Source organism: Onychostruthus taczanowskii, unplaced genomic scaffold (genome assembly GCF_017590055.1).
Source record: "Onychostruthus taczanowskii isolate IOZ18803 unplaced genomic scaffold, ASM1759005v1 scaffold25, whole genome shotgun sequence".
Lineage (NCBI taxonomy): Eukaryota > Metazoa > Chordata > Aves > Passeriformes > Passeridae > Onychostruthus > Onychostruthus taczanowskii.
The window spans coordinates 10802065-10945761 of record NW_024499796.1 but is presented as its reverse complement, the minus strand read 5'-3'; the positions used below and the strand labels follow the sequence as shown (position 1 = coordinate 10945761).

The window sequence follows — 143697 nt, the reverse complement described above, 5'->3', positions numbered from 1 at the left end:
TAACTCAGGAGCAGTGCAGGACAGAAGGACCTTGCTGCTTTTTGGAATGGAGTTTTGATCTATGCCTTGCATTTTATAGCTTGTTCTTTTACATCCTTTCCATTTCTGTAACTCATAGACAGGAATTATATTTTTTCTGCAGTAGATAGCTACAAAGGACAAAGACATTGTTCAAATCCTGTGCTCTTGTGCATCTACTTATAGTTGTGCTCACATCATATACTAACAGTACAGTCACAAAGTAAAATGTTGATTTCAAACCTGCCCAGCACTCTCCTTCCAAAACACACAGTCCGAGTCAGATTTCTTCATAAGAGAATAAATAACGTACTGTTCCACCAGCTCCTTCCTTCCTGGCCCTTTGTTCCCTGGACTGAGAACAATTAGGAAGATTAGATTTCTTACTTTACTTCTTGCTCATTCTTTGTCTTGTTCCCTAAGCAGACATGACTGTATTTCCAATTGTTTTGCACACATCTCAACTACCAAGTCAAATAACAAGCAGAGGCACTGGATGAATTCTTGTCTTGAATAATTTTATTTTCTTGTCCATCAGTCAGCAACTGGGGAAGTGGATTAAAGTGCAATGCTCCAGATTTATTATGATGCTAAAGAACAGCAGGAATAATTAATATGGGGAAAACATCCCTATTTTCTCATGTGGAAAAAACTGAATCTCTCTTCTATTGAAACTTCAAAAATAAGAGTAGACCTCTGGCACAGAGAGCTGAAGGCATCAGCTTCAGTTTTCCACAGGAATGGTGCTCACAGTCGGATGTGGAAAACTTTGGGTCCCGTGAAGAGGATCCGTGATTTGAACTATTCTGTGAATGAGGACACAGAACCAGAGGGCAGAGTGCTGCTGCTCACAGCAAAAACTGTGGAAGGAAACCTGTGCCAGGAGTTAGAGCCTTGGCCTGCCACAGAGCCAAGGGTTTGGCATCAGGACAGGTGAGCCCAGCTCTAACTACTGAGCTTGAGTCAAACTGTGCCCTGTCTTCTCTCAGGTGTGGGAAATGGGCTGAAAGGAGGCAAAATGTGACAGACTTTACGTCTGGCTCTTCTGTACACCCTCATGCAAACACTGTCTTTTCTTTCCTTGTACTCCTGCATGAAACCACACACTTGTGGTTTGCTTTGTAATTAGTTTTGGCGCTGAGAGAAGACAAGAGAACTTCTTGTTCGGTGGATTAAAGGGATCTGTGCTCTACAGCGCCTGAGTGACAAGAACCGTGTCGGAGCAGTCTGCTCTCAGGGGATGGAAGTGACAGCTCAGCCTGGGCCAGACGAGTTCTCCTGCCCAGCGAGGGGCAGGGCAGGCACCAACTCGCCCTGCCAGGGAGCAGCCACAGGTGACTGGGTCAGAGCAGCTGGGACGGAGACGAAAACACAGCCACAGCCATTCCTCCTTGACTTAGCCCAAGCTCTCCTGCTCAGACTTGTGCCTTCCTAGCAGGGCAACCAGAAAACGCCTTGAGTCGAGGAGTGGGAAGGGAGGAGCCTGGGTCCAGCCCTGCACAAGCCTTTCCTAGGGTGCAGCCGGCGCTTTTTAGCAGTGTTTGCCTGCCATGTGCAGTGGCAGTGACTCCTGTTGGGTCAAAGAGCATGGAAAGTGAAGCAGAGCTCTCTGTGCCTGTGTCAGTGTGGCTGAAATCCAGCCTTCGAGGGCAGGAGGCAGATGGTGAGCCAGGGCGGTGAGGAGAGGTTCCCTTTTGGTTCCAGTGCCCAAGAGCTCTGCTGGCACCAGACCTCAGGGAGCTGTGGAGAGCCTTGTGCCTCCCATGGCTGGACAGCTCAGTGCTGCTCTGCCTGCTCACTGCGTTAGCATTATTGGCTGAACGAGCTCATTCTCAGCTCCACAGGCCCTAACATCATGCCAGAAATATCACAAATATTCAAGATTCAAATGCTTCAGGTGCTGGAGAAGTAAGGTAGTATGGAATGAATGCTCCAAATTTGAATTCATAGAATAAGTCCATGCTGGGGAAAAAAAAAAAAAAAAAACAACCTTCCTCTCCTCTGAACTTCTACCTTAGTTCTGAATACTGAAAATCTGAAACCCATAAAAAAATCAAGTCTGCCTTTTCTGCCTCTAACCTGTATAAACACATAGTTTAATGCAAATTTTACCAAGCATGACTATCAGTACCTTGAAATTTGTTGACAGAAAACAGCCCATGAGACCATGAGATTTGTTTAACTGCTTCCAAGGGATTGGAAAAGGGACAGTGCAGCTCCCACCCAGCCACCTGAACTTGCTCATGCCCACAGCAGAGCATCCTTTCCCTCCAGGGCGCTGTGTCTGGTCTTCACTGTGGCTCAGGAAGAGCTCAGCTCTGCAGGCTGGTCCCTTGCACCTCCTCATGCATGCTGTCACTGCAGGCAGTCCCTTGCACCTCCTCGTGCCTCCTGTCACTGCAGGCACTCCCTTGCACCTCCTCATGCATGCTGTCACTGCAGGCAGTCCCTTGCACCTCCTCATGCCTCCTGTCACTGCAGGCTGGTCCCTTGCACCTCCTCGTGCCTCCTGCCACTGCAGGCTGGTCCCTTGCACCTCCTCATGCATGCTGTCACTGCAGGCAGTCCCTTGCACCTCCTCGTGCCTCCTGTCACTGCAGGCACAGGCTGTGATGGCAAATATGCACCTGTAGCTGTCAGAGCATCAGCAGTGCTTCAGCTGCAGAGGTGTGGGGATGGTTCTGACCATGTGGACCAGCATCAGCGGGTTGACACCTGATGTTCTGCAGACCTTTGTGGTCTTTACCTACTGTGAATTTTCTCATATCAAGACTGCCAGCATATCAGGGCAGGTAATAATAGTGCCAGCATCAGTATAACTGCAGCTGAGAGGGCTCCATGAGTGGTGAAAGGTGTGTGCCCAGCCGTGCTGGGACTGCCGTGGAACGTGTGAAGGGTAACGGGGCAGGAAGGACAAAGTGATCCAAGTGCTTTGAAACTCTGCAGTACTGATGCAGGAGATGAGGAAGGCAATAATTTTGTGATGATCAGAAAAATAATGGCATGAAAATAACTAGTGAGGTGACAACAAAACCAGCGGTGTGCAGGGTGCAAGGCTCAGCATTGGATCGATGGCAAGTGTTGAAGCTGAGAATTGAAAATTGCAAAGCTGTCAGGGCACATATAAGCCATAAAATCTACTGATTTTAATCCAAGTCTCCGATTACAAAATGACAACTGTTTTGGTTTGGGTGGTTTTTTTGGTTCGGTTTTTTTTTTTTTTTTTTTTTGTTTTTTGTTTTTTTGGGGTTTTTTTACATCTAAGTCTATGACTCTGAAATGTGGACAAGTTAGGACAAGAACATCAGAGGAAACAGAAATCATTAATCAACAATACCTTCAAGCTATTATGCTTATAATTGTCAAGACAAAGATTATGAGTAATGATTTTCTGCAGTACATTTTCACAATTTTTTTTTAAGTACTTGGAAAAGTATCATCTCTTCTGGACAGCACCTTTTTTCCTGGCTAAAAGGAATTAATATCAAATTATATTTTAATGGAGAGATAAAAATACATAAAAGGGGCAAAAGATCTAGGAAGAGCTTTTCTATCATCACTGGGAGCTCAACAGAAGCAAGAAGTCCTTATGGCACATTGACAATTACTGTGACATGTTGGTTACCAAGCAGAAAAGAGCTTCTGCAGAGACTTGCTGTCTTTTGAAGTAGCCTAAAAATCAAAACCAGACTTTTTTATCTGCCCTGCCTCTCACAGAAGCCTTGGAAAAACTGAAATTCATGATGGACAACAGTGACTAGAACTAGTTCTTGTCCTCAAATTCCTGGTGCAATGGGTTGTCTCCAATTTAAGAACATCTCTCAGCTTTTCAGGCCAAGAACTGACTGCATGCAGGCATCTGATAATTCCCTGTAGCCTACGGTATCTGCAATATCATGGCTGAACATTCAATGCATTGCATACGTCCTGCTCTGTTACCTCCTTTTTATCATCTGAAAATACAACTTCTTATTAAAAGTTTTCACACCAGGAATTTTTTCATTGCATTTGAGATGAACAAACACCTCGGGAGAAATAGTATCAGCAGGAAAGGTCAGAGTGGCTGCTCCGTAAAACATTTTAAAAAGGTCTTAAAAACAATATTGGGATAGGTCTGACAAAGTTTTCAAAAGTCAAATAACTGGGAAATTGTCAGTCCACTTCAATTAAACGGTCTTACATTTGTACTGTCAGCTGCAATAACACTCAGCTGTTGGTGAATGTTAAAGCCTGCGTTTTATGCTGCTGAAGCGGAGCACTGGGAAGGGGAAACGGCAGCGAGGAGCTGTTGTGGCTGCAACCCTGGCCCCCGGCCCAGCAGCTGTGCCCCGGGCAGGGCTGGGGTGTGCGGGCAGCCCCAGAGCTGGCAGCCCCGGGCTGGTGGCAGCCCCGGAGCTGGGGTGCCCGGGCAGGGCTGGGGTGCCTGGGCAGCCCTGCCTGGCAGCCCCGGAGCTGGGGTGTGCGGGCAGCCCTGCCTGGCAGCCCCGGGCTGATGGCAGCCCCAGAGCTGGGGTGCCCGGGCAGCCCTGCCTGGCAGCCCCGGAGCTGGGGTGTGCCAGCTGCAATAACACTCAGCTGTTGGTGAATGTTAAAGCCTGCGTTTTATGCTGCTGAAGCGGAGCACTGGGAAGGGGAAACGGCAGCGAGGAGCTGTTGTGGCTGCAACCCTGGCCCCGGCCCAGCAGCTGTGCCCCGGGCAGGGCTGGGGTGTGCGGGCAGCCCCAGAGCTGGCAGCCCCGGGCTGGTGGCAGCCCCGGAGCTGGGGTGCCCGGGCAGGGCTGGGGTGCCCGAGCAGCCCTGCCTGGCAGCCCCAGGGCTGGGGTGTGTGGGCAGCCCCGGGCTGATGGCAGCCCCGGAGCTGGCAGCCCCAGGGCTGGGGTGCCCGGGCAGGGCTGGGGTGCCTGGGCAGCCCTGCCTGGCAGCCCCAGAGCTGGCAGCCCCAGAGCTGGCACGGCTGGGGCAGCCAGGCGATCCTGCTGCTCCCCGCAGCCTCCCCGGAGCGCTGTGCCCAGCTCCGGGCTCCCCAGCACCGGGGAAGCTGGAGCTCCCAGAGCACACCGGCTCTGAGTGAGGGACAGAAGCCCCTCTCCTCCTGAGGATGGCTGAGGGACTTGGCCGCTTCAGCCTCGAGAAGAAATGACCGAGAGGGAACTCTCAGTGTTTCAGACTGAAACATCAGGGAGGATGCCAAGGAGATAGATCCAGGCTCTTCTTGGCGGTGCTGAGCTGTGGCAGAGGCAGTGCACACAAACTGATGCACAGGAAGTTCCACCTGAACACGAGAAAGGATTTCTCCCCTTAGAGGGGTGGCTGAACACTGGAACAGAGCCCAGAGAGGTTTTGGGGTCTCCTTCTCTGGAGACATCCCAGAATGACCTGGACACAAAGCTGCACCATGCGCTCCAGGAGGATGTGGCTGAGCCGGGAGTTGGAGCCACTGTGGTCCCTTCCAGGCTGATCCCTTCCGTGGTTCTGTGACTCCCAGCCAGTGCAGCACCCAGGGGCCGTGCCAGGGGGGAGCAGCTGCCTTCCCCCCCAGGAAAGCCCCTTGCCACTCACACCCAAAGTCTCTTTTTCACATCTCCTCTCTGGGAGATGCCACTTCCTCATTCTGCACTGCACTCACAGATCCCATGTTCTTATCTTGACATTAAAGAAATAGATTTAATTGTCAGTCCTCTTAAACAAGCGTTTAATTCCATTCTGTGGGGACTAAAGACAGTCTTAAATAATTGAGCGGCCAGGAGATTGGTTATTTCTGTTTTCATTGCCCATATTGATTTAAGTGCAGTTAATCCTTTCAAATACCCATGTCACACTGGGCCTGATGGCTCTCTTTAGGGCAATATTGTTCCTCTGGCTAGATTATTTGACATCAAGCATTGTAATGTCACAATAAATCCTTCATGTAGGCTCCTCTTTTCAGAGAAGTAGCAGATGGGGACTTCAGCTCTTACATTAAGCTCTTGGTTTTACTAGTCAGAAGTTGGTCTTGTGAATAATTTTCATTAAATTTTCTTTTGTGCTTCATAAAAACTACCTCTTCAGCAGTGACATTAAATAATCAGAAGAACAATTAAACAGGCATGTTGACATAAACCAAACCAAGGTGTTCCCCTCACCACAAATTAAATATAGTTGTGTGTAAAATAATCTCATTTGGGGTATTCCCCAATACAGAACTTGTGGAATGGATTTTATAAAAAAAAGTGGAGATGGCTGAAGCCAAGATCCAACAGACATGTTTTCCAAGTCATTGCAGCATTTCTTACTTCTGGTTAAGTCCTAAATTTGTCTGTCTATCCTGAGTTCCATCCTATTAGCTGAATGATTCTCCACTTGCTATTCATCAATGCATCCAAGTGAACACAATAAATATCTGTACTCTGAAACTTCCTTTGTTTGATGCACTCATTCTTTCTTCCTCCTTTACTGTGCTTTTCATCACTGCATAGCCTTTAGAATAACTCTGGAATTAGCTGACAGTGGAAAGTGGATGAATTTCCCTTGAAGCAGAAGATCTTGTGCTTTTGCCTGTGCAATTCATGTGGACAGCTGCTCCATGGAAGCCTTTTTAACTTTCTTCTTCTCTGGCCTTCCTTCTGTTTGGTAATAATTGCATTGTCTGCTTTTATGGGTTCTTTGGGTTGTTTTTTGTTTAGATTTATTATTAAAATGCTTAATGGCCAACTGATAAAGAACCTGCATGGTGAATCTTTGCCTCTGTCTCCAAAAAAAGTAATTACACACACAACTTTATGCTGCTTTATGCAGTTAGACAGGGCTGTCAGGGAGAGATGCACAGGACCATGGGGGGACCAGGCTCATGGCATATTAGCTGGGCATGGTCCCCATCTCCCTGGCTGGTGAGTACTAGGGGATCCATTTTATCAAATTCAAGATAAAGTTCTTATTGGAGTTCTTGTTACTCAGCCAAGAAGTCCAAAATCCTGGTCAGTTCAGCAAACATGGCACTCTCCTTTGCTAATTTAAGCCATATCTCAGCACTGCTTTGGAAGCAGCAATGGCAGGACTTGGGCTCATGGTCTTCAAGTTGTACTGTGGGGACTGGGTCCCTTTAGCACCAAAGATCTTCTGCACCAGCAACTTCTACATTAACCAAGGAAGATAGATTTTTCAGTCATTGATAAGAAATTCTTCTTTTATTACTTCTTTCTTATTAATCAGATGCGTAATTGAAATTCCTGAATTTTAAACTTCATCTGGATGAAGCATCTGGATCCACCTCACTGGGTAGCCTTTAGTGGCAGAAAACATTTTGGATTGGCAGCTGAAAGGACACAGAGATTTTCAGCTGTTTGAGCTCTGCTTACATCAGCAGCTCCCCTTTCACAGCATCTCTCCTTGCCTAGCTCTCCCTTTCCTGCTGTCACACAGGTTGCTGGTGCACTCTGAAAGGTGTTCGTGCACTATCAACCTTCAGAATAAAAGTATTACCTACTTCTGCAGCAGGAGCAATCTTCATGGCATGTGAATTAAATGATGTTAAAATCTGTTCCCTGTGGACTCCCTGTCAGGGCTGCCCTTCTTCCTAGGCAGAAAGATGATGTCCAAGAACAAGAGTGTGCTAGAAAACCAGGCAGATAAGTGAGTTCTGCAAACCCAAAGAGATGTGTGTTTTAGGCTCTGGTTTTCTGGACAAGGATACAGATACTCATTGCACTTGTGGGCTGCTCCAAAGCAGTTTCACTTCCATTCACTGAGCAGATTCCATAAAGATCTTATGGCTGTTACCTGTCTGCTTCAGGTATTTACAGCATAGCAGCATGCTTTTTTTTACTATTGGTTGCTCTTCTTCTGTTCTCTTGCCACAGACCTGCCCTAAACTCATTCTGGGTGGCCTCAGCAGCAAGGCACAGATAAATGTACGGGTCACTTCTGCTGTCCATTTGGTCACTTTTCCCAGTTAATTTTAAGTACATGTTACTGTCAAATCCTATCCTGATTGAGCAAAAGTTTACATATTTGATGCATTTTTACATGACATTTTAAAGAAGTTTTCTTAAGATGATAATGGAGAGAGTGTGTCAAGAATGCAGCTCCCAGCACTGAGAGCATTCCAGCGGCATTACCGGCTCGGCAGCCGCACACCCGGCGTGGCTCTGCCTCGTTATGCCCAGAGGTGCAAGGATAGCTGTGAACAGCTAATAAGAATCAATGCTATTGGAGACATCTGGTTCAGTTTTCATTTTTCAGTGTTATTAGTGCTTATTGGTACAAGGCTCAGGAATGCAGCCAATCCCTTTGAAGTGGAGTGCATTGTAAGGCTGGAGGCATTGTGAGCCTTGCTGATGACCCTGTGTGTAACCTTTCATTTAAACATCCGTAATGCACGGAATGAGAAAGGCCTCCTTAAAAGAGAAGGCTGGCATACTGGAAATCTTGTTGCTGACGTTTTAGTGTTCATTTTAGATTTTATAATCTCCAACAAAAAACAATTTTCAATCTTCCAAGATTCTTTAATTTTTAAAAAAATCTTTTACTCGGGTCATGTGAAGACATCACTGTTCTTTTAGTTATTAATAGGTAATAAAGGTCCTTAATCTGTGCACAGCACAAGCAACCAGACAAGATACAGCTCTTTGACCTCCACCTAGAAAATGAAACAGAGACCAAGCGGAGCTGAAGTCAGCTGTCACCTGTGCCTTGTTCCCCTCAAAATCTCACCATGTGCATCTACAGCAGCCTGGAACAGGAGCACAATTTGACTTGTGAATAAATTGATCTGCATAAACCCTGAAGTTTGGAGGGAGGTTTCCAGAGGCTTTTTGTGGAGCACAGGCAGGTCAGCACAGCCTTAGGAAGCTCCTGTCGAGGCTCAGAGCAGCAGCATGGTGAGGTTGGAGGGCTCTGTGTGTGCCACGCTCTCTGGAGCTGATCTGAGTAAAGACTGTCACAAATGCAGCAGTGACCTGGAGAAAGCTGGGAGATGATTTGTGTGACAACCATCACTACTCTGAAGGCAGTGCTAGTGTACTTTGATCTATACATGAGAAAACTTTTTTGAGCTTCCTCCGAGAGTCTGATTAAATCAGCTCCTGCCACCTGTGAAAGGCACTTTTATCAAGACCAAGAGAAGCTCCCCCAGCTGCTGAGTACTTGAATGCTGGATGCTAGCTGGCTGCTGCTCATTCATGGAGGACAGCATAAAATTTTGCAAATCCTCTGCACAGATGTGGCAAATCTCTCACGGAGTTTATCTTGCCATGAATGATGCAAGTCCTCCCTCCCAGCTGCCCTGAGGGGAGCAAGCTACAGCGTCTGCCCTCTTTTTCCGACTGGCGTGTTGGGATGGAGCTGTGCTCAAGCAGCAAGGTGTAACTCCAGCACCTAGCTAACTACTAACTACTAACCTAATGTGTTAGTAAAAGACACCTGGTGCTCTCTGACTTCAGCATGGACAAGTAAATCAGATGACCAGACGTGGAGCCAAGCAGTACGGTGGGTGGACGGCGGCAGTGGAGCCCCTCAGTGGTCTCTGCTTCTCATTAGCAGTGGGGAGTGTCAGCTTGGATTTTTCAACCATTAGTGTGAAGACTGAGCTCATTAACTTGTGGGGTTTTTATAGAGTGATTAATGCAATTACTTACTTGTACTTAAATGGAAATAGTCACAAATATTAGCAAGAATCAAGATATTTTAAAAATAGGCCTATAGTGAGATGAAAAAAGTGGCAGAAGTTGGTTGGCTTAAAAGGTAAGATGTTATTGCAGACTTATAAGTGGGAGAGGAGTTACTCAGGATGATAAAATGAATTATTCTATCATTCTATCAGGAATGATAGAAGGAATGAATAATGGCAAAGCTTGGTGTTGAGATCTGCAGGGCTGTGAGAAATTTTCATAAGTGAAGTGTCAATGTATGACTAAGGACATTTAAATCTACTAGAGCAAGAAAATGTCTTCTGAGTGAAATACCTTAGTCCTTTGGGCTGAGACACAGGATGTGACAGAGCCAGCAGCTCTCTCTCTATTTGGGGTGGCCACCAACATTGCTGCTGGGACATAGCTTGGCATCATGTGAAGAGGAAAAAAGTGTGGTAGTGATCATTCTGAATGGTGTGGACAAAATAGGATGTAGATTTAGTTACAGATGTACACCAGCACAGAAAGTATATCTTTTCTGCAGCAGAAATATACATTTGGTTAAAAGTTGTCCCTTTCAATTCCTGTTTGCAAGAACCCTGAGTAGCAACAAAAGCAAGAAATCAAGTAAAGCTACCAAGAGAATTTTTATTTCCCATGGAAAGAGTGGTCAATGATTTTTTTTTAAAAGTCTAGATACTTCAGAATTGTTGTTTCCCAGTACAGGTAGCAAGGATATGTTTTAAACCAGGAACATTCTTTAGCTGTTAATCCATATAAGAATGAACTAGTATGTTCTTCACCTCTTGAGAAAGAAACAAGGTGGCACAGTGGGGCAGTGTGCAGAAATGCAGAACAAAGAGAACTAGCCCACCATGACAGTGGAAATAAGAAAACTGCACATTCCTCTGCCTGGGGCTTCTTCGCACCTCAGTATCCTTAATTATGTTCCAGGGTATTTTGGCATTCCTCCTATTTGCATTTAGATCTTTCATCAGGAAGTTAATGTTCTCAGAGCAAGTAAAATCTCAAACCCCATAAATCCTAATGTTTAATACGTTAACGATATAGAGATAAGTATTTAATTTTGCTTTATGCATGACAGAGAAGCCAATGACAAATAGCACTGAGTAATATTTATGAGTTCCATGCCTGAAGGAATAATAAGCACCTTAAATTATTGTAAATTCCAACAAGGCACATACACTGAAGGCTTTATAAAACTTTATACTTTATGCATGTTAACTACCACATTGTTCTGCCTACCATAGTTCAGCTTTTGGTGTTTCCAGCTGCTGTGATTACAAAGCAGCACCTTCCACGCTGAAACGATCTGTGGTAATGTATCTAACTGTCCTTCTTGATATTGTTCTGGTCTCCAGGTTCCAGCTATGTCCTGAAAAGTGCCATGAAAAGGGCAATAACAAAATTTAATGCAGTGCTAAGCAAGTAGCATATGGTTATTAAATGTCTATCATGGCTAGAAACAAAATAAGGTTAATCTTTCCTTTCTCTCTTTCATTATTTGAATATTAACTTTATATGCCAGTTTTGCTGACCAGCATTTCCTGGGCTTGCTGAAGGGCAGCTGGAGAAAGGAGCCTCACACACCCAGGTGCACAGCAGCAGTTTCTACATGAGTCTTGCACCAGCTCAGCAATGAAGAATGAAGAGCTATGGGAACAGAAGGTGGACTTTAGCCAAGGAAATCTATAGGAAGTCACTTCATTTCTTGGATTTTCAAGTGCACCTTATAACTGGACTCAGAAGAAGTCACAAGTGTACATGGAGGAATAAATCCCTGCGGCTGATTTTGGGTCTGATAATGGTGGCAAAATGAAGATGCCTTGGCAGGTAAGGAAATATTTACAGATATTTGTGGGAGAAGATGACAGCCTGGTGTAAAATGATACAGTTGCCAGCTGTCATCACCAACACTGAGTATATACTGGAGGATTTAAGGGATGGTAGGCCTGCAGGCAGATCCCCACAGCCAGAGCTGAGAGTGAGCCGCAGAAGTGGGTCAGCCTGACAACCTGCTCTGCCTCCAGACCTCGCCAGCTCTGGGTCACAGGGCTTGGCAGGGGCTGAAGTGCTCAGATTCCCTGCCCTTGGGGGAGCTGCTGAAACGTGTCCTGCTCCCTTGGGCAGCCCTGGCTGGGAGCTGGTGGGCTGTCCAGGTCCAGCTCCTCAGAGGATGCTGAGCCTCCTGCTGTTTCCTGGGGCTGAGCATGGGGACCCCCTGGCAGGGGTGGGAACCTAGGGGTTGGTATCAGGGCAATAAAAGGGCAATAAATCCACATTTAGGGCCCTTGTCTACCACGGTGGAAGATCAGCTTCATGGCTCAGACAGTTTTTGCTAGCGTTCATTTAGGAAAAATGAATAACAAAACATAAACCATTTGGTTTGCTGGAAGTGTTGCAACGAGGTTTTTGAAAACGTATTTCAGAACTTTGCTTCATAAGGACATGGGGCACTCCTCTTGACTCCCTGCACTGTTTTACCAGGATGCTGTGAGGACCCTACCCCCCTCCAGCCTCTGCTGGAATGACTGAGTTGCCTGAATGTGGAGGAGGGTTTTTAAGTGCTTGGAGGAGGGGCAGGCTGGTGACCAAGCAAGGCTTAAATCCTCCAAGTACTTCTTTACTCTTCAAATTAGTCAAGGTATTTCTCTGCAAGGAGAATTTTCCTGCACTCCCAAAGAAGTATTGCAAGAGATTATTTAAAACATAGCTGTCAGTGCCTTCTAGAACTAAGCCTGATAAAGTTTTTCTCGTGTCTTGGAGGACTGCTTGCTTTCAGAACATACTTGCTTTCAGGAGGATGGCAAAGCACCAGCACTGCCAGGAGATCCATGTCAATGTGTGAGGTACCTCTGCAGTAAAAATGACAGCCAGAAATTGGTAGCTGGTGCTTATAATTTAGACCCCAGAAGCTAAGATTGACATTTTCTGGCAGCAGGTTTGTTGTGGTTAAATATCTTTTTTCTTTAGCCCATGAAAAATACTCACACAAGAATTACTTGATCCACAGCAGAAGAATAGGATTAGCATCAGGAAGAGGTGTCTGGTGGCAGCCTCAACAGCCCAAGCTTCCCTCCCTGAATGGGATTCATTCTTCCCCAGCCGAGCCGGTGGGAAGTTCTTGCTCCTACAGGAAAGTGCATGGAGGGCTGCCGCAGTGTTGTTTTTTGCTCTCATGTTATGCCCTTTTCCAGGGGTCAAGAGTTCTTCCATAACACTCACTCCAAGCTAGAGGTCTCAGCATAAGGAGCCTACTTGGCATGTCCTCTCAGAAAGGATTTTATACATGGGGTGATGGAGCCCTCATGAAATGCTTGTCAGCCCAGCACTGTTTGTTTATTCCAGGTTCACTGGAAGGAGACCTCTCTTCACTCTTCAGCCTGGCAATGTTTTTAGTGCATTTTCTCCACCACAGCCATATCTCAGCGAGATCTCTGCCACAGCCAAGTGGCTGCTCCAGGCTGACAGTCTGGCACAGGCACACAAAGCTGACTGAGGCATTGACAAAACCAAGGTGCCGCCCATTATTTGAGCATGGCAGAGTGGACAACTGCTGGGAGATCTCAGTGCCAGACAATGGGCGAATCCTCTGCGGGTAATTGTCGTCCCTGCCAATGAGAGGAGCTCCGTCGCTCTTGCAATCAAGGACAAAAGTCTTTTCTTTGGCCCTTTATTGCCTGTCACAAAGCTGGTTGGTGCAGCTGGGATCAGGCCCACAGCTGATCCTGCTCTCCCCCGCCCTGGGCCATTCCTGCCAGCTCAGCTGGGGTCACCCGGACAATGGGGAGCTGCGTCTGCTGTGTCACACCAGCGCGGCTCTGTAACCCGGACAGCCTGGGAATACGTGTGCATGCTCCCCCTCGGTGCTCAGGGGCTTGGTACCGCTTTGTTTGCTTTGCTTTATTGTAAGGTAACATGGAAGAAGGGAAAATACAGATGCGTCGTGACACAAAAGGGACGAGAAAGGCGCGTTTCAGCTGTGAGCCCACATCCCACCCCAGCACAGGGCTGGGGTAGCAGAGCCTGTCACAGTAGCTGTGCTGCCTCGCTGCAAGGGCTCTGCAGGGGGATCCTCCCCACAAAGCAAAGCCTGTTTCGTGTTCAGGTAACGCCTGCCTACCTTAAGGTGTCAGGATAACTTGGCAGTTCCTCTGGCAGATTGCTCTCCATGCAGGAGGAACAGGCAGGTCTGACTAACCTGCAAGCAGACGAGCCATCAGAAAACACTGATCAGAAAGTAGTGCTGCTCTCTGTTTGCCTGTGTTGGAGCTTTGCTTCTCCGATGTGTTTGATGTAGGTGCCCTAAAAGCATGGAATAATTTTTTCCACTCTCTGTGTTTTTGTGGTTACCTTTCTCCCAGCTTGGGAGCCAGCAAGCAGATCCCAGCATGTCCATTTGCTACTACCCACTTGTGCCTCAGCAAGACGTAGCACAACCTGTGCAATCTGTGCTTGTCTCATTAGGACCTAACCTGGTTACCTGCTTCCCAGAATTCACCTAGTGGGCCTTACAGAAAATCACTGCCTTGTGTCCTCATTTCCATAAAGCTACTGCTACCAGGAGTGTCACAGCAGCTGGCTGCTTTTCCCACATTTATCATATGCGATGGCTAAACTGCATTTATTCTGTATATTCATCTAAGCAACTGCCTGTGTTCACACCTGCTCTAAACAAGGAACAATGCCCAGTGGTGTGGGTTAAATAAAAGTATGCCCTTGCCAGATCACCACCAAGGAGCTGGAGAAAGGGCAGAACTGCAGTGATGTCCATGCCCTTGTCCCTGTGCTATGACTGTTATTATACCTTCAGTGCAAAGAGCAGCAGAGGCTGATAAGCATCCTGAAAGAGATTATTTAACTTGTATTTACCTATGGATATGAACCAGGCTTGAGACAACACAGGCATCTAATGTTAAAGAAATGAATGGCTCTTAGTTCATCTACTATTGTGGAATAATGTATTCCCTGATTTTTCAGGTGTCATTGGATTATTGATAGTTATTGTGTTCTATCTGCATATCAGTGCTTGTACTCTCTCTGCAAAAGATGCTCACCTGGAAGCCTGTGGAAATCGAATACATATTCAGGACTCAAAACAATTCCTGCCTGATGTATTCAAACACAGCAGCAGAATTTCATCACCTACCTCACCTCCAAATTCTTTTCAGATCTTATCTTTTCCAGTCATAAGCTAAAAAAGATGCATGATACAATATCCTAGCAGTGCTGCAGGGGATGTGACTCCACCAGTAATTTGTGAGATAGATGTTGGGAGTGCCCCTAACTAAAATTGTTTGAGGATAAAATTACTGAGCACAGTGCTGAAATGGTGCATCACCCACTGGCCTGGTCCAGGATTTCCAGAGGGCTTCTAGGACTTATCTGCCAAAATGCTACTGAATATCAATGGGAATTTTCTTTCTAATTCAGCTGTCTGAAACCAAACTAATCCTTCCCATAATGTTTCTTTCAGGTTTTGGATGGTGATTACATTAGAAATCCTATGGACTTTGATCAGCATTCGCTTTGATGTGGTAGAGCTTTGATAGCCACATCAACATGAAATCAAAATAAAAGAAAAATTTAGAGATGTTTATCAGTTTACGATGGCAGCTATTCATAAAAATCTCTGATAGAACTGGTGCAAACGTGATATTTATTTGCAGTCTGAGAAACGCAAGCCAGAGGACCAAGTTCTGATGCAAAATCAAGGTGGTGTTAATGACAAAAACTTAAACACCCCCACAGTAGAAATTATGACACCTGTGAACCCCTGTTCCAGACCAGACTGGAGGTCTAGGAGCTGCCATGTCCTTTACTTGCCACCCCAGGTGACAGTATGAGTATTTTTAACAGAGACAAGAAACATCAGTTGGTTTCTGACACAGCATCACCAGCGTGGGCTGTGAACTGGGACTTGTTGAGTTCTGGTTTCTTAGAGAAGGACAAGATCTGTGGTACAGGTTTTCTTCCAGGGACAAGGTGCTGGAGAGACCCTGTGCCCTGAGGAACACAGCCCTGCTCTCCACCAGCACCCTGGAACTGCCACAGCAGCACTGAAGGCATTTGGCAGAACTTTGCCTTTGCTGGCCACAGTGTTTGTACAGGAACGACCTGCATGACTGATTGGAAGAAAAGAATATTTGTACCTTATATGTTGGAGAAATTGTTCAGGAACAGTTAATCCCTGTGAAAGTCCTGCTGTGAAAAGCTGCCCAGAGCAGAGGCTTGTTGGTATTTGCCATGTCAAAGCCAGTCTGTGAGGAGCACCTTCTCACCGTGTGGCTCTGGCAAAGAGGGTGGGACGTTTTTCTGCCAGCAGGACACAGCAGATTCTGCCCTTAATGCTGCCTGGGCTCCAGGAGTGCCAGCTTTTCCTCCCCCGGGGGCTTTTCCCCCATGGGCTGAGTGGCAGTGGCCAGGCCAGCAGCACTGTGCTCACAGGTGGAGCACACCTGGGCCAGGCATGCCTCACCTGGAGAGCCCCTTCACACCTCATGGACACATGTGTACACCGAGCATCTGCTTTATCTCACTGGTTTTTGCTGATTGTGTCCTCAGCTCACAGTGCTCTGCACTCTGTGCCATTCAAAATCAGGTTCTCCTGATTTTGAATGGCACAGATATATCCTGTGTGGCTGCTGCCACACAGGATATATCTGTAAACTCACACCTCAGGGATGATGCTCATCATTTAACATAATCTTGTGCTTTCCTTCATGCTTCATTTTTCGTGCTCTTAGCAGCTATAACAAGTCTGAAAGGTAAATTATGAGGAGCCTGAAGTATGCAAGGAATGACTGTTTGATTCTCCTGCAACACTGGGAAAGAAAAGCCACAAACACCTTTGAATTTTCACGTACATAAGATCTTATTCATGCCACACCCATTCTGAGCTCAGAAACATAAAACCTGCCAACCTATATTTATAGGAAAATCAGAACAGGTACCTGGAACATGATGAGGTTTTGCAAGAGCACTTTGGAGAAAAAATAGGTCTTATTCAGATATTCTTAATTCTAATTCAGAAATATAAAACAAAATAATGTTTGCATAGAAACGCCACATCAAGTAAACTTTGTAGTTACTTTTCAGTTGCATTGAAATAGTAATGTTACCATTGTATTCTCATCAATAAAAGTTTTATTGATGAAATGTGCATTTGATTCAAAACCAATAATTTCAGACTTTTTTTCCCAGTGGTCAGAAAGTTAGCTTTCCACTCCAGTCTGTTAGATTTTTCACTACAATAAAAAAGTCTTTTTTTCTCCAGTGTTATCAAGTTTGACAAAGCAAAATGGTGATTAATAAAATACTACCTTTACTTTGACTAAACTGTTTGTGTTTATTGCCTTATTCTGTAGAGGCTTGTTTTTCTTCTTGTGGTGTAATTGTTACTTTTGGTACAGAAACACAAATGTTCCAGGCTTGCAGATACCAGCTCCAGTTCTCCAAGACTGACTTTCCTCTGAGAGCTAATTGAGGCACTGCTTCATCAGCAGAGCAGGAGCTGCACTGCCTTCCTTGCCCCCGTGCTCCCTTGGGAGTGGGTGAGCAGAATAATGCAGGGAAAGGCAGCACTGGGACACAGCAGGGCCTAGCAAGGCTGGGTGGGTTTGCCATGGGGCAGGACAGCCCCGAGCTGTGCAGTCCTGGGCACCTGGAGGGAGGCTGTGGTGGCCTGGCTCCTCCTAGCAGCTGAGTGTGCTTCATGTTTTCAGAAGATTAGGAAGGAAAGGGAGAGTGTTCTTCATTAGAAGGTGAAAATTACTAAATGCAGTAATAGATCTGGTGTGGAAGTTTGAATAACAGTTTGAACATGTGAATTAAGGTTCAGAAATTTACTGTGATGCCCTCAGGGGCATGTCTTTGCAGTAGCTCTCTGTAGAGATAAGCAAGGTACCATGAGAATCAATTCCTGCTTTTTGTAGCTACGGTAATTTGGGCTAATTAGGGCAGGCTGAGCACCACCCTGGTGCTGAACAGAGAGCTGTATATAAATTCAAAATAACTAAGCTGTCAACTTCAGTGAGTTCCTCATCCAAAAGACCTCACTTGCAATCACCTGTGGAAAAAAGCTACTTGCACAGACAGGCCGTCCTGAGAGCATCCCAAGCCACGAAAAAACGTTTCAGTTCTGAAGAAGATGCAACGCTTAGAGCTTCCTGCCAAGCTTCCCTGGTCTGTGTGCAGGGTGCCAGGCTGCCAAGCCTTGGGGAGGCTCGGTGCCCGGGCACAGCCGCGTGCTTTGCCAGCCCTGGGTGCCTGACCTGGCCCAAAAGGGCAGAGAGAAACTCAGAGCACTTCCCATCTGCCCTGCCCAGCAGCAAGTGCAGCAGAGCCTGGCCACGCTTCCAGCAGTACCACGAGATGAAAGGCTGAGGTCTGCCCCTTCCCTGCCCAGCGGTGCCCCGAATCGTCGCGGCAGCACCAGCACCCACAGCTGGCTCTGCGAGGCACCAGCTCCTCAATGCCTGTCTCTGCCCCCACTTGGCTGAAATGATGAAACCTGCACAACATCAGCCTGACACAGCCGCTCACTCCTGGGGAGGATTCCTTTGCTGCATTGACAAAGCTGCCAGGTATGTGGAAGGGGAAGGGCTAGGCTGCGTTCACATGTTCCAAAGGCAGTTAAGGAACCTGAAAACACAGCACAATCTGATGTAAACAAACAAGTTCTGCATATTCTCCCTTCCCAAATGTTCAGAAGTCTTAAAAGAATTGGGTGTGTAATTGAAAGTAGCCGAAGGCAGCTCTATCCTGTGCTACCAGCGCTTACGCAGCCGATCACCCGAGGTTTCACTTGGCAGCCTGACAGGGTTACGCGTTTTCACATGGGTGAACGCTTCTCTGACAGCACTGCAGCTCCAACAACACTGAAAACCACACTGTCTTGTTACATGGACTCTGATTTCAGCAGGCTGGGAGAGAAATTTTCCTTTCTTTGCTCCAGCCTTGCCACTGAAAAAGCAGCCTTCCAGCACCGGGAATCTATTTCCTTCCACCTCTTTAATCTCACTTGCATTTTCACTGAGAGATAGCATCCCTTGTGTTCTGCTCCATATCCTCAGCAAGCTCCTCTGGAGACATAGTTCCTGATGTCAAGGGATCCTGCTGTCAGGAAAAGATCTGAACCTGCTGCATTTTGGATTTTGGAAGACCACTGCTCAGAAAATGCGACGCTTGCAAGGGATGCCATTGTTCTGAGAAGGGAGAAGCGTTTATCTGCCAACCCAAGCAGTCCAGGGGAAGGAGCTACAGGGAACAGCGCTGGCTCCAGAATACCAGGTTGTCTTCCTTGCATGCCATAACCTGCACTTTCTTCTCTTATGGACCAGAGAGGAAAATCACTCCAGGGAAAGAAAATTCAGTATATAAACAAGTTGATGAACAAACCATGAAGTAGGGGGCAAGATGAGCCTCTTACAGTTCTGCACTAAGAAAACAGAGAAGCTTGTCCTCATGGCAGCTCAATAGCTCTCTTAAAAATATTGGATTTCCCATCTTTTGAGAAGAAGTCCCACTTTTGATGACTTTGTTCCATGCTAAAAAGAACTTTTTTTTTTTTTTTTTTTTTTTTTTTTTACTACTGAAATATGACAAGGTAAACAAAAAACTCCTCAACATGGACAGACACTACATGATAATAAAATCTGACATGTTTTTCTAGTGTCACTGTTTTCATTCTTGTATATGCTATTTCCTTCCTACATGCATAACTTAAAAATAAGTGAAAGCCCTAGAGTGCTCCTGAGAGCTCCATCCCAGAGAAAGACTCTGAGATGCTGAGCTGAGCCAGCAAGAGCAATTCTCTTGACTAAATCAATAAGGAGCCATAGTAAAAAAGAAAAGAGTAGCAGTCTCTTCACATAGTTGATTTCTGTTGTTTTGGGGGATAAAAGATGCTTTTTTCACTCACCACTCTTGTGAGGGACATAAAAGGCCATCTACAGTACAAATCATGCTGTTTGTCAGAACCACAACCAAGAGCATTTCTGGTTCCTTCTGCAGCAAGCTTTGATGCCAAAAACCTTTTGACATCATCTCCAGGCATTCCCAGCATGGAGACAAATTTATTTATTCATTAATTTAATATATTCAATAAGCCAACCAGCACACAGACTTATTCTTTACAAGTAATTAGAATGTATTACAAGCATACAAATGTGCCTAAGATTGAGAACTTGGGTTATAATCTAATGAAAATATTGTCACTGAATTAATTTCCTATGTGGTGCCAGACTCACAGAATAAAACGTGTATTGAAAGTCTTCAGAGACCTACTGTCAACAGCCCAGCACTACCTCTATTTTAAGCAGGAGAAGATTAGATTTCAAAAGCCTGTTCTTTTTCATGCATGTTCTAGTTGTCTTAGAGGAATCTTCTGTACTTGAAAGGCCTCGTGGAAGTTTCAGAAATTAAGAAAGTGAAGAAACTGGCATCTTCTGCTACAAATAAAATTAAAATTAGTACTTAATTATTCATAACTTATCTATTAACTGAGAGCTAATTATTTATTAGGTTTTTTAATGGCGGGATTGATTGATTATTAGCCATTAGCCATGCACTGGTCCCGCAGCAGTGGAGCTGAGCTGCCAGCTTACCGGGCTCGAGGGGGTTGTTGTCCCGGTGGCGCCGGGAGCCGCGGTGGCATCGCGGTGGCATCACGGTGGCACTGCGATGGCATCGCGGCGACATCACGGTGGCACTGCAGTGGCACTGCGGTGGCATCACGGTGGCATCACAGTGGCACTGCAGTGGCATCACGGTGGCATCGCGGTGGCATCGCGGTGGCATCACGGTGGCACTGCGGTGGCACTGCGGTGGCATCGCGGCGGCACTGCGGTGGCATCACGGTGGCACTGCGGTGGCATCGCGGCTGCAGCCGCAGCCCGGGCGCTCCTCGGCAGCGCACAGACCCCGCGGCCCGCGGCCCCGCTCAGGGCCCTCCGTTCCACACCGCCCCGGGGTTCCTACGCGGCGGCGTTTTGCTGGGAATCTGCAGGAGCGGGCGAGGTGGCCCCGGTGGCCCCGGGACAGACGCGGGCCGGGCTCTCGGAGCAGCTGCCCGGGGCCCCCCTTGCGAGGCAGGCAGAGGAGCCGCAGCCGGGATATCGGCTCCCACTTTCTGTTCTGGTCGGCTGGCACAGAAAGCGGGCAGAAACAGCCGCGGCTGGGCGCAGCCCTGGTGAGCCGCATCCCGGGAGCATCCCAGGAGCTGCCAGCCTGGTAGCAACCTGCCTTCCAACACGCTTGTTTCTTTCTGCCTAGTGTACAGCCTGGGGGCTTCTCCCTCTTTATAGAAGTGAAAAAAATAATCTAAGTTATCCAGGGCTAAGTATTAATTGGTTTTAGTCAGATGTATTTTGCCTGCTTCAGTGTGCAGCAGGCTTACGTTGCTGTGTCCTGCGCGAAGGAGGGCTGCCACTGGGAGTATAATTACCTGTTTTCTCTTCTCAGTCCTAAAACAAAAGGTTTCCGCACAGTGCTGAAGTGTAAAGAAAGATCAAGGAATGCCCAAGGTTCCCAGAAAGCCCCTCAGTGCAAGGCTTATCAGCGGCTCCTTATCGCCGCTAATCTGACAACACAGGTGTGGTGGGATGCCCCAGCTGGGACGGATCTCTGGTAATCTGATCGGGAGTAACTCATTGTGTGCTGCTGGACACCGCTTTACTCGTTACCCGTTGAACAAAGGAACGAACCAAGCCTACCTGAGAGGTGCAGCACCCGCCGGGTGGTGGGGAGAGCTTGGCTGTGCGAGGATGTGCGGCTCCCAGCCATTGCACAGCACCCAGGACATGTTCCTCGGGGACAGGGGGAAGAAAAAGGCATTTCATATCCCGTGTTCCTCATTTTATAATACAGGCGGCTCACTGTGAAACATCTTCCAAAAAAGCCTCTGTGACCCTCGTCCTCGCTGCAGTGACAGAGCCGGAGCAGCAGCCTGTGCCTTCCCACTGCTCCGGGGAAAGGTCCCTGTCCCACCCCATGCACAGGACTTGTCCCCACGGCTGGGTCAGAGAAGGTCACGGCTGAAAGGGTCAGTGTCTGCTTACAGCCAGGGTCACAAAGCAGAGAGGTGCCCTCCCCCAGCTCAGCCCAAAGTGCCATGAACAGAGGTGGGCACCAATGCATGATCCATTCTGCTCCTCTGTGGGCAGGTCACCCTCGCCTGCTTCATTTCCCACTCCCTGCTGGGGCTCCCTGGGCCCCACCACCTGGGGGAAGAAGGCAGCATGCCAAAACATCCTCTTGAACACCGAACTGAAGCAGCAAAAGAGCTACAAATAATTTGGGGAAGAACTGTGTTGTGCTCCAAATGAGGTGGATTGTTTCTTCAGGAAATAGTATTTCAGGTAGAAAGTTGTAAGGAGCCCTTCAGTGCTCTACTCTTTTCCACAGTAATTTGAATGGAAAAATGGCTCAACTCTGACAAAACCAGGTGAATTCTACCTAAGCCTGTTTAAAAGTAAAATATCACAGCATACAGAAAGATTTGTTTGAAAGGGGAGGGGCACAGAAGCTCATGACCATGAAAAAATTTCTGTCACTGATGGATGACATGGGAGGTTTGAGCCAGGCTCCTGTGCTTTATGTACAGCTCCAGCCTGTCCCTCCTGTCAGCTGCTAAAGGTTTGCCATAAAACATTGCTTTTATCTGCCTGTCTTACAGAATCTTCTTGATTTGGACATCATCTGACTCTGCCAGGATCTGATCAAACCCTCATTACCTGCTGCTTCTAGGAACTGGATCTGCCCTCTCTGCCAGCCAGTCAGCACAAGGGATGGCACGAAGATTTTGGGCTGAGCAGATGTTGTGTCCCTGCACAGCTCCCTGTGGATGCACCATCCCAAAGGCATACAAAAATATCACTTCTCTTCCACATTTTGGCTAAAGATGAGAGAATGTGATGCCCTCTTGCTAACTAAAGGTCAAGATACTGTTAGTGTAAATCCAGACAGCAGAGCAGAGGCTCTACCATCACTCAGTGCAGGGAAACGTGCATTGCTCAAGTTCATGTTGTGCTTTACGTGATTTTCCACTTTTATTTTCTTTGTGGTTTGGGGTGCAGCTTTGGCCACGTCCAGTGCTGGGCTTTGCTCACCAGGGGATGCTGCAAAAGCCACGCTGAGCTTTCCATGATAAAAGCATCCAGCCCTGGCCATGGCTGGTGAGAACCATCAGACCTGTGCAAGGAGCTGCAGGCCAAGGAGATGTGCAGGTCATTTCTGAATTTAAGGTCTTCACACATACAGCTGACACCCTGCTGTCACTTTATGCAAATGACTCATATTTAGTTCTTCAAGAATGAGAAAAGCCAGCTGAAGACTGCAAGTGGTGGCTGTGGCTTTGACAAATACTGCAGGCCAAATTCATTAGTAAGCTTTCAGAGAGAATTGTTTCATTTTCCCAACAAAAGTAAACAAAGAAATAGCATTTCTATCACCTCATTTCAGAATGTACCTGCTGGTTCTGGGGCTAATTATCATGTTCTTTCTGTGATGGAAAATAGCCCTACAGCATCTTAACTGCAAAATTTGGTTTTCAGGAAAGAACGGTTTTCTGAGGACATAAAAATGTGTTTCATTCTTACTGAGTAATTGGTTTATATTTATATTTGAATATAAATAAATGAGAAGCAAGTATGCCATCTATTTCACAGCATTTGAGGCACAACCATTTATACAGTGGGGCCATATTCATAATAGTTCTTTTATGTTATTAAAATTACTGATAAAACACTAGACATTCATTTGTTACACCACTTCCAAGTGCACGGGAGGATGAACAAATGTGTTTTCATTATAAGAGGTAATAATAATTAAGAGTGACAGAACCTTATCCTCAGGATCTGCCTCCCAGCAGCAGTTTGGCTGATAAAAAACCAGAAGTTAAGATAAGGCAGCAATTATTAAGACAAATCTTTTGAAGGGCTGTTTGAACTCCTGTGTCCAGCAGATAATCTGATTTTACAAGGTGCTCCAAGGCGGGGGAGCTGCCTGGGAAGCAGTACCCAGGTGCAGGCCTTCAGCCCCTTGCACCGGCATTTTTACCTCTAGCCATTTCCCTGGTCTCTTCTTCTTTTGTTTGCTACAGCTGTGGCACATAAATCAGTCTCCATTCTGTCTCACTGACACCAAAGAGAAACAGAACACAAACAATGCACAACACCAAGCCCCAAATGTATTCATCTTTTCTTTTTTTTTTTTTTTTTTTTTTTTCTTTTTTTTTTTTTTTTTGGGGGGTTTATTCAAAAAATGGCTACGGGCAACTCTAATTCTTCCTTCATCCCAACCCCCCAAAATTTTTTTTTTTTTTTTTTTTTTTTTTTTTTTTTTTTGCTTCTTTTTTTTTTTTGTGATCCCTTTCACCTATTTTTGGGGGGAGATTCAAAAATGGCTACAGGCAACTCTAATTCTTCCTTCATGAATATTAGATATCCATAGAGCATGAATATTTGAGTAGCTAATTCTGACTTAGGTGAATCCAATTGCTAATGGCAATTCATTTTTCCTCAGTGACATTCCACCAATAACCAGTGTGAGTGGGACAGGATGATGCAGTTTGGAGCTGGAAAGCAAAAGGGACTGAAAATCGGAGCAGAAATGCTTTATTGATCCATCCTGGGGTGGGACCTGGGGCTTGCCTCCTCCCTTGCCTTGGGGAGAGTTTGAGCAGGGGGATCTGTGCTCAGCAGTCACATTGTGGAGCTTTAAGGACAAAATAGGGGGAATACTTTTAAACTGGTGTTTATTATGTCACTGAGATGTGGTGTGCCCTTTGTGGTGTCACCTCGGGATGTGCAGCAGGAGGGACTCGTGCCAGCAGCCCCGGGGACACTGGGACACCGTGTCCTCGTGTCCTGGGGCTGGCAACGCCTGTTACCCAGGCAGGGCAGCACACCGTGCTGCACCAGGGCTACAGGATGGGCTGAAGGGCATGGCAGGGTGGAAATGGGGCTGTCACACTTTAGTGACACTAGGTTATCTGTAAAACTGCATGCTTGGATTTTTTTTTAAAAAATAGAAATTGTGGTTTGATCTCTGAGGCATAGAAAAGAAATGGGGTGCTTCTGGACCTAGGGAATAGCAGTGAGCAATCAGATATGACCAGATCAGCCTCAGCTGAGGTTCCATGTTTATGTTTACATGGCCCAAGAGACACCAGCAAGTATCTATCATTGTATATTAGTCTCAAATTTGCCATTACTAGATGGATACTTTATAATCCATTGCTAATACTTACACATGCTGTCTGCTTTAGCATGAGGCTGCCCTCACGTGTGCTTTGCACAGCAAAGGTCACACTGGCTCTGTGAAATCACCAGGACAGCTCCTGTGCCAGGCTGGGGTTGGGCTGGCTCCCTGTCAGCCGCCAGCCGCAGGAGCCAGGCTGTGTCACAGTCTGTCCCCATCCCTGCAGAACAGCTCTCAGCCTTCAGAGGCCACAAACCAGGGCACAAGGAGCCTCTGCCGTGGCCTTGCTGTCCCTCCAGCAGGCAGCCTGGGCTCCAGCTGCACAGCAGCACAGCCCCCGAGCAGTGCCCACTGTCCTGCCCTGCTCCTCCAGGACCCTGCTGCCAGCCCCGGACACAGAGAGCACTCTCAGTCTGCAAAGGAAAGAAAGAACTGCACGCTGAGAGAAAGTCCTGCTTAGTTTACAGGTTGCTTTTATTTACAAATATACTGAAGTGTAATCTCTCTCTTATTTTTCTTTTTCTGTTTTTGTTTATACTCTGTGTGTGTGTGTGTGTGTACGTGCACATGCACGTGGGAAGGAACGTGATGCATGAGAAACATGGATCTTAGCTGCCAGCAATGGTGGCAGGAAAAAAACTGAAGTGAAATGAAAATTAAAAACACTAATAAATAATTTAATAATGACAAATAATTAAATTAAAGAAAAATTCCAATCTACATACATTATGGTGGTTTGTTTCCGACACGGAGGGAAGGGAGCAGAGAATCTACAGTGAAAGGAGCTGGTTAAGTATGAGAGAGCACAGTCATATTTTGTACAAGTTAAACAAATTGTAACAGACAGCTACAAAATACTACATTTCGATAACATAAATACAGAATATATAAATATACAAGTAATACAGCCATACACAGCTAAAAAATAGGGTGTTCACCTAAAAACAGAGTTCCCAATGCAAAGTATCTGGCAGCCCCTTCACAGCTGCTGCTGAGCAGAAGCAGAGTGCCCGGAGCCAAGGAGATCCAGGCTGCAGCCAGCAGGAGGGAACAGCCATCAGCGCCGTCAGATCGGCCTCAGAGCAGCAAGACCGTGCTGAAAGCCCACCAAAGCCAAGAGGCTTCAGGCCAGCAAATGCCCAAGCATGTCCCTAAGCAAGGAGCACCGGTGCCCGGGGTCCTGGCCTTGTGGCTGCCCTGTGCCCCAGGGCACAGGAGGGCTCTGCAGCGTGCCAGGAGCAGCCACTGGTCACAGATTCGTGGGGAGGGCTGGGCAGGGCTGTGTGAAGCATGGCCCGAGGCACTGAGACCCTGGGGACCGTGGCTGCAGCTCCCACAGCCGTGCTGTGCCTCTGTCCTTTCACTGCTGCGACCCAGCTCCAGCTGGCGAGCATCCTTCCCCTCCTCCCGATTCTGCTGCTCATTTCTAGTGGCATTCAGAGAGAACCAGAGTTCTTACGACACGGTTCACAGAGGTGCTCTTGTAAAGCCCAGCTTGCAGCATCCCAGCAGCATCCCAGAGCTGGTTCAGAGTACCTAGGGCAGTGGCTTGGGATGTACCTCTGACCCTTAAGGAAACTGGAAGGGAGTCCTGAGCACAGGAGGAAGAGGGAAGTGGGTTCACATCATCTCTGGAAGGTTTGCTGGCATGAAGGACCTTCCCCATGACAGGATGCTCAGCATGGTGGCTGAGCAATGACCCTTCAAAGGACCTGGTAATGATCATCTGACTTCTACAGGGTGGGTCTGAAAAATCCACTCAGCAGCTAGTGTGTGACTAACACGAGCCACAACTCAGGCATGGTTAGCTGTGCCTGGGCCAAGTGATCTGGGTGTTTTTGAGACAGAGCTTAAAGGAGAAAAGGAGATCAAAATACCCAGGATGATGTTTCAATATAAGTGAGTGTAACCACCACCATTTATTTACAGCAACATAATTGTCTTCAATATTGTGACTGGAAATGTCTGCCACCAGCCGCAGGGCTGCCCCTCAGGGCGGTGACAAGGAGGGTCTGGAGCCCCCTCGCAGCCAGCCAGGCCAGGGGAAGGGGCTGCTGCCCACCCCAGAGCCCAGCTGGGACCAGCTCCTGCAGCTCAGCTCCGGGGTGCTGGAGCCCTGCCGCCGTCACAGACCTGCAGCTGCACAGGAAGGACCTCTGAGCTCATACCCAGCGCATTCATCCTGATCTCACAGTCATCTTTTTTGTACATTATTAAGCACACTGAAACCTAATCAATCATCTTTTGCTTAATTGCATCTTGTCACCACTTTAGCTGCACACTTATTCCTTGATTAGCCAAAACAATATGATGGAAACACGGTGAAGAGCTCACTTGACGCATTTCTGTTAGAGAGGGGTTAATTTCCTAGGGAAAATGATCACTGTAAGGTGCATGTAATAAACTGCTGTCATGACCTCTGGCCTTTGAGCTCCCATATGTGCAATCTTTGTTTGTGGTTTCCGTGGAAGTGCCAGATGCTAAGAATTTTTGGCAAGAGTTTATCAATTTGACTCAATGTAAGATATTACTGTGATATGGCCCATTAAACATTTTACTTTCACCTGATCAGGGACATTCCCTTGACAACAGAAGAGTAAAGCAGAAATCAAAGAGGTCAGAGGTTGCTGTATAATCTTTTACTGCAAGGTCCCAGGTTAAAACCACAATGATCACACTCCAGTAGGATAATTTATTCCACAAAAAGAAGTGACATTTATTTTGCTTTAATGAACTTTGGCCTTTGCCAGCTATTGCAGGCCCACTGGATGTCTTTGCCTACGCATTCCTTCCCTGGACCAGCAGCGGCCCACCATGGCATGGAGAACGTGCCAAGGGCCTGAATGTGTGCGTGTGTGTGGCTCCAAAGGTGGCAGAACATGGGGCAACAAACAGCTAAGGCATCATCATACGACACACCAAGGGAGAGGAGATACTATGTACAAGCACGAAAAAAAAGGTGGCAAACAGTCATCCAAAAAATCAGCAAATTATACTTCAGCTATAAAATGGGATGTCTGATTTTTTCCTTGGAGATGGATTACTTTTCAACATCCATCCCAGATGCAGAGGTAGAGTTGGGACAAGGCAGTTCTCCAAACTGTAGGTCATGTTATAGTTCTCATGTAAGTCCCTGTAAACACCAAAAATGCCATTTTGATCCTGCCAGTAATGAGATGTGAAGCAAGGCTGTGCTTGTGTGAGGAGTCTACAAACTGGTGCGTCTGAGAGGCTTTTCTGTGACTGTAAAGCAGCACAGCAGAGGGGAGAAGAGGGGAACGATGAATCCATCGAGATCGGTGTGACAAATGACATGTTTACATGTGCCATATGAAACCTGCTTGCTTCTGCCCTGCAAGCAGTGAGGATCACCTGAGTTCTTTATAGATGTTTGCTATCATGCAGAGAGAAAGGAAATTGTTATTTTGATACACAAGGAAAGGGAAAAATACTTGAACAGGATGGGTGAGAAAAGAAAATCCTTTCCATTTCAAAATATATCCAGGGGCTCCCAAGGCTCAGTTGAAACCACATCCTTGCCAGAAAGCAGGGAATGGTCACTAGGCAAAGGCTACGGACACCACAGACCCACCTTCCTGGGGATGGCAGCAGCCAGGGACAGGGACAGGGACAGGAGTGTCCCCTGGAACCCTGGCAGAGCCACCAGTCCCTCCCCTGAGCGAGGCTGTGTGGGGGACACGGGGACTCTGCGCCCCAAGCACTGGGATGGGGGTGCTGGGACTGAGCTCTGCCCCTGCACGACGGGCACGCACTCAGGGACGGACACACGGACAGGGACACATGGACACAGACACACACACAGACGCAGGGACACATGGACACAGACACACACGGACATGGACACAGACAAATGGACACACGGACACAGAGACACATGGACGCAGGACACACACACAGACGCAGGGACACATGGACACAGACACACAGACACATGGACACAGACACACACACACGGACACAGACACACAAACAGACATGGACACATGGACACAGACACAGAGACACACGGACATGGACACAGACAAATGGACACACGGACACGGACACACACACGGACATGGACACAGACAAATGGACACACGGACACAGAGACACATGGACACAGAGGGACACATGGACACACAGACACACGGACACAGGACACATGGACACGGACACATGGACACACGGACACACACACACATACACACACAGAGGTACAGACACACAGACACACGGACACAGAGACACATGGACACAGAGGGACACATGGACACACAGACACACGGACACAGGACACATGGACACGGACACATGGACACACGGGACATGGACACAGACAAATGGACACACGGACACGGACACACACACGGACATGGACACAGACAAATGGACACACGGACACAGAGACACATGGACACAGAGGGACACATGGACACACAGACACACGGACACAGGACACATGGACACGGACACATGGACACACGGACACACACACACACACACAGACACGCACACACACAGAGGCCCAGAGGCACAGACACATACACACAGACACAGACACATGGACACACAGACACACACACACACACACAGACACGCACACACACAGAGGCCCAGAGGCACAGACACATACACACAGACACAGACACATGGACACACAGACACACACACACACACACAGACACACAGAGGCACAGAGGCACAGACACATACACACAGAGACACACGGACACACGGGCACACACACACACAGACACACGGGCACACACACACATGGACACACGGACACACAGGCACACAGACACACGGACACACAGGCACACGCAGAGCCTCACACACAGACACACGGACACACGGGCACACACACACACAGACACACGGGCACACACACACATGGACACACGGACACACAGGCACACAGACACACGGACACACAGGCACACGCAGAGCCTCATCCACGTGCTCTCGTCCTCTGCAGAGTGAGGACCTGCGCACTTAGGCTGCAGATAGAGCTCGGCTTTCCCAAGAAGCCTCCAGCACGCTCAGCCCACCCTTCCACGCTGGGGGAAAAAGGAAATTTCTGCCCCGGCCCCATCATCCTGCGCTTCCCACGCGAGCCCCCGCAGGGCAGGAGGGCCTGTCCCCCCCAGCTGATGGGGGCTGAGGCTGCGGGGGTCCTGCTCTGGCCTCCCCTCCACGGGAGCCCCACGCTCCCACAGGAGATGCCAAGCCCCACGGGGACGCTGCACGCTGGCCTGGTACCAGTCCTCAGCCTGGAGGAGCTAGATTAACGAAAGCTTTGGACTTGTTTTTCAGCTATTATGGTCAATATATTAAAGGTATTTATTTAAGAAAGTGCCTATCCTGCCAATCTTTCCCCATGAGCTCTATTTTGAACACACCCTATAATTACTGATATTACCCTGGCAAATATTCCCCAAGAAGTTTTCTCTACTGAGAGCCATGACTGTACTTGTCTGCTTCTCCACATTATAATTATCACCAGGCAATATTTATAGCTATACTATTATTATTTATGATATTTTATGCCCTACAAAAATCTATATGACATGTGCTCACACCTCAGCATCAGAGGCAGAGGCCAGCTGGGCCCCCTTCCCTGGGTGCAGCCGTCCCTGCACCCTGGCACCAGGGGCATCTGCAGCCCTGCTAAAATTCAGCTCAACATACCTGAACTTCCCATCGTGATTTCTCTCATAGTTTCCTGTTCCTGGCTGGTGCACATTTCAGGACTTCTGGTGTTTCAGACTAGAACTGTGTATCCTTGATTCTTGCTGAGGCAACGTAACTAAAACAGTGCTTAATTATTCCGGATGGACAATAGAGAACAGCACATTTATGCCTCATGCAAAACAAATGAACAGAACAGAATGAAAAGCACTTCTTTGCCAATCATGGTCTAGACTTGAAATTTGGCACCGCAATACTTACAAACAAATGTAAATATTTTCACCTCACACTTCAGAAAAAATTAAATAGATCTGTCTTGTAAGCACCTTTAGTTTTAATTATTTAAGATCAATACTAACCTAAATGCCTCTGCCCCTAACATGCATCTCCTCTCCAGGGTCATAGACCTTTCTTACTCTGAAATCACTGGCTTTCTCCACAAATACTGGTAACCAGTTTCCTCAGTACCATACGCATAAGGGCTATAAACTAATGAGCAGATCTAGGTTATGTAGAAAAAGTGTAGAAAGGAAACAAATGTTGAACGTCACATTTACATTAACTTCTCACAGTTCAAATGGCAATTTATCCACAACATAGTATGAATCATGCAGTAAGAAAAGGAGGAATCTCCAGTTTCTTTGATTTATTTGTCATATGGTTGACTGATGTCAGTATCAGTGGCTAAAAAAAAAGTTTAGACATCCAAAAGAAAGGAGAAGAGAGAGGAGGAAAAGGTCTAGCTTTCCACAAAATCCATTTCTTTTAAGATGATGAGCTCAAACCAAACCAGATCAAAGGCTGAGGACGAGCAGGTTCTTCTGTTCCTTCCGTGCTTGTCTCGTGGTCTGGCGCCAGCTGGGAATCAAGGGGATGGGACGGGTGGATGTGTTTTGTCTCTCTATATATGTAGGTATGTAGGTATTAAAATATATATACATACATACACATATATGCAAACAGAGACAGTCTTCCTAAAAAAATGCTCTTTGCAGTCCAGAGGCAGCAGAGTCACTGTGAAGGAAGAGCTGGGCAACATATGGCTGTAGAGTCTGCACTGGAAAAGTCACTGGCTAAACACACGCCGGCTGTTAGTTTTCTTTACTTTCATGAGGCGAAATAGGAGCTCTGCATAGAGTACAGCCTGTCAATGGGATTTCCTACTCTAGCCTGCATGGAGTTAACTTCGGAAGAGGCAAGAAAACAGTCGCTCAAGCTAGTTAAAGAGGTATCACTGTCGATATCATGAAAAATGGAGTCGTTCCCTGCAAATGAAACGCACACGTTAGGCTGGGTGCTGCGCAGCCAGGGGAGGACACAGAACACACGGGTGAACGGGAGTGCTGCTGCTCCTGTGCTCACGTCAGTGCCAGGGCTGGGCTCTGACCTGCGAGGAGCAGGGCTTGCAATCAACCCAAACCTGCCAGGATTTCATTCCAATCTCAGCCAGCGGCACAAAGCAGTCTCGGCTGACACCAGCAGCAAACGGTGCTGGGGAGGAGCAGGTCCCCAGCTTCTCCACGGGCTCCAGCACTCACGGGAGCACCAGGACTGCCAAGAGAGGTGGAATCAGCGTGCCCACGACAGGGAAGCACGGTCTGAGAGCCATAATCATACTGGTCTGCATAGACACGCAAGGCAAAAGCTCTACCAGTGTGACAGGACCCAGAAGAGACCTAGTTTCCCTGGCCTCAAGTGAGCTACAGTTGTAAACAGGCTCTCCTTTCAGAAAATTCCACTCTTTCAGGGCTGGTCTGGAACAGCACCTTTTATTTCCCTTAGCAACTAAGACTTCAGCTTACTTCAACACTGAAGGTACCAGAAAAAGCTCTAGCTCAAGTCCTGGGGGCTCTGAGAAAGTGTTAGTCTGGTTCTTTTCCCCCACACACTCATTTGGAAGGGCTTTGTGCCATCCCCTGCCCCCCTTTTGGAGCACAGAACCTACTTCCCAAGGAGTTTCACTCAGAAAGCCAAGGAAACCAACAAAATCACAAGCCACCTAATGCTCGAGGGCACTTCATATGTCCTCAGCTCCTTACAGGACCTCCCAAACGTCCTGGCGTGCACCACGGGCTTGTCTCAGTGGCAAAAGCAGTGACACAGAGCCAAGGCAGATTTCCTGTTGCCTGTGCTCGGGACAGTGAAGTGCTCCTGGTCAGCAGAAGGAGTCTGAGACAGGCCCTTGTGGGCTACCGCAAGGCCGAGAATCACAGTCTGGAAAATCCTCTGGCATCCTTTTTAAATGCCACACTGCAATTGTCCAGAACCAATAACTGAGCATTTAGTGCTTGCACTGCGTTTGATGTGGGGTCAAGCAATCGTGAAAGCAAACCGTCATCTTGATTTGGGACAGAGAATAAAACCATGCAGGAGAAATGTCCTGTGGTAACCCATCTCTTAGTAGCTCAAGAACTGTCCTTTAACAAATCCACGCATCCAATCTGAGTGGTCTTACAGGGCTGCTTATTCATTTTGTACTGAATAGATTACTTCTCTTTATTGAAGGCACTTTTTCCTCAAAGCTTCTAAGAAAAAAGGAAAAATTTGTGAGGGAGCTAGAATTTGGTACTGTTTATTTTTCAGTGTCTTGGACAGTGGTTTAAAAAAGTGGAGCTTGGAGAGGTGATGTTGTTTGCTTATCGTTTATCAGAATTATACTGTGAAATAGTTCTGAGAGGTGTACAGAGCTTGAGATCAGCTCTGTTCTACCCCCTTACGTGTACAAGAAAATACACACATAAAACTGACCGGTACAAATTCCCTGGTACAAATCCCAGAAAAAAAACATTCTAAAAGCCAGTAAAGCTGCTGCCCCTGTGGTGTGTGATCAGCACACAGACCCAGCTACTTGGGATGTGGCAGAATGAGGCATGCCTTACCATAGGGGTTCATGTGGTCGCCTGGCATTTGTGGAGGGGTAAGACCCTGCTGAAATGGGTCTGTGCCATAACTGCTTTGCTCCATTGCTACAATCTGCTGCTGTGGTGGTGCAAGTGGTGTGTAAGATGTCATCATCCCTTCCATTCGGTTGGACATCACTTCTGCAAAGCAAAGAGGAGGAACAGTTACTGCTGGGAACAGGGCAGAGCCAACAAGGAGCCCTAGCAAATGCAGTCAGGGGGATCCTGTCACTCAGAGAAACTTTCCAAATTTTGTCTGAGCCTAGAGCCCTGGCAATAAGCTGAAAGACTTGTAATTCCTACATAATTTCTGGAGCTCCTAGGTCCTGGACCTCATCCTCCAAAAGTCTGTACACTCTGTCTGACAGAGCCCAGTTATTCTCTAACTTCTGCAGGTGCCAGTTTTTCTGTTCTGGGTAAAGCTGAGGATTTGGGGTCTGGAGCTACTCCAGAGCCCCCAGAAGCAGCAGAGCAAGCCGCAGTGCCCGTGTGCAGTGCCTGCCCCCGGGTGCAGACCCCTGTGGGGGCACAGGAGGGGCTCTCCGTGCCTGGCTGGGGCAGTACCACTGCTGCCCGTGCAGGTTCCCAGCCGAGCTCTGCGCCCCTGACTGCGGAAGAAAGCAAACAAAGGATGTGTCTGGAGCAAGCCTGGAGATTTCCTCCTGTGCAGACAGCTCCAGGTGGCACATTTCTATAGAAACGAGGTAACAGCCCCTGTGTGAGCACCTGGGCTCTGCTCCCGGCAGGAGAACCCGGGCTAGCCTGGCGTGGCACTCGGCACACCCTTGTGTCCTTGCAGGGCTGGTGGCACACGTCCCCGCAGACCTGCCCTGGACGGCTGAGCCAAAGGGTGGTGTGGCAATGGCACCTCCAGACAGCTGCAGATTCTTTCTCTCTCACTTTGCTTTGGCACAAATCCCCTACCTTGTCCTAGTCGCTGCGAGTTCTGCTGCTCCTGCTGCTGTTGGTGCCTTCGTGCTAGCTTTTTCATCTGAAAAAAGCAGAACAGAACAATCTCATAGCTCCAAATGCAGCAATTTTGTTTCCTTACAAAACTCTCTGCAAACATCTTATCAGTTAACACAGATCGTTTATAACTATGCACAGACTGTTGTGGGCTCAGTTTAAATTCTAAGCTTAAACATTTCAGTTTCCAGTTCAGATTTGCATGCAAAATTTACTCCCAACCCTGAGTTGCTTTGAGCATATGAATGTAATGTCTGCGTTTGGAAGTTGCCTTTCCAGTGTGGATGCAGAGAGCAGAGCAGGCAGAACATGCAGAGCCCAGCTGTGGGACTTCTGCAGAGTGAGCTGCACCCAGGCAAGAGCCCATGTGGAGGCACAGCCTGCATCTGACTTTTGAGGATGTGACAAACAGCCTACCTTTGCTCTTTGGTTTTGAAACCAGACTTGGACGACTCGCACGCTGAGCCCTGTTTCAGCTGCCAATGTTTCTCTGACCTGCAGGAGGAAATGCTTAATGATGCAATTTTTCATAAGTTAAAAAAAAAAACCAAAAACAAAACCACCAAAAAACACTAATCAGTTTTGTTAGGAGAAATGTTTGTACTTACACAAAAACTGCACGTATGGAATTACTTTTAAAAATTTGTCACATTTTTTGCATAGTGTTGTCAAGTTCTGCCCCTGATGGTGCCACCAGTTCTGTAACTACTGCACAAAGAGTCTGAGCTGAGGAAAATGACACTAAATTTTACCCATAAAAGACTTCTGTGCAAAAAGAGTGCTCTGCTTTCACCCCAGGAGAACTGCTCTTGCCCCAGGACGGGGCAGGGCTGTCTCTGTCTGCGGCTGTGGCGGGTGTCAGGGCTGACCTGCCTGAAGCACCTACCTTTCTGCAGGGCTTAGAGGACACTTCAAAGGACGCTTTGAACGCTCGTCTCTGCTGTGTGGTGAGTATTGTCCTCGGTCGTTTGGGTCTCCTGGGGTCCTTCCCGTCATCGCTTCCCTTCCCTTGGGTTACTTGGCCTTTGGTGGGCTTAACGTCTCCATCTTCATCATCACTTTTCACTGGTGGAAAAAGGATATATGATTGCACTGGTTCCACCAAGAAAACAGGATGTCTGAGAACTGCTCTTCAGTCAACAGGTTCAACTACTGTCCCAGGGTTATCTGAACACCCAAAGCAGCTGTGGGCAGGAAGAGACTATCTTAGATCTGCTGCTCTGCCTAAATCAAACGCCACAAAGGCAGGAAAATGTTTCCAATTTTTAATTGAGGACACGGGACTGATCAGGGGATGGAAACTCAGAAAATGCTTCAGCATTTCCAGGAATTGGGCACAGAGACACTTTGTGCCTTTCCAGCACCTCTTGGTCCCCTGTGCTCCCCTGCCCCGATCTCAGCAGCAGACAAACACCTTCACCTGCACAGCAGACAAACACCTTCACCTGCACAGCAGACAAACACCTTTACCTGCAGAGCAGACACCTTCACCTGCACAGCAAACACCTTCACCTGCACAGCAGACACCTTCACCTGTACAGCAAACACCTTCACCTGCACACCAAACACCTTCACCTGCACAGCAGACAAACACCTTCACCTGCACACCAAACACCTTCACCTGCACAGCAGACAAACACCTTCACCTGCACAGCTTCTCCTGAAGCACTCTCTGCAGACAGCTACTGCTGCCTGCACTGTACAGCAGCAAAGCAGCACAAAGCAAGTATCACACAAGTATCTCAAATCTAACTAAATACAGTGCAGATTCCAGTTATTGAATACTGTTTTGAATGTTTTGAAGCTCCTGCAATAATATTAAATATAATCTTTGTCATCTCATTTCTACTTCCCACAGAAAACACCAGTAATCTTCCTCTGTGCATTAAAATGTGTCTGTGTGTACAAGCACATACTTCTCTTTTTCAGTAAATGCATACAAGTATCTATGTGCTTGTGTAGACCAAAGAGATTCTTTGTATTTTCTATAATTAAATTCTGAATACTCATATAATCTGGTGATATTACATGTGTTAGTATATTGTCCTGGGAAATCTCAAGCACAGTGGCAAAGGTTCATGGGTAAATACACATTTTGTTGAGAAAATCAACTTTTCAACTCAGCATATTTTATTTGACCAGACTACTGATTTTTCCAGAAAACACTATCACATTATTACAGGGACTTCAACATGAAGAAACACACAGAATTTTTTATATACTGAAAGACTACATTTGGGGAATCAACAAATTAGACTTTAATTCATTTTAGGGTCTGATTATTATGCACCTAGCAGTCTAATTACCTTTTACTTTAATAAGCATCTTTGGCCTAATGATTAAAGAGAAGTTCAGTCATTTTAATAACCATGACATTATTAACTTTCCAGCATGCCATTTCTAAGGAAAGGTTTGTGAGGATTAATACTGCTCATTGGAGAGTTACTTTTGTGTCCAGTGGATAAATATTTGATTGAAGCAGGACACATTCTCAGCCAGGGCTTTGCAGATTGTGTGCTCTCACACAGACCCCTGGGAGATCAGTGTTTTCACTCTGTTAGACAATGGGAGACAAACAACATGTTTAATTTGTCAGCTTGTTTTTCAGGTTTGGGTTTGACTAACAGAATAATGAGGGAAAAGAAGCATCTCCAGGACTAAGAAACTCCCCTTTGTGCCAAAGGGAAATGAAATTGAAACCAAGCCTGGTTTGTGCGACCGTGGTGGCTGCTCACTGCAGACCAGGGGTCAGTCTGGCCCCGCAGAGGAGCCCACCCTGCCAAAGCTGATGGCAGGCGAGCTGCCAGCCCTGGCTGTGTGAGCCAGGAGCAGCGGGGACAGCGCCTGTGCCAGCCCCAGCGGGGGACACCCTGCCCCAGCTGGGCACGGGCTGTGGTGGGCACGGGCAGGGGCACAGGGGTCACCTGAGCAGGTGGGGGCAAGTGGAAACTCACGTTTCACCAAAGCCCAGACCCCATGACTTGGGATTTACTGAGCAGAGCACTCAAGGTCCTGCCAACGCAGCGTGACAATAACTAAAACGCTGCTCCCAGAGTGGCCCTGGGCCCAGGCACTGCCAAGCCTGCAGAGACCTTTGTCTTGAGGCATTCCTGGAGTGCAAATACAGATTTTAGCAATGTGGAGAATATGACTCTCTGATTAGAGATCAAGGATAATTTCTGCTACCAGTTAAAACAGAGTAACACATTTTCCCATAAACCAGTGGCAAATATGTCATCTGTACATGTAATGGAATGGTAACTGTTGATTTTCTTATATATTTTCCTGGGAAACAAGTATGCGATTATAATGGCACAAAGCCACATTTCAGTTACTTTCAAATACTCTTCAGTACTTCTGTGTTGCACTCGCAATTTTTTTAAAGGTACTATTTGGTAATTGGCAGAGGTAATGGGCAGAGAGATTCCTCTTGAAAACCATACTATTGCTCTGCCCATTTTCTTAGTTTAGTACTGAAATTGTAGGTGAAGAAGATCCCCTGAAAAATATGTTAAGTGGATGGAAGAACGCCTATGGAGAACAGCACACTGATGCCTCACTTGAGTGAGACCTTGGGTAGCTAAAGTCAGTCTGATTCATGCTTTGTGATCTTACAGGAAAACACATTGATGGCAGCAAAAAGATTCTGTCTTTTACTAAGCAGGAGGTTAAGGAAGGGAGTCAGGTTAGGGAAAGCAGACCGCCAGTAGGAATGTTTTCAGCTGTGCCTGCAAATTTGCATAGGTGGCACATGCATACAGGTGAAGAGGATGAGAAAATGGATGCACTTTTCTACACAAAATCTCTACAGACCCATGCAGCTTTTCCAGTCAGAGCAGGTGTGGGAAAAGCTCACCTGAGTCTGAGTCGTCTGGGCTGACCGAGCTCAACAAGTCTTTCTCTTTCTCATAGTCACTTTTGCAGAGCAGCTGCCCTTCCTTGAGGACAAACTCGTCGCCCTTCCTCAGCTGGCGCTCGCAGACGCAGCAGCAGAAGCAGCTCAGGTGGTACACGCACTCCAGCGCGCGCATCACGAACTCCGTCGGCGCGATCTTCTCCATGCAGCCGCTGCACTTGGCAGCGAACAGCCTGCAAGGGAGAGGCAGCACGGTCAAGGGGAGCACCAGGCCATGCCCTGCCTGGGTCCAAACCCAGCTGATCCGCACGGACCAGCCCGGCTCACGCTTCTGCTCACGGCAAGATTGCGTCCTTAGGCTTGGGAATAGCACAGGCGTGCAGTTCTTTCAAATCTCAATTCCTTTGGTCTCGAGATTCCCTAAGTCACCTTTCCTGGGCAAAGCCCACTATGATCTGTCCTTGTCTCGGTGGTTTTTTCCTTTTCAAAATGAGAAACAAAAGGGAGCTCCTGAAGTTGGATAATTGCTTAAACACAAATGTATTTCAATTTGCCTTTTAGAGGAAGGACCAGCTCAGGCTTTGTTTAATGCAGGGTCTCTGGTTTCAGCACTTAAGCCTTATTCTGAACAGACTTTCCATTTTTGGTATTGTCTGTCTCTGAGGAGGCCGATAAACACAGAAATGAGCATGAAAACTTTGTGCTTTTGCTGAAGCAAAGTCAGCACGTGTGCGTACACACATGATCGTACACATGCAATCAATAAAGAGAGGAGTGAAATAACACAGCTTTTCTTTGGATGTTGAGTTATTCCAGAACAACCTGTCTCTGAAGGAAGTACTGTGCATTTCAAATGGTGTGAAACATCCTTTGGCAGAGATAGGCAGCGATACAATCTGTCAAATTACCAGTATAATCACAGACCCTAGAACACACACTGCATCCAGACTAGTTCTTATTAATGCTCTGTAAACCCTGTCTTTCATCCATCATTAATTTTCTAGGTTTAAGTTAGAAATATTTAGATTAATTTTATTTTGCTTTCCTAATGGCAACTGGGAATCTCCCTAAGTGAGATTTCAGAAAAGGGCTGCCTCAAATAAAGACGGATTGCTGTTGCATCCCTGTGTCACATGGTGTGCTGGTGATTTGAAATTCAGTGTCTTTTATGGCAATACATCACAGTGCAAGGTGCATGAACATTTACATTTCAGCAAGGAAATGAACATCACTGCACCAGTGTGCTCACAGAAAAAAAAAAAAAAAAATTAGATTCTATCTTTTAGCATGGGGTATGCTGACTTTTTTCTGTCATCAAAATTATAATTTTTCACCAAAAAAAGGCAATTCTCTCTGATTTTAGAAGGCTAAGGCTGTGGTAGTTATTCATCCCTCCAGAGCCTCCATTTTGTCTGAGCAGAGAAGCGCAGGAAAATGGCAGTACGAGCCCTCGGCAAAGGGCTGGAGTCAGAGTGGGCAGGAGGGAAAAGCAAATGTCAGTGTGGCTGCACACGGCATCCAGGAAAAGGCTGAGAGACGGGAGCTGGGCTGTTCCCCGGCCGGGAGCACACCCCTGCACAGCCACCACCGCAAGAACAGCCAGGTGGCCTGGCTGGCTCTTTTCAGGTATGTGATGAATTAAAGTGACCAAAAGGAAACTGATGCCACCCAGGACCCTGGGCACTGCCATGAACAGGAAGGTTTATTCCATACACTCCGTTTGCTTTATCCGCGAGGTTTTCCTCACAATGCTTTAGCCAGCAAATTCCTAAACAGAAAATATTTTTGTCTCTACACAATTTTATATCCAAAAGGATTAACACACAAAGAGGAGAAAAAAATAAAGAAAAAAAGAAAAATAAAAAAGAAAGGGTGCAGTACAATAGTTGTTTCTGTTTAACTGCTTAAACCTATTTGACCCATTTAACCAAGCCTGGCCTCTGTCCGAGGGGATGCCCTCAGGTCGGGGCACACCTGGAGAGCCCAGGAGCGGCAGAGCCGGTGCGAAGGCTCTGTCCCCGGGGTACCCGCACCCGCCGCACCGGGAGCGCCCGCACACGGGCTCCGCGCCGCCCTGCCGGCCCCGGCGGGCAGCGCCCACCGCCCCTCGGCCCGGGGAACGGGCAGCCCCCCGGGGGAACGGGAACGGGCAGCCCCCCGGGAGAACGGGAACGGGCAGCCCCCCGGGAGAACGGGAACGGGCAGCCTGCCGGGAGAACGGGAACGGGCAGCCCCCCGGGAGAACGGGAACGGGCAGCCCCCCGGGAGAACGGGAACGGGCAGCCCCCCGGGAAGGCTCTGCCGCTCCTGTTGGGCAGTGCCCACCGCCCCTCGGCCCGGGGAACGGGCAGCCTCCCCCGGGAGAACGGAACGGGCAGCCCCCCCGGGGGAACGGGAACGGGCAGCCCCCCGGAGGGCTCTGCCGCCCCTCTCCGCCCGGAGAACGGGCAGCCTCCCGGAGCCTCCCGATGCTGCCGGAGCCGCCGGGTGCCGGGGCCGCCGGGCAGGGCTGGACCGCTCCCGGATGGGCTGCGGCTGCCTCCGGCTGTGTCCCAAGCGAACCGCACAATGCGCCACCGTCCAGCGCCGTGAAAACACAAATGTGACACAGTTTACGGATAATTTCAAGAAGAAAAGCGCAGGAAAGCATAAACCCCCTGCACCTTCCCTCAGACAGGGACAGGAAGAAAACCTCCTTGTCCTGTGGAGCCTGTTGTTTCCCTGACCTGCACCTTTGCTGTCATACTGCCTTAGTGACTGTTTGTGCTTCTTCTTTTTCTTCAAAATAAACATATCTAACATGAATAGAAAATACTTTGTGCTATTTACTGGCAACCGACTATTCCTGTAAAGATGGTGCTTTTGCAACAGGGCTTCCCAAGGCAGCCTTTTAGCTATAACGAATTACACTGTCATCAGTGTAGATTAACTCATTCAAATGAACATTAAATTGCCCTGACAATACTGCACGGACTTCATATCCCGAATTTAACTCTTGTCAAGAAAATTCCCTCCCCTGTACACAGGTACTCTGTATTATAACATGCATTCACACAAATACACACACACACGGAGCAGCGTGTTGGGTTGAATTCTGAGATTATAAAATTTTCATTAAACCTATCTTATAGGGTGTTTATAGGTATTTTTTCAGCTTCCCAAGAGGAACACAAGGTTATGCACTCTTTTTGCACAAGGCAATCTCACAACAGGAAACTAATCTTGACAAATGACCAGACTTTGATAGCTGTGATCTAAACCACTGCTCGTTAGACTGTTCATTTTATAAACGAATGGTAATAAACCTGTTGGGAAGTGTAGGATAGCAGGAATACTTTACAGATCACCCCTTTACAGGTTTCAATCAAAGTCATAAATGTGAAGGGGAGCACACAGATACTCTGTGCTGAGACAAAGACTCTGTCCCACACCAACCACATTTAAAGGAATAATTTTTTTTTTTTTTTTGCTTTCTATACATTTTAGAAATAATTTGCATAACTCTGGCTTTTTACTCCCATGGCTGATTATCTCCAGCTCTCTTAAGCTAATGTCAAACCTCAAAATCCTTGGATGTGTTAAAGTATGTGGAGAGTGGAAATCAAATGCCTTTATTAGAAGCCGCAGGAAATCTCCGACTCCTAAGCACAACGAAAACATTCCAGAGAAAATCGTTCAAAGAGGACAAAGAAGAAAAGCAGAACAAGAAAACCTTGTTTTGAATCAATGATTGCAGAGTTTTATAAATAAATTCTGTTGCCTGGACAATTTTGAAAGACAACTCAATAGGTTTAGGAGTTTTTAAGTGTGTTTGCCTGTACGCCTGGAACACTTGGGGGACTCAGCCAAGCTAAAGCTCAGAACAATGGCCTGTCTGTCCATCAGAGTATTTACAATAAATGCTGTGAAGCAACTTTACAGTACTAGATAATCAAAAAGCCTTTACCAGCCAAACCTGTGTGAACTTAAATTAATTTTGCATATGTATCGGGGCAGTGCAAATGCTGCGACATGTCCTGACTTTAACCAGTAGATGAAAATGTTCACCAGCGGAAGGGGCCATAAAGATTTTATTTGTTAGGATATCGCTGTGAAGGCAGGCTGAATCAGTAATCCTTAGAAACAACCACAGCTACATGATCCACTGTGCCTTCCTGCGTGGCACAGCCATCTGGAGTGCACCACGGAGCCCTGATTTATTATAAACCGCGCGGTTATCTCACCGTAAGTTTGACCCTGCTTTGCTCCTAGAACCACGGCTCTGCTGTTTACTCTCCCGGTGCCCTGACAACCCACCCTCTACCTTTCTGTGGCTCAGCCAGGTCCTTCATTTCCTCCTGTCTGTGGGCAAATAGATTTTAATTGTTTTATTATAACTAATTTAATCTGTGCTGAGAGATGTCCGCGTGCAGCGTGAAATTTGCCGTTCACATTAAGCGTGGTTCAAGAGGTTTGTTATACAGGACAAAGGTAGAAAAATCGACTGATTCAGTCAGGTTGTTTATTTACTGGGCCTCTGCCATGAAGCAGTAAATAGGAAGTTATTAAGCTGTGTTTGATGTATGCAAGAGGACAGATGCTGCTTCCTACCTATCAGAGACCTTCACTCATTTCCCTTTCTGTGTTGTTCTGACTTTATGTGTTGCAGCAACCACAGCAGATACCTGGCTTTTCTTTATTTAATAAATATGCAAAGGCAGTGGTCATGGCTTTTGTAAGTGCTCCTGGTGCAGTCTCTAGGTGTGACGTTTTTCCCTCTGCTGGGACATCCCTGCTCTGGTGCTGGAAGTTTGCTCCACACTCCCGTGCTAGGAAACAGGGTACAGTCAGTAAAATATAGCATGTTTTTCACACAACTCAGTCTTACCAAGGGAAGAAATTAAATTACTAATGAAAGATAGCTGTTCCTTGCTCTTTGGGATAAATTTTGATTTCTTTCTTTAGATGGCATAGGATTGGAAAAACACTGTGCATGGGTTTTTTCCAGCATAGCACTTGAATATTTTTTGGAGCGTCTTACAGTTCATGGGTGTTTATAAAGTGGAAAAACTGTTGCTTGGTTGCACTCAATTCAAAATACACAAAACATCCTGAATGCAGAAAAGCAGAACAGGAATATTATAAATTTATTATTTGAAACCCCCCACCCCCTTAAAAAAGAAATAATCCATACAAAATAGTTTCCCTGCAGATGAAATAATTACATAGTTTATTAAAGCAAATTTCATAGCTGAAACTTCAGTATAAGAAAGATAATTCCCTTTCATCAAGTAGTAATAAAATGTGCAAAATTTAAAAGTTTCTAGAAAAAAAAAAAAACCTGCAGTATTTAGAAAGAAACTAAAACAAAGAAACCTTTTCATTCTTCAGGGAGAGCTGAAGAAAATATTTATTAACCCTCTATCCACAGGTGCTGCAGTATGAACACCAGCTACTGGTGAAAGCTTGTGTTAAATCTGCACTTCACAACGTGGATTTAGACTCACGAATTGCATATTGCCCGTCTTGGCAATGAGTGACTTTTTCTTCACGTAAATATTTCACCTGTATTTGTGTGAGGAGTGCTGTCCTCCCCTGCCAAGACAAGCTGATGGCAACAATGACCATGGGGACCACACGCTGTCCCATGCCAAATCTTGCTCTGGAGCTGGTGGGACAGAGGGAGAGCCACCAGCAGCCACTGTCACTGTGCCACCAGCAGCCACTGTCACTGTGCCACCAGCAGCCATCATCACTGTGCCACCAGCACCCAGTGTCACTGTGCCACCTGCAGCCACTGTCACTGGATGAAATAATTACATAGTTTATTAAAGCAAATTTCATAGCTGAAACTTCAGTATAAGAAAGATAATTCCCTTTCATCAAGTAGTAATAAAATGTGAAAAATTTAAAAGTTTCTAGGAAAAAAAAAAAACCCTGCAGTATTTAGAGAGAAACTAAAACAAAGAAACCTTTTCATTCTTCAGGGAGAGCTGAAGAAAATATTTATTAACCCTCTATCCACAGGTGCTGCAGTATGAACACCAGCTACTGGTGAAAGCTTGTGTTAAATCTGCACTTCACAATGTGGATTTAGACTCACGAATTGCATATTGCCCGTCTTGGCAATGAGTGACTTTTTCTTCACGTAAATATTTCACCTGTATTTGTGTGAGCAGTGCTGTCCTCCCCTGCCAAGACAAGCTGATGGCAACAATGACCATGGGGACCACACGCTGTCCCATGCCAAATCTTGCTCTGGAGCTGGTGGGACAGAGGGAGAGCCACCAGCAGCCACTGTCACTGTGCCACCAGCAGCCACTGTCACTGTGCCACCAGCAGCCACTGTCACTGTGCCACCAGCACCCACTGTCACTGTGCCACCAGCACCCACTGTCACTGTGCCACCAGCACCCCTGGCCACCCCAGACCTGTGGGCACGGGCAGCTCGGGGGTGGAACTGGGGTGCTCAGACAAAAGCACAAAGGCACACAAAATTGAAAGCTCACAGCCTAGTGCAACTTGCTCAAGTGGGACCAGAATGACCTAAATAGTTACAGCTCCCTTAACTATAAAGTACAACATAAAATGCAAAGTGCAGAGCAGTTTCTCGCTCTGAGCAGAATGTGACACAATGAATTCTTCTCTTTGCTTAATTTTCATCCCCTAATTGACCACTTTGTTCAACTGTCTTCCATCACTGCCATGCTGTTGTATTTTATCGCATTTTTCCATACAACACTTTGATGGAAAAATTTATGAAGAATAGAATTATTGCTGTTAGAAGGGAATTAAAACAATTTTTCATTTACAAAGTCACTGATATTGCTCTACTGTGCTCCACCTTTGGGAATCCAATTGCTCTTCTCAGCTACTCCCATTCCTCTTTATAGCACAGCAATTGCACTGTACAGATTATGGCTGCAATTTTCTCCTAATCTTTTCTGTAGAACAGAAACTGTTATAAAAGTTAAGGGCACCAATTGAATTGATAAAGCTAGGGCTGCAATTAAGAAGACTTAATGAATTAACAAAATATGTGATTTTGTTAGAATTATATTTCTAGGCGGTGCAAACATTTGTGAGATAATGCTATTTTTGTCCGTGAGTTTCAAAGGGGCTAAATGGGCTCCTGCTGCTGTGCTTTTTGCATTCTCCAAATCACAGTGATGGGCCACAAAAACATCATATTTCTCAGGGCATTTGTGCTTCTGCCACAGCTCTACCTAGCTGGGGGGTGGTGGTCACCAAAACAGAATGGGCACTCCTTTTTTCCCTTTGGATTTTTATTCAGATATTTACACAAGTGAAATGAAATCCACCTCCATCTTCCCCTTTGCCAATATCCAGTGGAGGGGCTCTGAGGAGCAGGCTGGGATGCTGGCTCCACTCTCTGCTCTGACAGACATCTTATCCTGCTTGTTCACTAAAGGGCACACTGAATTTACATCACCAACAACACAGGGAAAATCTTCTAATGCAATTTTTATATGAGATTTCACCCTAAAGGCCCCATGAGCAGGGAAATTGTACTGTTGTGATTCACTGGCCTGGTCTTCACTTTTACAGAAAAAAATAATCGTGTCAAAGCAATTCAAATGTAATTTCTAAGTTATTTCTTGGTTGGCAAGAATGACTTAGGGAAAGAATTTACACAAGGCTTTCCTCACAACTGAGAGCATTGAGAGGAAGAAACGTTATTTGCCAGTATAAAACAAAATCACTTCCTGAGCCTGCTGCAGTGATGCTGGTGGAGAGCTTGTGCCCAAACTCATCAGCACAGCCAATTTAGCAACTGATTTGCAAGGGAAAGATACCTTAGTCCTGTGGTGTTAATGTCTTTGCAGTGGGGGGTCTATTGCCAGCTTCTCCAAACTCATCAACACAATCTATTATTAATACCCAGAAAGGCTTTATAGTATCTTTATAGCACAAGGCAATGAAAGCTCTGTGGTGTAATCTGTTATCTATATTGCAAAAACATGTGAAATAAAACAAAACATAGACACTTCATAAACAAAATGTTTCATCTATTATATCTCCCTGCCTCCCCTGTATATAAAGCAGTGGGGTGCAGGAAAGGCATTCAGAGAGATTTGCTGTTAGATGCAGCACTGGCTCCTTTTAAAATTCTATTTGTATTCTGACAAATTTTACACTGAATGAAAATTTCTGCTTCTTTCACTGAGATAGAGATATTCAAATATTTGCAAAATTAGGCTGTGTCCTGTCAGTAGAGCAAAGGGGGTTAGGTGCAAAATACAGTTTCTACACTGCTACAGAAAATCTGAGAGCAAGGGATGAGCTGGCTGAGCCTGGGCTCAGGAGGAGTCAGCCTGGGCAGGGCGAGCAGGGCCAGGTACAGGTGCCAGGGCATTGCCATGGCACCAGCTGAGGAATTTGTCTCCAGTAAGCAGCAGCAAAACCAAGCGCCCACTGGAGGCAGTTAACTCTCTGGAAAGCACTCAAGAACAGAATTTGAGCAAAGCTGGATCTTTTCTTCTACTGTTGATACGCACGACGATGTTTAATACGAAAAGCCCAGAATTACCCTGCTTCTAGTCCCTAGGAACAGACACAGTTAGAGACATCATTTAACAGCAAATAAATAAGCACACAGTTTAAAACCCCAAGAAGGTTTTGTTTCAAATAAACGGATTGTGGCAAAGGTGGAACTGAGAGGGAAGCATGAAGCAGTTTTGGGTACTTGGTGCGTGCATGTGCGCAATACAGTAGGAACAAAAAAAGTCCTCAACATAGGGCTGTGTCTTATTTCCCAGATGCCTTTTTATGCTCTTTGCTGGTTGAAAATAAATTGTTCTTTTGTAGTGTTTGTCTTTTCAGTCCAACTGTCAGCTATTATTTTTCTATTTCCTCTTTTTGTCACTTTGCATTATTTTTGGTGCTGTAATTCCCATTTGTTCCCACTCCTATCTTCCTGTCTCCCATTGTTCCATTTTTTAATCCCCAGTTTTACTCTTCTTTGGCTCTTTTTTGGCCCATTCTCAGTAGGGTTTGAGAGAATACCCAGGCGTGACTCCCTGCTATAGCAACCACACCTCCCCAGGAAAGCCACAACAATCTCTTCGGGAGGAGGAAAGTCTTTCACAAGCTGGCAGCAAAAGTAAATCCTTCTTCAAGGAACAAGAAGGATTAGCAGGGAGCAGTGGGCTGCAGACTTAACCCTACCCTTCATTTCTTTAAAGCACCAGTCACTCAGAACCCCGCTGTGATGTACAATTAAACAGAACCCAAAAAAATCCTGAATGACACAAGAGCAGGATTGTGTAAAGGTTTAATTCCACTTTAATACCTTTCCAAGTTCAGAACTCAAAGATAGCAATTTAACCCAAGAATCCCCATCCGAGCATGAAAAGTTGCTGCTTGTCTTACAAAAGTTCCAGCTATATTCTGCTCTAAATCGTGCTCTTTTAGGCTGACCCTTAATGGATGAAATTTTTCTCCCCCAACCATCTCACATGGTTTCTCTTTATAGTCCTTCTTTTACAAACTTTGTTCTTCTGATAAAAACAAGAGACTCTTACCAGAGGCATGGAGCTTTGTAGAAAGGACCACTGAAAAGGGAAAAGGAACACTAAAAAACCCCAAGAGAAACCCCGAAACTCAGGTAACTAAAGGTGTCTGCTGCAATGCCTAAGAATGGTAATTTATTCTTGTAAGATGAAGTGACTCTTATTAAGCTTAAGTCAATTACTTACTATTAATATTAGGATGGAAAATAAATACTCCTCTTAATACAGTGTTTTTTTGAAGACTTGAAACATCTGATTCATCTTCTTTAAATTAAAGAACAGACAAGCCTGGTTGTTCTAGTATGGATGACTACTAGAGTTGCTCTATAAACTGAATTTTTAAGATTAGACACAGAACTATGAAAACCTCCTGTCTTCCAAAATGCCAAATATGGCTGACAGACTAAGTCAGACTGAGTCCTAAGACCCAGCTATCAGCATCTGTGTTTGTATTCAGGCTTTAGTAAACTAGATGCTCTAAAGCCATACAAAGAGATTTATCAGCAAGCAGGGCCCTACAGCACGCCCAGGCCCTCTCCTGCCTCCAAAGTCTGCACAGGTTTTAAGTTATTCCAGCAGTCAAACATTTATAACACAGGACACTTCCACATGTGTGAAAATGAAATCCCATTAGACACCAACAACATTATTAGGCATGCAAAGAGGATTATTCCTTTAAGCTCACGAGACTGAAAGGTTTGTCTAAACATTTTATTAACTTTTTCAGATTTTTTTTTTTAATTAAATGAAAAGTTGTAAGTAGGTCAAAGCTGAAATACTTAAATACTACTTAACTTTTGGATAAGTATATGTATATATACAGAGAAAAAATAGAGATGCCTGCTGGAGAAAAAGTGTACAAAATCCCCTCATATCTTATGAGCACATTCCTTTCTTTCAGCAAGAAAATTTGTGTGGCTTGGAATTGTTCTATAAAAGCACCAAAATGTTCCATGGTGCTGCTCGGGGTTCCATATATGTTTCCAAAGATGAGATGGCTTCTTGAATATCTGGTTGAAAAGAAATCCTGCTCTGATTGCACTGTCCTTTTTACAGATTTGACAAAGCCCTTTTTTTCAAAACACAATATTTCCTGAAATGCACTGAAGTTTGCTCATCAAGAACTCTGATGTTCTAAAGATCATTTGTTAAAGGAAAAACAAGGGAGTAGAAGCTGTGTCAGCTTTTGCTTCAAGTGAGATGCAAAACTCCTTAGGGAGCACCAGGAGCAGGACTGGGTCCTCATTCCCGGGGAAGATGACTTCAGGAACAATCAGCTCCATCACAGTTTGCTCCTGCATTTTGGCACGTAAGGGTTGTTCAGAGTGTCTCGATTTGTTACTGGAAGGAAAACAATTCTGGTTTTGGGTCTCACGCGGGGAGGGGAGGGCGGCGGGCGAGGGGCAGCACTGTGCTGATGCTCGCACACTGCAGCACTGCTCCTGTCACTTCACTGACAACAGGCCCTAAAATATTTAAGATTTGCTTCTAGCACTGCATGGAGCAGGCAGGAAATGTAGAAGCTTGGGTGTACAAGTTAATGAAATATGGTTGGGTGAACATAAGCTCTTAATTTAGACAATAACAGTTACCGCCACAGTGTCTTTGTGTCCGCTTTATGAAAGTCATAAACTCTCCAAAGAAAAGCAGGAGCTATTTCACCCTGACGGTCTTTGACTCCCTCTCACTACCTGCTGGCACAGTTAGAAAGTATCAACTGCCTTTGAACAGATTAGGACCAAGTTAAAGTGTGACAACATCTTAAGCTTTCTCCACATGTTGCCAATGATTTCCAACTAAAGATGTTACCCTCATCACTTCTGCCACAATGATAAGAATCTATAGCCCGCTCACTTGAGGAGATAAAGGCAGTTTAGCAGGAAGTATAAAGTACTCCAACGCGCTCAGCTAAGTGGCTGGCTGTCCCGAACTAGCTGAATTTTTCCTCTACAAAGCACAAAATCCTTATCATTAGGGACTTAAGCTGCTTTTTATTTTGAGACAAAAAGAATACTGTTTATTGGCATCCAACTCAAACCAGCTGTAAACAGTTGCTTTGATGAAGAAGCAGCTACAACTTCAGTGTGCCCGAAGGCACAAACCCACCGAATGCCAATCATTAAAGGAAGAATGTAAGGTGTATATAGGGTCAAAAGAAGGCCAAGGGACATTTGCAACCTCAGGGATCTTGGATAGCTCGCTCTGCCTTTAGAACCAGAAGAGGAATTGAAGCTGTTCTGCTGCATGACCTCTATCTCCAGAGGCAGCTCTGGGCTGGGCTCAGAGGTTACCCGGAGGAGCAGCAGACCTGCAGCACAAGGCTTTTCTGCCCAGCACGACTGGGGGGCCACATCGGGCACTTTGCTTTGACAGAGCCCGGGTGGCTCCGGGGTGCTGTGCTGCACCTCACGGCACCCACGCAGCACCCACGCAGCACCCACGCAGCCGGCTCTGGCAGCAGGAGCCCTGCCAGTGTCCACAGGCATTTGAACCACTGACGTGCAGGTACTTTAATTCTTCTTGAAACTCCTTTCATCTAGAAACAATTTACAGTTGCAACACCTGTTTAAATTAAGATGCCCCACCAGTTTTGGTGTCGCAGCTAAACTGATGTGGACCCTTACAAAGTTAAATGCCAGCTGCTCCGGGCAGCCCAGGGGATGGGCTGGCATGCACTGCTGCCATCCTGCCGTCCTTCTTCCTCCTTTCCCCTCTGCCTAGTAGATACTGGTGTCTCAGTTGTTCCAGGCTTCCTCCCACTCCCCATCCCTGGCACAGCATCAAATCTTTCCCAGGAAGAGCAGCAGCACAAAGGGTTTCAGCACGGACTGGCGGTGCTGGCTGGCGGGGCACGGGGTTGCTGGTCCTTTATAAGATCAGAGTGGCTTTTCAGTGGGAATTCAAATGCTGAGCGAACTCAGCTACCAGGCTGCACACGCAAACCAGCTGTCACGCGTGCCACATGAGCTGGGGTGTTTTATAGCAGCGTGTTCTTTCTGTAGATGGCCCTGGTGCCGGCGGAGATGCGGCTCCTCCAGGTACAGGCTCAACAGCTCCTCCTCCTCCTCCTCCCAGTGCTGAGAGCACACACACCAGCATCGCCGGTTCCTCTGGCAGAAACAGCGAGCATCTCCCTGCCCACATCCTCACAGACCCACAGACAGACACCTTGGTTTGGGGGAACCAGTTCAAGCTGCTGCCCGGGTGTGGAGCCACACCGGGAGCCAGGCTGCCTGCCGCTCGCAGCCCCTCCTGGCCCCCCACAGCCTGAGGAGCATCTCCAGCCCGTGCTGGCCCTCCTGGCACCAGCTGCCAGCTCCATGCCCCAGCTCCTCCCAAGCCCTCCAACACAACTGGAATTGCAGGTATTACTTTGGGCTCACGTGACAGGCAAAAGGCAGTAGAAGGTTTGCAGTGCTGTTAGATTATACAACATTACATACATAATACAAAAAGAATAAGTCTTTGTAATTTATTCTGTTAAGAAATTTTCCTATATAAAACCCCAGTTTGGTTGGTTTTTTTTGTTTTTTTTGTTTTTTTTTTTTAAAGAGACAGTGGTTCATCTTTATTGTCACATTGATATCTTTATAAACTTACTCTAGTGATCTACAGGAAAAGCAAACCAGACAGCTCTGTATTTATGGGCATATTTTAAAAGCCTCTTATATTTAACAACTGCATTTAGCTGTGTTAACTGTGAGTTGCAGTAATAAAGGCTCTGCACACTTCGATGCTAAATTAAAAAAAGTTCTGCTGTTCAATAATACATAGATGCTGTTTTTTTCATTACTCTTTAATATCATTTCCATTTAGTTTATAAATAATTGTAGCTAGCTAATGAAACGAAATAAAACCTGCCTCCAACCCATTCCCTAGAGCAAACTAAACTCCTCTTTTTAAAGCTTCTTAATCACCGCCCAGTTCTTACAAAATTAGCATAGTAATGGGCTTTAAATTGAGCCTCTTTGTTTTTTAATTAAGCTCCCAGCAGGTAAAAATAAAACAGATTATTGAAGAATATGCCAACCCTAATAGCCTGCAACTCTTTTGACAATTAAAAAGATCCCATGTTAACCCTTTTGAGGAACGCTGCATGCTAATTAGTCACTCTGAGGCCCAAACCCATCAACATTCCAACCAGACACCTTGTACTGTTGAGATGGCTGGTCTGTGTCCACACCTGCCCCTGGCCCAGGGAAGGTGAGGAGCCCTCGGTGGTGGCCAGATTCCAGAGGAGCTGTGTGCCAGGACAGGGTGGCACTGGAGCTGAGTGCCAGGACAGGGTGGCATTGGAGCTGTGTGCCAGGACAGGGTGGCATTGGAGCTGAGTGCCAGGACAGGGTGGCATTGGAGCTGTGTGCCAGGACAGGGTGGCACTGGAGCTGCCACCAGACAGGGTGGCACTGGAGCTGTGTGCCAGGACAGGGTGGCACTGGAGCTGTCACTGGAGAGGGTGGCGTTGGAGCTGTCACTGGACAGGGTGGCACTGGAGCTGCCACCAGACAGGGTGGCACTGGAGCTGCCACCAGCCTGGCGCTGGCCGTGCCACAGAGCTCCCAGCCCTGGCAGGGCTCCCGGCTGCCCCAGGGCTCACCCTGTGCCCACAGAGCCCTTCCCACCCTGCCAGCCCCGTCTGGCAATGCCTCCTTGGAGCCTCTGCCTCTTTCTGTACAACCAAAGGAATGGGGTGCCAGCAGAGCAGCCCCAGTGCAGCCCTGGGCTGGGCACAGCAGCACCAGTGCCCCAAACATGCCAGACACACAATGATGGAGTTTGCTTAGCAACCCCGAGCTGCCCCAGAGGCAAAGGTAAATCCTGAGCAGAACAAGGGGGTTAAGAAAGTGCAGTGCTGGAGCCATGTCGTGGACGGCAGCGATTCTCTGGGAAGATTTACTAGACACTGCTGGCAGCCTAGAAATAGGAACAGCACAGCTCTTCCCTGGCAGTTCTGTGTCAAATATTTGGAAAGCTCTGTCAGAGTCCCACGTTTTATCTTCAGTGTCTGCTCTGAGCATCAGTGCAAAGTGCTGGCTGCCCTCCACTTGCATCCAGCCAGGATGATGAATCACCACGGCTGGAAGTGTTGTGTCCATCCAGAAATGAAATCATCAGCATGAAAAGCCCATTCATTTCCACAGACACTGATCACTCTGCATCCTTCAGAGACTCCCAACAAATGGGGCTGAGTGCCCCTGTGTGCCCAGTAAGGCCCTGCCTGTCCCAGCAGCTGCAGGAACCACTGTCAGTTCTTGTTTTACACCTCACAGTGCAAGGGTCACCGTGATGGAGTTAGGGGCCCACGGAGAATGGGATCAGATTTGAGGGCAGACTCCAGCCATGAATATATGCTGCCTTCCTTCTCTGAAGCATTTGGGAGACTCTACATTGTGTTTTCAAAGATAAATGACATTTCTTGTGTCTCTCAGCTGCTATCAGGAAATTTGGAGAAAGAAGGATGCGCCTTGCTTACAGTGAATACAAATTCATTGGGCAAAGACCTTCATTTACCCTCTGCACAGGGACAGGACTGACTTACTTTAGAAGGCACCTCTGGACAATGCCCTGCTACAAATAAAAATTGCCAAGAGAATCATTCAACACAATGTAGAACCATCACAAAAAATTCACTTTCCCTGAGCTGTGCTGGAGGAGATCACAGAACTGTACACCAGAACTGGAGAGGCTGGGCTGTGAGATGATGGTGACAACTTGAAATTTCTCAGGTGGGATCCTCAGCCCCACAGCCCCTCCTCTCACTGCTCCCACTGGGCCTGGCAGACAGACAGCTGATGGCTACAGAGATGCTAATTCCTCCTGAGACCATTTCAATTACGGGAACCTCTCCAGGAATATATTTAGTTCAAAGAAAAAAAGCTACAATGTTCAGAAAAAGCTTGCAATATTCCCATCACAACTTGTTGAGAACAGCTGGAGAGGCAGTACTGGGTACAAGCTTCTCCATCCCTGGCTTGAGGTTTGTCAGCTGCTGGTGGGGCTGCAAAGTGGCTGCAGAAGAGCAGCAACTTGTGAGGGATGCATTTCCCCAGTTCTGGAAAACTGACTTTAGAGAATGCAGTGTCCCCTGCACCAAACAACTGCACTCCCACCATTTCATGCTGAAAGCTTCCCAGCAAAAATTCCCTATGCATGCAAGATTCATATGACAGATTTCAAGCTGAAAATCGTGCTTTTACATTGTGCATTACACACCTCATGCCATGTCACGTGAAACAATATTCTATGAAACTCTGCTGCCAAAACCACTGTGGAAACATGCATCCACCCCAACGCACCTTGAGAATACAGAATGGTGCATGTAAAAATGCTTCTGCCATTTTCCAGGATTTTTACCAAGCCCAAAGGCATCCTTTACTACATGAGGAGCTCCTTCTCTACCACAGCATCAGTCAAAATGGAAGAAATTTTTTCCACGTCTGATCCTGACCGGTGTTCAGCTGTGACTGTAGATGGAGCTAAAATGAGCCCAGCACCTTCTGCTCTGTGTGCACAGGCTGTTATCTCCACCAGCTCTGACCTTTTGCAAATGTGATCCAAAGTGACCTTTTAGTATTATTGCAGCACTAAATGCAGCTTTTCAAGTAATCCTCACTGGAGCATGTTCTACATCAGTAGCTGGTGTGCAGTGGAAAATCCAGCCTTGTGCTGTGCTGGGTTTATTGTCACGGCCGTGTCTGTGGGGCTGAGCCTTTTGATGTGAACCTTACAGACCCTGGCACTCTGCTGCCCAGCCACTGGCAAGCAACACCCTTGAATGGGCAGTGCAGCTGAACAAACAGTGCCTGCTGTACCTGGACAGCACAGAGGTGCTTGTTTACTCTCTTCCAGAATACACAGGGGTAATTCTTCTGGATTTCATCGCTGCCCATTGTTTTATGCTTTATATTCAACCTCTCAGGAAATCAGAAGAAGGCATTATTTCCTAACAAAAATATCTGTCATCTGATTCCATCTGGCAGCCTCAGCCTCCCTCTGCACCCCAAATGTGGGCTTTGGTTTGGTGTCTCCTTGTCAGGAGTGTGTTTTATACTGGCACTGTGTGATATGATTTCTTTTGCATAAAGGAAGCACCAGTGACACAACTGCTTTCACCCACCCTTGTGGCTGAGGACAATCTCACTTCCAGGGGCCTGGGGGGCTTTGAGAAGTAGTTTCCAGTTATGTGCCTGCTGCAGCCATTAGCACTATTCAGATGAGAGCAATTCTGCACCATTAGCAGCTCCACTTCATGTTTTCTCACCAAAAAATAAATGTAACTTGACAGCAGCAAGGAAAGTTACAGGTCAGGAGTCAATTCTTTTGGTCAGGAAGGCACCATATCACAGCTGTATGCTACGAAAACCTGTGTTTGCTAATGTTAATGTGATTAAATTTTACCATTGACTAAATTTATAAGCCTAATTGAAATCTGATGCTTTCACGTGAGTAAATCTATACAAACAAAATCATTTGGCACAAAAATGCTAAGAACAAAGGCAATCAGCTCCCCTTCTACACTCTTGAAGACACACATCTAAGTGTGATGACCAGTGGGTTGAACACTGGAGGTGCAGTCTCCTTTGGAAAATATACATTAATTTTTATTTCCAAATTCTGTCAGAACTCGGAGAAAGATCGTGCAGGTTTGGTAGTTAACAGCGATGCGGAAATCATAATTTTCCAAAGACAAGACTCTAGACAGATGCTGTAGTATCAAGACTGTGTGAAATAGTCACCAGTAAGAATCTCCCAGCGTGGTGAAGAGGAGTTCATGTCTGCCAGGGAGGAAGTGCAGGAGCAGCTGCCTCGTGCCCAGCTCGGGTGCTCGGGGCACCCACAGCCCTGGGCTTGCCTGGCTCAAAAAGATCAAACTCTGCACAGTTCTGTGCATAAGGCAGACTTCTATCTGGCAATAACTCTGCAAGCAACTCTGTAACTCTGAAAAATATCATTAAATTCAAAGCAGGAAAATATTTGAAGACATTGTCCTCAAATTTTTTCTCTAATTTTTAAGCGGTATTTTCCAACTTAATTTTTGCCTATCTTAAATTGCCTGAAAGTGAGAGAAGCTACCATGAATATTTTATTAGGCTTGGTATTATGCAAATTAGAGAATTTTGGACTTAACCGCAAATTACCTCTCAGCCCCCAGAGGACTGTTTCCATGATTTCCCACCTATTAAACACTGACCCTCAGCATTCTGCTGCTCTGGAGAAGCTCAGTGCAATTCCTGATTTGACCCTGTATGGATAGAGTGAGGTAGGCTGGGACTTTAGGAGCCAGCCTGGAGAGCAGAGCTCCTGTGGCTGCTAATAGAAGTGCAATTGTTTTTAAAAACCTTCCAATGTAAGTGACAGACAGCCAAGAGGTAGAAAAGCTCTTTCTACAAATCCCACGCTCTGAAGCTGTGCTTTTAATTTGGCTCATAGCACTGTAGGGGTTGCTTCAGCAATCCTCACCACTCCTGTCACAAGTAGTAGGGAAATCCATAATCAATTGAAATTGAAATGCTGAGTTCCAGGCCTTCTGACTCGCCTGTTCCTCCCCTGCAATGCAGGAAGGTGCAAGCACAGCCCCACAGTAATCAAAAAGGGGAAGGAAACAGAAAGGTATTTCTTAGGGAAATGATCATTTTATATAACACAGTTTATTTGCAACTACCAAACACTCCAGGCTGGATGAATCTCCAAGCTCTTCTTTTTGTAACCCCCCAGAATTAGAAGTATGATATGCTTAATTTAAACCATATTTCTCCAGCCTCTAAGTGCTTTCACAGAGCTGGAAAGTTCATCTTCCCATAGAAAACTATTTTTTGTCATTTTTCCATCAGCAACTCACAAGCACTAATAAGTAAACTGAAAATCTAGGTTACAAATACATTTGTATCAATGCATATATTCTTCCTTTCACCCACGTTTTCCTGAGCTCGTAGCAGGCTTTCTAACAGAACATTGCTGCATAGCAAGATGCATTTGCTACAGGTATGTAACTTAAAACTGTTTGTAAGAAACATCCTAAACATGTCCCTTGCTGTAAATGTGACATCTTTACAGCATATGCTTAGTAAATGAAAGCCCTGGGAAAAGGAGGAAAGTCAGGATACCTCCCATATAACTGATTGTAAATTCTTGGGCACCAGGTTTATATTCTTAATAACCTACTAGTTAGACTTAGTGTGTCTGTTCCATCTAAGTCAATTTAAATGAGGTGTACCAGATACAGTACATAAAGTGTTTCATACTTGTGGAGATATGTTTAAGTATTGTTTCTTTAGGAAAATCTAATAGCTAGCTCCAGTTAATCACTGTCAGATGTTCTACATGCTGCAAGTGGCAACTTCCTTGACACAAACTGCTTTTAATCAGGAATCTCCAGCATATCTTGCACACATCTCAGACTGACTTTTGTGATACATTAAAAAGCCTTTTTAGCATTTCGTTTTTGTTCACGTTACCCCAGCCTACCCCAGCTTTGCTGTAGGAAAACCCCTACAAGATGACTTCTTTTTTTCCCTGGAAAAGGAGAAGAATTCCACAGGGCTCCATAAAAATCGGAGCATGAGCGTGCCCCCGTGCAGGGGCGCCCAGCAGCTGGAGTCAGGGCTGCCCAGCCCACTGTGAGAGAGCAGTGCCAAGGCAGCATTCCTGCTCCCCTGCCCTGTTTGTAAACACCTCTGGCTGGGAGCACGCGGATGCAGCGCTGGTAACGAGCCTTCCAACTATGTTCTTTAACTTCCCTGACTCCAAAGAGGCAATCAAAGCCACCCCATAATGTGTGATTAAACACACGCAGGGGATAATCTCCCCTTCGAAAAGCTGGAGAAAAGGTGGTGTTGAGACTGGTTTGAAGTGGTCTCCTTAATAGAAAAGGACGGTCCCTTTCTGTGTACATCATGATTTGCTTTGGGATTTCTGTTGTGCCCTGTAAGCCTACAGGATATTACAGCAGCTTTTGTGTCGCTGGTGACCCAGCTGTTCATTATTGAAAAATTCCACTGCTTGATGCTAAGGGCAGGAAGGCTGACCCCTCATCTTATGGACGTTACTATCTTTCAAAAGATACAGGATTAAAGGGCCGAGCAAAATCTGGAGGAAAGCTATGTCTGGTTTTCTGTGTTTTCATTGTCTTTTGCTATATTGGCCCAGAGAGGGATGTTTGTACAGGATTTAATTAGTTGGAATCAGGCTGAGATTATTGTTGAGACTATTTACTCAGCAAATCTCCAGTCTGAGCTGGAGCTTGAAATGAGTCTGAATAAGAAAATCGAGGAGTGCTCAGCCTTACTGCTCATATTCTGTAAGGAGCAGCAAGACAGACGTGAAGGGTCTGCTTATGTGAGGTGCTGAATGCCCTTCGTTCCCACTGGGATCAATAAACTGTGGGGGGAACTATCATTAAATCACATGACTGAGCCCTAATCAGCTATAAATAGCAAGTGAGAAGATCACAGAAGCCACCAAGGTTGAAGAACTTTTCCTACATTCTCTTGGGGAGCTACAGCACCAGTGCATGATGCAGCACAGGAAGAAAAAGTGGGCACGTTGCTATCACTACTGCAGTTGTGGGGTTCCATAACTTCATACAGACAAAATTTTGTAATAAAAACGTTTGAAATCTATATAATTTTTTTTTACATACTTATTTTTTAAATTAAAGCATCAAGATTTGGACATAAGACTTGACCCATCAGCTTCAGTGGAAAAGAGGACACAGCATCTGATAGGTACAAGTAAGGTAGCTACAAGAGCCATCAATAAAGGAGAAACCAAGGAATGCTGTTCTGAGGCAGGACGTGACATCTCTAGGAACACAATGCATTCACTGCCTCCCCTAGTTCAGGGAAAAAAAATCTGGCAGGAGATTCCCTGGGATTCATATCCTGAGCTCCTCAGTAATCCAAGCCCCTTGCTCTCTGCATTTCAGGGGGTGGGTGGTGATTCTTAGAGAAGGTTTGTACAGGTGAATAAGCTGCTGTTCATACTTTGTACAATTTGCACTGGTTCTCCAGGCCCGTGTGCAAGCACAGCAATGCTGGCCAGGCTGCTTCTGGAGCTCTGGGGCTGCAGAAGTGCCTTGTCCATGCACTCTTCCAGCAGAGCTCTTCTCTGCAGTGCTCAGGTGGGAACCATGGTGACAAAGTCTCCTGTCCCTGTTCCCTTAGGAGGACCTCCAGCAGCATCAAGAACAGCTGCTTGCAGACACAAGCAGTCACTGCCCAGTGATTAGAGGAGGCATTAAGATTGCTGAGAGAAGAAAAATGTGTGGGTTCAGCTCCCCTTAGGAGCAATACTCATCAAAAAATTGCCCCCTCTGATTTAATATACCTGAAAATTTCATGAAGACCCAGAGCCAGTCACCAGGACCTCATCCTGAGCGCTGAACCAGCCCAAGAGTATTCCTGCAGCAGATCCCAGGGCTGGCTGAGAGGGCACAGACAGCAGAGGTTCCAGCTGAGGGTGTTTCAGGCTGCTGCTGGGGCTGCTCTGCTCACTGTGCTGGGGCAGGGGCCAGGGCTCTGCAGGTGCTGCCATCCAGAGCTGCCCTCTGCAGAGGGGAGAAGCCCTTCCTGCAGGCTGGAGGCCCTGTGTTGCCTGGCTGCACCATTTCAGTTCAAACAATATTGTTTTAAACTTTCTAAATTGAAGAGTAGGTGATACAGAGAGAGCAAACACAGAACCACAGTGGATTGTCACAGTGATCGCCTGCCTGCTCCAAAGGACAAAAGCAGGTTCTTCCTCAGCCTCAGAGCAGGAGGCATGCTGAACATCTCCTCAGCCCCAGAAAATTAAGATCAAGCAAGGAAGTAGAATTCAGTGCTGCTCTTAGGTCCCAGCTGTGACTTTTTACCAGGTTTGAGCAAATTCTTGGCACTGGCTCAAAAGACTTTTTGTGAGCAAGCATGTTGTCAGCATTTTTCCTTTAAAGACATATAACCTAAGGTAAAAGAATAAAGCTAGAGTGAGATTTATGCTGCAGCTTTCTTCCCCTCCTGCCCCCCACTTTGGTAAATTACTGATGTTGCTGCATCAGTCAGCTCTGCAAGCTGTGGGCACATGACTTCAAAGGCAGAGGTTTTCCCTTCCAGGAAAGAGGATGGGATGAACCTTTCCAGCGCCGGGGGTGTGGATCCTGCAGCTGACCAAGGCAGAAAGGCATCTCATCCATAGCTGCTGTGTAGCACTGGGAACTTCCCAGACCCTTGCCAACTGCTCTTAACATGCCTGATGGATCACAGGGCCTAAGGAAATCATTGCCATGTTTATATTACATGGTTATATTATCTGCCTGCAGAAACCACAGCCCCTTTGTGCACTCAGACTCTTCCCCCTAAAGAAAGGAAGAAAATTTGAATAGAATAGAGCCTGAATAGCAGGGAGATGCAGCAGACAATGAACACAAAACCCTCTTTCAAATATTTTGCTGGTGATTTTGTACAAAACAGCAAGACTGCATTCCTCCTTGAAATGCACTGTGAGCTTTCGTAAACAAGGATTTTTCTGAAGGTTCAGATTTTATAACATTCAGAGTAAGGAGGAAGAGCTCCCAACCAGTGCCTGGGGAACGGATCCAGCTCTGCAGCTGGGGGATCAGGCTGCAGGAAAGAGATGGCAGGGCTGAGCTTTGCAAGTGTTAAACAGGGATCCCATCTTGTACAAGTGGGAAAACTGTTCATCTCCTCCAAGAGGCAAATCATATCTCCTCACAGAATTATTGAGAAATTAACCAGGAAAGTCTCTTTGGGTTTTTTAAGAGTGAAAAAAAAGATAATTTTAAACAAGCAGAGGCCCTGCAAGGACCAACCCTTTAAAGCAGCCGTGCCCCAGAGGCTTGCCTAGGTGTGAGCTGCAGTGAAACTCAAACCCTTTTGTTTCAAACCTCGGAAGCACAGAGCATGGCAGGAGCTGCATGGCCTGTGAGCAGGTCTGCAGCAGGCACTGCACTGCTGGACACAGCACCGCTGGAAAATGACCCGAGAGGGGGTTTGGAGATGAAATACCAGGGGCACCTGGGGGTTCCATGTGCTTTGCAAAACACAGGAAGATCGTGGACTCACAGCAGGACCTCACGGGCAAACCATCTGAATCCTTTACTAGTGATGCAAACCCTGAGACACCACTCAGCACCCTCGGAGCACCACAGCTCTGCCTCCAGCCACAGGAAAAGGGGCACCAGACCTTCAGAGTCCTTTGGGCAGCCAAAGCACCCCACACCACAGCACAGCAGCACCAGGACACCTGGCAGCTTTGGGACCCCCTTCCCTGGGCAGCCAGGCTCCTGGTGCCCATGCCAGCGCTGAGCTCCAGGGCTGGGTGGCACGGGGGAGCTGAAGGACAAGGGGTCCCAGCATGGCACCGAGCCCTGCTTCAGCAGAGCACCCTCAGCACTCGGGCAAGGAGGATGCAGCAGCTGCAGAGGGAACCCCACGCAGGAGGCGGGTTCAGCACTGCGTGTGTCTGTCCGTCAGGTGAAAGAAAAGCGTGTGTCTGTCCGTCAGGTGACAAGAAAAGCACTGCAGCCAACGTCTGCTTGCTGGGCTCTGCAGCCACGCTCCTTTGTGGAGCCACAGGCTCAGCCAGGAGCAGCCCAGAGCCAGCCCCTGGCACAGGAGCAGCGGGGCTGAGCCCAGGGGCAGTGCCACGCTCTGTCCCTCGCCGCCTGGGCACCCTGCACGGCCAGACAGCCGCGCACAGAGCAGCACCAGGCAGGTCGGGGAGAGCCCTGCTCCCTTCTCTCCACAAAGGGCGAGGGCACGGTGAAAAAGCCCAGATCTGATAGCCCTGATCTGATAGCCCTGATCTGATAGCCCTGCCCAGGCTGCATCCGCAGAGAATGGGCATCCAAGCTGCTGACAGCCCTAGCGACTCATCCTCCCGTGGGCAGCAATCAGGGCCAGCGCTTTCCGTGATTTATAAAGAAAATTGTTTTCACAGACGCAACGTGAAAGACGCAAGCTCTAGATTACTACCAAGATTAGCATGCAAAAATGTATTTGAATTTCTGATCAGCAGGAGGCTTCAAAGGGCCCAGGCTCAGATTAGCAGGTGTTACGTGAAAAAGGAGAGAGAGCTTTTGTGCTACAAAGTTGCGCCAGCAAAACAAATATGTCTTTCACTTTGAAGAGCTGGGGAGGAATTTGTGGCCATTGCCATGGAAACTCAACAGGCCTTACACGGCAAAGCCAGATTTTGGAGACAGAACTGCTCTTATGTCTGTATGCTGCTGAATACAACATGTCTTTATCAGAAGGCTGCTGAGGAAAATGAAATGACAATGTGACACCATTATAACACCTTTGTTTGTTTCAGTTGAATTTCCATTATTTGGAAAAGGGAAGAGTACAGCAGGCACTTGCTTTCAACAGAGGATCCCCTGAAACTACATTATTTTGAGAAAAAAAAATACAGAATTCAGAGGACCTTGATTATCACTAACATCTAACTAAATTTTCTGGACCAATATTCCCACCTAAAACCAGTGTAGGAAAGTCTTTGGCTGTATGTTTTAAAATTCTTTTTCCACTTCTCTTTTCGTTCATGCTGTGTCTGTACCCTAATTGAATGGCCTTCACGTGAAGCTCAAGACCCTGATTAGACACCAGTGACTTTCAACCAAGCCAAGGCAGGCTGGAGAGGATGCTGCTGCTCCCAACAGCCTCAGTGACCTCACTGGAGCTGTGACAAGCCCACAGGGTCCTGGAGCCCTCCCAAAGGTGCTGTGCTCCTCAGCTGGCCGCGAGGACAGGTGACTTCACAGGGCTGTCCTCATCCTCCGGGCCCTGGGCGCCACGAGCGTCGAATGGCCCCAAAAGGACATTTGGGGACACAAGTCCTCCTTGGGGCAGCAGGGCACAGGAGCAGAGGGTGGTGCAGTGCAGGCAGGGAAAAGGCCCCCTGCAAGGGGCTGCAGCACTGCGGGCTCTGGAGCTGCCCCTGCCCCTCTGAGTGTGCCTGGGGCTGCCCAGGGCCCCGGGCTGGTTACAGGAGCTGCCTCACAAACAGAACACATCCTCAGTTAACCAGGTAGCCCACACTAACTCACCACCCGCAGCACGGTTAAAACACACAATTAAATAACATAATGCCAAGGTGTTACACTGAAAGGTCACAGCATCGCCCCTCTCCCTCTTCATTCAGCCGTGGCTCATCTGGCAAAGACAGAGCCCCTGCCCGCCCAGCCCTGCTGTGGGGGCACAGAGCCACGCTACCAGAGCCTGACACACGGCCACAGCCTGACACACGGCCACAGCCCTGACACACTGCCAGAGCCCTGACACTGGGGGACACAGAGCCACACTGTCACAGCCTGACACACTGCCACAGCCCTGACACACTGCCACAGCCCTGACACAGTGCCCAGGGCCACCAGCTCGGGGACACAGAGCCACACTGCCACAGCCCGACACAGTGCCACAGCCTGACACACTGCCACAGCCCTGACACACTGCCAGAGCCCCGACACACTGCCACAGCCCTCCAGTGGGGGCACACAGCCCAAAGGTCACAGCATCGCCCCTCTCCCTCTTCATTCAGCCGTGGCTCATCTGGCAAAGACAGAGCCCCTGCCCGCCCAGCCCTGCTGTGGGGGCACAGAGCCACACTGCCAGAGCCCTGACACACGGCCACAGCCTGACACACGGCCACAGCCCTGACACACTGCCACAGCCCTGACACACTGCCACAGCCCTGACACTGCCACAGCCTGACACACTGCCACAGCCTGACACACTGCCACAGCCCTGACACACTGCCACAGCCCCGACACACGGCCACAGCCTGACACACTGCCAGAGCCCTGACACACTGCCACAGCCCTGACACACTGCCACAGCCTGACACACGGCCACAGCCCTGACACTGTGCCCAGGGCCACCAGCTGGGGACACTGACCCACACTGCCACAGCCCCAACACACTGCCACAGCCCTGCTGTGGGGGCACAGAGCCACACTGCCAGAGCCCTGACACTGGGGGACACAGAGCCACGCTGTCACAGCCTGACACACTGCCAGAGCCCTGACACTGGGGGACACAGAGCCACACTGTCACAGCCTGACACACGGCCACAGCCCCGACACACTGCCAGAGCCCTGACACAGTGCCCAGGGCCACCAGCTCGGGGACACAGAGCCACACTGCCACAGCCCGACACAGTGCCACAGCCTGACACACTGCCACAGCCCTGACACACTGCCAGAGCCCCGACACACTGCCACAGCCCTGCTGTGGGGGCACAGAGCCATGCTGCCACAGCCCTGACACACTGCCACAGCCTGACACACTGCCAGAGCCTGACACACTGCCACAGCCTGACACACTGCCAGAGCCCTGACACACTGCCACAGCCCTGACACATTGCCACAGCCCCGACACAGTGCCCAGGGCCACCAGCTCGGGGACACTGACCCACACTGACCCACACTGCCACAGCCCTGACACACAGCCACAGCCCTGCTGTGGGGGCACAGAGCCACGCTACCAGAGCCCTGACACACTGCCACAGCCCCGACACACTGCCACAGCCCTGACATATGGCCACAGCCCTGACGCTGTGCCCAGGGCCACCAGCTCGGGGACCCAGGCCCTCCATCCCCGGGGCACGCAGCTGAGGTCCCGCAGCCGCTGCAGAGCAAGGAGGCAGGGAAGCAGAGGCTTCCTCGGGAAAGGCAGGGCTGCTGGCACTGCCCCTGTGGCCGCCCCAGGCAGGAGGGCAGCGACTGCTCCGAGCTCCTGAAGTGCCTCACACGGGGTGCAACACACCAAGGCAAAGAAACCCGTGGAAGCCTCAGAGCCAGCCCAGGCCAGGGTCAGCAGGATGTGGCAGAGGATGGTGTCCCCAGGCACTCTGAAGCTGTTCAGGGTGCTGTGCAATCCTCCCAGGGACAGGTTCCCCAGGGACTTTCTAGCTTTAGGGGGCCGAAGGGCAGGCACAGGGCAATAATTCTTAGCTTTGCTCCACTTGCACTTGGCCCTTCTAGAACATCTCGGGCAGAAGGATGCTGGCACCACGTCGGACACGGAGCCGTCTCCAAAGGCCCTGCTCACACACTGGGCCACGCTGCTGCTTGTGCTCTCTGACAGCAGCGTCACGAGACACTTCTTGGGTGCACCAGTCTCTTCCTGTTGAAAATCTGAATTGTTCTTTTAAAACAATAATCCAGTGATGTCTAAGTGAGCCTCATAGAAACCTTAAAAGGCCCTGCTGCATTAAATAAGAGCACATTCCGTGAGAGGCAGAGCAGCAGCACTGTCCAGACATTACGATATTGACTACCCAGGAAAAGAAAGAGTGTAACAATAGCATAACAAAGAAACTGGGAGTGCTTGAAACCCAGTGTACTTGCTAGAACATGTATTCATCTGTCTTAGATCTCATTTTTAGCTTCCACAACTCCTTGCATAAGAATACCAACTTCCTCTCCAGCCTGCCCCACCTTCACTGGCTTCATTCACATTTGCAAGAATGCATTTTGCCCCGAGAAATCTGGCAGAAAATGGAACTCCTGTCCTTCTCTCCTCGCTGGCTACTTATGAAAAGACTTACAGTATTAAAAGCTAAAGAACTGGTTCCACAGAATTCCACAGAGATAAACACACAATTTGGTGGAGATACTGCCTGAATTTCAGAGCCATTTGCATTCAGCTAAGAGGGAGCAAAGACTTCTGCTTTTCATCACTAACCAGTCACATCCCTGGATACACAAAGTAAAAGGCAAATAACACTTGCATGTGGAAAAAGAAGCATGCTTTAAAATATTCATCATTGAAGCATACTTCATATGGGCCAAGCACTTCTAAACTAATTAGGTACATCCAGGTATTTTTTGAAAGCTGGTAAGGCAATATTTAGATCTTCCTCCATACCATGGGTTTAGGAAAAAGTATTCCTTCAAGTGAAGCATACAAGAAATATGCAAACACATATTTTATCTAAATGAAATTTAAAAATGCAGTCCTTACATTTATAGCCTGTTTACATTTCTAGTTAAAAAATATTTAAATTAATATTTAAGTCCAAGATATATATGACACGATGAATATAATAAAACCAAACCAAATTAAAATAATTTCAATGTATGAGCTGGAAATGCTCAAAGATTATTCTAAATGAAGTAAGAAAGAAATTTTATGATAGAGATCTAGAAGCTGAGGGAATAACTTCCAGTCAAATGCCAAGGTTTTACACTGTCAGTTATGTAAAACAGCATAAGACAAGGCAGCTGAATTTGTAACTCACAAAACCCTGACAAGTGTGGTCAACCTCCTGAAAGCAGTAATTTATTATCAGAAATGTCACGCCTACACAATAGCCTTATTGTTGATTCATTAGGTAATTTCCCTTGAAGACCAGCTGTTTCTAGTGTGGTGGGATGAATAATGAGAAAGATATTTAATGTTCAGGGTACAAATGACAGACATAAGGAGGTTCTAACACCACCAGCGTCCCAGTGCCTAGGGCAGCAGCTCTGTTCCAGGGGGTAAAGGTCCTACACCTCCCACTTGCACAGAAAACCTCCCAGGTGTCAGATAGCTCAGAGGGCAGGTTGCTGTGCGATACCTTCAATAGAATCAGGAGACCCATGTGATATGGCCAAGCAGGCCTTGGGCTCATTGTCACCTCCTATTTCCATTGACATGCCCCAGGGGTAGATACTTTCCCCTCCCAGCAGACTCAATTTATTCCCAGGTGCTTCCATGCATGTCTCGCCAACAGTGCAGCTTGCAAAAGACAGTCCCCGTGGCTGTGCTCCAGGCAAGCTTTCATCCTGTTTTCCAGAAGTGCCTCTTTTTTAACCTTAAGCCAAGCACTGTCTAGATAATAATTATCAAACTATAATTTACTAGAGCTAGTCGTACTATCTTCTAGTTGTTTAGTTTATTTTTTTAAATTTTACACAAATACATTATTTGTCCCTCAAATGATCCCTCTGAGGGCTACTTCTCCATCATGTTAAGTAACACTGCAATTAAAGTGAGTTAAATTCACCAATAAGCAGACAAGCACCATGTGCTGTATGGCTGGTGTTCATTATGCTCAGTACATTAATGCCAACAGTTTGTCACTGCTTCTCCTGTTACAGCCACCTAAACTGGAAGAACCAGAAAAAAAAAGGAAATTTTGTCTAAAGGCTGTGATTGATCAGCTCTTTAATGTGATCCTGGGATGCAGAAATCAGGTGGAACCATTTCTTTGCCCTTCAGGATGTATTTGTTAGGAACTGCAGGCCAGTGCTGCCTGGAGCAGGCTCAGGGGAGCTGCAGTGGCTCTGGGTGAGCTCCAGAGCTGGGCAGGATGGAGCCTGGGCTCTGACACACTCCAGAGCTGGGCAGGATGGAGCCTGGGCTGTGACACTCCTGAGCTGGGCAGGATGGAGCCTGGGCTGTGACACACTGGCAGCCACCTCACAACCCAGTCAGGGAACACAACAGTGCACTGATACGGGGCCCAAAACTTTCACTGACATTTCAATAAAGAGGAAGATAACCGCTCTCTACCTTGTCTAGTGACAGCTAAAGCTTTGAGATGATGGAAGGACACTTCAAGTTCTAAAGGCCTGTCTCTTGCAAGTGTCCCTATTCCTCCTAGGTTTTGCCTTAAGTTGCAATTATATCAACACTTTCAATTAGACGTGGCTTTAGGAAAATGAACAGAAACCCCAAACAGTAAACACACCTTCAATATTTCTTTCTGAGGGCAGCTGCACTGACATGGCACTCCAAACATGATTGTTTTTTCAGTGACAGTGCTATATAAGGTAAATAATTTAGTAAATATCTTCCTCTCAGATCTTACTTGGCTGCAGCTGAGATCAAAATCAAGTTATTGTCCTTCTCTACCTATGGGGGGAGTGTAATAAAAACCTGGATTTACAGTTAATCAGATCTGCTGACTTTGTGACTTCTGTCTGCATTTTAGTACTGCACCACCTCTGAGTAGCTCCATATCCTCTGACACCAGAGGAGGTGTTCTCTGTCATCTCAACCACACTGTAGCAATTCTGTTGCTTATAAAAGTGTTCCCCTAAATGCTTTAATTGAATATAAATAATATTCAATATTTTTATTATCAGAAGAAAATATCTCTGAAGACCTTTTCCTCCTCACATATGGGAACACGCCCTGGGTGCCAGCTCCCCACTCAAGCTCGATGTCTTACCCCTCAGGAAGGTGCCCATTGATTTGGGTGTTGTTGCTTATAAAAGTGTTCCCCTAAATGCTTTAATTGAATATAAATAATATTCAATATTTTTATTATCAGAAGAAAAGCTCTCTGAAGACCTTTTTCCCCTCACACATGGGAACACGCCCTAGGTGCCAGCTCCCCACTCTCAAGCTCGAGAAAGGTGCCCATTGATTTGGGTGTCCAGGCCTCCCTTGGCAAGCTTGAAACATTTCTCCATGTTTGAAATCTAATTTCAAGAGGGGTTCCCACGGTCCTTAAAGCCCTGGTGTAAGTCACAGCCTGCTGGTATATTCCACAGTCAGAGTTTAAATTTGAAGTCACTAATTATCTAAATATAAATAGAGCTCAGAGAACTGTTTGGGATTTATATTGCAGAACCTTGCCCTTACATTCCCTTCAGCATGCCTCTTTAAAAGATGGATTCAGATCCTGGTTTCCTTCAGTCACCGTGGAAAACCACAGGTACTGGTGGGAGGGTGGCACTGCAGCTCCAGGTGTGCTCAAGGGGCTCAGTTCTCCATCCCTCCACCCCAGGGAGGGAAATGTGGTGCTCCAGAAGCATCAGTGCTGTGCTCACTGGCCACCCTCATCTCCATATAATCTTATTGCAATTAGCATTTAATCATGTGCTTCTTTCCATCAGACATTTGTGATCGCCAAAATCCCAACCCGAGGAGCCTGTCTGCCCTTCTGAGAACCCCCCATGGCAGAAGCATCCCTTCTGTCTTGGTGCCAGGCTCCTTTGCACGGATGGTGGGGCACACTGCATCAGCATCTGCACACGTTAGGGGCAGCCAGAGCTGCAGAACCCCTGCCCTGGCTCAGCCATGACTGCTGAGACCTCACCACGCCTGAAGGAGGGGATGAGACCCCTTTTCCTATTTTCTGGCCTCTTAGACTTTCAAGTCCAAACATGGAGATGTGCTCAGTGCAATTTCTCCATAAGGAAATTTCCAAACTGTGCCCCATGACAGAGTTCTGCCAGCAGAAGAGGTTTCACAATTAGCAAAACCTTGTTCACTGCTCTGTTTTAGAATCTGATTATTGTGCTACATTTATCTTAAGCAAAGTGGCTGACAAATAACTGCAAAATAATGTGATAAAAACCATTTATAATGCCAGGTTATTCCAGGTCTTTCTCCCTAACTATTTATGACAAGGTAATAATGCTGGTTATGCATTTGTCTGACTTTAAATTGGTTACTAACAGCCATGATGGATGAGGGGAAGGATCGCCTTATTCGGAAAAGCAGCTCCTGATTTCTGATCTCATTCTTGCAGGTAATGAATTATATCTAATTAGTAGGCTCCAAATCTAATCAAGAGGTTGTGATGTTGACCCAGAGCAGCAAAAGAGGGTGAGGAGGCCTCCTTTTATGTTTTTGCTTATCTTGAGTAAAGAATACTTCATAAATACAGTCTTGTGGAGAGCACTGACTGCACTGGCTAAAGATGGAATCAATTCTAAAGTCACTGTTTCAGTTAACAGTGTAATGAAACTCATCTCCACAGATGTATTCTTTCTGTTGGGAATGTAAACTCCTTATTCCCCATTATGGTCGATTTATTTTATTATTTAAGAAAAGTATGAGAAATTGTTGTTGTAAGCAAATCAAGCTCCAAGTGAAAGAAATTATTTTTCATACTATGAAATATTCTGTGAGTTAAGAAAAATTTGCATCAGAATTCTTGAGAAATAAACAATAATTAAAAAAAGAAGAGCTGGAGTGGAAATAATAGCACAAGGAATGGACAGATTAAAAAATGTTTTTCAGTTTTACATCATAATAGCTTCAAAGCAAACAGAGCTCTACTTCTAATTGCATTTTGCTCTTACATGCACAATCTTCCCCACCAGAGACAGCAAAGTGAATATGGGAGAGCAAAATCAACCCTGCAATTCAGTCAGGGAGTCATGTGTGTTACTCTTTGGCTTTCACACTTGACCTAAGCCCGCTGCTCGACAAAAGGCAAAGTGCACTGCACACAGGAGGGGCTGTGCTGCTCCTGCAGGGAGTGCTTTGGGGTGGCAAGCCCCCAGGCCTTCCTGCTTTGCAGGGACCACGGGATGCTCCGGGAGAAAGCTGGGGCAAAGAGCTCCTGATTCATTTCAGCACGGCTTTTCTCCAGCAGTACAGATGTGGGAAGCACTCCGAGCTGGCCTGAATCCTGTGTTTGCGTGGTGCCACTGAGCACGGAGCAGCCAGAGGACACGAGCTCCCTCCTTGGCCCGGGCAGCCAGAGAGCCCACTCTCACACTGCTGACTGGCCTTTGCTTTCCCAGGAACAAGCACAACTTGAGGTGACCTACTACAAGTGAAATAATCACAAGTCTTCTGGTATTTTTACCTGCCAGAGTTGCTATATAACCCTGACTTCTTGTTTTGATCATAATTCGAGAATCTCCGCAGTGCTCATGGTGTTCAGACCGCTGCCCTTTTCAAGGATGCTGTGCCAAGCCACAAGCCAGCTTTGTGCAGTCAAACACCACAATGGGACACTTAAAACCCCCTAATGATTGCAAAGGGAGAGCTGAACAAGAGCCACGCAGTGCCCTGCTTACATTTGACACTGCTAAGACAATGCTACATCTTGATTACCGAGAGGATTTTATTGTTTTGTACTGCAGCACCCACGCTCCCAGGCACTGCCTGCCCAGCTCACCTTGTTCCAGGGCACTGCAAACAGGCATTGTTTGGGAAGAGGAGCACTTGCTTGCCAAGCTGACTAGTAAAACGATGGATTTATAGAGCTCTGTCTTTCATGTAATGAGGTTAAGTGACCAATTCCAACTACACCTGTTTCTCAGGCAATACCAGTTTTAAGAGCTCATTTTTAAAGCCAGACAAGTCTACTTTGTGTATTTACTTATTTATTTATGCATTTCCGAAGATCACCACAATATTTACTCTGTTATTAAACTCTGTGTCAGGCACTAATGGCCTGTAATTATCTTTGAAATTGGATTTGATGTTGCAAAGTTACATAGTACAGACAAGTGTCTAGTGATGTCAGAGTTTCATCATGAGAAAGTGTTCTGATGCTGCAATTTACTTAGAAAACACACCTGCCATGCAGAGCATATGAAAACAGATCGACAACAAGCCTGACTTAAAAACTAAACCAGAGCTCAAATATCCCAAATCTGTGTCTCAATCCACTTCAAAATGGCCAGAAAAAAACAGCTACCATGCTCACATTCTGCTACCCTGCACAAGATTACATGAACATATTACTATTTTTTCTTATTTAACGAAATGGTTCACCACATAATTCCACAGAATTAGCATAAAAACGAATGTTTGTGAGCGGTATTTTCTTTGTTCCCTTGAGCCTGGCCGAACCAGCATATTGTGTGTCATTCTTCCTTGCGAGCAAGCGGCTGAGAGCAATCGCCTCCAATTCCCCATTAAAGCCCTCGCCCTCACTCATCCTGTCTGCAGAGAGACCAGAACCCCCCCAGCAGCAGAACCCGCTGCCATTAATTCAGTTACCCAGGGAATTTCACACCTTTGCCAGGCCCTTTACGGTTCTCATTTTAGTGCAACCTAATCTCCAATGGATGCGGGAAGCTGCGAAGAAGGGCAGCTCAAGCTGAAGGCAGCAATTAAATGATAATTAGGGCTTTACTTCATCTTGTGATTGATAGAGGTTCACTGGACCCAAACTGCATCTTGTCATGTGCTAATAGGCCTGGCAAGATACTCCACTGCATCTGAAGGATTTTGCCTTATCTCAGGAGAGATAATCTACTCAACAAGTAAACTCCTGCCTGTGGTAAAGTGCCACTGTGTATTTAGCAGGCCAGTATTCTCCATGGTTCAGCTCTGAGCCAGCTCCAGGACTTCCTCAGGAGCCAGGGAGACAAGGCCTTCCTGTCCTGTTTTCAGGCCTCTGGGTACCCGGCTCTGGGGTCTGTCTCCTCAGGCACATCCCTCACCAGCACACCCTCACAGCAGCCACCACCTCGGAGTCTGAGCCACGGAAAACTCTGGAAGCATTGCGAGTCTGCCTCCTGCTCCTGGAAGCGAGCTGTCCTGCAGCCCCGCGCCGGGCCCGTGGTCCGGGGCTGCGGCTCCCGCACTCCTCCGTGTCTGTCGGGCCTTTGTCAGCCCAATTACTTATTATAAACAATACAGTTTATCTTTATCAGAATCATTATCTAAATTGGCTACATGACACATGCTGTTCTCCTAACTGCACTCCCGGGAAAACGTGCTATAAAATCTGTGATTTTGTACTTTGTAATTATCCCTCTATGGGCTATAAAGCATTGCTCTGGTGTTTAAAATAGGTATAGCTAGCATTTTCCACTCCTCGGAGTGGAACATTTATTCTACCTCAGAAAATAAAATGCAGCACAATATTGGTGCAATCAAGCAGAGGATTACTGCAGCCATGTCCTGACTGCTGAGCTGACTCCACACACAAAGGAGTTTCTCATGACGTGCTCCATTTTTATTATGGAGTTTCTTTTTCTCTGAGCAAGACAAAGATGACCTAAGATAGTGTGAAGTGAAACATGGCCTTAGCTGGCATTTTAGTCTGGAAATTATGAGGTGTCAACAATAACGGTTAACAGGATCATACTCCCAGTGCCATTAATTTTCTCTTTTCAGTATCCTCCACATTTCCTGTTGTAAAAATGCTGGCCAATTCTTCCCCGTTGCTGACTTTTGTTTTCCTTACTGTTTTGAGAAATTCCTCCTTCCTCAGGATTTCTAAATCTATTTCACACAGTGCCAAGCCAGCAGCTCTCCCCATGATTAAAACAAAACACTTTAGTTCTAAAGAGCAAAGACCTCACCTCCCATCTTGCACAACATGAGGTGTCCCCGGCCTCCCTTTTTAGCTGATTCTGCTTGCTTGATGCACTTTCAGAAGTTCAGTAACTAGCAGTGGAGGGGTCATGTTTGCCCTCAAGTTGCTGCTTTTCATGCTTGACATGTTTTTCTACTGTCCAGTCCCTTAGCTGCAGCAGGGTCAAGAGGATGGAGGGAAGGGTGGGGGTTACAGAAAGGGTATTGTATTACACAAACCCCAAAAGGTTTCGGTTACAGAACGTATATTGTCCATGTCTGTTGGGCTTGTGAAGAAGTATCAAGTTCACCACATTCTCATTTAGTGACTTTGATCCTTTCAGTTAAAAAGAAGCTGCTGAGAATTACTCTGCAGAGCAAAGAAATGAATCAGTTGTACTCTCTCACCCAGCACTGAGGAATGCCAATATTTCTGTTAGCCAGCCCAATCCTAGGGAGATTTACCCAGCTGCAGAGAGGCTGGAAGGGGCTTAAGTCTATCAACACAACCACAGGCTCCCCCTCCTTTCAGAAGGGCTCAAGCACCTCTTGTGCTGCCTGACTTTCAGTGATGTGGAGCCCTTCAGGAGTCTCTGGGTTTGAGTATTTCAGCTCCTTCTGCAGCTGAAGCAGCCATGGGAACAACAGCCACAACGTGTCTCCTCTCCCCAGCTCTCCTTCTCTAGGTTATCCATGATTACAAAGGTATTCCTGCCCAGGTAATTTATTGGTCAGATAAAAATATATCTGCAATCACCACTGCAGTTTTTTCTGTTTCTTTCCCCTTCTTTCTTCCTTCCTACATTTTCTCTTTCCCGTTGCCCTAAGAAAGGCTGACATGTCTCAAAGACCTTTCATTCTCCCAGAAAGTATGAAATTCTGTAATTATCTTTTCCCATAGGGGTCCCTGTATTTTTTGCCTGGAACATATTTTTTACATATACTGACAATGTTTGGGGTTTTTTTTTCCCTTGTGTTTACATTGGTAATCTTTGTTAATCTAATTTTTATGGCTGGCAAGCTGTGATGTCCATGCTAGCACTGCTAAATCAGGGAGACCTTATTTATGTATGGGTTTTTGTCTGCATGCACTAAATAAGGGAGACTCAGAGCCATCAGGTGTTTCAGAGTCTGTGCCTGAGCATTATCCTGAAGGCAGAACCTGCCAAGGGCCTAGACAGGGATTCAGAAACTGCCATAATACAGAGCACAGGAGTGTTAGAAGCTGGCTTTCCTTTTGCTGTGAAACAGTCACTTTCCTCTGGGCTCCCCCTGCCCAGGACACAGGTCTGAGCTTAGCTGGGCAGCTGCAGGTCCCAGTGCAGGGCTTGGACTGAGTTTTAGAGACACCTTTCAGCATTCCAGCATCCCAGGGAGCAGCCACACGGAGATCAGCTCTTCTGTGTGAAGTGATGCTCCCGTGGATGGGGTCAGAAAGGACCCAGAGAGGCATCATGAGGCGTTAGCTGATTTTTCAAGGGGCTCTGTTTTGTTGCATTAGCAATTTTCTACAGCATTAAGCAGTTTCATGGTACATTGTACTGCACTGCCTGAGATGGGACACAGACTATTTTCAGCCCAGAGAGGTGACAGATTTTAGACATCATGCTGGACTGGGAGACCAGAACAGAACAGCAGCCATCTGCCACAAGCTTCCCAGCTCACCAGACCTGCCTCCCTTCTCAGATCTGCAGCCCCACCAGAGCCCCACTCCAGCCTTTTGGCAAGCTGCTCCCTTAGTGCCTGGGAAAGTCCACGTCTTCATTAATCACTACCTGGGCCTGTCTAACCTGTTCTCTCTCCCTGCTCCTTTCCTCCATCCTTCCCCTTCTTTCTTCCTTCCTACATTTTCTCTTTAAACATTCTTCATCTTCTTTTTCTCAGGGAAATTGTCCAGAGATACTAACAACAAATAGAACAGCTTAGACAATTGTCTGGTCAAGAGCTTCCCTTTCATATGACAAATATATGCATTTCAATCACTATTTCAGTTAAATTTACATTTCCACTTGTCTCTTGAGTCCTGTCACTGGTCACAAGAGCAAAGACATTGGTACCTGCCCCTCTGCTTCCCCTTGTGAGGATGCTGAAGCCCACAACAAGGTCTGATGTCACTCTCCTCATCTCCAAACAAAGTGCCCTGGTCTGTTCCTCATAAGACTTCCCCTCTCTGTGTCTGCAGGGCCTCTCTACCCTCAAGGGAGTTGGCTGTTTCTCCCAATTTAGTGCCACTGGCAAACTTAGTATTGTTTTGAGTCCTGTGCCCAGATCATTAATGAATGAATGTTGAAATCTTCATCAATGAAGATGCTGAAGAGGCAAGGATGGAGCCCCCAGAACCCCTCTAGTGACAGTGCCAGGCAGATGTCACCCCAGGCACTGTAACTCTGCACTTCATCCATGAGCCACCCATCACCATGGCTGTCCAGCTGTGAGCTGGACTGTTTGTCCAGAAGGATAACATCAGAGTACCAAAAGCTTTGCTGAAGTCCCCACAGATTACATCTACTGGCTTCCCTTGGTCATCCAGGCGGGCTGTCCTGTCCTAGAAGGAAATCAAGTTTCCCCTCATGGACTTTCCCCTCACGAGGCTGTGCCAGCTGTGACTGACGACTGCATTGTACTCCATGTGTTTTTCAATACCTTCCAGAATAATCTTTGCCATGATTTTACCAATAAATGCTGCATTTCTTCCTGCCTTCTAGAAATCAGCTTGACTAACTAGAACTCACCAAACCTGAACTTCCCTCACAGAGCAGTAGAAGGTTGTCTTTTTTGTTAATCTGCAAAAATTTTCATAAATTGTCAAAGGACATAGCAGGCAGCCCTCCCCTTTCAGCCAGATAAAATCTGAATAAAAGAACACATTAAAAAACATAGAAAAGCATATGTGTGAAGGAAGAGCTGTTCACTGGAAAGGGACACAGATAAAAAATCCCTGGAAATGTCATCATGCCCTGTTTGTAGATACAGCTGTACCCATATCTCTAAATTACAAGTGATAATGAGGTGTAAAGATTTTATCAGATACCTGGCCGGCTCAAGAGACCTTTAAGTGTTGGCTGGTGTAGTCTCATATTAGGTGGTAGGAATTCTGTTTTCTTTTCTAAGTGGAACATCAGATTACACAGGTCTTATTTCACTGCTGATTGCAGTCATCCACTTAACATCTTGACAGATATTCAAGAATGGAGCAAAGCTGGTGGTGCTGCTGAGTGAGGTGCACATCCATCCATCATCTGCTAGCAGATCACTTGGAGGGCCAGGCCTCATGTCATTAGCCTGCAGCACACCACAACTTGGTGGCTTTTTTTTTTTAAACTCCTGCTAACTAGGTTTCTCAATAATTTTGGGAGAGCCTGTTAGCTGTCATTCCTACAAACAAAAACAGCAGCTGGAACATCCTAGGCCAGAGCTTGAGTAACACAGTGGGGTTTGATATATTTTCTGGAGATAACACGGTCGTGTGATGTTTGAGCTGATTTCCAGGGAGCACTGCCTCTGCTCAGTCTGGGTGCCATCCCCTGCTCAGTCTGTCACCCCCTGCTCAGTCTGGGTGCCACCCCCTGCTCGGTCTGGGTGTCACCCCCTGCTCAGTCTGTGTCACCCCCTGCTCAGTCAGTGTCACCCCCTGCTCAGTCAGTGTAACCCCCTGCTTGGTCTGTCTGCCATCCCCTGCTCAGTCTGGGTGTCACCCCCTGCTCGGTCTGGGTGTCACCCCCTGCTCTGGGTGTCACCCCCTGCTCGGCCTGGGTGCCACCCCCTGCTCGGTCTGGGTGTGACCCCCTGCTCTGGGTGTCACCCCCTGCTCGGCCTGGGTGCCACCCCCTGCTCGGTCTGGGTGTGACCCCCTGCTCTGGGTGTCACCCCCTGCTCGGCCTGGGTGCCACCCCCTGCTCGGTCTGGGTGTGACCCCCTGCTCTGGGTGTCACCCCCTGCTCGGCCTGGGTGCCACCCCCTGCTCGGTCTGGGTGTGACCCCCTGCTCTGGGTGTCACCCCCTGCTCGGCCTGGGTGCCACCCCCTGCTCGGTCTGGGTGTGACCCCCTGCTCTGGGTGTCACCCCCTGCTCGGCCTGGGTGCCACCCCCTGCTCGGTCTGGGTGTGACCCCCTGCTCTGGGTGTCACCCCCTGCTCGGCCTGGGTGCCACCCCCTGCTCGGTCTGGGTGTGACCCCCTGCTCTGGGTGTCACCCCCTGCTCGGCCTGGGTGCCACCCCCTGCTCGGTCTGGGTGTGACCCCCTGCTCTGGGTGTCACCCCCTGCTCGGCCTGGGTGCCACCCCCTGCTCGGTCTGGGTGTGACCCCCTGCTCTGGGTGTCACCCCCTGCTCGGCCTGGGTGCCACCCCCTGCTCGGTCTGGGTGTCGCCCCCTGCTCGGTCTGGGTGTCCCCCCCTGCTCGGTCTGTGTCACTCTCTGCTCGGTCTGGGTGTCACCCCTGCTCAGTCTGGGTGCCACCCCCTGCTCTGGGTGTCACCCCCTGCTCGGTCTGGGTGCCACCCCCTGCTCGGTCTGGGTGCCACCCCCTGCTCGGTCTGGGTGTCACCCCCTGCTCTGGGTGTCACCCCCTGCTCAGTCTGGGTGCCACCCCCTGCTCGGTCTGGGTGTCACCCCCTGCTCGGTCTGGGTGTCACCCCCTGCTCTGGGTGCCACCCCCTGCTCTCCCCACGCTTTGCTCCCCTCCCACAGCAGCATTGTGCCTCCTGCACCCCTCCTGCCCTCCCAGCCAGCCCACTCTGCACCCTGCAGAAGAAGATGGGCTCCCACTGAGCCCTTGGCTGCCACCTGAGGCCACAGCACAGGAGGTGAGGGCAGGGCAGCGCTCCCAGCAGCCACAGTCCCCAGTGCCCTGCTGAGGCCATGCCACTGCTCTCATCTCTGCTTCAGCAAAGGTGCCCAAAAAAGTCACTGCCTGTGGTCTGATCCCCTCCAATCCTCCACTGCTCTTCCTGCAAAGCAGCTTTCCACAAGGGTCTGGCCAAGGATATCCCTGGCTCCAGGTGATCTCCATACCAGCCCTCCTGCACTAGCAAACCGAGTGCCCAGCACTGCCTCACACAAGTACAGGACAAATCAAGGGCCCGAGAAGGACTTTTGCCCCATGAAAGAAATATGGCAGTTGACTGTTTCTCCTCTAGGTGATCTCCTGTGCTCTTGTCCTCAGTAAGTTCAGAGAAAAATCAGGGGGTTTTTCAAGGAAAACTTATTTTGGGGAAAGATTTGAGATGAGTTACAAACATAATCAAGGTTTGCCACCACTGCTGAGGACAGTACAATGGCAGGAGCCCCCCTGTTTCCATGCTGTGAGAGGCACTGGAAACCTCTGCAGCAGCAGGAGCCTCACCCAGACAGCAAGCAGGTCAGTCAGCCCAGCACTGAGGCATTTTGTGAAACACAAAGCTGAATGTTCTATATTCATTTGTTACTGCTTTTGGCACCTCATTTGCTCTCCTTTGTGACTCCTATTTTTCTGTCATATTTTCTACTTGATTACATTAAAAGAAGAACTCTCTTCAACTTCTTTAATGTTCTTAAATCATAAACCACAAAGCATGTTCTAGTTCTGTCAGCCTGTAAGATGTATTACACAAACTGGACTTGTGTTCACCTCTGTTGAAAGACAGAAACAAATTCTTCAGCACTCAAGAAAAAGAATAATTCTTGTCAACATGCCACTGTGTAGCTTGACTTCATTGGACATCAGAGGAGAGTGGAGTTTCTCTCTAACACTTCTCTGTGAAATCGTCTCTAACAACGAGGAATGAACTCGTGTGCTACCTGCCCAGGTGAAATGGTTATCTCCCTGTCTGCTTTCATCCAACAGTGCAAAAATGTGTTTGCTTCTATTTGGGAAACACTCAGTGAAATCATTAAAAGCCATGGATGAAACCATATAAAATAGATTTGTATTTTCTTGTCCCAGAATACTTGACATAACAAAGGGCACGTACTCCTTAATGTAAATAGATCACACTTGCACAACCCTATTCTAAATAAATCTGGGGCTAATGTAGTTTATGAGATACACTGAGGAGGTTAAATTGTTTCTGAGTAGGTGGTTAATTAAAGGATTTATTTTGCAGTTGCAGAGGACCCATAACTCATGAGTTACTGCACAATAAAAGTGGTGTAGATGTGTAAAATAACACCATGATTAACTCCCCCAAGCCACTCAGCCCCACACAGTTTTGTGTGCCCCTTCATTCTGCCAATGGCCCCAACCCAAAACTCAACCACACTGTGGCCTGGGGTTGGGATTGTTGCTGGTGGTGGGCTTGGGTTTTGTTTTGACTTTTAAGTGAAATAGATGCATCCACTCAAGTGGTTGGCTCAGGACTTCTGTGAGCTACAAAAGAGGAAAAAATATATATGGAGGATTAATTATCAGTCAGAAGTGGTCTGGAACAGAAGAGAGAAACAGCCAGGAAAGACTTTTTGATACAATAACTCTCGTTCTGTTTCTCTCTCAAAAGGCTCCTGAGGAGCTGTGAGCTGTATGGTGAAGCTTCCATCACACAACACACTGCACTTGTGTTTTCTTTGGTAAGGTCAAGCATCTGTTTTACCATTTCCTCAAAGTAATCTTAATATTTAATGGAAAGTGACAAAGAGGAAACATGAAAAAATACAACATGGTTTTCCTTTTAGTTAAAACTCTGTTCGTTTTGGTCCATATTAAAAAAATTACTTTCCTATATATTTAGCCCTCTAAAATCCATGCCATTCGGCTACCAGCATTAATGACGTTAGGATGAATTATACAGAGAAATCAAATTTTCCGTAGCATTTGAACGCCATTAAAATGCCAAACAATAAACTACCAGACTGCAAATTAGATCACTGGAAATATCAAACACATTGCGGTATAAAATCCATAATTGCATTTAGCGCTTTGGCTCCCAGGGGACAGGCTGCTAAAGATCATCACCGTGCCACATATGAGAAGCTATTGACAGAACGATAAAAATCGACAGGCTAACCAAATAAACACTGCAGGCTTCATTAAATATTCAGCGACTGAAATTTGACTATCATGTGCCTTTTCTCCCACTAGATGCGTGGTGCTGCAGCGCCCGGGACCGCGCCAGCGACGAGGGCGGCCGGGCCCCGCAGGGCTCGCGGCCGCGCGCGGGGCACGGGCAGCACCAGCAGCTCCCGGCGCCATCAATAAACCCACTGCAGCCCAGACAGGCTGATTATTCTCCTGAATACATTATTAGTCTTGGCCCCGGGAATACCTCCGAAGACTTTAATTAGACGGAGCGTAATATCTGCAGGAGTTTAACGCCGCTGCTGCTAGGAGAGCGGGGACGTTCGGTCCCTGGTGAAGCCGAGCACTAAATGGCCTCCTGCCCAGCCCCTTCTGCAGGTGGGTGCCTCAGCAAGTGCAGGAGCCCGAGACAGGAGCGTGCCCAGCTGCTCGGGTGGCCAGCACTCCAGCGGGCACCTGTGTCTGAGGAGCCCAGGCGTGTGCCCACCCCAGCCTGGCCCCGCAACCCACGGGCACGGCCCTGGGCTGCTCGCCCCTGCCTGGCTCTGACCTGGAGGGGGTAATCTGCTTTGTGCAGCTTTTACGTGCTTAGAGGGACACAAAAGACATGAATGTCCCTGGCTGAAGACAGGATGGTACTAATTTTAAATTTTACTAACCGCTTATTTTCTCTTGCTTTTTTGGATCATTTGCTGGCAGGAAGAGCACTTTTGTGGCTTAAACACCCATTCTTTCTGGTGACAGGGAAAGAAATAGAGCTACAGGAGAGTTGGTACAGGCAGAAGGCACAGAGCCGTGCCATGTACTTGTGGAAGAAAAAGGAACCTAAGTAACCTCAGTGTGCCCCAAGGAGTTCTATTTCTACAACATTTCCACAACAGTACTTGCTGCTTGTGGACCCAGCCTGACCAAAATGGTGAGATACCAGGACCTGGAACAGAGCTTGGTACTACATTGTTTAAAATATACTGTTGTATCTCTTGAAATTACACTGAACATTTCAAATTCTGGAATTGGTTCCCACAACCCTGTCAAGACACATTTTTGCCTGCTTGCAGGCTCATGCATGCAGAGTGGCACACTTACTGCTGCAAGAGAAGAGAAAACAACAAAAAGGCTGCACGTTTTCTCACTCTGTTCCTACAGGCCTTGAGTCTGAAATTAGAACAAATAAAATGTATAATGCATGCTCTGGAAGCACCCAATAGGGTTATAAGCAGCCATTCCCTCTTCATGGAGAAAAAGTTTATGTAAATGACTGATGACAGTGTTATTGTGTGAGGAATATCAATGGAGTAATTACAGTTACATAGCTTGCTGCTGCACTGCTGCTCTAAGCCTGTGTTAATTTTTCACACCACTCCCCTGGGAAGGATCGCAGTGTGCTCCTAAGAGCAGAGCTAATAATCGGAGCTCTGAGCCACTGCCGCTGAAACTAGCCCCAAGGTCTTTCTGAGCAGACTGCTAAACACTGCCTGTCTCCCCAGAGAGAAGAGAACAGAGATAAAATGATTAAAAACTGCCAAATTGGACTGGCAATCACTTGGCTATACTGTCAGCCCAAGACAAGACAAATCTCAGTTATTTTTCCTTTTGTGAGCTGGAGAACAAGGCCAGCACAAAGCAGCACGACTGCTAGCAGAGCAGCGGGCTGACCGCGTTCCAGGGCCTCGCCACTTCTGTGTCAACATCTACAGGCTCAAATGATACATTAGTGATTTTATTTAACACCAGCACAAATCCAGAATCTGAGAAAACCAAGTTCTATTTAGGCCTACAGGGACACTTACTAGAAGTCAATTCCACTTGTTTGATCCCAAGAATAATTTCAGAACTGAGCAGATCACAGACCCAATTACTACATCTTCCTCCACATGAGCAGTTCTTTGAGGTTGGATGGATCAGTTGGATGCTGATACCATTTGTCCTGAAGTTTTAGACAAATGACATATTCCTTCCAGCTCTTCACGGTGAGAGGTAGCACAAGGATTAAGTGACTTATGTTAAATGTGTAAATTAAAGTAAACACGCTCTCCAAGACTCAGGTGAGGTAACTGCACCTGAGCTGTGTGAACACTGTGAGACAGTCTCAAGCCACAGCTGATGATCAGTAACACAAGGTATCATTTCCTACAGGCTTGGAAGAAATACTCCATACCAAAAAAGAAAAGTAGCCACAATTATCCTATCAACTAGAAACCAGCAGCCCACATAAGCAAGCTTGCAGTCCTGACAAAAACCACCCCACAGTGGCGCATACACCTTTCTTGGTGAGGGGACAGGCAAGAACAACAGCCAGGATGGCTGTGGAGAACCCCACTGACCTTATTCATGGCTGGTCCATAAACCCTGTGCAAGCTAAATTTCCTGTGCAAAAGCTGTCAAAATCAGTCAGCGTCGCTTCGTCCCTGTAGAGGGACAAAAGCGTGGTGGCTAGGGACCTCTTCTGTGGCCCATCACAATATTTTTAGCTTGACTTCACTGCATGAAATCATAAGTGCAGGTGTCAGCATTTGTGTAACCACCTAGCCAGATCCTTTTCCAGAGTCCAATTGTCAAGTGGCTCATGCATATTAATGACAAAAGTTACACCAGTCTGGACCCGGGGCTCCCCAGCCCCCTCCTGTCTATCCACAGAGAGGGGAATGACACAGCGGCTTTTCTCCTATACCCCACAAATTTCTCAAACATTTGTTTGTGATTAAACCATTTGTTTGTTATTAAAAATACTTTAGCTAATACCCTTTTGAAGCAAGAGGAAGAAATCTGGCAAGACTGAACACTAGCAGCTGGCTGGGATAAACGGGCTACAGGAGGCAAGTTGCTGTGATACATCCTCCGATTTCTCCAGTTTTCAGTGAAACATCAATTGCCACGCCCGCTCCCCAGATATCTCATTTACAGGACAAGGGCTGGAGTTTCACGGGGTTCAGAAGGCCTCTGTGTCTGTTTCTCACAGGTCTGTGGCAGTGTCCCCGGGGCAGGGCTGCCAGGGCACCCGCTGCCCCAAAACCCTGCCCGGGGCTGTGCCAGAGACAAACTGCATGCACGAGCAAACCGGGGCTCGGTCCTCCACGTCCAACAGAGATTGGGAAACAGGATTTACAGCCCCGCAGGTGAGGGAGGGAGGGAAGCAAAGCACCCCCAGCCCGGGAATTATTTTACTCTATTTCCATTTCGCACCAGCCCTGTTAAAATGTTTCTGCTTTCATTTCTCCAGCATCTCTGGGGTCGGTAGAAGGGACTAATGGCAAGGCACTCGCAAGGGGGATGAACCCTGCAGCAAGCCCTCCCTTCTCCATCCCCGAGGGCTGCCCGGGCGGGGGGCACTGGGGCTGGACCCCTCCCCAGGGGGCTGGGCTGGGCAGCCTCCCCAGCAGGGCAGCGTGCCCGGGGCCGGGCTCTGCACTGCTGGGTCCAATCTGCTGCTGGGGCACGGCATCCCCCGTTATTAAACAGGGTTGTTTCACTGATAGCTCATTTTTAGCTCATTGTTTTTGACCAGCTCAGTGTCTCATCTGACGTGCCTTGTAGGTCTACCACGGCTCACTCCGGCTGTGTTGAAAAAGCCCCATCCCTCTGTACAGCTTTGGTTTTCATCAGATTAAGGTAAACTGAATCCTTTTCACCTATTCCAAAACTGATCTTGCACAAAGACCAGACACACCACGGCACCAAGCTCTGCAAAATCACATTTATTACCTCCCAGTTACCTATCAGTTAAAGCAAACGTTTCCTCTGTAAAAGAAGCTGTTGGGGAAAGTCTCTAAAGTACAGTCAGGAATGATACAGCCACATCTACAACCTCTTTACCTTCAGCTGGACACACTGCTATTAAATAAAAGAGAAACCATTCCATTAAGAGAACCTAAAAAGGCATGTACTTGCAGCCTGGAAAAGTTTAAGTTACTGGAGCTGTCTGCAGGGCATTTGTGGAGTGGAAATGCTTTAGGCTGCTGCAGCTCAAGGATAGCAAGGCCGGTCTTGGTGGATGTGACACAGCCCAGATGGACATCCCTCCCCTCCTAGTCCTCAGCGTAACACAACCTTGCTGCCAGCTGACAGACATTTTCCAGTGTTAACAACTGGAAACAGGGGTGTCCTCCTCATTCCCATTTCTATTAAAAAAGAAAAAAAAAAAAAAAAAAAAAAAAGAAAAAGAAAAAAAGAAAATCACTATAATCTTAACTTTGGTACACAAAAATACACCTTTTTCACACACTAAATATCTAGCCAATGCACACCAGAGGTATTTCACTTAGTTATTGTGAACAGAGTCATATTGTAAACAGAAAAAACAACTTTCTACTTCAGCTGCTCTAGATCCAGATGCTTTCTCTGTTCTGCAACACTCCAGACACTTATGATTAAAAAGAACATACCAGGTATTACAACTATTAAACTGTTAGATACAATTTACAATGGCAATAACCCTCTTGTCGTTGGTCCTTCCTAAAGTTAACCAGAAGTTTGTCAGATATTTAACAGCTCATGGAGCAAACTGAGTTTGGGACTTGTTTCACAGAAGTTTGGTCAGTTATTTCTTAAAATCATCAGCTTTTGGTTTAACTCAGTTTGTTCAAGAGGGCAGCAGAGTGAGGTACTTCCCTGGCCTCCAGCTGCCCCGGGAGATGCAGGGCACAGCTTTGGCACAGAGTAAGGTGGGCAAGGGTGGTCGGGCTGGCCAAAAGACAGGAGGAGAGCAAGCATCCAGCAGTGTCCTCATTTTATCAGAAATTTAATAACTTTGCTAGAGAAGTACAAACCAGGAAAGCTGACAGTGCTCATTCACTGAAAGTAATGAGGTTTGACATATTTTTCTCAAGGATCACAGGTTATAGGCTCCCCTACTCACCAGATGCAAGAAGTTGTCAGGGTGGGTGTCTATCCTTCCCAGAAAATATGAACAATTTAAACATGTGAGAGCACGTTGAAGTCATCATAAAGTTACTGTCATTTGTGTCCCTGCTAGGATGAGCACTGCAAATGCAAACCAGCCTGGCCTCAGGACACCCACCAGCATGATGCAGCCCTGGGAAGGAGCAGCAAAAGCTGAAGATGAGAAAATGATCAGATTAACATTTTCTCACTACGTGTCCCCAGGCTGAGCGTGTTGCCTGCCACCTCTGGCTAAATTCACCCAGAATTTAGCCCCGAGCTTCCCTGGATTTTTTGTTTAGCAAAGGATCCTCGGGCTTAGTAATTCCACCAGATGATAAGAGCAGTTTACAAAAAGTCTTAGCTATTCTATTTCTGGAGAGCTGATAATTTAGGGCTTGACACCACGTGCAAGTCTTGCCTGAGCAGGAGCCCTGCGTGGTGCAATCGCTGTCTGACCAAGGCTCACGGCACACTCTGCAGCCGCCCCGGCCAGCCAGCTTTCTCCTGGAACTGCTCGAGCTGGGTATTTTGGAATGATCTGGGAGGTGCAGATTTTATTATGCTAATGGAATAAGAACACAATAGTCCTCTGAAGCGTGCAAGCCAGAGGCCAGGGGCAGCGCTAAAAACTTCTCCCACAGGAAAAACAGATACAAGGCCGGCTTTGAGAGTGGGCGTCTTCTACACTAACCACTGCATTGTCAGAAACCACAGCTGTCCACCACATGAGCGAGCTGAGACGGGCTGCCCGGGGCGTGCTGACAGGTCAGTGCCTGCAGCAGGGCGCTCCCCGCGCTCTGAGCTGCCGCCCCAGCACCCTGGGCACGCAGGGCACCGAGCTGGGCCGGCCCTGTCTGTGTCCCCAAAGGCAAGGGGTGGCACAGCCCCCTGGCCAGCTCAAACACAGCATTCACACACAAACACACGCTTCTGTTTGGCACTTTACGCGCGGCTGTTTTTACTGGTGGGTGCCTCGCAGCGCAGCATCCACCCTTGGCTCTGCAGAGCCAAGCTCCAGCTGAGCACCAGCACAGCCCCTGGCTGGCCCAGCTTTCCAGGGGCTGTGCAGGATCCCGCCCTGGACCCGCTGGTTGCCCCGTCATGCTCTTACAGCACAAGCAGAACAGCTTGGGTCTTCCAGGAGAAAAAGCCCACAACAAGCCATTATTAAAATTAGTTTAGTAAACAATAATCAGAGGAATAGTTAATAAGCACAGCTTTGCTGTGTTAAGTAGGAAATTAGATCCACTGCCCCATTACTATTTTGAGTGAGAAAGCAATGATGCCTTTAATTATGCATAGTCTGCTTTATTTGAACTGTGTTGGCTGTTGTGAAGGAAATAATCAATGTAAACGCCTCCTGAGGTCGCTCCTGAGGCAGCCGTGAAATGAACTAAGTGAGCAGAGCAGTGTGTATAATCATATCAAGCAAATCCCCAGGTACCAGCCTGAGAAACACACACATATGATTTATACACTCTCCACAACTCAACACTGACACCCCGAGCCATTTTAACAGCAGAGCCTGCACATTGCTCTGAATTCTTACCTACACATGACAAGTCAAATTTTTGAAGCTGGAATTAATCCTGTGCATTTTAAAATTAACACAGCCTACCCTGAACTCCGTGGGAATCCTGCTTGATTAGAGATTGTGGAACTCAACTGCTGTTTAAAACCAGCCGGTATTCTAGGGACCTTAAGCAGAAGTCCCCGAATAATTTCTGCACACTAAAGTTAATCTTCAGGAGAAGTTCAACATGAAATAAAGTTTAGAACCAAACTCCACTGTAGGGAGAGGGGCAAGATTCAGGCTGGAGAAATTATCTTTTAATTTCTGTATTTATTTAATACCAAGCTTTTGTTTGAATTTGTTTACAACGCTAATCTAATTTTTGTTTATTGTTTTCCACATTTTTGAGTTCAAGCAAACATTTTAATTACAAGTATCCATCTCTAGAGTTATTTGGCAGAAGCTGTGTCATACCACGAAGGAGAGAACACACCAGCCAAATGAGACTTTCTGTGTAGGCTCCTTCACCAGCACCTGAGGTGGCTGAGGGGCCGTGGCAGGGTCACAGCTCACCCCACCCCTCCCCTTGTTTCACTTCTGTGGAAGCTGCACCAAGAAACTTACATTAAAAAAAAAATAAAAAAGGAAAAAAGGGAAATGGTGCTGTGATTCAGGGGATCACAGCTTGCAGGGAAACCTTGGAGAACACCTCACGGCCTGGAGGGGCAGCTGGAGCCCAGCGTGCAGCAGAGGGGCGCGCTCGGCCCACGCAGCCCCTCGGACCCGCGCAGGGCCAGGGGCGCTCTGCCCCTCACCTGCACCCTCACCCACCTCGCTCTCGGCTGCACGCTGCCCTTGCCCCCCACAGCTGTCTGTGGGGGGCAATGACACAGCTTCTGCCAAATAACTGTCTGGCTGCACGCTGCCCTTGCCCCCCACAGAACGAGGTGTCTCAGCTGTCCTGCTGCAAAAGGCGCCGAGGGAAGTTTGGGTTTGCTGAGCGCAGCTCCCTGACGCCCTGTCGCTGCCAGGGCAGGAGCAGCAGCTCACAGCACACGGCTGGTGGAGTGTCCAGACAGCAGCTCTGCTCACAGCAGCTCTGCTCTGCTCACAGCAGCTCTGCTCTGCTCACAGCAGCTCTGCTCTGCTCACAGCAGCTCTGCTCTGCTCACAGCAGCTCTGCTCTGCTCACAGCAGCTCTGCTCTGCTCACAGCAGCTCTGCTCTGCTCACAGCAGCTCTGCTCTGCTCACAGCAGCTCTGCTCTGCTCACAGCAGCTCTGCTCTGCTCACAGCAGCTCTGCTCTGCTCACAGCAGCTCTGCTCTGTCACCGCAGCTCTGCTCCCCTCACAGCAGCTCTGCAGGCCACTCGCTCAAAAGGGAGTTTGGTCTTCCACTGAGACGTGCGCCGGCGTGAACTTCACCCTAAGGAGTTAAATCGGCTTTTGCTATGGAAACTCACATGATAAAAACAGATCCTCCTGCTCTACAGGATCTGCACTGTGTGTGATTTAAGGGCCCTTACTGAGCTGCCCTGTGTGGTTTGTTTTGTTGCACAAAAATCATGTTTGTCAAAAATTCCTTTCTTTCCCCAAGATTCATTTGAATAGGTGATGCTGTATTGGCCACAGAGGGAAAATACAGCCTCTTTTTCCCAAATGTAAAACAAAAGCTTATGCTTCTTAACATTTTGTCTAGACATAAAAGTTTTAAGGAGTAAGAGCATATGGTGGTTCATAATTTTTATACAACCCATCCCTAAGCATGCTACCATAAATCTTTTAACAGCAAGAAAGTCTGAATAGAGGTATCCAAGATCACAAAGTCGTGTGTGTTTAGTAGTTTTGTGGCTTCAGACTTTTCAAATCTACAATCAAAACAGCTATGTCCAAAACATGCTAAAAATTTCCAACAGGAGACTAGGAGCTATTGTTTGCATTCTTTGATGGATTTGGCTATTCAAGGCTCTTAAAATTGAAACGCTGTAATGGTGATTCTAAAAAAATATATTCACCCTCATGTTTTCTGAAAGTTGGATAGAGACAGATTTTGGTACCAGGACCTTTTGTTTTTTAAGATTATTTGAAATATGGTTGATTGATTTTAGTTTAAAGGGTTTTTATAAGAGGGCTGTTCTGGTCATCTGAAAAGGCACATCCAGTACAACAGGCAGGAAAAAAAGCAATTGGCATGAGCTCTGAGTGAGGGTCCAGGCAATGACAGATGGACTGTCACCTTACTACCAGCAAGCAGCCCTGTGCATTGAGGATATGATCTTTCTGAACGAGAGGCAGAGCATTTCTCATCGCAGCCCCTTGCTGCCCCTCTCCACAACACGCACAAGACACAGAAGTCCTCCCCCAGCATTTCTGAGCTCTGGGTGCCGTGGGTGGTGCTCTGGTCACTGCTCTGCCAGCAGGGCTGGGCTCTGCCAGCGCGTGCAGCCACGGAGCCAGAGCTGCTCCAGGAGCCTTGCATGGGTTCCTGCGCCACACAGGAACAACCCCGAGCTGCTGTCCCCTCTCCTGAAATCATGCGGGCAGGCGTGAGCAGGATTGCCAGCGCGGGGTGCGCCCGCAGGAGCGCTGCCACAGGCACTGCCACACCCTGGGGCTGCACCAGGGCACGGGGGGCAGCCCTACAGACCTCCCCTCCATGCAGAACTTGGGGATCACACCGCCATGTGCACACAAACACATCTGCACACACTGACATTTTCCAGCCCCTCAAAGAAAATAAATCGCATGAGCGTCGTGCATATTTTAAACTGATACCCTGGGGGATTTTCAGACCAAAAATGCCTTAACCAGAAAACTTCATGTTTTCCTTGCTCTCAAAAACTCAGAAGAATTCATATACAAACGATGACAAATACTTCATTCAAACAGACAGTTACTCCCAGAGCAGAGGGAATAGGGCCAGCTCAAGTAGTTCGGATGGCTGCATGCAGCTAGGCCCTTTGCTTCAAGACCACAGGAATTGTTTATCACTGAGACTCTCCCAAGCTAATTGAAACCAGCCCTGACTTTTGAACCTGCCAGCACTAAAGAAACTTTAAGTGTTTTCTCCTACTGAGATTTGGCCTATGGGGACTGCTCATTGCTCACCCCTCAGTCATTTTCAGTTCTTTTTATTTCCACCTTGAATGAATCCTTGAACTAAAAGATGCTTAAACAATTCTCTGGTAAAACACTTCATTTATATAAAAATGAAATTTTGAGACCATATTGCTCATTTTGCATCTTTAAGGACATTGAATGCAAGTTTGCATCAATCATTAAGGACTCCTATTATAAACAGTTTCAATAGTTTGGGTTTTTTTGTGGTTTGCAACTTACAAATGTAACTTACACAAATGACATTTGCAGCATACAGCATGCTCTCACTTAGGATTTTCACAAGCTCTTGGTAGCAAAAATTTAAGTAAGGAGTTGGTAAAACAGCCCAGTTACCCTGAAGCTGGTTTAACATTTTCTAAAAACAAGCTGACAAACATTTCCACCCAAGGGCAGATGAGCCTGGTACGTGCTGCACTGGACAGGTATGCTGGCCTGCCCTATGCAAATGGGAAATGAATTTAATCCAGTATGCACCTTCACTAGGATGCTGTTGTAACAGGAACACAGTGTCTAACGCTGCCCTCCAAAAACCACTTTGGAAAACATTGCAACCACGATGCTCTGCTGCTAACACACAATCCACAGCCTTATCATCGACAGAGAAACAGATACAGGTCACAGCACCAGATTCTGGCAGCCTGACATCCCAAGCTTGCTTCCAGCCTTCCTAGTTCCCCCAGGACACTGTTTGGTGCATCACAGATTAAGTCAGGACAAGCAGGCAGGCAGCAGCACATTTATCTTCTCTGCAAACATCAGTTCCAAGTGAGATTCCACAGATAAGACAAGTTCATTCAAATTCATTCATCTGAGAATAGAAACCTAAGCCAAAACTAACACGCATTTTATGCTTATTTACAGACCACCAGAGACTAAAGGATTCACCAAGAAATTCACAGGTACCTTGTCTGCAGCAGCAGCAAAATGCCACAACTCATTCTCCTGGGAGGTTTCACCACACACCAGCCTGAAGTTCAGCCTTTTCCCACAGCTCTTCTCCTCCTGTGGTCCTGCTCCTGGTGCCGAGCTGACCTCGGTCCACGCAGCAGCATGGAGGGCACTCTGTGCCTGGTGCTGTCTGGACAGATGGTCCCCCTTGGTAGCAGGGCAGTCAAACAGCTGCAAGCCCACAGGCCCCAAGAAACACTTGCAACGGGATCACATCGATAACTTCTGTGCACTCTTAGACTTCAGCACAGTTATCTGCCCAGAAACTCAGGGTGCCCTGAAGAGCAGCACCACCCTTGTGCCTGCAGCCAGTCCAGACCTGCAGCCCAGCCCAGCCCCCAGGAAACAGCCAGGGTGGAGCTGCCACTTTCAAACTTCTGGGGAGATTCAAGCAGGTGAAGCCAGTAACAAGGAGCTACTGCCCTCAGCTGTGCCTCTTGGAAGGAGAGGCTCAGGGACGAGAAACAGAATGGTGTTTGTCCCTGGGAGGGTTCTAAGATGCACTCATGATACTCTGCTGGGTCCCTTGTTTAAAGTCCCTGCAAAGATCAGCTCCATCCCTGACACTTTCTGCACGTGGTACATTCATTGCCTTGGTATGTGGGATACAGCTGATGGCTTGGAAAAAAGAGGTGACTAAAGCTGAAATTTTTGTGTAGGTTGTGTCCAGAGGAAGTCTGTGCCCACGTGTTGCCAATTTATAAACAACCAATAGCCAGGTCACGTCATAAGTGAATAAGGTAGTGATGATGCCAATGAACAAGAGAGAAGAAAGCATTTTCTCAGTGAACTCTCAGGTCATGACCTTCTGTAGAGAAAAGGACAAACACAGTGCTCTTTTTCTTATTATCTACCTTTTTCCAACCTTGTCTCTTGAATGTGCAGCTGGCAGTCTGAGGACCTCATCAAAAGAGACACAGAGCAACCATGCCTGTCCCCATGGGAAGGACAGAGTAAACAGTGCATGACAGACAGTAGTCACAGTGCTGACACACAGTGAGAGAATGTTTGGGTCTGGAGATTCTAAACACTGAGACATTTACCTGCTAACATCAGGAAGGTGAGAGGACCATGTGCCTTTGAACTCCAAATGCCCTGAGACTCAGCCACTGCTGGACTCCAGGGACTGCTGGAGCAGGAGCTGGGGACACAAAACTGTCCACAGGTGTAACGGGGCTCAGATAAATGGGTGCATGGGCTGGATGCACCGTGTGGATGCATGGATATGGCTGAACCAGAATAGGCCCACAGTCAGGGTCCTGTCCACTCTGCTCATGGGCACCAGCACAAGGTTCAGACAAGGAGCCTCTTGGCTATCCCCCCGCTCACCTCAAGAGCACCTCTCCAACAGGCTGCCAGCAGTGCTGGTGCACATCAGCAAGAATTACAACTTCCAGGAGCTCTCCAGACCACAGAACCAGTATTTTCCACACATGCCAATACTTTCCAACTGTGGGTACTCCTTCTTGACAGGATTTGGGAATGCTTGGGGGCTTTGGATTCACTCCTGGAGCTGGAACAGCCATGTCAGCACGGCTCTGTGCCCAGGCTGAGAAATGTGGGGGTGTAAGAGTCAAGTTTATCTGGAAGTGGGACAGGGGGTACAACAGCTTGGGAAATGCTGACAGAGGCTGTTTGACACTCAACCTGTCCTGAAGAAGCTTCAGGAATCCGGCTCAGTATCAGGCAGGCATCAGCCTGGCAGGCTCACACGTGCACACCAGTTACTTCCCCCAGGACTGGAGCAGCAGCAGCAGCAGCAGCCTCCCATCACCTTGTGTGTGGGAGCAGTCCTGATGCCAGTGTTAATCCAAGAGGAGAGTCACCCCCAGCTGGCACCAGGCCAGCCTGTTGAATCGTCTCCTCACCCCATGCACCCTCAGCCTTCAGGAAGAACTTTGCACTCCTGCTCTGGCTCCACTGTGGGCATCTGTGCCAGCTCCCAAGGGGCAGCACACAGCCCTTCCCCTGCCAGGGGGATGGCACCTTCATACCGCGTGTGGACAGCTCCACACAGACCTGAGAACAGTGCCAAGGGGCTGCTCATTCCGACTGGGACACATTAATGTTTGTTACCTTACAACACTGCAAGGAGCAGTCAGGGCTCAATTGCCTGGTCCTATGGAGTGGCCTTCGCCTGTGGCCAGCAAAAATGGCATTTGTGGGCTGCAGGTCTGTGGGTTCGGGATGTGGGAGACATTAGCTTTCCATTGCCCTTGAGAGGTGCACAGCTCTCACCAGCCTGGAGAACATCCTCACCTGTGAGCTAGGGGTGACCGGTCCCACCCTCACCCTCAGCACACGGGTGAGGTGGGGGGCCGGTGGGACGGGGGTGCACCGCAGACACCCCTGTGCCCGAGGCTGCGGCTGCCCAGGGCCGTGCCCGGGCTGTGCCACGGAGCAGGGAGCGGGGAGAGACGCGGGTGCTGCGGGAGGGAGCAGAGCAGAGGAGGGGAGAGGGGGGTGCACCACCGGCTCCTCCTCCGGCAGCGCTTCAAGAGAAGGTTTTGGCTGCCGCTGCACTTTGTGCGAAACCTGATCTTGTCAGCGTGCGCGGTGAGCTCCTGCATGCCTACCGCGGCGTCGAGCCCCGCGGGCCCGGGCGCAGCCGCGGCTCCGCTTGGCGAGCCGTCAGCTGGGAGCGGGCCAGCGGCTCCGGAGCGCCCGGCGCCGCCGAGCGCGGCCCCGCTCCCGTCCCGAGCGCTGGCCCGGGGCCCTGGCCCGGAGTGCTGTCCCCGAGCCCTGTCCCCATGCTCTGTCCCTGAGCTCTGTCCCTGAGCTCCGTCCCGGGGCCCTGTCCCCAAGCCCTGTCCTCGAGCCCTGTCCCCAAGCTCTGCCCCCGAGTGCTATCCTCGAGCCCTGTCCCCAAGCTCTGCCCCCGAGTGCTATCCCTGAGCCCTGTCCCCAAGCCCTGTCCCCATGCTCTGTCCCCGAGCTCTGTCCCCAAGCTCTGTCCCCAAGCCCTGTCCCCAAACCCTGTCCCCGAGCCCTGCAGGCTGGCACAGGGCATGTGCCCAGCCCAGCACACCTGTGCCCAGAGCACGCTGCCTCTGGAACCAACCTGCCATCTTTGGATCCGTGCTGATCTGGGCCAGACTGCTCACCGCCACCAAAACCCGTTTCTATTCATTTAAAACTATAACACATCTTAATTATAGCTATTAAAGCTACTCTATATTTATACTTAATAACAGCACCTTTACTGGGGGTTTGAGAGTTCACACTCATCTGACAGCCCTGTTCTGGAGCTAGATGGAGTTGCAAAAACTTTGCACTAATTTCACTTTACATCAAAGTATTATAGACTTACACTACTGCCAGACAAAAATTTATATGTAAAAATGGGAAAATACAAACCCAACCTCTAAAAATCCCACCATAACACAATCTGAATTCAAATTCCTGGCACAAAATATATTTTTTAGAAATCCTTACATTTTAAAGCAAGAATCCATTCCAGCCCACGTGACTCTCACTGGCAGCCAGCTTAGCACTGCTCCCTACTGTCAGTCCCAAACCCAACAGGAATTTACAGCCTTTCTTCCACTCAGCATTGTCACCGAGCAAATTGCCGAAAATGAACTGTGTTCCTCACCACAATTACTCTGTCTCTCTTTTGCACATTTTCCATGTTCTAACCCTAATGTTTGTACTCTGGTCATTATCCACCATAAGCCACTGCACCCTGCATCCACGTGATGCTTTTGACAACCTCTATTCCCAACTATTCCAGCATTACTAAATGCACATTGTGAGATTAATTTTGAAGAATAAACAACAGTTTATTTGTTTTGCTTTTCACAAACACATGTACAAGTAAAGCTTAATGGCCAGCCCACTTCAGAAACAGGATGCAAAAGCATATTGAAAACAACTGCTTTAAAATAAAAAGCCAAGGGAAATGTTTTCCCCGTTCCCCATTCACAGGACACGGGGAGTGCTGCCCTAACATTCCTCAGCAAGGGAGTCAGGATCATGGCCCTGCCTCTGGCCACTTGCTTCCTTGTGGTGCAAGTCTGTGACTTGTCTGGAGGAGCAGAGATGGCAAGAAAAAGAGAGAAAACTGTACCCAAGGTGACACAGAACAGCCAAATCCTCACATCTGCCTGCCGAGCCTCGGTGACACAGAGGATGCACACGGATTCACTCCAAGGGGAGATTCAATTAGTTCCCACCTCTTGGTCCAGCAACTGGCTAAATGCAGCTTCATCCTGTGCCTACCTCAGCTCTGTGCATCACCAACAGGACAGTGTACCCTTTGGGCAGGGAACATGGCATCAACGTTTCCTTTTTTATTTTCCCCTCTGCAGCACTGCAATTTGGGTGTTTCAGTGCGTTCCAGCCCCTGTTCCCTACCCAGTCATCTTGTCAGGAATGCTAGCAGAGCTAAAACACAAGGCAGCACTGATCCTGAGCCGTGACTGACCCCAACTTGATAGTCCCATTTTTTTCACGGAGGATTAATTCATAAAAGATTCCACAGCTCCACCTAAAGCTCCTTCCTCTCCGAATTTCCTCATGATGCAACCCATTGAAGTTTCAGGATGGCCTTTATTACAGCATATGCCGAGGCTTCAAATGTAAAGCAACGTTTTGAAAAGGCAGCATCTGTCTGCAGGCAGGAAACCCCTTTTGTTGCCATATTGAACTCTTGCACATAGAGAGGGATGCAGTGCAAGCACTAAACTCTTGATCTTCTCTCGAAAGTCTCTACTTTCACTTATCAGCCTGACATCTCACAGTGGGGCCACCTGAGCTGGCTCCAGGGCTCGCAGACTGGAACCAGACCTCCGAGGGATGGAGGTGGCCAGCTCCCTGGGACCCTCCAGCACAGTTCAAAGTGACATGTTTCAAACAGCCCTCTCCTCCGTACCCCATGGCCTTCAAAGCACAAACAGCTTTATTGCCTGGAGCAGGGTGAGGATCCGCCGGGGCTGTGTGGCAGTCGCTGAGCCAGGACGAGAGCAGCTCGGCAGGGACCTCTGCATCCTGTGCTCCCAGGGCTGTGTGTAAACCAGTTTAAAGCCACTCTGCTCTTTGATTCCTGACATCCTATTTCTGCCAGATCGCTGCACTTCTCTGTCAGAGCTCACACACAAAGGATTTTAAGCAGAAATACAGTAAACCCTCTTTTTTTTTTTTTTAATTGAATAAATAGATAAATAAAAAAAAGCTTCCCAGCAATTGGACTCTGAAGTTCAAGACGAAACTTCTCTGAAGTAGAAAATGAGTTAACACATAATTAGGGGTTTTCCCAAAGAGACTGAATAATTTATGGAAAGTTACTGACATGTTCCTGACATGTTTGGTCCAGTTACACCTTTGCACAGTATTAGGCTGTGACATCACAGCACCAAAAGACAGTGTTTTCAAAAAAAATTAGTTATTGTCAAGCAAACAGAGCAGAAGCTACAGAAACTGCAAAACCTAGCCCGTTTTCCTAAATCACTATTTTATAAGAGGAAAAGGAAAACATTCCTGGCTGTGTGCAATGTGTGCAGAAGTCACAGGATCCCACTTGTAACAACTTTCCTTCCTTGTCACAGCTCAAATTAATGGCACTTGGGAGGCAGTGAGCAGAACTGGAGTGCTCTGCCCAGCTCCTCCAGCAATTTCTTACACAAACTGTTCCTAGAGCAGAGACCTACTCACCACTGGCAGAAAAGTCCCTCTGTACCCAAACAGACAAATTTTCCAATACTGATAAATGGATTAACAGACCTGATATTTTGCAGAGACCTGCAAGAAAACAACTGTCCTCAGACAATGTGAGGGTGCAGCTCTGTGTGAAGACACAGACACTGTTTATCTAATGGCTGGAAAGTTTACAAGAAAACAGCAAACTTCGTGCTGTGGTTGTTGAACTGAAGTAGTACTTTACTAGAACCAGGTTTTTTCGGTAATTTTGCGGTTGTAACAACTATTTTCTTTACATACTGCTATAGAAAAGGGACTCTTTTTAACTTAATTGAAGACACTATCAAGAATAAATATACTGGGGCTTTTAATAAAAACAGTATGAGGGGAACATTCAAAGCTAAATAATCAGAAGCAATTTGTGTTCATGAGCAGAATGATGTGTCATTTTTTTTCCTTGCAATGCTCTGTACTGGATCAGTTTTGAGACTGTGGCAAACTTTAAACCTATCTTAAAATAATGAACAGCAGTGAGGGTTGAAGATAGTTTGAAAAATACACTGGAAAGAGAAAACATATGCCACAGAGTGTGGTGCAAAAGTCATATTTCATGCATGACTTTAGAGAATGTTAATAAGGATTAGAACCATACTTCAGCAGAATAACAATCAGTCAGAGAAGTGTAATTAATTTTTCTTTAGATCTCTGTTAGACAAAAATACAGGAGAGATAGTAAAGTTGCCTATAGATTTTGATCCAGCGAAGAAATACAGCCCTTAAATACTTGTTGCAATTGTACACTGTAACTGCAGTGCAGTACATGACTCATTTGCTTTATAGTTGTTGATTTTATAATATTATGAATCCAAAAATATTTTAAAATTCAATTTTTTTTTTTGCTTTGGCCAATAAATATGATTAAGATAATACATCCAAAAACATATGTACGCTGTGTATGCGAGACATATGGAAAGCAGATGTGTTCTTCATTTACATATGACCTAAAAAAATCAGCTGATTACCAGAGATGGTACTTTGTGGAGCTGTTTTGGAGGCAGAAGCATTGTTGCTAGCTCAGCACCATTTTAAAGTAGGCAGCTTGCTTCTTTTGTGCCTGAAACCCCAAAGTCAATGCAGCAGATTGCATCCCTGGAACAGTGATCATTTGGCTTCACACAGAACAGCCCAGAAATGGAAAACCAAGGCCATTTGTTTCTAAACACGATTGTTATTGAAAACCTCTTTTTAAAATCTTAAGTGCATGTTCCAGCATATGCTTACAAAACTCCAGCTATGCCTGTAACAACGCTCCTTCAACCATAATGACAATAAAGGCCACGCTCGGATTCCATCGAAAGCCAATGCTGAATGCCAAAGTCAAAAGGCAAAACTGCGTCTGTCCCACTGCTGGGGAGCCACACTGAGGTGGCAGCCACCTCCTCAAAATCACAAAGTAAATTTTATCACCATCACAGACCGTGGACGTGGCTTTTTAATTAAACCCCCTGTGACAGAATTTCTCTGGGAGTGAAGTTCTGGTTTCATTTTTTTAGCTATAGAGAGTAAGAAAACAGTAACTTACCATCAGATAGAAAAGGCCCCAAAAAACTTGGCTCTCAATAGCAAACACAACCAAGAAGGCATGTTCCCATTCCAGTTAGCATTAGAAGGCAAGGCTGGGCTGCAAAGGGGAGCACTAGAAGCAGTTCCTACATTTTTTTAAAGCAAAACATTATCGAGTCCTTTCCTCAGCAGAGGTTCCAGTGGCAGGGGAGGCTGCTGGAGCAATGAGACAGCTTTCCCAAAGCTCAGGCTAATTGAACACACCACTGATAAATAAACACACATTTTTTTCAGGCAGGCAATTGTCACAGTTAGGAAATTCTCACTCTTCTGCCAGGCTCCAGCTTGGCAGTGTCCACGGGAGCTGTTCCAGCCAGAGTCGCCTTCGCAGCAGCGCCAAGATGCAAAGCTGCTGCTGCCCAGCCCTGCCTGCTGAGGGGCTGGGCAGGCTCAGGGGCCCCACAGCTCTGGCTGACCTCACCATCCCCTTCTCCATCCTTTCACCATCCTTTCACCATCTCCTTTTCCATCCCCTTCAGCATCCCTTCACCATCCCCTTCACCATCCCTTCACCATCCCTTCACCGTCCCCTTCACCATCCCCTTCACCACCCCCTTCATCATCCCTTCACCATCCCCTTCACCATCCCCTTCTCCATCCCCTTCACCATCCCCTTCACCATCTCTTCACCATCCCCTTCACCATCCCTTCACCATCCCCTTCACCATCCCCTTCTCCATCCCTTCACCATCCCCTTCACCATCCCTTCTCCATCCCCTTCTCCATCCCCTTCACCATCCCCTTCACCATCCCTTCTCCATCCCCTTCTCCATCCCCTTCTCCATCCCCTTCTCCATCCCCTTCTCCATCCCCTTCTCCATCCCCTTCACCATCCCCTCCCACACTGGGTGCAGGGCACACCCTCCTCCCAGCAAGGCAAATGTCAGGAGGACCTTGAAGAGCCTCTGCACTCCCCCAGCCAACAGGCAGTTGGCTTTTTTTTTTTAAACAACCAACCAAACACCCAGTATTTTAAATCCTGTATCCTATTTTCTCACTGCAGATGTATTTCGAGATTTGGTGCTGCAGCACGGGATGGGGCTTTCCTCCATGGAACCAGCAGAAGGTGCCCACTGTCACTTCCAGCTGTGTTGGGACTGACTGGTGAGAACGTGAGGTGCTGACACCCATGCCTACCTTGGTGCTCACTGAGACCCCTGCCTGGGAATGAAGCCATCCTCAAGGCCCAAGGGGCTCTGGTACCTCAGCCCTGCATGGAGCTTGGGTCTGGACGTGGTCTCTGACCAGAGAGACTCCAGCACGCACCCAGGCACGGCAGGACTGGTGCCTGCTGTTTCTCACCTATTAAGCACCAGACCAGAATCAGGCTCCACAGTCTACGCTGCTCTCCTGGTGCTTGAACAAGCATTCAGGACATAATTCTGGCCTTTTCACAACCCTGGGTGTCAGACTCACACGCTCTTTGGCCCAGCAGTGATGCTGAAGGATGCTTTGCCCTGGAGGCAGTGCAGGTTCAAATCCCTGGTCCCAGAGCTCCTGCCACAGCGTGGGTGCTGCCTCACCGGTTCTTCTCCACTCCTCCAAGGGCAGGAGCCCCAAGATCAACATGGGCAGAGCCAACATGGCCAGTGGTCGGTGCCTAGATGTTTAGCAGACCTACTGCTGAGCCAGGATCCTGAATCTCCTCCTTCTCCTCCTCCATCAGTATTTTTCTTTCCTCGTTCCAGAACCTGCCCTCCTTGCAGGAAATCTCAGTCAGGAAAGACAATGGGACAGGCCCTTGCTCTTCTGGCTCACCTCCTCTCAGCCAGGAGCCCTCCCTGGGCCTCTGTCAGGGCTGGCAGCAGGCACAGCCCAGCCCCACCACCAGTGCTCTGGGTGCCCCTGCCACCACCCAAGCAGAGCAGTAATTTCCCTCACTTCCCAGAGGGAAATTAAAACCCCACCCTGCTCTTTAGAATTACCTAGTGCAAAAAGCACCAAGATTCTTCCATGACAGAACCCTAAGAATGCAATCCTGTGAGATGTGATAGCATTATACCAAGGAAAAAGGGCTGCAGAGAAGACCCCAGCCCAGAGGCTGTTAGGGGCATTTTCTCATCATCCTAAGAGACCTCATGATCGGAAACATCTGCATTGTCTTACACTGGTCATCAAGACCCACTGTCCCTCTGAACTCCAAATGTTTCCCTTCTCTGCTGCTTGATGCCTCCCTGGGTCACAGGACCTGGCTCACAAATCATTTCAGCCTTCAGAGGGGGCTGAGAGTAAGGCAGGGAGTCTCTGAAATTCAATCCCCAAAGGGTCCTTTTTGTTGGGCTTTTTTTTTTTTTTTTTTTTTGGTCCAAACAAACGTTATTTTTCTTTCAATGAGAATGCTGTAGCACCAAGTACTGCTAATGCAGGAACAGCAGTGCAAAATCACTGTGGGTGGATGTTTTTTCCCTGTTTACTGATCCTCTTGCTCAGAGAAGGACAGGACACGTCAAGGAAAGCAAGAGGAGCTGTTCTGTGTAGCGTCAGGGCACACAGTGAGGCTTGGCTCCCTCTGGAAGATGCAGAACATGCTTTTATTTCCTACACCTTTCTGCAACAGATGTGTTCAGTGTTAGGCAGCACATCCCAAACTGGCACCACAGCTGGCCGAGCTCTGAGGAGAGTGGTAAACAGCCCTCAAATCCAAACCTGGGATACCAACAGCATCTCAGGTGCTTTCTGAAGCCCCCTTCTCTGACATACACACAGCTTCATGCTACATCACTTCTGCTTGCATTTAACACTTTGTGTCTGTTAAACACTCCGGGGTTTCAGCAAGGCTTCTGCCAATGTTTTGATTCCCCTTAGGGTTTTACTGAACCCTCTCCCCAAGCTCACCCTGACATCACACAGTCGGCTCAATTCACCTACCAGTTAACTGACCTGAGAAGTTTACAGACATTTATGGAGAGTGCCAGCCTCGCAGATTTCCAGGGCACAGAAGGCTCTGTTCAGCAGAGCACCTCCAGCCCTGTCCGTGCAGCGGGGCCACGGCAAACCGACACCAGACCGCACTCCCAAGATCCCAGCAGAGCTGCCTGCTCAAAGCAAACATGCTCTGCTGCAGGAAAGCCGCAGCCTTGCAGGTTCCTTTGCGTGCTGCTTTTTAAAAATAAGAGTCTGTGTGTGCTCCCTTTCACACTTCACGCTGGCAGCTGCTGGTGCTTACAGTGGAAAAACAAACAGAGGCAAAGCAGCGGCGAATGCTCCGCACTCCCCAGACATGGGAACGCTCCCATCCCGGCTCCCGGGCAGCCTGGTCCTAAGGAGACACGGGAAGAAATTGTGTGTCACAGGGAAAAGAGTGCCTGGGACAGGCCCCAGCCTGCAGGAACCCCGGCAGGTCGCTCTGCAAAGGACTTTGATATCTGCTGGAGCAAAGGGCCACAGGAGAGGAAGCATCTGCCCGGGATGGGATGTGAGCACCCACCGGGGAGCACGAGGTGGCCAGGAGCCGGGGCGGGGGACAGGGAGGAGAAAGGGGAATTCCTAAAGGATGATTTCTTATAACATTTAATTAGCACTGACTTCTTACATCTAAAATTGCTTTTAAAATGTGCATAGAGATGAAAAATACAGAGGAGCTGGACACGCCTTCTCAAATGAGGACTGGTGAGTATTGCTGACAGAACCAGCTTGCAGCAGACGAGGTGGAGGAAGTTTGATGCAGTTTCTCTGCCAGTGGTGCCAGGCTGGATGAAAAGAAAAATTTCTTAAAACTTTCCCGTTCCATTGCTTTTGATTGCAGCTTGAAAAAGTACTTCATGCAAGGAAAGAAGTAATTAATTGGACTATGCCCCAGAATGAAGCATTCTTTCAAAATTTCCCAGACTTCTCTTTCAAGAATTACAGCAACCAGTATAAACCTCACAAATCCACTGAGGAGGCAACTCTTCAAATACCTGTGGTTTCCCACATTTTCCAAGGAAAACAAAAAGATTTATAGTTTCTCATGTTAAATCTGAGGGGCTAAACTTTGAAAGATGTACTTGCCCACCTGCTGCACATGTATTAGTTCTAGCTGAAAAGAAGTCAATAAAAATGGAGAAAGAAGAATTTGCAGAGCTGGTTAAGGTAATAAGATTTGTTTCAGAGCATCTGATCTTTAGACTAACAGACTTCCAAACAGTTGGACAAGTAAATAAAGCACCACAGGGAACCGCTATTTGCAATAGGTTACCGCAGGGATACGCACAAAGGAATTCCTACAACTAAGAAAGAGCTGGAGCTATGAAACTTATAATACCAGCACTGGGATCGATTGCTGACTTCTACAACATTGATCCTATGCTTCTGAAAAGATAGGGGGTTTAGTTCCACTTACTCTTTTGCCTGGGTGCAAAGTTTGAAGAAGCTCAGTGAGACATTTCACTACACGATCTTACAACACAAAAGGAAGTACTTCCTTTAAAGGTCTTATGTTCTTCAGAGAAATAAACCCAGAATATAAACAAAATCAGACAGGCTGTAAATCACCCTCCCCTCTCTCTGGGCTTCTCCTGCCCGGCAGGCACAGCTTCCCCTGGCAGCAGGGCAGTGCTGGGCAGGACACGCCAGCGCCGGGCCGGGAGCGCGGCACAGCCGCGAACAAAGCGGCCCATGTCCCATGTCCTTCCAGCACCAAGGGGGTGGAGGTGACACTCTTGTAAGATGCCATCTGATCAGAACTCCTTTTCTGTGCCTGACATGAATAAGGGGATTAGGACGGAGAGTTTCCGTGAGCTCACTCTATCGGACAAAAGGCCCCGAGGTTTAGTGTCACACTGCCTGATAAAAGTACAGGAGGCTGTCAATCATGGGCTCCTAGGTACTTGTGTCGGTGACATAATCTTATTAGAAGATAAACCAGCAAAATCCTTTTCATGATGAAACGTTACATTTAATTGCTCCTTGGCTTTTCTGCTTTTTCTCTTACTCATTTGTCCATTTAACTTTCTTGATGTTTGCTATTACAAGAATATAGCAGCATGTGGATGCCAGCCATCCCCACCGCAGCCACGCTTCAAATACAGGAACAACCAAGGGTGCTGGGGGATGGCAGTTCTGGCCAGGAACAGCACCACTTGTGATGGTTTAAAGGGAAGGTCAAAAGACTTACTGAATTAATTAGCACAAGTGCTCATGCACAGGGATAAAGTTAAATGTTTTGTCACTTGATTTAATACCAAAGAAAGCTGACAAAAAGAATAAAACACGGTAAAGCTCAGTCTCTGTACAACAAAAGGACTTTTAACATCCTCTTACGGGAGCAAATCCATATTAGCCTCAGTGATGTGACTGTTTCATTTTCAGATTGCTTCTTTTCAGTTTCACAAACAGGCAGCTGATGCTGACAGCATGAATCACCTGAGGATGAATCAGGAGAAACTCCACGGAGCCAGGAGGGACAGGTCAGGAGCATTGGTGTCAGCACGCCTGCGTGCCCCCCGCAGCCTCTGGACCCCCGTGCTGCGCTGAGAGCAGCCAGGAGCAGCTCAGGGTCAGCCTGCACCACACAGGCCAGGGTGGCCAGAGGAGCCCTGGCAGCACGGCGCTGCCCGAGGAGGGCTTGGGAGGACACCCACAAAGTCTGCACAGGACTCACTTCTCAGGGACAGGAGAACAGGAGAGGACAGGACAAACCTTGAAGGCTGGGGCAGAGGAGGAGGAGGCCACCCTGCCACTGTCCCTGGCCACAGCAGCTGGGTCTCCTGCGTGGCTGTGCAGCCTGCACACGTGAATCTGCCCTGGACAACAGGCAGGAGCCAAGGGATGTGAAGCTCCACCTGAAGGTGAGAAGAGCTTCCTTTCTGCACAGGTCACCCCGCACTGGAACAGGCTGTGCAGGCAGAGCGTGGGGTCTCCCTACTGAGGATATTCCAGAGCTGTCTGGATGCAGCCCTGTGCCACGTGCTCTGGGATGCCCCTGCTCGAGCGGGGAGGCTGGAGCAGCTGGCCCACCATGGTCCCTGCCTGCCTTTCCCATCCTGTGACTCTGTGAACAGCCAAACCCCTGCCAGTACAGCTCCCTGTGCCCCACACTGCCCCAGAAAATGCCCCTGGGAGGTGAGTGAGCACCTACACACAGCCTGGGCACCTGAAGGCGCCCAGCTCTTCAACCGGTTGTGTGTGCAACTTTGCCTTGGAAATTGCACTCGAGGAGATTGAGTAAATTAGCCGGCTACTACATGTGGGAGCACAGCCCAAGCCAGAAGCTTTGATTCTCAAAATATAGATTTTTAAAGCATCACATAATGGTTACAATTAATACACAACAAACATATTCTCAGCAAACAACTAGTGCCATTTAGTGCTATGGAGTTCCACTAAAATAAACTTTAGACAAAGCACCTGAGTGTCCATGTTATCCAAACGATTTAGCTCCACAAATGTGAAATGTTCAAAGAAAAATTGAATTCCATTCATTTTATACATACTGTTCTTTATTTTATCCAAGTGCCTGTTGAACTGAAAACAAACTAGCACTGGGATCTGAACTGCTTTGAGAAATTAAATGTGTAACTCTCTCCCACAATTCAGATGATTACAAAGGAAATAAGTCCTCCGGAGTTCTAGAAAACCACATTTTCATTTAAGGACTAACAAAAAAATATCTGACAAATGCTTTAATACTTTGCTTGTTTAGTGAAAGTTCAGATGAAAAATCGTATGAGAAGGATCAGAGTGGCTGATGGCAGAACAAAACCAGCTAAAAAATGTGACTTCACATTGGTTAAATCAGTGGTAGTTGATGATTTAGTGAAGAGACAATTGTTGCCTTACTGCGGTACTGGTCACATGTCACTGGCATTCCACAAACACTCTGCCAGCAGAAATCCAACTCCAAAAGCTTTTGGCAGGGCAATTTCAAAACAGTGCAACATATTATAAGTTAATTATCTCTCTTACTATTTTCTCCCAAAACAACAGTTTCTATACTACAGATATTTACAAAATCCTTTGTTACATTTTTGAACATTTAATCACATTTCATACCTGTCAGTTCTATGTTTGACTCTAGAGACTCCCATTAGTACACCCAAAAGCCTATCAAAAATATTTGCATGCAGGTTATTTGCTCGGCACCCAAACTCCTCTGACGTTTTTTCTGAAATCAACAGGAGATGGAGAACAAGTCCAGCCCCTCTCAGCCCCTATCCTGGTCACCCCCATTTCAAGGCTGCAGGGTGATCCATGGACTCAAACTCCTAAAAATGAGTGTTTCAAAGGTTTTGAAGCAGCAGTGAGGGGAGAACGATGGGTGAGCTCAGTACAGAAATTTATTTTTACTGATTGAACTTAAGCAAATCCAAGGAACAATTAGGAAGTGCTGTCAACTAAAGCCTGAAATCTAAGCAAGTCGCCATTCAAAGCACAGTAGGCCCTTATAAACAGTTAATCCACGCAGCTGCAGTAGTTAAAGCAAACACACTGCCCTTCACTGCGCCATCAATTACACCTTCCCAGAAAAAATTACACAAACTTTGTAGGATTTTTCAGAGAGAAGATGGATTCTTTTGGAGACTTGAGGTCAAGGCTGGACTGTTTAAAGTATATTATTAACAAATAAACATTTATTGCAAAAAAACCCTATAGGCCTTTGGGGAGGAAAATAGTGTTATTTTTGGCATCAAATGACACAAGCCATTTATGACATGAATGGCTATCACCAACAGACTGATGAAATGGCAAATGTCTCCCACTTAACTTCCCTTGGCTTCCTGAATAAACTTTTTCAAACACTTTTTTCCTTCTGAAATGGCAATAAACTCCATGTAATTTTGGTTTTCTCTCTGTTATAGCTATTTCAAGATCTGTAGGTGGAAAGGGTTGAAGGTACTTCCAGATGGAAGACGAAGACTCCCCAAAGACTGGTAAGGTGATGAAAATCAGATTGTTGGGGTCCGGGGCTGTGGATTGCCCTTGTTTGTGTGTATTCCTGCCCGAGTGACAATGTCCAATTAGCTTTTGGATGGTTGGGTGAAAAACCTGAGGTTTAGTTGTGGCATCCAACAAACGGAACATTACAAAATTGAATGTATCCACTACACACTCAGACAAACCCCTGCCAAAGCAAGGGCTGATTTTTTAAAGAAAAAAGCCACAAATGGGACAGCCCTCAATTACTCAGGACAAGCAGTGTTCAAGGGACAAGAATGAAGCCAAGACAGTGCACTTGCCTCGGGCCTGTGCTCCAGCCTTTCTGCAGGACACATCGGCCGAGCGAGCTGCTGCTGGCACTGCGCCCAGGGCCCCGGGCCAGCTGTGCAGAGCAGTGGGAGCACACAGCACCCACGCTGGCTTTGCCACGAAGGTGCTGCAGCTGCCAGCACTGCATCCCCAGCCCTCCTGTCCCCTCTTGCTGCTGCTTCCCTCTGTGGGGAACAGCAGCAGGACGGGAAGGACGCCGCGCTGGGCAAGACCGCGCTGCCTGCAATTGCTCTGGAATCCCTGGGGATTCTCCCACGTGAAATTAATGCAGGCGCCATTAGGGCTAATTTATTCTACACTCACAAAACCGTGCTGGGAACCAGCCCCAGCGTGGGCTGCAGGCGAGGTGAGGTCGAGGGAGCTGGGGGAGCTGGGCACCCCGAGAGCCGGCTCCCTGCAGCTCAGGATGCCCCAGGAGCTCAGCAACCCCGCCAAGGCCACGCGTGCCCCTGCAGCCCCAGTGCAAGACACGAACGAAGGCTGCTGCTGAAACACAAGCTCTGCTTGCTCCATGGAACTTTCTTCCACAGCAGCTCCGGCCAGGAGCAGCCAGGGCGCAGCGGGGATCCCGGGTAGTAGGATCCGCCTGCTCCTCCGTTACCAAAGGAGATGTCAGTGCTATTAACACTTTCTGCTCCCAGCAGCTTAATCACTTGTTTGTTGCAGCTCCAAGGAGTGAGCCTGGCAGGTTCAAACGAACAATGCCATGCAGAAATAGCATTGCTGCAAGATTACACTGCCATTTCTTCCCTCAAATTGTTTTACTCCATTTGTATTTTTGCACTGTTTGCACACTTAACAATACCCAGCCTCACTGCCGGTGCTAACGTTCCTGTAGGATCCCTCCACACTTCCCATATCAACTCCAGTGCAAGTGGGACCTGACCCCACAGGGTCAAACCCATAGGGGAAACTTTTCTTATTGCCAGATGAAGCCCGTGCCAAGATCCAGCTGTGAAGACAACTCATGATGTTAAACTGCAGCTTCTGCTTAGGGTGGGTGAGAGCTTAGGCCTGTGAAAAGCCACATGCCCAAAGCTGCAGGGAGAGCTGATGGAGCCCTCAGGGACACGGCTGCCAGGCAAGCTGACCCTGCACGGCACGGCAAGCTGCTGCACGCCAGGGCCTCACTGGCACTGCTGGGATCTGCTGGCTCAGGCCCCTGCCCGGGGCCTGTCGAGTGGCAGTGCCAGCCCGCAGTGCAGAGACTGTCCCCAGGGCTGGGGAAGGCACTGCCAGCCCCGGACCCGCCGCACACGGCGCATCGAGGAGATGGCAGGGCTGACTCGAGCCTGCGCCTACACACAGACGTTCACAGAGCAGGTATTTAGTCTGCAATCCATGATTACTAACAGTGGGCTGGAGGAGGGGGAGGATCAGCTCTTCCTCTCCTGCAAAGTCAGGAGTGCTGGAAGATCTGCATAGGTAACTGCATGGCCCCATGGCAGCCAGGCAGGGACACCAGCTTGCTGCCCCGTGCCAGCTGCCATCCAGCCAGCACAGCCCGTGGCTTTGGAGCCTTGTGAGCTGCCAGCCCCACCACCACAGCTCCAAATCCCGAGCACGCCGTTCTGCCAGGATCTCACGGGTGAGATACCCCTGTTCCGGGCTCGGTGTTCGAGGAGAACTTGGCCTTTCTCAGTAATGGGCTGTGCAGGTACGGTGCCACCCCCAAGGGTCAGTCCCACAGAGCTGCCAGAGCTCGGCCCCAGCTCCTGCCCAGCTCCTCTGCTGGGGACTGCAGAGCTGTGCCACTGTCCCTGTCCTAGCCTGCAACACACGTGCTCCCTCACTGACACACGAGGGATGCACCAGAGCCAGCCTCTAAGAGCAGTGGTGCTTCTCTCTATCAGAGTGACCCCCGGCTGTAACCAAAAATGCTTTAAAACTATATTCGTAGTTCAATTCAAGCTTGCTTGCTCCCTATCATAATACTAACATGATGAAAGTAACAACTGAAAAAAAAAAATTAAACAAAACAAAACTGATGTAGACAATTATTCTTTGTTTGGTTTTGTTTTGTTTTTGTCATCAGTGAATGGTGATTCAGGTTACACCAAGGAACAAGCATGTGAAAGTAAACTTCCTGACAGCTACCAGGAGGATTTGGTCCTCAGCATGTGCACATAAATCCCATCAGCTCTTACTGGGAGAGTGCACGTGCACTCTTGTACATTATAAATAAAACACTGATTGCAGTAAAATCAAGAGCCAAATTCCCTCCTTTGATGAGCGAGGATGGCTCTCACTGAAGCCAATAGGAATTGCCTGTTCACAAGTTCATGTCAATGTTTGCAGAGGAAAATTTTGTGCACATTAAAGAAAATATTATGTTTTGGAAGCAAAGAAATGACCTCCATAACAAGTGTTCCATTTGCCTGTTACAGGAGAATCAGAGCACAAACACCTAACGAGTCCTGAAGAAATGTGCTATACCTTATTTATGCTGATAACAAGGGCATTTAATCAATTTAAATGCTGCGTCTGTGAGGAAGATCACTGCAAAATTTCAAACCCAGGAAAATAACGAACTGAGATTAGTCTTATTAACGATCCCTTTAGTGTAACACAATCTCAGAAAAGTCTGCTTGTTCGCTGCCCACAGGCAAATAGTTTTGGAAAGGTAAAACGCCGTTTTGCCTGTGAGGGCGAGCGGTGAGCCACGCTCAGGTGGGCCGCGCCGGGCTGCGCTGCACTCGGAGCCCGCTGGCCTCAGCACTGCACCCTGCTCAGACTGCAGGCACTTTGGGGACTACAGGTATTTCATTTGAAGGGTTTTGCTTCAGACTGATCCGCGCGAGAGCCGTTCGGCGCAGGGCCTTGCTGTGCGTGAGGCCTGCTCAGCGCACCACGAGGGCCATGGCTGCACCCTCCTCGGGGCACGCGCTGGTCGTGGAAGAGGAGAAAACAGCCACCAGCTTTAACAACCAGAGCCTAGTGTGCGAAATGGCTGTTTGAGAGCGGCCTGCTGAGGCCCAGGAGCAGCAGCCTCGTCCTCCCGGCCTGCCGGGGCCGGGCCGGGGCTGGGCCTGGGCTCGGGGCTGCAGCCGCCGGCGTGCTGGGCACGGCCCTCGTGGTGCGGCCAGAGAAACTGCAGCCATGCCCGAGAGCAAGGCAAGGGCAAGGCCCTGCTGCTCCCAAGAAGTGCACGTCTAGCTAAAGCAAGTCCAGGAACGTAAAGTAAATGTAAGTTGATACGTAAAAATAATTTAAAAAAAAAAAAGGAAACAGTTGAGTATCTGTCTCAATTTTGTATTGAATTTAAAGAGGCTTCTAAAACCAATGAATCATTTGCCTGGACAAGGCACTGAAGATGCAGATCTATATTAGCATGCATGTTAGAAACACTAACACTGCATTTCAAACAAAAACTCAGGCTCATTTTACCTTATGAGTATTTTCATCTTTTTTCTCTTTTATACATTCTCCCCTCAGACTTAAAGTGTAGCTTGACTTTCACCATTTATTTTAAGTTAGATGTGAAGCTGTTAATGTTTTTTTTTTTTTACTTAGTTTCTAATGGAGAAAAGTGATGTCTCTTTCCCAAATGTAAACAGTGCTGTTAATGCTCCACTGCTGCAAAATGAGGTTATCTCCCCGTTGCATTTCATAAAATACCATAACTCAGAAAACACCTCTGCTTTCTAAATAAATTCTAATACTTTTTTATCAAAAAGATCAGTTTTCATCCACAGCTTTGGCTATACCAAACCACAACTACACAGTCCGCAAGGTGGATATTCAATAAAAACTTCCTGCCCACTTCATTTAGTTATTTCAATTCACCTGGAGAAAGAAAAATTCTGTTCCTAATTGTACCCATTTATCTTGAGACTCCTCCAGTCCCCTTGTGTGACTGCTGCACACTCAGCTGTTGGGGCTCACAACACATTGTTACTTATAACTAATCTTGTCCTTTGTTTCAAAACAAATGTGGAAATTTCATGTTCTGCAATGAACAAGAAATGTCATTTCATTATGAGTCAATCTTTGCCTTGTGAGTAATGTAATCATCCCAAATCATGCCAAAACCCCTTCCTACCACACCAAACCATCCCAGAGCCATACCTGGTTTGTTTACCTTTACTGGAGATTGCCGATCAAGTCACTTCACCCTTTTATTTATTTATTTGCTTGTTTTTTACCTCACTTGAGCATTAACATGACTTAACGTGTGGGCAAAAAAACCCAAAACTGTAGGCAAAGAGAAGAATTTTCCTGTTTTTTGTGAGCCTGTCCTTTGCCCTTGTACACCTTCTACAGAGGACGCAGCAACGGCCTTTCCCCATCCTGCTGGGGTGTGAAATCCACTGCCTTTCTCTGACTCTGCGTTTCACACAACCGGCTCCAGGCTGGCCCAAGCCGTGTAAAATCCTTTTCTAATTGTTCCCCGAGATGTTGCCGTCACATTTGCCCTCCGCACCGTCCCGTTCTCCGGGAGCCCCGCGGAGCTCCGGGCGGGCGGCAGCCACCCCGAGCGGCCAGCGAGCCCCTCTCCCGCCCCGAAACGGCCCCGCCGAGCCCCCCGGGGTGCGGGGGGTGCCCGCGGCCCCGGCGGCTCCCTTCCAGCCGGGAGGGCCCCACTCCTTCCTCGAGAGCCGCAAGATCCCGGCAGCTCAGTCCCCGCAGCCCCGCATCTCCTACAGCTCCCTCATCTCCTGCAGCCCCCTCAGCCTCCGCATCTCCCTCAGCTCCCGCATCTCCTGCAGCCCCGTCAGCTCCCGCATCTCCCGCAGCCCCCTCAGCTCCCGCAGCCCCGCATTGCCCTCAGCTCCCGCATCTCCTGCAGCCGCCGCAGCCCCCCCAGCTCCCGCATCTCCCTCAGCTCCCGCATCTCCTGCAGCCCCCTCAGCTCCCGCAGCCCCTCAGCCCCCGCAGCCCCCGCTGGCCTCCACACCGAGCGCAGGGGCTCAGCTCTCCTCTAACCAATCCCTTTATCTGCTGCACTCGCCATTCCTGAGGAAAGGCATATTAAACAAAATTGAATCAATTCCTGCTACAGCGAGAAAAAAAAGCAGATTTAGTCTAAATCCAAATTTTGTCTGAAATTAAAAAAAAATATAGAAATCACAGCTGCGTTAGGAAAAGCATACTCCATTTTCTCCCGAATATTTCTGCCCAGATATCTGACCAAAGGAAGCAGCCGCTGGCTAAATCTGCCCCCCCCCCACCACCACTTTCAGGTTCACCAGAGCGGTGAGCACTTTAGAAGGTACCAGGCTTTACAGGCTGCTCCAAAACGGAGGGAAGTGACAGGGGTGTGTATTTACCACTGAAACACACTAATAGCATCATTAGTTTAAAAAGAGACATTATAATCCAGCTGTTTCGTCATGATATATTATTGATAGATGGAAAGGGGATGTATGCCTTTGAACTACCTCAAAAATTTAGACCAAAAATAACAGCCTCAGTTTCTAAACAGAATGCAAAGTATTCCTGTTTGTTATAATAAGTGAAAATTTTTTTCAATGTATTTCACACCTATGATTTTTTTTTTTCTCTCTCAAGGTAGAAGTAAAGCATTATAAATTACACTCCTGTTAATTTAATTATATCGCCTATACGGCACAAAGGCCTTCCCTATCGTTTTCCGTCACGGATCAGCGCAAATCGCCTCTTTCCATTGCGATTATTTTGCCCAGCGTTACAGCGCTTGCAGCAGCAAAGCAAAATGTCTCCCCAAAGCCTGAAAGCATTCCTGCCCAGGTGCCCGGCAGCCCCGGCAGCCCCGGCAGCCCGGCCTCGGCCCGTGGCCGGCGCTGCCGCCCGCGGGGCCGGGGCCCGGCGGCCCGGGGGTCCCGGGGGTCCCGGCCCAGCACGGCCACTCCGCTGACGTCACGGCTGGAAAAACAGCCACATTTCCTCCGTGCTCCCGCGCTGGGACTGCTCCGAGGTGCCGCAAAAGTCTCACCGTACAGAGCATTTTTTTTTATGGGGCTGATGGGACCGGCGGTGCAGGGCCGGCGGGATTTTCAGAAAAAATGCCAGAGTAGTCCAGTGACTTGGAAAAGCATTTTTAGTGGATGACATAACTTTAATCATTACTCCATATCCTGGGCATGTGCTTAGGCTGCTCCTGCCTCTAAGTTTCACCTGGTTTCTGTCCCAGTGACCCGCACACAGGGAGCAGCGCAGGGCGAAGGCGGCCGGAGGGACCCCGATCCGCCCGGTTCTGCACCCGTGAGCCGAGCAGATCCCCCGTTACAAACGGAACAGGGGCACCGGGAACACACCAAATCCTGCCGTTAGCAGGCTGCTGCTGCCCACCGTGCACGCAGCAGAAGCCGGGAGCTGTGGTGCCTCGGCACCGGGCTCCCACCGCGTTCCGCAGCCCGTGCTCTGCGAGAAACAGCAGCCACAACACCCAGCGACGCTCACTGACCGCAGGCTTTTGTTGTATCTTGAACCTAAAACGCAACTGAACTGAGAAACATCAGCCTCGGCGCCACGCTCGCGTGAAAGCATTCCCAAAATCTGGAGAGGGCAAGGCTTCCCCGCAGCAGCGAGGCTTCGGGGTTCCTCTCCTCCCTTCCTGCCAGGGACGTGCTGCTCCGTGCTCGCTGCACAGCAAAACCAAGCCCAGCCACCGGCAGGAAAGGGCTCAAAGACGAGGAACAGAAATACATAGCAGCATCCAAAAGTGATGCTAAAACAATACCTGGCGCGCGAAAAAGAACAAAAGCCTGAATATTTCTCTTTCTCACCCTAAGCAAAACTTAGAATGCATTAATGAAAAATTACGACATAGCGACTGTGGGTGTTTGCTACCTGTCCCCTGAATAAAAACCTCTTTTAGAGCCTTTATTTCCAGAACTTCAACAGGAATACAGATCTTTCTATGCATTATATGCAGTGCTTAGGCATGCAATACGTATCCTGGAACAGTTATTTTTCATAACGTATCTTTTTTTACTATCAAGAACTGGGGCAAATCGCTATATAACACTGGGCAGTGAGAGAAAAACAAACCAGAAAGGCACAACCACAAAGAAAAAAAAAAAAAAAAAAAAAAAAAAAAAAAAAAAAAAAAAAAGAAAAAAAAAGAAATACACACATGGAAAATAAATGTATCATTTATAAATACTAATGCTTTGTAGTAGAAAGCACTGTTATGAGTGATACAATAAGTAAATTCATTTAAGAAAAGAACCAAAATACAACTACCACAAGCCTTCTATTTTGAAAAAAAAAAAACAACAAAAAAGCAAAAATCCATTAATTCTGAAGGTTTCAATTCTCAGAAAGAAAACTTCTTTAAAAAAAAAACCCAAAACAAAACAAAAAAACAAAAACCACAGTGTAAGGTTCCAAAAGTGCAGCAATTTGGCGAAGTTCTAATTAAAATCAAAGAGATTCTGCTTGACTGGGGCTTGTGAAAGCCAGCCTTCCCTGGTGCCACTGCTCTGGCTTGGTTTGTTTTTTTGTTTTGTTTTGGTTTTTTTTTTGTTTTTTTTTTTTTCCTTAAAAACCTTGCCATCAAATGCACCTGACCCTCAAAATCCTAAATTTTAGCAAAATAAGTACTTTGCATTAACTCAAAACATCAGTATGCTCTCATGCAAGTTGAATTCTTTCTTTAAAAAGAGACCAAAATACATGTCCAGCTTATCCCACTGACATACTGATGATATTTTTGTGATAAATTACATTTATCAGGCACCTCTGACTACTTCAAACTGGGCTTGGGCTACTAATCCACCTCCCCCAGGATTTGCTGTAACATTCCAAGCATAAAAGTATCTTCCCACAGCCAACATTTTTCTTAAAAAAAAAAAAAAAGCAAAAAGAAAAAGAAAAACTGTTTTTACCCTTCCCCCTAATGTGAAATGCCCTCATCCAAGGATGGGCAGCAATCATTCCTGACCCAGGGAAAGGTGTAAGGTCTGATATCTGACCCATCAGAAGCTTGCTTTCATTAGAAAGATGAGACACCATTTTCCCAAAGATATATACACAGCACTTGATTATAGTCCTGGGAGTTCTGGAGAAATCTGACCTTTTAAATTACATTACTACGTACAGAAAAATCTATTTAAGGCAAATTTCAGGAACTGAGATATTTAAGTAAACTTTATTCTCTCTCTCTCTCTTTTTTTTTTTTTTTTTAATTTTCCCCAGTTATTTGTAAATAGGACTCAGGATAACAAAAAGCATCTGATATTACTGATCCCTGTCCTGCTCCGTGCCGGTCCCATTCCATCTCACTAGCCCAAGGCATTCTCGCTGAGCACACAAGCATTTCCCATGCCGGTGTTGTGTCCTCTGCTGGAGCTGCCTCTCCCAGCTCGCTCACGGCTCCGCTCCCCACAATCCGACGGCCGAAGCTGCCCCTCCGCACAGCCCAGGGCCACTTGCACGGACACACGGCTATTTTTATCCTCTAGCTACCATAAACGAACATTTCTCCAGCCCTGAAAGGGCGCGCAATCCGTGTCAGCACAGTTTCACATGTTTGCTCTTCTGGGCTAATAAAACCTCAGAGAAAACAAATTTTGATTTACCGTGTCTCCCCTCCCCTTGCCGTGAGCCGCTGCCGCTGTCAGTCCTCGGGGGCACACACAGCAGGGCACCATGTCATGTCACACTAGGTGCTGGGATTCAACAAAGGCCAACATGTTGATATCTTTTTATTGCTCGGCAGCCTGGTTACCCCATTTTCCCCCTCTACAATTGGACACTTTTGGTAATACGGGAAGCTCTGAGGCAGCAACAATTCCGTTTTCAGTCAGAAAAGTATTTTTGTTTTTACAAAGCAATAGTCTCTGATCTTGCTTTTTAGGTCACTAAGTACAATTCTTTATTTTACAGAAACTATAGTTGGGAACTTAGAGAGTACATTTATTTGCAATTAATGTAAATATTTACATTGCCAAATAATGCTTTTTTAGGTAACCTAAAGACTATTCGACATTCTTTACTAATTAACAAAAATATCTAAGGCGTTGCTACCTACAGAAAAAGAAGTTTCACCGATCTACAACTGCAGCTACCACAGGGTGGTTTGTTTTGTGTAGAAACGAAAGGCAAAGCCTGTGGACGGGTTCCTTGAACGGGGCACGAGAAAACCCCAAAGGTGCCGCAGCCCCAGCCCCACAAGGGCGGGATGGCGGCAGCCCACGGGCAAGCCCTGAGTTATTCCCATGCACAGCGCCCGGGCTACGGAGGACTCTGGGAGCTAGCGAGGGCTGCAGCGTGAAATAACATGTTTTGTTGTAATTTCTAAACAGGGGGACATTTATCTGGGCCATTTATACAAGAGTTATAACCCTCACAATATTTATACTCAGCATGTCATGTTAGCATTTACTACCCGTTTCCATGGAGATGGATTTTCATGCTGTAGCTATGAAATGCACATTGTTGCCACTAAGCCACTTCAGGCCTTTCTGGATGCCTGCTGAATGCCTGACAAAAGTTGATGCAAACCAATAGTTGTTGTTCTTTGTTTGTTGCCAGACTTCTAGCAGAGCCATATTATGTCCTAGTGATTGAAATGCCCATGTTCGCCCCCCTCCCGGCACAAAAAGGATCCTCAATTTAGGTGACAAGCATGAAGTGGGCTTCTGCAGGGGAGGGCGGCCCGGCGCGGGGCCGGGCTCCGTCCCTGCGCGGGGCCGCGGCGCGGCGGGGGCCGCTCCCGACAGCGCCTGACATTTGGGGATAAAGCCGCAATAAGAGAGAGCGCGGGCAGCGGCGGGGCCGGGCCGCGGCCGAGCTCAGGCACCGGCCATCCCGCGGGCCGGGCCTCGGGCCTCTCGCAGCGGCTCCGGGGCAGCGGGCGGCGGTGGGACGGGACTCGCGGCGGGCACGAGAGTGCGGCGGGACGGGCACCGGGACCGGGCCGGGCCGCCCCATCGCCGTCCCCTCCGACGGCACCGCGCGGTACCGGAGCGCGGCGGGCCCGGGGCGGGAGGCAGCCCTGCCTGGGTCGGCCGCCGCGGCTCGGTGTCTTCGGTCCCGTTCGTGCCCGCCGCGCAGCCTACGCCGGGGTCCCCGCTCGCCGCCGCCGCCACCCGTAGCNCCGGGCCGGGCCGGGCCGGGCCGCCCCGGCGGGACCCCCGCCGCCCCCCGCGCCCTTACTGTTGGTAGTCCTGCTTGCAGTAGAGCTTGCGGTCCCGGAAGTAGCAGCTGGTGGTGAGCGCCTGCTGGCACGCAGCGCACTGTAGGCACTCCTCATGCCAGGAGGACTCGTTCACCCGCATCAGGAACCGGTCCGAGATGGGCCGCTGGCAGCCCTCGCAGACGGCCTGGTGCTGGCACTCCGACCCTGCAACGGCAGACGGCGGCGTCAGGCGCCGGCCCTGGCCCCACCTGGCCCCGCTCCCGGCCCCGACACAACCCGGCCCCGCTCCCCAGTCCCCGTCCCGGGCAGCGCGGTCCGCCCGGCCCAGCCGGCCCGTAACACCGAGCTCGACGGCCGCCGCCGGTCCCGCGCACCGCACATGCCGGCGAGCCAGTCCCGCGCCCCGCACGGCTCAGGGGCTGAGCGGCCACAGCGGGCATCAGAGCGGCCGGGCCCGCGGAGCGCAGCCCGGGCACCGAGCGGTGCGCGGGACCGCTTTCGGCGCAGTCGAGAAGCGAGCGGCAACTCACCCAGCAGCACTCCCAGCGTGGCCGGCCCCGAGCGCAGGGGGTGGTCTTCCATTTTAATGCCGTCCAGCATCTTGGCGCAGTCCGGTGGGCCCCGCGGGAAGCACCTCTCCAAGGACTCGGGACCCGTCGCGATGTCCATGAGCGGCGGCGAGAGGCGCTGCCGGGCGGCGGGGCCGGCTCAGCCCCGCGTCGGGCCGGGCGCGGGGACACTCTGCGGCCGGGAGGAAGGAGTCGCTTTTATTTTTATCTGGAAGACATGAGGAGCGTTTCCTGCCCGGGCTTCCAGAGACGGGGGGCAGAGGCAGGAGCCGGCGCCGCCGCCCATGGGGCCGCCCCGCTACACGGGCGCGCACATGCCGCGCACACGGCGCCGGGCAGCCGCGGTGTCACCTGCTCGCCGGCAGCGCCGGACCCACGCCCTGCTTGGCGCGGAGGGCCCTCCCGGGGCGGGCCGTGCCGGGCGGAGCGCGGGCGCGGCGGGCCGGGCGGGGCACGGGGCTCCCGGCGCTCCCAGCCCCTGAGCCGTGCGGCGGCCCGAGGAGCCGCGCCGTTTAGAGCAGGGGCCGCGGCGGAGGAACACACCCCCCGGCGCCTCACCCCTCCTCAAACTTGCTGACATTTGAACTCCATTGGTGCGCGGCGTATCGCTGCGCCGCGGTGATCCGTCTCCTCGACGTCAAATAGTGCCCTGGCCCCGCCGGGCCCCCGCGGCCCCTGAAGCGCGGCGGCGCCCGGGGCGGCCGGCTCCGTGCACCCCGGGGCGGCCGAGCGGCGCGGGCAGCGCGGGCCCGGGTCGCGCCCCCGCGGGCCGCGGAGGGGGACAGCGACCTCGGCTACCGAGGGTGGCGGATGAGCGGGGCCCCGGCCGCTCCGCTCCCCGCTCCGCGCCCCGCGCTGCTCCTGGCCCGACGGCGGCTCTTGGCTCCTGCCCTGGCCGGGGTAGGTAGCAGCGCGCGTCCGGCGCCGGGCCGCGGGCAGGTGGCGGCCGGACCGTCCCTCGGGGCCGGCGGGGACGCGGGTCTGTCCCGCGGACGGCAGCGGCGCGACCGGCCCCGGCGGCACGGGCAGCGGGGCCGCGCCGCGCACGCCCTTCCCAAGGGCGGCTGAACCGTCCCGGCGAGGCTGCGGCGGGGGAGCCCGGGCGGAGCAGCGGCCCGGGGGCTGCGGGGCTTGCGCGGCGGCGGAGCCCGTGCCCGCTCCCGGCAGCGCTGCCCGCTCGGGTTGCTCGCCGGCGCTCCGGAACGCGCGGGGCTCGGCGCGGTGCGGGACAGCCCGCGCTCCCCGCGCCGGGATTCCCTCTGAGGACAAAACCGACGGGAAAGCGATCCTGCGTGGAGCGCCCGACCCCGCGCTGCCGGCTCCCCTTGCGTGCTCGTTTTGTTCGTTCGTTCTTGTTTCTGTCTTTGTTTGCTTTTTTCCTCCCCCGATACCGTTAAAAATCTAAAAATGAGGAAATGAAAATCCAGGAAAGATTCTTTGCGGAGATTCTTAATGTGATCTGTGATATGCCACGACCCTGTCAAAAGAAGGAGTATATCTTGTAATGCTCCCAAAATATTGATACTTAATAAGCAGGACGAGTGTTAACTTGAATTACTTTATGCTTCTATTTTGTGGGTCTTAAGATAAAACTTATTTTTATGCCGTTTTCGCACGGAAAAATTATTTGAAAGAAATTCGTCACTGTGTTTGAGTAAATTATTTTGGAAAAGGTTTTCAGGAATAGAGCCTATTTGTTTTTGTTCTGGACGGTAGAAATCGGAAAATCTTTGTCGTTAATGCTGAAAAAATAATATATGATTATTTAATTCTGAGATCAAGATAAAGGCTGCTAAGATTTCACAGTTCAATCAGTGGCGCAAAAGCTGCTCGTGTACATTAATTTTTTATGTCCCCTTCCTATTTTCGCGTAAGGATTTGGAGTTCTCCATCACACAGGGCTTCCATCAAATTATCTTCTACAACTGCGTGGAAAATTAAAGCCCCTGTTTCCTCAGGAATTTTCATAAATTCTGGCTATAAAAGAAGGAGAGAAAAAAAACCAAAACCTCCTCAAAACCCAACGAAAAGGCAGCGCTGAGCAGCGGGACCGGGAAGCAGAGCGAAAGCCCCCAGCCCTGCACCCGCAGGAGTAATTCCAGCTTTGTTCGTGAGCTTTTACTCGCAAATATCGCACTAAAGGTTTGTTGCTTCTCTCCGTGTGTGTACACGAGCACTGCGCCGGGAAATTGTTATCCCCGCTCCTGCCCCGAGAACAATTCGATGAGGTGTTATATAGGTTTATATAATGCTTTTAACGAAAAACGAAATGCAATTAAAACACCCACGCGCAAAACCATCACAGAAATAAACCCTAACCAGACTAAGTAGCCCCACCTCCCCGCGGCTTCCTTCGAATTGTCCTTTTATTTGCAAGGCAAATCTCTTTGTTTTGAGTTAAATTTGAGAGTCGAACAAGAAAGCCGGTCCCAATCCTTCCCAAGCGAGGCAGGAGGAAGGAACCATCGGGATTGCTACCAACGGCCGAGCCCGCTGCACCGGCTCCCTCCCGGGCCGCGGGGACGCGCCGCCCCGTCCCGGCTCCCGGCCCGTCGGTCCCGCCGGTGCGCAGCACGCACCCGGCGCCGCGGGAGCGCGGTCGTGAGCGGGACAGAACCGCGCGGAGCCCGGGAGGGCCACGGCCGTCTCCGCACGAGGGAAGGCGGCGCCGGGCTTTCTCCGCCAAAGCGTGCGGGGCGGCGGATGCGCGGGCGCCCGTGCAGCCTGCCCGCGCACATTCCCGGCGGCCCGGACGCGTGCTTTCCCCAGCACCGACGGGCACCGCCCGCTCCCTGCTGAGGTGGGCACGACCAGCGGGGTGCAGGGTCGGTGCGGGCCGGCGGTGCGGCGGGCGCTGCCGGCGGGGCCGGGCCGGGCTGCGGGGCGAGCGGGGCCGGGGCGAACGGGGCCGGGGCGAGCGGGGCTCACCGCACCGGCTGCTGCAGCGCGGGACGGCGGCGCTTCCCACCCCCGGACGGGCGGACAGGCCTCCAGCCTAGCGGCGGCCCCGGCTCTGCGGCACCGCGGCAGCGGGGCGTGGGGGGAGGCCCTGGGCAGCGGCGTGCCGGCGGCTCACTGTGTCCTGTTTTTCTCCACCCACAGCCGGACCCTGCAACTCGCTCCCCTGCGGAGCCCCGGCCTTTCCCGCTGGCCAGCGGCCGACGCCGGTGCACAGAAAAACGCCGGTGGCGGGAGCGTTCGGGGAGCCGGGGCACCAGGCTGCCGGCACGGCGGACAGCTGCCTAGCCTCGGCACCGGCACGGAAACCGGCGGCCGCCCCTCGGGCTGCCTCGCTGCCGGTTGTCCACGGAGCTTCCCACCACAGGGCGCTCCCCAGCCTGGCTCTACAAGCCCGCAGCTCCGACCGAGCCCTCGACGGCGGCGCCCGCCTCTCCCCCGGCCGCCGACGTGCGGACAGTGCCAGGACCGGGCCGATTTGGCTCGGTAGCCCTAGCGGAACGGCCCTGGCCCGAGAGGAGCCGCCGCGGCGGCGGCGCACGACGGTGACTGATCCAGCCCTCGCTCCCCCCTCGGAAGGATGGATGTGAACGAGCTACTAAGTGTAGTTACTAATAACAATAACAATAAATTATCGGACTGTTGCTCAGTAATGCAAACAAATGTTCCGTGAACCACGCGGAGTCTCCCCGCGCCTCGCAGCAGCCCCACCGGGACCGGCCCGTCTGACGAGCGGCTGTTCCGCGGCCCAGGGAGACGACCCTGCTCGCCCGGCGGCCTCACGGAGCAGGTGACAGGGCCAGCGATCAGGGACGGGGCCAAGCAGGATGGCCGATAGGGGAGGTGGTGCCGGCGGTATCCGGCAGAATGCGGTCGGAGGCCGCGCCGCGTGAAAAGCGGCGCGCACGGAGCCGGTATTTTAATTAAGCAGGACCTCTTTGATATAGGCCGCTTGATGCTATCTATCTCTGCTCTCTGTTCCCGTCACGACAGCATTTGGGTAGGAAAATTGCTGAGCGAGGCGGGTCAGGCTGGGCGTCGGTGCCGCGCCGAGGAGCCGGAAAGCCCCAGGGAGCGGCGGTGCCGCGCGGCGCTGTCCTAACCCCGCCGCGGTGCGGTGCCGCCGTGTGCCTTTTCGGGGGGCCTGGAGGAACGGGAGCCAATTTACCATGATTAAAGGCACAGGCGAGGAGGCGCCACGCATTTGCATGCGCCTTCATCTTCCCTAAGTGGATTTTTGAGGGCAGCGCGGCAGACAAGCTCGGGCTCCGCATTCCCTCCGCCGGTGGAGCGCCCGTCCTGGCGGCCTCACGGCGTGGAGGGCTCGAGCCCCGCGCCCGCCCCGCGGAGCCGCAGGACCGGGCTGGGCTCTGAGGCCCGGCGCGGTCGCTCTGCTCCGACGCGGAGCGGCTCCGCCACCCGGCCCCTCCTGCGGCTCCGTGCTGTGCCCGCGACTAACCCGGCGCCGGGCACGACCCGAAAGGGCTGCGCCCGGGGCGGAGGCCGCTCCTCAGCCTCATCGGGCCCCCGGCTCTCGCTGCCCGCTCGCACAGCTCTAGCGCCGGCCGTGTTACTGGCTCAGCCCTGTCCTCACCCGCCCTGAGCCGCAAGGACCCAACGGGCCGGGCCGGGCCGGCGGCGGCCCCGGGACAGCAGCGGCGGCCGCCGGGCTCGGTGCCGGATCGCACCGAACGCAAGCGCTCTCTCCGGCCGCTCGCCGGGGGCAGGGACCCGATGGGGCGGGCGTGACGAGCCCGGCTGGCAGCAGCGTGTCGCGCACATGTGCCCCCGCGGCGACCGATGCCAGGTGCGAGGCTGGGGGCAGAGTTTACCGCCGGTCTCTGACGGCTCTGCGGGTTTCCCAGCCCAGGGGGTGTGGGAGGGGTCCTTTCGCAGTTCAGGGCAAATACCTTCGTTTCACTGGGAAATTCTACCTCTCCTTGGAGCTGGATCCATTATACGGGTTTAATATCCGCTCTTTTACAGCTCAGTGTTGTAAAAGGCAGCAGCCAGGTCTGTGAACTCTGACATGTGCACCCGGGGGGGCTGGGGGGGGGAACCTGACGGCGCAGGGAACGCCTGCGAGCGCAGCCTTTCATGTGCCTAGCCTGTGCAGCGGCCCCGCCGGCCGCAGCGGGATGGGGGCGGCGGGGCCCCCCACCCGTGCTGCCCGCCTGGGCCCTCGGGGTCCCTCCGCGGGGCTCGGCAGCCTCCGAGGCGCTTCCGTGGGTCTGGCGGTGCCCCTCCGCTCCGGGGAGCGGGCTGGGCCGGCGAGGAAGATGCCGTGCCCGCACCGGTGGCCTTCCCCGCACAGACACTCGGCAGGTGCCCCAGAGAGCGGGCGAGGGCCGAGACACCAGCGAGCCGCTCCGGGCGCTGCCTGTCCCGGGCTGTCCCTGTCGCGGGACACGCTCGAACAGCCGCGTCTCCCGAGCTGGCGTCCCAGTGGGACGGGAAAGGACGAGGCCACCCCAATCTTCTGCTTTTTCTCCCGAGAATTGCCAGGTGCGTGGAGTAGCCCGGGCGGGGGCACCGGGCCAGGGCTGTCCGCGGGGCACGGCGAGCGCTCGGCGCCGGCCGGGCGGCGTCGAGAACGGGGCGGGAGCGGCTCCGCCGGTTCGGCAGCTGCGCCGGGCTGACCGGCAGGATCCCGGCACCCGCGGGACCCGCCGCCCCCCGAGCTGTATCCAGGGCTCCCGGTGCAAGCGGGCTGCCCGTGCCGAGCGGCGCTGGGAGCCGTCGGGCCGGGCGGAGGCGATAGCGCCCACTCGGCTGGGAGCGCTCGCCGCCCGTCAGATGGTCAGCTCCGAGGAGGAGGAGGAGGAGGGAGCTGGCGGCTCCTCTGCTTTTCCGAGGCGCTACGGGATCGTTTCTGTAGGTTTAATCGAGGAACCTAAATACAGATCGATTTTCAGGGGGAAAAAAATATAACAACAACGAGAAATCGTTTCCTTTTTGTTCTGGGAGGCCTCTCCGTTATAACCAATGTTTCCCCACGCCGTGCCGAGGGGAGCACGGGCCGCGACGGCGCCGAGCCGCTCTCCTTGTCCCACCGGGGCCGCCCAGAGCTCCGCGTGGGGCCAATGGAGACGTGGGCCAGGCAGCTCCGCGCAGACCCCGCTTCGCCACCGCGCCCTTTGCGCGCCTACGCAGCGCCGCTGCCCCGGCTCTCCTTGAAAAGAGACACGAAAAAACGCGTTGGGGAGGAAGAGGAGAAGAGGAGAGAGGAGTGGACTCTGCCTGCAGACGACGTCGCTTTTACGTAAGGATATGAGCAGCGGGAGCTGCAGTCAGGGGTGACGGCGTTGCAGCGGCTGCTGAGGCTCTCCGGAGCTGCCTTTGTCAGTAGAAAACGATCGCTTACAACGCGAAATATCAGTAAGCAGCGCTGCCCCGAGCGGAGCGCTCCGCTCTGGTTTGTATTAGCGATTATTGTGCTGTCATTAAGGAATGCAGGGGTGGAAGGATTTGCTTCGGGACTCGAAACACACACGGTTCAAGAGAGAAGCAGAACGCTGCAGCCTGCGTGCCGCGCAGAAAGCGGGGATAGCGCTGAGCAAACCCCGAGAGAGGCTAAGGGGAGTCGGGGGAGGCCGTGCCTCCTGCTCCCCAAGTGGAGCCCAGTCCCGGGGGCTGCTCCCCCAGACCCTCCTGCTCTCCAGCACCTCGCGCCTGGCAGCTCGTCGCGCCGAGCGGTGCGTGATGCAATTCCCAGCGTGGGATTCCTCACCTGCTGCCAGCTGATCGCTCGGAAGACGCGCATGAGGCTGCAGGCTCTTCTGGCAGCGTTGCCTTGTCCTCTCTCCTTTTCTTGCATGTCTGAGTTACCTGGCATGCCAGGTGCTGGAACCTGGAGCGGTTCTCGGGGCGCTCCGGGACCGCAGGGCTCCCCTCACCCTGCCGCGGCCGCTGCCCGCGCTCCGCCGTGGAGGAACACGGCTCATTTCTCCTCCCATTATCAATAAACCCAGCTCACTGCTTACTATTTCCATTTATCTCTAGACGTAAATGTATGTAAACTGAGCTGTGGCATCGAATTGTTGAGGAATCCCTTTCCCAAGGTCTTCTCCTGGAAGAGCACCTCTGATCCTACGGCTGAAAAGTTGTCGTGGACAATAAGCACTTTCACCCCCAGCCTCAGTTAGTCAGGGACAGGGGTCCATGACACCCTCCCTGCAACACACACTGCTCATCTCAAAACGAGGGACCCGCATGTTTTTCGTTGGAGTCGCGGTGACCGATTCTGCCTTAATCGAGACGTTTTTGTGTCTCGGGGCTCTGCGTGTGGAAACGGGGAAAAAGAGTCAGAGGGCGATGGAGCGGGGTCTCCGTTCCTAGACCAGTTTTGGCTTTGGTCTTTCCGCAGGGATTCCCTGGGTATTTCTGAAGTCCAGTGTTTGCGTAATGGACGGGGAAAGATGTTCCCCAGGCATAGATAGTTTATGCGACACACGCGTGCCCAAACAGTCACATTTACTACAAATCGGAGCATCCTTCCAACCTGGGTGAAAGGGACAACAAAGAGAGAACTGAAAGACCGTATTGGGAACTTCAAAGTGTGATTTTCGATGTTCATATCCCTGTGGATATGAACACATTCCCGTTTTCAGTCGCGGTCACCTGAAAGCTCGGTCGGGGTCAGCACACCACCCTCGCGGGAATGATCTTACGCTCTGAACGAAGCGAGTTCCGTCGCAAAAACTGATTTGTTCAATCACTTGCCCACATAGAACGAGTTCCGTGCGTGCTCAACTCCTCACCGTTGCTTAAGCCCGATTTAAAAAAAAACAAAACAAAACAAAAAAACAAAAAAACAAAAAAAAAAAACCAAAAAAAACAAAAAAAACCCAGCCCCTCAGTCCCAAGCAGCCCATGCTATAAACTGATCGATAAATGCATTTACCCTCCCGGTTCTGGCTGCGGCGGTGCGCACTGCAGCCGAGCGCAGGAGCCGCGGACGAGCCCCGCTCCGCAGCTCGGGGGCTCGGAAGGAGAACGGACAGCAGGACAGGCAGGACAGAGCCGGCCTGCCCCGCTGCGGGGCAGCTCCTTCCCCAGGGCCCGCCAGCGGTGCGGGAGCTCCGCTGCTGCCGAGCCAGGTCCCGGGACAGGCTCCGAGCTCCGGCTCCCGAGCTCCGCGTGCTCACTTTTACACTTTTATCAGGGAATGAAGGCATTGCTCACGGTGGCAGGGGCAGAGCGGGCACGGCGGTGGCTCTGCTGCGAAGGTCTAAGACCACCCGGGGGTCGCCCCAGCCCGCCCGGGCCCCGCTTGCTCCGCTGGGGAAGGGAAGGGAAGGGAAGGGAAGGGAAGGGAAGGGAAGGGGGACACGGCCAGGCTCCCCCTGGCCGGGAATGTCCCGCAGGGCACACCGAGGGCAGCGTTCCTCCTGCTGCCCCCGGCACCGCCCGCAGCGCTGCGCCACGATTTCGTTCCGACACCTTTTACGCTGGAGAACCTTTCCCTGCCTTTGTCTGGGAAGCAGGAATTGCAGTCAAAAATGCTTTAAAGAATTGTGGTTAATCAGTAAAATAATACATTTAAACAAGACATTAATGAGCTATATTGTTGTTGATAAGATATTAAAACGTTGCTGTTAAATGGGAAAAAACAGGTGTGAAGTTTGCAAGATTCTGAATTTTCAAGTTCAATTCCACAAAGAAAATAGAGAAACATTGCACGTTTTCGTTTTGCTGGGGAGTCCTAAAACATCTCTGCAGAGCAGGAGATATAAAGGGCAAAACACGGTACGGATGAAGAGGGATTTTCAGGATAACATTTTGTTTCCTTATGGCAGGTGAAAGACATACAGAACAGTTGCTATTGGTGGTGAAACAGAGTTTTCAGTATTGTGAGATATGGAGCTGAAAATATCGTATTCTCAAGCAAGAATGTGTGCTTCTAAAATATAATTACGTAGGAAAAAATAGAATTTTAATTTCAATTACAATTGTTCTATGAGAGACAGATGTGAGCTGCTAAAATGTTTATAATGTAGCTCAACAATAAAAAAAAGAGAGATATTAAAGAAATATGTGTCGCTGATGGGATTTGATTGGCAGGTCGTATTAATTACAAGACTTTCACCTCTGAGACTGCTGTTCCGATCCAGACAGTGTCCAGGGAAAACAATTTAAAGTTTGTTTATATATTCTAAAATTATATAAAATCAAGTAGGCATCTTAAAAAAATAAAAAGGAAAATAAAAAAGAAAATTTAAAAAAGAAAATAAAATGATGAATTTCACTACAGTGAAACACTTAAAAAGGAGCATCTGCTAACACATACATTTTGGTCACCATCCTACATCTCCAAGCTGGAATATTTACAGTTGCTACTACATGCAAATTGTATCTGTTGGATCCATAATTTGGAATGAAGTGTAAGATGTCACCCAAATTTCTCTCACATGACACACAAGACCTGCATGTCTCCAGCAGGTGGAGGTAGGAATGCTGCTAACTGTTAGTGAATGAATAGAAATAAAATAACCAGGGAGGGGAAAGCAGTTCCAGTAGCACGAAGCCAAGGTGCTCAAAATCCATCACTTAGCTTTAGAGAGCTTATAAGAGCAGTTTAAAAGCACGGGAGCTTAAACCATCCTTTCTTTTCATTCCTAGTGGCTAAAACAGAAGGTCGTTTCTGGTCACATTTGTAAGTTTTCTTTACATCCAGAAAAAGCATTTTCTAAACCTAAAGCGCTGCTCAGGATGTGCCTGCGTGCAGGGAGAAGGAAACTCCTCTCCGTGAGCATCCCGAGTGGATTCTGCACGGACTGAGCGGAGACATCCCCGAGCCCAGAGCGGAGACACCGACACCCGCACTGCCAGGGCAGGACCCGTCCCCCGCAACCTCGGTGCCAGCACAGCCAGCGGCAGGGAGACACACCGGGAGACACCAGGCTTCCTTCTGCCCCGAGAGGGGCGCACAGGGCTCTGCCGGGCCGTGCCGGGCTGTGCCGGGCTGTGCCGGGCTGTGCCGGGCTGTGCCGGGCTGTACCGAGCTGTACCGAGCTGTGCCGGGCTCTGCCGGGCTCTGCCGGGCTGTACTGAGCTGTCCCGGGTTGTCCCGGGCTGTGCCGGGCTGTACCGAGCTGTGCCGGGCTGTCCCGGGCTGTGTCGGGCTGTGTCGGGCTGTACCGAGCTGTCCCGGGGTGTCCCGGGCCGTGCCGGGCCGTGCGGGGCTGTACTGGACTGTACCGGGCTGTGCCGGGCCGTGCCGGGTTGTCCCGGGCTGTACCGAGCTGTCTCGGGTTGTCCCGGGCTGTGCCGGGTTGTCCCGGGCTGTGCCGGGCTGTACCGAGCTGTGCCGGGTTGTCCCGGGCTGTACCGAGCTGTCCCGGGTTGTCCCGGGCCGTGCCGGGCCGTGCCGGCACCCGCAGCCTGCGGGAGGGGAGCGCTGAGCTCTGCTCAGGGGAGAGCATTCCAACGCTTTCCATAAGAAAAGGATGGAAACAAAGAGAGGATAAGCCGTTTGTTTAGAGCCCGAGGACCCTCCGCCAAAGAGGTTCTGTGGCCCTGGAGCTCCCCGGGGGTGAGCACGCTGCCCCGGGGGGAGCAGGAGGAACCTGTCCGGCCCTGGAGCTCCCCGAGGGTGGGCACGCTGCCCCCCCGGAGGAACCTGTCCGGCCCTGGAGCTCCCGGGGGTGGGCACGCTGCCCCGGGGGGAGCAGGAGGAACATCTCCGGCCCTGGAGCTTCACCGGGGTGGGCACGCTGCCCCGGGGGGAGCAGGAGGAACCTGTCCGGCCCTGGAGCTTCCCGGGGTGGGCACTCGTCACCGGAGGGAGCAGGAGGAACATCTCCGGCCCTGGAGCTTCCCCCGGGGGTGGGCAGCTGCCCCGGGGGCAGCAGAGCCGCCCCGCCGCCCCCTCCCCAGCGCCCAGCGGCCCCAGGACGATGTGACCGCCGCAGCAGCCGCCTGCGGAGGAGCCCGAGCTCCCCTCAGGGATCCGCACCCTGAGCGCTGGCTCAGGTGGATGGAGACGATCGGCTCGCAAAGAACAAAGGTGTGTTTGCAGCAGGAGCGCCGACCATTGAAGCACCACCTCGCTGCAAGGAACAGCCTCCATGTCAAAATGGGAGTGGTAATAAATAAATCTGCACTAGGGCAATATTTTGAACCGTAACCCCCATTTCAGTCTGGTCTACATGTTCTGTGGCTAGGCATTTTATGTGATTTGGATACAACTCCACTGGTACATTAAAGTTTATTGGCCTTGAAAACAATGGCTGCATCACTACTGATGGAAGACTTGGTGTTACACTGTCAGTGCATATTTTATTTGATCTCAGTCTTAAATAAAACTCAGACCTTTGGACTCCATACTGAGTTGGACTTTAGCCTTTTCCTGTAATTATCTCGTGTCTTGTTAACATTTTATGAGCACATCTGCTTAAACAAACTTACTTGATGCGCATTTGTTTTGGCTGTAGCCTTCTTCACAGGATGGACGAGCTTTTCTCTTTGTCTTTTAAAAGAAATCAAAATAAAGCTGAACAACGGGACTGCAAGGGGAATAAATTTAAATATAGTGTTTGTTTCATTTAACAAATGTACAATGCAGTTGAAATCAAATATATCTGACAACATTATTTATGAGGATTTAATATTTATGTGCTAAGTGTAGAACATTTAGGTAATTACGACTCTAAAGCATTGTTTTGTTTGCCAGTTGCATTGACTGATTGACATTGCAGCACCACGGGCACAATGTGTTTGTAGAAATGGACTGTAGAAAAGGCTGGAGTTTTAAATCTTTTTAAACCTATGATTTTTATTCACCTTCTGAATACTTTCTGAGGAATATAATATTTCCACATTTTCCCCCTGTTTGCATGGAAAGATCTTATTTGTTTGTGCCCCTGCATGGTCGCAGCAGGGGGAGCAGAGGCTTGGGGAGGAGGAGAGCACACCTCAGTCCTCTGCAGCCACGACTGTCCTCCCCCAGATCTCCTGCAGCCAAATACTGCTTCAAGCATTTATTAAGCTGTGCAGATTGAGTGCTCTCTGTACCTCTTTAAAACACCTGATCCATCTCCTTTGGTCCTGTTGGCACCTTTGGACGTGCACTAAGTGTTGTGTGAGAATGCAGAGCTGCCTGCAGAGCCACGGCCAGGGCAGCCCCTTCCCAGCGAGGGGACAAAGGCAGGTAAGGGCAGGGGAAGAGGGGAACAATGTTAAGTGATTTGTATTCCTCAATTCTTCCCATAAAAAGTATTCCTGGCAAGGATTTAAACCTCAGATGCTGAAAATAAAACAAATGCAGAGACAGACGAGATTACATCTTGTCCTTGTCCATCACCTTTCTCCATGTGATGTTTAATAGAACTTGGAGCACGCAGAGGTGTATTCATTGACCACTAGAATGCAGCAACTTCCAAATAAACAGCATCTTCATACAGCAACATTCAGCATGAGTTAAACCCAATTGAAAACATCAAACAAGGGAATGGTTCATGAAAGTTGCAGGGAGGGTTCAGTATGGTCTCATTCATCCTTCCCTGTTTCAGCCCCAGTCGCTGCCCCTTGCACAACCTGCCCGAACTGCTCGAGGCATGCAGGTGCCACTGTCCCTGCCTGCTCTGCGCCCAGAGCGTGCCAAGTTCCTCTGGCACGGGGCACTGGGGCACTGGGGAAATGCTCTCTGTGGTTTGGCTGAGCTCTCAGCTGGACATTCACCCACATCCCGAGCTGGCCAGGACAAGACGGGGCAGCCCTGGGTGGGGCAGCTCTGTCCCCCAGCGAGGCACAGCCCAAGCAGCACAATTCTGAGCAGCCATCAGGTCAGTTAGTGACTACCCTGCACCAGAGCCAGAGGCCCTTGCCTTGAAGTTTGAGCGCCTGACTTGAGGTTTTCTCCGTTTCTCCCAGTTAGCAAGGTGTTTTCCCCCAAAACACTGATTTAACTATCTTACACCAAGCCAGCACGTATTCTAGAACGTGCCTTGGGCACAATGTTGTTGTTCCACCACCCATTGCAGCGAAGTTTGCTGAGCACACACCCGTGCCCAGCTCGGGGGCTGCGTGCCCGTGGCTAGAGAAGGCAGCCTGTCACCCAGCAGCCGCAGCCAGCTCAGACCCGAGGGCTCAGGGCAAGCTGGTGCCAGCCCGCTGCGGAGCACGATGCCACCTTCCACGTACCTGCTGCGACTGCTGAGAAAAGGCAGTGCCTCCGGGCAAGGCCCGGGTGATGGCACCAGTGCTGCAGCCCCTCCCAGCCTGCTGCCCACCACAGCCCCCCGGTGCGCCCGAGGGCACGCTGAGCCAACCCCTGCCCAGCCGGGCCACCTTTCAGCACCCACAGGAGAGCAAGGAATGTTTCAGTGCTCAAAACGCTATTGCCACCTCCCCAGATTGCTCTCCTCATCTCTCAGCTTCCCACAAAAATAATACAGCTATCCTCTCTCCCTTCCCCTATATACTTCATCCCTCAAGATAAACTGCCTCCAACGTGTTACTTTTCCAAAAGTCGCTGTTTTCCGCTGGGTATTGTGCTGGCAGAGCCACACATAATTATTCCCTGTATTACCTTCAAAGCATCAGGAGCTAAAGGAAAAAATTTTTTCTTAATCGAGTTAAGTCAAGCGCTAAACCTGCACCGTGGGAGAATTGCAGCAATCCTGCAACCTTTCCTTTCTCGCTTGGCTCCATCTGCTGCTGCCGCCGCAGATTGCACAGGGCTGGGGCACCGCGCCGCTCTGCTTGCCACCAAGAGTCCTTTAAAGGCTAATTCTTCAAGAGATTAGGAAAAAAAGCTGCTATGAAGGAAAAGACAAGTGCTTGTGCGTGTTTACCCCGCGGGGTTTTTACATCAGAAGTGCGAAGCAGGATAATCCAGTGGAAAGTGAGCTGCTTCTCGCTGAAAAGCGTTTTGGAGCCGGTTTAATAACCCACTACGAGACCACACATCAAAATTGTATTTATTTAGGGAGCTAATTGAAACGGAGCCTGCAAGGAGGAGCCGACATCAGAGGAGACGGAGCAGAAGATCAGAGAGCGGGCACGGGCGGCCGGGGCTGGTGCCCTCAGCGGGCAGCGTGCCAGGGGCGGGGTGGGCTCCGCCAGCAGCTGCTTTGCCAGGGGAAGGATTGTTCGCTCAAGCCTCTGGGCAATTTCCCTGAGCACTGATACAGCTCTGCTTCTGCTGCTGCTCCTTCCAAGTGCGCTCTCTTGTGCCAGAGCCGGGCTGTGCCCCTCCCAGCACCGCGGGCACGGGGAGGATGGCATTTCTCCTTTGGCTTCACTGAGCAAGTGATCGGGACTGTTTGAGTGGTGTTGGTCTGTGCTGGAGGACACCGTTTCTACCAAAGGAAAAGTGATCCCAGACTGGAAAAGCCTGTCATCATATAAACTTCAACAAGCATTTTCAGGCAAAATGCTGAAATTCTTACTCAGCAAAAAGCTTCAAAGCAGATTCCTAAAATCCACTCAGGTGGCTTAGAACCATTAATGTCAATAAATAAAGTCTGAGTCCCTGCTGCCTCCAGAGCAGCACAAGGGGCACTGTCAGCCCTGGCAGGGAGTGCAGGGGCTGGAATCTCACTGGGGGCTCCTGGGCTGGCAGCTCTAAAGGCTGGGTTCAGTCAATGTGCCTGTGACAAAATCCAGGACTGTACACGGACAGGTCACAGTCACATTCAAGAAAAGACTGAGTACAAGTGCCATGAGACAAACAGCTGCACTTTGCCTTTTGTTTTCACTTTGGAACAGCATTTTGAGGCTCATATTTTGGAGAATTTAGTTAAAAGCCTTTGAGATGAAGCAGCCAGTGTCAGCCAGTTCCCCCCAGTACGGGGCAGATACTCCAAGGTAAAGCTTGCTCTACTCACTTTAAGCTGATAGTGGAAGAAGAGAAGTCTTTTCCCTTTTGGTTTAAATGAATCCTTGCCACTTAAGTTCATGTTTATTTTTATAATATGGGCTCTCTGTCATTTATTGCTCCCAAAGCGACTCCAAATACCACGCTGGTTATGAGTGAACCTGGGAATATACTTCTGAATTGCTTGTGATTTATCCTGCTTCTGATGCACGTAATAACACAGCTCTTCTGAAGCCTCTTCAAGGCTATTAATTATTAATTTCTGTACTTTGTGTTGCACCACGTGACAGTTATTGTGGCTGTGGGTAGGAATTACTGTGTCTGCGTTCCCCGGTAACAGCATTATCATTGGGAATTCCATATTTCAGGCTAACTGCTGCATGGCTTTGGAAGAGCTTTAACCTGTCCCCAGCACGGGGATGCATGCCATCCAAAACCAGCTCCTAGGCAGGGTCAGGATGCTGGGGAATGCAGAGCCCAGGGGAAGGTGGACAGGGGCAGAGGCAGGTGGGTGACTTGCTCTGCAAACCTGCAGCCCCTTTCACCCTGCCGGCGGCCCCAGGCCTGGCTGGAGCTCTTACTAAAGACAATAGGAGAAGAGGCTGACCCCACATACAGGCAGTTTGCATTCCTCAGTGCCAGCTGCCTCACGCAGCTCCTCGGAGAAGCCAAGGGTCCACGGAGGTGACAGCCTGGGGGTGGCTGTGTGCCCAGCTGTGCTGGTGGGAGCTCCCCCAGCACGGGAGCAGCAGTGCCAGAGCCAGCCCTGGTCCTGCCCAGCAGCATAGAGCCCTGGCTGAGGCACTCTGCTCTGCCCCACGGCTACAACGGGCCTGTGGCTCTGTCCTGCTCTGCCTTGTGCAGCCAGGTTCCCTCTCACAGCCAGAGCTTTTCCACGCTGGATGTGCACTGTGCCAGGGGCTGCGTGGGGCTGGAGCCCTGCACCAAGGATGCTGCAGAAGGGGGTCCATGCCCAGGACCTTCTGCAGTGACCAGAGGAGAGCCTTCCCTCCCCTCCTCCTCCTCAGTCACTAAATCTGTTTAAACTAGGGGAGAGGGGTGAGGAAGTGAGACCTTTTGGAGAAGTCACATAGAGTTTGTTTTCCTTGGGGGTTTATATCAACACTGGTCTTGACATTTTGCCTCTTATTATGTGTGGCTCTTTAAAAGGTGAAATAATATTTTCTTTTGCTTGAGAAAAGGACAAAGTTCAGACAAGGCGCTCAACCCCAAATCATTTTCTTCTTTCCCAACAGTTTGCACATTGTCTGTGCTGTGGTTCTGCATAAAGCACTGCTCTGCAAACAGGAGAGTGGCAGGGAGACCCAGCTGCCCCAGGCCCACGCAGCTCACCTGTCCCTGCACGGGCAGGGGCACAGCACAAGCCTGGCCCAGAGTGCAGGTGACAGAATCCAGCAGGTCAGAGAGCCTGCCCACGGAGCCTGGGCTCAGCTTCAGGAGCCCCAGCCCCTGTGTGCCCCCCAGCCCCAGCCCCTGCGTGCCCCCCAGCCTCTGCGTGCCCCCCAGCCCAGCAAGAGCCTCCCCTGCCTTCCTCAGCCGTGGCCTCAGGGGAGCAGCAGCAGTTTTGTGACAGAGGAGAGCCAGGCACGAAATTTCTGCTCCTGAAGGGGAGTCCAGGCTGAGGAAGAAGCCCAGCTTACCCAGAGTGGAGTTTAACTAGGGTCGGTCTAACTCACGTGGGTCTTCCTGGGGTTCCAGGGCTTTGTGGCCTCTAAATGCACTGGAACTCCTCGGGGCTGATTCTTAGTAGTGCAAAGCTGTTGTCCATTTATGGGTTAGACAAAGTTTGCCACTTCTACTGCCCCTTGCAGTATTTTTATGTATATTTAATGAATAGAATTTGGGATTGATTACATGCAGTAGAAAGTAAATATGATGCTTAAGCTGTAACGTGCTAATTTCTATGGACACAGATCATGGGGTTATAAGCACGGTAAATCACTCATTTGCAAAATTATTTTACCCCAATATTTAATTGCAACCTAATAAATCCACATCATGTAAACCCAAGTGCAAACAGACCTAAATAATAATGTGCAAAGTTCTGACAGTAAAATGGGATTTTTCTGTAACACATGCATTTCTATTTTAGACAGGCTTTTTTTCAGTGTTCTCTTTAGAAATCCGTGTTACAGTCTTCCAGCAATATTAGCCCATAAAATACAAATCAACAAAAAGTTTGCAAATGTTTTCTAGAGTCACTCTGTGTTGGTGGTGGGGAGGAGCAGTGGGGCAGGCTGAGCTCTGAGGTGGGCTGGGGAGGTCGCCTGAGCGCTGGGAGCTGCTCGGAGGCTCTACCTCAAACCAGCTGTTCAAATGCTGTAGGACATGCCACGGACCTCTGACCCACAGGTGAACGGGGAATGAACGCAAATCGCAATTTCCCGATTATCTGGAGGTGAAACGTGACACCGGAGTTAGTGCTCGCCAATCAGGTTAACAAGTTAGCTGAAACTTTATCTTTCTGTACTTAAATTACTGGGAAATCATCTCGCAGCCCTGATGGAAGAGATACCAGTGCTGCCCTGCTTACCCGAGGGCTGCAGGGTCGGCTGCTGTGCAGGAGCAGCCGCGGCTGCCGTGGGCACGGTGCCAGCCTGGTGCCAGCCTGGTGCCCGCCCGTGTGCCAGCCTGTCCCAGCCCGGTGCCAGCCTGTCCCAGCTCATGTTCCCAGCCTGTGTCCCAGTCAGTGCCCAGTCCGTGTGCCAGTCAGTGCCCAGCTTGTGTCCAGCCTGTGCACAGCCCCGTGCCAGCCTGGTGCCAGCCCGGTGCCAGCCCGGTGCCAGCCTGGTACCAGCCTGTGCCCAGCCCGTGTGCCAGCCCATATCCCAGCCCGGTGCCAGCCTGTCCCAGCTCATGTTCCCAGCCTGTGTCCCAGTCAGTGCCCAGTCCGTGTCCCAGCCTGTGCCCAGCCTGTCCCAGCCTGTGTCCAACCCATGTGCCAGCCCGTGCCCAGCCCGTGCCCAGCTTGTGCCCAGCCTGTGCACAGCCCAGTGCCAGCCTGGTGCCGGCCCGGTGCCAGCCCAATGCCAGACTGGTACCAGCCTGTGTACCAGCCTGTCCCAGCCCGTGTCTCAGCCTGTGTGTCCTGGCCTGTGCCCAGCCCATCCCAGCCCGTGCCCAGCCTGTCCCAGCTCATGTTCCCAGCCTGTGTCCCAGTCACTGCCCAGCTTGTGCCCAGCCTGTGCACAGCCCAGTGCCAGCCTGGTGCCGGCCCGGTGCCAGCCCAATGCCAGCCTGGTACCAGCCCGTTCCCAGCCTGTGTACCAGCCTGTCCCAGCCTGTCCCACCCCGTGTCCAGCCCATGCCCAGTCTGTACCTAGCCTGTGCCCAGCCCGTGCCCAGCCCGTCCCAGCACCGGGGCTGCAGCGAGCACCGACCCCTCTGCCCCAGGAGCCACCCGGGCATCACATCCATCAGACATCAGCTGCACACAGCAAGCAGCGTGCCAAGGGAGAGGCTGGGGAGAAGTGCCCGGCCCCTCTCTGCTGTGGGTGCTGTGCTCAGGGGGGCTGGGTGGCACCGGGGGTGCTGCCCTGTGTCCCCCTGAGCTCAGGAGAGGTGGGTGGCACCGGGGGTGCTGCAGAAGGGCTGGGTGGCACCAGGGGTGCTGCCCCGTGTCCCCCTGCAGCTCAGGAGGGCCCGGGGCTGGCACAGAGCCCTGCCACCCTGGCACAGCCCAGCTGGGCAGAGCTGGCAGCCAGGGGTGCCCAGCAGCTGCAGACACCTCTCCCCAGCAGCTGCCCAGGAGCTCGGGGGCCCTGCTGCAGCAGTGGTGGCATTCTGGTGGAAGGCTGATGCTCCTCTGAGTTTAACAGCTTATGATAAATATGGTGCATGCTGTCAGGGTAAGATTTATCCTTTCCTTTCATTCCACCAGCTGTCAAACATGTTTGATTTTTCTCAGGCTTTGAGTGTTGCAGGAATTTAGCCAATAAATACAACTGATGATGATTTTCACTTTAGTTTCAAGCATCTGTCATTCATAATGAAGCCTGATTGAAAATGTAAAAAGAGTATTTTTAGTTTTAAAATGTGTCAGAGCCTTGCTGCAAAAGATGGTGCAAGGCACGAGTAATTAACTTCTTTAAAAAATCAAGGTATCTCAAACTCCATAAAGCAAATGTGGGAATCCTCCCCAGAGCTGTGCCCTGGCTGTGATGTGCCTGGGGTGCAGAGCACGGTGCCAGGCTGTGCTGCCTTGGGATGCCAGGCCTGTGGCTCTCACTGAACTCCCGTGCTCTTACTGAGCCTTGCTGGCAGTGAGCCACAAGGGAGTGACTCCCTGCCCTGTGGATGACTTCGGGCTCAGAGCTCACATATCCTTCAGACAGCCACAAAAACGCAGGAGCAGCTCTCCAGGCGGTGGCAGGAGTAGGCAGGGCTGCTGAAATTCAGTTTTCTGTCTCTCCGTGGGGCTGTGTGTGGGCAGGGTGGCTGCTGCCCCTGCCCAGCTGGGACTGTGGGCATGCAGAGCACCTGTCAGCACCACAGAGCCAGCGTGCTCCCAGGGCACCTCCCCTGAGCCCTGACACGTCCCCGCAGCACTGCTGGGCGCACGGTGCGTCCCCGCAGCTCCACCTGCACAGGAGAGGGGCTAAAAAGGCTTTTCCCAGGAATTGGAACGTGGTGTCGTGGAGCAGGGACTGCCTCTCTGGCTCCCCATCTGTGCCAGAAGCCAGTGGGCAATCCTGTGGAGTGGGAATCCCACCGGGGCACGCAGGAGATGCTGGGACAAGGCAGAGGGAGGTGACAGAACTGCAGGCCTGAAGCTGCTGGTGGCTGCTCCTGTGCCTGCCTTAACTCCTGAGCCTTTAGTACACGGAGATGCAGACAAGGAGGATCAGTGGTTTTAGGAATTCACTTGCTTTTACCCACATTAACCAGCTCTAATCTCTTGGAGGGAATTGACATTGACAGGACTGAATTGTCTGATAATAAATTTATCAAGATATTAATGATCATCAGCTTCTCTGTGTACTACTTGGCAAAATCACTACAGGTCTTCCTATTAGTGGGAACTGCTATCCATTTAGGGCTTGCTTTGAAATTTTATCTTTCCATCTTGTTTTCTGTTTCCTCTTTTTTTTTTTCTCCCTTTTTTTCAGAGGCCTCATCTGTTTGCCAGCATTCTCTGATCAACATCTCTCATGTGTTTCCCATTAGGGCTATGATGTGTCTAGCCATTTTACTTCTCCTGCCCTTTTAAGTGGTGTCAGTCTTTATGCTTTGCTACTAGTTGCCTTTTATCTCTGCAGTCTCCAATTCTCAGCGCACATCATTACCTAACTCTTGAACTATCTTTTTCTTACTTGCTATGACAAATCTCGGGGGCCTGTGGCAAGCCCTTGCAGGATGTAGATAACGATGCCTGGCTGGCCAGCAGAGGTGGATTTCCATGGAAAAACAGAGTCCCTGTTTCTGTGGCCTCCTGGGCAGGGCTGCAGCGATGCCTTGCACACACCTGTGCTGTCACTGCCATCCCCAGCTTCCAGAGACCCAAGAGCCTCCTCTGCCAGCATCTGGGACACCACAAAGAGCCTCTCACCCCCCCTGCCCACATTCCCTCAGGGGCTCTCCACAAACAGCCTTAGGAGTCACAAACTCTGAAGTGGAGCCGGGGCGAAGGCACAGAGCTGCCCTTTTTCTGGCTGGGAGAAAATCTGCTCACTACTCCTTGACAAAAGCCAAGGCTTTCTGTTTTTGTAAGAACAGGAGTAGGTGAAGCAGGAGGCAGCAGACAGTCTCTGCCTGGCTGTCTTTGGTGGGCAAGCGCTCCTGAGCGTGCCATGCCTCTGGCATTCCTCACAAAATACCCGGGGAAGGGCTGCACAGTGACACCAGCAGCACAAGAAATCACCAGACAGTCCTCATTTGTCAAGTGCAAAGTGAGTGATAACTGTTTAAGAATTCAGGCCCCTATGCTGAACCAGAAAGGTGTTCCAGCTCGGTTTTCCAGGGGGTATGAAAAGGATTTCCTGCAGTGTGGTTCGTTCAACTCACTTTTCATAAGCTAGTTTTCAACAACATCATCCAAAAGCCATTAGTTTCATTGTGTGTATCATGCAGGGTTATTTAGTAGGTCAGGAGGAAAATTTAAATGGACAGGTGCTTTAAATTACAAGATGGTGGAGGTGGTTAATAAAAAAATACTAGAAAACATTGGTAACCTTATTTCGGGCTTGAAGTGGGTTCTGTAACTGATGGGAAAATGGCTTGTAGCAACACTGAGACCTGTCAGAAGTGGTAGTTTCAAAATGCATTCAGGAAATCAAGCTGCTCCCCAGAGATCAGCGCACGCTTCCCAGACATTATGCACCTTTAAAACTATTTATTTCCTCTTGGATATTTGCACTGTGGGTGCAATTAATTACGCCGTGCAAATGTCCTCTATGCGTGACAGAGAGAAACCTCAGAGCACTTGTATTTCTCGTCACAACCCGAGAGGTGTGAGAACCACGATGGGCTGCTCCAGGTACAGCAGGACCTGGGGAGAGGCTGAGCCTGCCCTGCCCCTGTGCCCGGGCTGCAGGACAGGAGGAGGGAGAGGAGACAGGCTGGAGCTCAGGGTGCTTTGCCAGAGCCCGCAGGGCACCGGGCACTGCCTGGAGCACCCTCCCGCACCCAGGCTGGGCAACAGCCCCTGGGGACAGCCAGGCAAGGGGCTTGAGCATCACAGAGCTGTGTTCTGAGCATCAGAGCTGTGTGCTGAGCACCAGAGCTGTGTGCTGAGCATCACAGAGCTGTGTTCTGAGCATCAGAGCTGTGTGCTGAGCACCAGAGCTGTGTGCTGGGCACCAGAGCTGTGTGCTGCTGTCAGAGCTGTGTGCTGCTGTCAGAGCTGTGTGCTGGTCACCAGAGCTATGTGCTGAGCACCAGAGCTGTGTGCTGGTCACCAGAGCCATGTGCTGGCCATCAGTGCCACCCAGGCCTGGCAAGTGGCCTCACAGTGGCCTCACACCCTGCTGCCACCCGCAGAGCCCCGTGGGCAGGCACAGTGCGTGGATGCAGCACCCAGAGTGCAGACACAACACCCAGAGTACAGCCCAGGGCTCTGTCTGCACCCTGGGGCTCCCGGGGTCACAGCCTGTCCTGCTGCCCTCGCCCAGGGACATCCTGCACCTGTGCCCAGGCGGGGCAGGGCGGGGACAGGCACAGGGGAGATTGTTACAGCCAGTGCCACCGCACACACCAAGGACTGGCATCACCCACCAGGCCTGCTGGTGTCAGCAAGACAGCTCAGAAGGAAAAGAACAGCATGATGGAGGAAAAAACACAAGGGAGATTTAACAGGGAGATGAGGAGGATTTAATTATTTGATACATTAGAGGCTATTTATTGAGATGTCTGCTGAAAGATGAGTGCTGTAATGGATTCATGTATGCAGCATGTGAGAAGAGTGAGTCTGGTTTGTATAAACATTCCCCAGCATCACCACATCTTATCTGATTTCTTTGACTTGGAGATCAGGCAGGAAATCTAATGGGAGTCTACTGCTTTCCAAGATGCTTGGTACTTCTTAATTATTCCAGGTTGGAAACGTGTCAGCAGCCAGAGCAGAGGAGCTTTGCTATCTATTAGTCCCTGGCCAAGATCAGACTATTCCTCTGTTCTGAAGCTCAGGGCACAGGAGAAAGCAGGGTGGTGATTAAGCTGCAGGAAAAAGCTGCTTGGTGCAGTGGGCAGCGACAGGAACAGGCCAAACACCGAGGGCACCAGTGGCAGCCAGAACAGCAAAGGTTTTGGCTGCTCTCCTCCATCCCCCTGCCAGGGCAGCGCAGGGCCACAGGAGTGCAGGGGGTGGGAGCCTGGAAGAAGCACCCTCCTGGCACACACAGGCCAGCAGGAGTTCCCAGGCCCAGAGGAGACCCTCCTGAGGCTGGGAAAGGAGTTTGTGTGCCTGAAGTCTGCCTCAGCACACCGCAGGGAGGGGAGCACGGTAACTGGAGTGATTAACGCTGCTCCGTTGATTAATGCTTCGGCCACCTGAGACCTGATGGGGCCCAAAGGAGACCAGAGAAAGGCAAAATGCACAAGGTCACAGGGAAGGGAACAACAGGAAACAGAAGGAGCAAACGCCCCAAGGTTCTGTGCCTTGCACCCCCTGCTGATGCAGCAGAGGAGGCTGTGCAGCCAACGCTGGGGCAAGAGGATGAGTGACTGTGGGAGCCCCAAAAAACTGGCCTGCCCTGTGCTTCATTAGACCTCTCCTCTCCTGAGACTGCTTTGGGCAACGGGACTTGCAGCCAGTGGAAATTCCAAGGTTTTCTTTTCCTCAGCATCTTTCCCCTGTGCATAGTTTGCATGCCAGGGGACGAGCTGCTCTTCCCAGATGCTTTCCTGATGGTTTGGCTCCCAGACAGGAGAGGACTGAACACCGTGTGCCAATGCACAGAGAAATCCCAGGATTTCACTGCTGCAGGGGCAGGTGATGCTCAGATTTTGGCCTGCAAAATATGCATGCATACATGCTTTGCTCTGGTGCAGCACATCCAGTGTGCTCTCCTTTCCAGCAAGGAATGATGGAAGGATCTGTGGGACACCTTTGCTCCCTGCAGTGCAGTACACACCCCATGAGGCAGCAGCACCCGAGCTGGACCAAAACAGTGTGTGAAATACACCTTCTGTATCCAGAGAAGGGACATTTCAGTCATGGTGAGCCAGATCCCTCCATTGCCTGGTGATTTGAGTCCTGGGGCACTGGGGAGCCTGTCTGAAATCTGAGCATACAGGCAGGTGGTGAGAAGTGCTGTGAGAGGGGAGTGGGAGACAATTGCCATTGAGGGCTGGGTGATTTGTGTGGCAAAACACACCTTAGAAACCGAACCTTGCTTGTTTTATCCACCACAGAAACCCACCGAAACAGCTGTGGTGTTAAATAGTTGGGACTGGCAGAGTGTGGCCTGGAGCCTGGATTTTGGGCCAGAGGTTTTTCAGACAGAGGCACAGAGTACACCAGCGCTGTTAACCCCCTGAGTGCCGTGGGCAGGGCAGCGTGGCCCCAGCCTGGCACCACCAGCCCATTCCCGGGCAGGGATGGGGGCCAGCAGCTCCAAGTTCCCTTGAAGCTGAGTGGAAAGGGAGGAGAACCCCCGAGGGCTCAGCCAGTGCCCTGAGCACACCCTGAGGAGCTTCCCCAGAGACTAAACCAGCCTGGGATCACACAAGTGCTCGGAATGGTTTTGGCACTTCTTTAGCATGCTTGCAGTGTTTGTACTACTAAACCACAGCTTCCTTCTCTGAGGAAAACAAGAGTATCAGATATTTCTCTGGCTGAACACAAGCAGGAAAAAAATCAAGCTCTTTCCACTCTAGTGAAGTAGCCTCAAGCAGGAGGAAAGACGTGAAATAGGAGCTGCCATTTCCCTGATTGTTAAAAGCAAACAATCAACAGAAATTATTTTTCACTGTACAGTTTTCCTCATGAAAAGAGGAATGGCATGAGAGAGTCCTTCCATTGTCTAAGTTTCTCTCCTCTGTCCCCAGAGCCCCTGACCTGAAAGGGCCTTTCTGCACAGGGTGCAGGGCAGGTGCCTCTGAAAAACGAGAAGGAAGGCAGCAGCCAGACAAGGGAACAGGCACCTGCTGAGCTGAGAGTGCTTTGTTACCCAAAAAGCAGCTTTTGTACAAGACACCACCTTGTCTCTCTTATTCCACGAGTTAAAAATCACGCCTGTGAAATGTTATATTAAATGGATTAGGAGGAATTCGCTCCAGTAAAACCTGATGAGAGCAAATCTTGCGGAGTTATGGTGTTTAGGTGTGAATTTCCTGTTCTCTTGATGGCTTTTTGTTTGCAGCCAGAGCTCAGGCCTGTGCTGAGCTGACACAGGAAGGGAAGGAATGTCACCTGCCTGGTGGACTGGGTGCAGAGGCAGCAGAGAACACCACAGATCCTCCAGGGAGGAGCAGCCTAATATCAAACCTGGTTCAAGGAAACCCCAGCAGAGAAACTGAGGGCACTCAGATTTGGTTTTGTGTTCCAAGTAAAGAAAACTCCAAAATGACAAAGAAGGATCAGGTGAAATCAATGAATTTTGCCTGGTTCTCATCCAAAACCTCCCAGGCAGCTGAGTCATACCCAGCCTCACACAGGTTCACCAAGGGCTCACCTGGTTTCCAGTTTCACTGGCAATGTTCTGCATAGCTTTGCAGGAATCCCAATTAAAGCCAGGGGGAATCCCAAGGTATAATACTTCTACATTCTGCCTTTTTTATGCCTGTACCCAAACAACTGCCAAGTCGAGGCATCTATGAGTACTGGAAACACTTCAATTATTTCAGGGTACACACACAGTGGAGACTCAATTAACATCACTGACATGCTTTTTTTTTTTTTTTGGATCTGTGTTTCCATTTGGAAACAATTCAGCCCAAATTCTAGCAAAACCCTTCAGAGCATATTGAACTGATTTAAGGAGTTTGCATCCAAAAAATTTGAAATTTAAACAACGAAAAAAAGAGGTTAAAAGGTTCATTAGGGGTTGTTTATAAATCATGCCCCCAAATGTTAAGCAAACACGCTGCCTTGCTGGCAGGAGGGGAGGGAAGGGCCAGCAGGGTGTGGATGTGGGCAGGGGCCAGGTGAGGGGTCCTGGGGCTGAGCTGCTGCTCTGGGGGGGCAGCGAGGGGCCGGGGGCTCAGCCTGGGCAGCAGCTCCAGCGGGCAGTGCCAGGCTGTGCTGGCCCATCAGAGGGGACAGAGATTGCCTGGTGTGCCACCGTGTCCCCAGAACAGCTGGCTGTGTCACCGTGTCCCCAGGAGAGCTGGCTGTGCCACCGTGTCCCCAGGACAGCTGGCTGTGCCACCGTGTCCCCAGGAGAGCTGGCTGTGCCACCGTGTCCCCCAGGAGAGCTGGCTGTGCCACCGTGTCCCCAGGACAGCTGGCTGTGCCACCGTGTCCCCAGGAGAGCTGGCTGTGCCACCGTGTCCCCAGGAGAGCTGGCTGTGCCACCGTGTCCCCCAGAACAGCTGGCTGTGCCACCGTGTCCCCCAGGAGAGCTGGCTGTGCCACCGTGTCCCCAGGAGAGCTGGCTGTGCCACCGTGTCCCCCAGGACAGCTGGCTGTGCCACCGTGTCCCCAGAACAGCTGGCTGTGCCACCGTGTCCCCAGGAGAGCTGGCTGTGCCACCGTGTCCCCCAGAACAGCTGGCTGTGCCACCGTCCCCCGGGAGAGCTGGCTGTCCCACCGTGCCCCAGGAGAGCTGGCTGTGCCACCGTGTCCCCAGGAGAGCTGGCTGTGCCACCGTGTCCCCAGAACAGCTGGCTGTGCCACCGTGTCCCCAGGAGAGCTGGCTGTGCCACCGTGTCCCCAGGAGAGCTGGCTGTGCCACCGTGTCCCCCAGGACAGCTGGCTGTGCCACCGTGTCCCCCAGGACAGCGGGCAGCCTCGCTGCCACCCCAGCCTGCTGGGGATACTTTACAAACCAAACACTGCTGCTATTCTTTAACGTTTCATTTCCAGATTTCCAGACTAGCTCCAAGGAGACCCAGGCTGGACCCACAGGATGACAGCAGCACACCTGAACTCTGTTCCTTGCGTGCACTGACGAAAAATTAAAGGGATCTGCTTTCATCTCTCTGCAAGCAACAATTTCCTATGAAACATCCTCAGCCCTGAGGGTGCTCTGTGTGTCTGTGCCCCTCCCCACCAATATTCTTTTGCCTGCACAAATGGAAAAAATTGGGGCAGCCCCTAGGCAAGTAATACTTCTCCAAAGGTTTCTCTCAAAATAAAACAAAAAACAAAACTATAAAAAAAGTCCCTAGTGACTGCTGCTGACTGTATGCAAAATCACAGACTTCCCAGAATTACTTCAAATTCAAAATTCCCTGGGGAAATGGGCCTTGTTTTATAACAAGTGCAGGCGCTGGTGACTCCCGAGGGGTGGAGGCACAGGAGGGAGCTGGTGCTGGGGGAGTTCACCCCCAGGCTGTGATGGGGGCAGAAAAGCTGTAACAGCCCTGCTCTGGAGCCTGTGCCCACGCTCACACTGCTTCTCCTGCCCAGGGGCACCATCCCTGCAGCTCCCAGCTCCAGCCTGTGGACAGAGGGCAGGCCTGGGGGCAGCGTCCACCCTGAAGGATGGGGCTCATTTTGAGATGAATTTCCAGGGAAAAAGCCACACTGCTGGAACCCTACTGTTGAGAGCTTTGTAACAAGCTGGCTCCTGGATAAGGGCCACGGCCAGATTAATCTGCCTGAGATACAAACAGGAGGAATGTAGAGGATTTTGTAGATAGTTAGCTAGCTAACAGAGATCATGCTGGAAGCAAGAAGGAGACGAGGATAAAAGCAGCAAGGTCACTGTGCCCTTGCCGAAACTTGAGGTTGTGGGAGAAGCTCGTTAGCTAGCAAGAATGAAGGAACGATAGCAGAAACCATAACAAGGTGAACACAAGAATGTAAACGTAGACGTAGTTGACTGATAAATGACTAACCAATGATGAGCTCAATTTTTGCAATATGCATTAGCCTTATTAACACTGCTATAAATGTGTGTGCCTATCCAATAAACTTTTGAGGCTTGTTGTTCATCCTCTGGTGTGCAAGTCTTCCTTCTCCATCACCCTGCTTGCCTGAGCCAAGCCCCAAAGCCCTGTGCTCTGGC

General features: G+C 49.5%; 1 protein-coding gene across 2 annotated transcripts; it reads right to left on the bottom strand.

Annotated features, from left to right (window-relative positions):
* Nucleotides 1–31402: 31402 nt before the first annotated feature.
* On the bottom strand, nucleotides 31403–116386 carry LMX1B (LIM homeobox transcription factor 1 beta). Of its 2 annotated transcripts, none has more exons than XM_041406807.1 (8): nucleotides 116248–116386; nucleotides 115735–115921; nucleotides 38262–38494; nucleotides 35292–35470; nucleotides 34823–34900; nucleotides 34364–34430; nucleotides 33419–33580; nucleotides 31403–31804 (listed from the first exon to the last, which is right to left on the bottom strand). In XM_041406807.1, exons 1-8 carry the CDS (start codon nucleotides 116384–116386, stop codon nucleotides 31647–31649), a joined length of 1203 nt encoding a protein of 400 aa, XP_041262741.1. In that variant the 3' UTR covers nucleotides 31403–31646. The 2 variants fall into 2 exon arrangements, with proteins under 2 accessions (XP_041262741.1, XP_041262742.1); XM_041406808.1 differs by having other exon boundaries at nucleotides 31647–31804; nucleotides 33440–33580.
* Nucleotides 116387–143697: the final 27311 nt, after the last annotated feature.

Coding starts and splice junctions, on each gene's coding strand:
- LMX1B (XM_041406807.1), bottom strand. CDS start 116,386: ATGGACATCGCGACGGGTCCCGAGTCCTTGGAGAGGTGCTTCCCGCGG. Junction 115,922..116,247: donor CACGCTGGGAGTGCTGCTGG/GTGAGTTGCCGC, acceptor CTGCCGTTGCAG/GGTCGGAGTGCCAGCACCAG. Junction 34,431..34,822: donor TTCAAAACCAAAGAGCAAAG/GTAGGCTGTTTG, acceptor TGCTTTTTTCAG/ATGAAAAAGCTAGCACGAAG.